Source organism: Taudactylus pleione, unplaced genomic scaffold, assembly GCF_031769625.1.
Source record: "Taudactylus pleione unplaced genomic scaffold, aTauple2 ptg000637l, whole genome shotgun sequence".
In the NCBI taxonomy this organism is placed as follows: Eukaryota; Metazoa; Chordata; class Amphibia; order Anura; family Myobatrachidae; genus Taudactylus; species Taudactylus pleione.
In genome coordinates, this window is record NW_028285039.1 from 6,008,475 (window position 1) to 6,152,653 (window position 144,179).

At 42.2% G+C, this 144,179-nt stretch overlaps 1 protein-coding gene across 2 annotated transcripts; it reads left to right on the forward strand.

Moving 5' to 3' along the window:
• The first annotated feature begins 1,403 nt into the window (after positions 1-1,403).
• On the forward strand, positions 1,404-102,311 carry RARS1 (arginyl-tRNA synthetase 1). Of its 2 annotated transcripts, XM_088454939.1 has the most exons (15): positions 1,406-1,518; positions 10,004-10,138; positions 13,700-13,888; positions 18,457-18,565; positions 33,413-33,513; positions 40,867-40,988; positions 47,104-47,224; positions 55,923-56,052; positions 58,839-58,943; positions 62,320-62,498; positions 76,437-76,546; positions 77,005-77,110; positions 89,299-89,471; positions 90,037-90,284; positions 102,100-102,311. In XM_088454939.1, the coding sequence occupies exons 1-15, from the start codon at positions 1,474-1,476 to the stop codon at positions 102,207-102,209; spliced, it is 1,983 nt and encodes a 660-aa protein (XP_088311065.1). In that variant the 5' UTR covers positions 1,406-1,473; the 3' UTR covers positions 102,210-102,311. The 2 variants fall into 2 exon arrangements, with proteins under 2 accessions (XP_088311066.1, XP_088311065.1); XM_088454940.1 differs by lacking the exon at positions 58,839-58,943 and having other exon boundaries at positions 1,404-1,518.
• Positions 102,312-144,179: the final 41,868 nt, after the last annotated feature.

Here is a 144,179-nt window from a genome sequence, read left to right on the forward strand (position 1 = left end):
TTGCCTATTCTCCCGATTTTGCTGGGAGCCTCCCGAAATCGGGTGACGCTCCCGGCCACCCGGAAAAGCAGGCAAGCCTCCTGGTCGGCCTCCGACCAACCCCGCAATTACAACACAAACCCACGCAGAGAGGGGTATGACACGATTTGCGCTGATTCGCGTAATCATGAACCCGCGGCCCCCTGCTTCACAAAACCGGTAATCTCGGCATTGTGTCACGGGGAAGGTGCCAAAATGACACCCCCCCTGCCGCTATACGGACCTGGCTGCTCCCTCCCGGATCCGGTGCCCAACCTCCCGATATGCTGTCCTTCACCACATGGGATTGTCATCCGCATAGCCTGATCATACTGTATGATGAAGTGCTTACACACTGCGCGATATTGCCGATTTGTCGCTCCGATGCATCGGAATCGGCCAAATCATTAGCAATATTGTGTAGTGCACAGGTTCTCAAAGTCTTGACCCCAAACAGATATCCTGAGAATCATAAGTGAAATATTTAGCTCCACCTGTGGATCTTTTCAAATGTGTCAGTAAGTAATAAATACACATGTGCACCTGCTCTTGAACTGTATGGGGTCCTGAGGACCGAGTTTGAGAACCACTGATGTAGTGTGTAGGGGCCTTTAAGGTATGCAGTCGGGATGCAGATATAAATGCCGACCGTCTGCATCCCGAATGTTTAATCCTGGCAAGGGTGTAACGGCAGGCTTCGAAATCCCGTCGCCTGTCATTTTACCTGCGCTGGGAGCCCGACGTCCAGCATTCCGATCGAAGGTAAGTCAGGCGCGGATAGCTGCGGAGGGGGAAGGGGGGTGGTTGAGGTTAGGGGCTCCTGAGGGGGATTTGGGGCAAGCCACTCCCCCCGGAGGATTAGGCACCCCCCAGGAGACTTGGGTTTAGGCTGTGGGGAAGGGGGGGGGGGGCTAGGTTTAGGCACTTAGAGGGGGGGGGGTTAGGCACTTGGGGGAGAGATTAGGGTTAGGGGTTAGTCAATAGGGAAATACCTGTCGGGATTAGAACCGCTGGTCTTCCAGCATTGGCATTACAACCACCGGGCATGCGTCCGGTGGTAAATCAAACCGATCCCCTTTAGTAATGACTACACATGTGCACCAGCTAGGTGGTCTGGAAAACATGATCTGTTAGTGGACCGGGTTGGCTACCCTTGCTGCATGGTGTATACACTGTGCAGTAGATTGTATGGTATAACTATGACGGGCGCTGTATAGTACATACTTTACATTATATTAATTTATATACCTGCTGTCCTGTGTGTACCAGCAGCACAATCACTACTGTGTTATTACCGGCACTCGACTCTGCAGTGCATATGCACATCATCCGCGCATGTACACTGCTCATCTAACGCTACCCTTCCCTACTCCTCCTCCCCACGTTGCGTGTACGTGACGCGACTTCCTGTCTCGGTCTTTCCTCCCTGCCCCGGTGTGAGTGTGTGAGCGGAGGATGGAGGGGTTGCTGGGTCCTTATGAGGAGAGGCTGCGGCAGCAGGTCAGAAAGTGACGGGCATTAGCCGGCTAGGGTTGGAGACATGTTTGTATGCAGGTTGTGTGTCGGTGTTCTCAGTCCGGCATGTGCTGGGGCTGCTGGAGAATAGTATGTATGAGAAGAGTATATGTGTCCTGGTTATTATGTGCACATACTGTACATGTGCTGGGGCTGCTGGAGAATAGTATGTATGAGAAGAGTATATGTGTCCTGGTCATTATGTGCACATACTGTACATGTGCTGTGGCTGCTGGAGAATAGTATGTACGAGAAGAGTATATGTGTCATGGTCATTATGTGCACATACTGTACATGTGCTGGGGCTGCTGGAGAATAGTATGTATGAGAAGAGTATATGTGTCCTGGTCATTATGTGCACATACTGTACATGTGCTGGGGCTGCTGGAGAATAGTATGTATAAGAAGAGTATATGTGTCCTGGTTATTATGTGCACATACTGTACATGTGCTGGGGCTGCTGGAGAATAGTATGTATGAGAAGAGTATATGTGTCCTGGTTATTATGTGCACATACTGTACATGTGCTGGGGCTGCTGGAGAATAGTATGTATGAGAAGAGTATATGTGTCCTGGTCATTATGTGCACATACTGTACATGTGCTGTGGCTGCTGGAGAATAGTATGTACGAGAAGAGTATATGTGTCATGGTCATTATGTGCACATACTGTACATGTGCTGGGGCTGCTGGAGAATAGTATGTATGAGAAGAGTATATGTGTCCTGGTCATTATGTGCACATACTGTACATGTGCTGGGGCTGCTGGAGAATAGTATGTATGAGAAGAGTATATGTGTCCTGGTCATTATGTGCACATACTGTACATGTGCTGGGGCTGCTGGAGAATAGTATGTATGAGAAGAGTATATGTGTCATGGTCATTATGTGCACATACTGTACATGTGCTGTGGCTGCTGGAGAACATGTTGCACTGAACTTGCAACAAGAATAGTATGTACAGTATGAGAAGAGTATATGTGTCCTGGTCATTATGTGCACATACTGTACATGTGCTGGGGCTGCTGGAGAATAGTATGTATGAGAAGAGTATATGTGTCCTGGTCATTATGTGCACATACTGTACATGTGCTGGGGCTGCTGGAGAATAGTATGTATGAGAAGAGTATATGTGTCCTGGTTATTATGTGCACATACTGTACATGTGCTGTGGCTGCTGGAGAATAGTATGTATGAGAAGAGTATATGTGTCCTGGTCATTATGTGCACATACTGTACATGTGCTGGGGCTGCTGGAGAATAGTATGTATGAGAAGAGTATATGTGTCCTGGTCATTATGTGTACATGTGCTGGGGCTGCTGGAGAATAGTATGTATGAGAAGAGTATATGTGTCCTGGTCATTATGTGCACATACTGTACATGTGCTGGGGCTGCTGGAGAATAGTATGTATGAGAAGAGTATATGTGTCCTGGTCATTATGTGCACATACTGTACATGTGCTGGGGCTGCTGGAGAATAGTATGTATGAGAAGAGTATATGTGTCCTGGTTATTATGTGCACATACTGTACATGTGCTGGGGCTGCTGGAGAATAGTATGTATGAGAAGAGTATGTGTGTCCTGGTCATTATGTGCACATACTGTACATGTGCTGTGGCTGCTGGAGAATAGTATGTACGAGAAGAGTATATGTGTCATGGTCATTATGTGCACATACTGTACATGTGCTGGGGCTGCTGGAGAATAGTATGTATGAGAAGAGTATATGTGTCCTGGTCATTATGTGCACATACTGTACATGTGCTGGGGCTGCTGGAGAATAGTATGTATGAGAAGAGTATATGTGTCCTGGTCATTATGTGCACATACTGTACATGTGCTGGGGCTGCTGGAGAATAGTATGTATGAGAAGAGTATATGTGTCATGGTCATTATGTGCACATACTGTACATGTGCTGTGGCTGCTGGAGAACATGTTGCACTGAACTTGCAACAAGAATAGTATGTACAGTATGAGAAGAGTATATGTGTCCTGGTCATTATGTGCACATACTGTACATGTGCTGGGGCTGCTGGAGAATAGTATGTATGAGAAGAGTATATGTGTCCTGGTCATTATGTGCACATACTGTACATGTGCTGGGGCTGCTGGAGAATAGTATGTATGAGAAGAGTATATGTGTCCTGGTTATTATGTGCACATACTGTACATGTGCTGTGGCTGCTGGAGAATAGTATGTATGAGAAGAGTATATGTGTCCTGGTCATTATGTGCACATACTGTACATGTGCTGTGGCTGCTGGAGAATAGTATGTATGAGAAGAGTATATGTGTCCTGGTCATTATGTGTACATGTGCTGGGGCTGCTGGAGAATAGTATGTATGAGAAGAGTATATGTGTCCTGGTCATTATGTGCACATACTGTACATGTGCTGGGGCTGCTGGAGAATAGTATGTATGAGAAGAGTATATGTGTCCTGGTCATTATGTGCACATACTGTACATGTGCTGGGGCTGCTGGAGAATAGTATGTATGAGAAGAGTATATGTGTCCTGGTCATTATGTGCACATACTGTACATGTGCTGGGGCTGCTGGAGAATAGTATGTATGAGAAGAGTATATGTGTCCTGGTTATTATGTGCACATACTGTACATGTGCTGTGGCTGCTGGAGAATAGTATGTATGAGAAGAGTATATGTGTCCTGGTCATTATGTGCACATACTGTACATGTGCTGTGGCTGCTGGAGAATAGTATGTATGAGAAGAGTATATGTGTCCTGGTCATTATGTGTACATGTGCTGGGGCTGCTGGAGAATAGTATGTATGAGAAGAGTATATGTGTCCTGGTCATTATGTGCACATACTGTACATGTGCTGGGGCTGCTGGAGAATAGTATGTATGAGAAGAGTATATGTGTCCTGGTCATTATGTGCACATACTGTACATGTGCTGGGGCTGCTGGAGAATAGTATGTATGAGAAGAGTATATGTGTCCTGGTTATTATGTGCACATACTGTACATGTGCTGGGGCTGCCGGAGAATAGTATGTATGAGAAGAGTATATGTGTCCTGGTTATTATGTGCACATACACGCTGTGGCTGCTGGGGGAACGTGTTACGCTGTGGCTGCTGGGGGAACGTGTTACGCTGTGGCTGCTGGGGGAACGTGTTACGCTGTGGCTATGCTTCCGTGCTTGCAGCAAGACAGTATCCGATGTATGGGCAGCACCTCTTGGGCCAGATATGTAACTTTACTGCATTGAGTTTTACATCTGACCACTAGCATACACGGTATACATACTATTAAGAAGAAATACAACTAAATTAAAGCTAGAGTACAAGTTGGAAAAAGCAATTTACACATCTAGTGCTTCATAATTTATAATTGTGCTATAATGTGAATTGATTTTATATATTAGATGTTTTTGTATCCAGAAGCAATACTGCAAAAAAATTATATTTACAACACCTTCTGTGTGTCATGTGAAATTAAATATGCTTTGTTTTTACTAGCAGTTTTATAGTTAATACCTTGTATTTTTACCTCTAAAATAAAGAGATACAAATTGTCATACATAGTACCAGATCTGCTTTGAAAGTTTTCCTTTAGTTCAGGGATGGGGAACCTCAGGGGGCCGTATAAAGCCTGTGGAATCATTTGGTCTGGCCCTCTAAACTTTTTTCCTCAGCGTGATGAAGACATGGGCACAGAGCCGGCCCTTGCCAAATTAGTGCCCTAGGCAAGATTTTTGCTGGTGTACCCCCCCCCACATGTGGGATCCTGGATAGGGATGTAACCTCATGGAAGGAGATGTGGTCTTGCTGTGCTCCCCTTTCTCACCAGCATTTTCTCCCTGCGTCACTTCAGTTCAACCCCCTGCATTACTCCAGGTCACCCCATGGTGTGTCCAGCTCATGGCTCCTTTGCCTGTTGAGCACCAGACAATTTTAGCCCGTGAATCACCCTCCACCTCTAGGTATATTTATTGAATTATTGCCCCCAATGTATGTATATTTATTATTTAATTGTTTATTGCCACTGTCACTGCCCTCCTGACCACCCACCAAACTCCACCATTATATTTTTTACTTACTTATGTTACACAGTGGTGGTCAGTGTAAGAATCGTCTGCTCCATTAGTGTCCAGTCGGGGAGGTTCCTCTGAGCGGGAATGAAACAGCTGAGCCGCGAGGGGAGGCACCATCCATGTCACCTATTGGGCAGAGCTCTGTGACTCCTCTGACAGGAGTCAATTGATTGGTAGCCAGCGGGGACAGGGCACTTTAACCCCTGGGTCTCAGTCTCAGAGAGCAGAAGCCTGTGTGAGAGGAGGGGCGTATAGGACTCAGAGAGGCGAGGTGCCTCCTTCTCCTCCAGCCGGACTACCTCCATGCTCCATCCTCTCTGGCTCCATTCATTGCAGAATGCGGCTGGCCATGGCATACTAATAATGAGTCAATCTGACTCATCATTAGTACTGCTCTAATAATGCCACCGGCAGCTGACCCCTTCATTGCGACGTGCCCCGGTGCAATACACCCTGGGCACCACACTGCCTCATCCCTGCTTCTGGTTGAATGCTGAGCTGCCCTGTCCGACCGCGGTTGCCAGAGGCAGAGCAGCCATCCACCCATCCAGCCTCCTCCACGCTCCCGGCTGCATGCTGCGCTGCCTGGTCTGACCACGATAGCCAGAGGCAGAGCAGCCATCTGCCAATCCAGCCTCATCCCTGCTCCTGGCTGCTGTCCGCTCATCCAGCCTCCTCCACGCTTCCGGCTGTATGCTTGCTGAGCTGCCAGGTTGCGGTAGACAGAGCAGCCGTCCGCCCATTCAGGTGCCCCAAACATCTGCCGGCCCTAGGCTTTGAATGCCCCTAGGCATTTGCCTAGGTTGCCTATGCCTAGGGCCGGCTCTGCATGGGCGTGACTAGCGGTCACACCCCAAAATGGCATACAAGGTGGTGAACGTAAGTGCTGCAACAGGTGTTACTGTCACCACACCCAATAATGTCACAAATCCTTGGTCATGCTACGAGGTGCCTAATGATGACAAGCGGTGTCTGTCAGCTCTGTCTTCCCTCTGTCTCTTCCAGAGGGGACAGATCAAATGTATGCAAACATGACTAACTTTTTAAACTGTTTTGGGGTGCTCATATTAATCAGTGGAAACATGAATATTAGGGGTGTTTGAGCACCTATATTTGTAGTAATAATTGTGTTTCATAACACAACAAAGGGAGAGAGAAAGAGAGAGAGGAAAAAAAAAAAAATATATATATATATAAAATCTGTTAATATATAGAACAAAGGGGGCGCTCCATAGTGCATAAAAGTTTTAATCATAAAAACATAGACAGACAATCCTGTCTGCAGACATGTAACATTCGTACCGTGTATCACACTGAGTGAGCTGTGTACCACTTGGTTTAATGTAAGTATACCCGGCAAACACCGTCAGACGCTCCTCATCCTCCGGGGATAAGCCACGTACCGCTCGCTCGGAAGCTGCAGCCATATATATACACACACTCACACACAAAATCACATTTAGTTAGCACACATACACAGTCACACCTAGTCAGTACATACACACAGTCACACTTAGCACACACACACATACACCAAGTCACACTTAGTCAGCACACACACACATACACACAGTCACACTTAGTCAGCACACACACACAGTCACAGTCAGAACACACACACATACACTTAGTCAGCACACACACACATACACACAGTCACACTTAGTCAGCACACACACACAGTCACACTTAGTCAGCACACACACACACATACACCCAGTCACACTTAGTCAGCACACACACACACAGTCACACCTAGTCAGCACACACACACATACACACAGTCACACTTAGTCAGCACACATACACAGTCACACCTAGTCAGCACACACACACATACACACAGTCACACTTAGTCAGCACACACATATTTTAAATAACAAAATGTTTATATCACTGTGACACTACATTTATATGCCCCACTCCACCCTCCACTTACGTGGTATGCATGTAGAAGACATGAAGCAGGCACTCCTCATCTCTGCCCTCTCTCCTCTATGGGTATGATAAAAAATGTATTTTATCATTCAGCTCCTCTTCGGTTCTTCCCACTCCCCCGATAGGCCACGCCCCTTTCTCATCCTCCACCCACTTGGAATTGTGGGTAGGGAAACCTGGCTCCCCATTGGTCGACAGCGGCCATCTTTTTGTAGCCTGATATGGGGGCAGCCATTTTAGTTTAGTCTCTGTTACCTGAATCGGATCTCTCTCGGGGCAGCAACACGGGAGCCAGAGCATCGCATCCTGCGCTGTCTGCCAGTGCCATGCCGGCCCTGAAATACTAGAATTGTGCCGGCCCGGGGGGGCACGCCACCGAGCCCAGGGCAAATTTGAAAATGGAGCCCCCAACCCCCCGCCCTATGTGCAGGTGCGCGCAGTGAAAAATGGGCGTGGCCACTGAAAAATGGGGTGTGTCAACATGACACACACCCCTTTCTTGTCACTGGGAGCATTTCTTTCCATTTGCACCTTAATGCAGTGCCCCTTATACAGTCCCCCCCTATGCACCTATGCAGTGCCCCTAGTAGTGGTCCCCATTATGCAGGCCCCAATTAGTTCCCCTTATACAGGCCCCCAGTAGTGGTCCCCCATATGCAGTGCCCCTTACACAGTGCCCCCAGTAGTGGTCCCCCATATGCAGTGCCCCTTACACAGTGCCCCCTGTAGTGGTCCCCCTTATGCAGTGCCCCCAGTAGTGATCCCCCATATACAGTGCTCCTTATATAGTGCCCCCAGTAGTTGTCCCCCTTATGCAGTGCCTCCTGTAGTGGTTCTCCCTTTTCAGTGCCCCCTGTAGTGGACCCCCCTATGCAGTGCCCCCAGTAGTGAGCCCCTTAAATAGTGCCCCCAGTAGTAGTTCCTCCTATACAGTGCCCTTTATATAGTTACCACAGTAGGAGACACCCTTGATGCAGTGCCCCCTGTAGTAGTCCCTAGTAGTGGTCCCCCACAATGCAGTGCTCACAGTAGTATCCCCCCCCCCAGTGATAGTCCCCAGTAGTGGTTCCCCATGATGCAGTGCCCACAGTAGTATCCCCCCCCCCAGTGGTAGTCCCCAGTAGTGGTTCCCCACGATGCAGTTCCCACAGTAGTATCCCCCCAGTAGTGGTCCCCCTTGAAGCAGTGCCCCCAGTAGTATCCCCCCAGTAGTGGTCCCCTCCCCCCGAGGCAGTGCCCCAGTAGTATCTCCCCCCCAGTAGCTGTCCCCAGTAGTAGTCCCCCCCCCCCGAAGCAGTGCCCCCAGTAGTATCCCCCACCCAGTAGTAGTCCCCAGTACTGGTCCCCCCCCACGTGAAGCAGTGCCCACAGTAGTATCCCCCCCAGTAGTGCCCCCAGTAGTAGTCCCCTTCTTTGTAACAGAGCCTGCCCCCCCCCCCCCCCGAAATACACACTAAAATTAAACAAAAGAAAACTACTTACCTGTATCCACGCTCCTGCTCCCGCCGCCGTCCGCACGTCCATCCTCCCGGGCCGGGCTGCTCTGCATTATAGGAGAGACGTCATGACGTTTCTCCCATTACCACTGCAGGAGCCGGATGGAAGCCCGTTACACTGGCTAACTAGGTCGGACTACGGGCCGGTACCGTGGCCGGCGGCGCCCCACCGGTCCCACGGTGCCCAGGGCGGGCACCCTGCTCACCCTGCCCTAGTTACGTATTAGTGGTGAATTACAACAAATATTTAATCTACAGTGCTACATCTACAGTTATTTTATCGCATGTAATCGAGTAACTGTCTGAGCCTTTCACACTTGAACACTTGTATTAGAAAAAGACACATTATCAATGATACACACTAGTTATAATGTGCAAATACCTGTATTTTAAGTAATTCACAGCTGACAGTGTAATCATAATGTAATACAATTATGGACACAGATTTTTCAATACACGTCCTTGTAATAGTAGGTCTTTGTCACTTACATATTCAGAATTAAAAAATAAAATGTTTATCACTTTAAATATGTGCATTGATCCATACACACACACTAAACAAACTTAAGGTGCCTACACACTTGGCAATGTGCTCACGATCCGACGATGTGTCCGATTTCCCCTTGGATTCTCCCCGGTAGCTCCGTGGCAGTCGTGGGCACGATTTGGTGTTTAAAAACTGTCCAATGTGACAAACAATCTATCGTGCCTCCTAACTATTCCAGTGCATCGTGACTGATATTGGCAGATCTGCCCTACAGCACGGCAGATCTGAAGATGCGGATGTGCATCCTGCGGGGACGCGCACCGGCATCGTGAGTGGAAACTCGTGATTTGGGCATATTTTACATGATTTGTCACAATTCGTCGGAATCAGGCAAATCGTGTAAAAAATCACCAAGTCTATAGGCACCTTTAGACATTTTTGGTTTGATTTCAGCATATTCTACACATATTTTGTCTCTTCCCTTATTAGGAAACCAAAATCAAGTCCCTGACTGCAGAGATAGAAATCTTGAGAAACTTTCCATTTGTGGGTGACTCGCCCAGCTTAGAGGGACTGAGGGAAGAGAACTACAAGTTGAAGTACCGCCTTAATATTTTGCGTAAGGTATGTGTGGTAAGATTTTCCTTTCTTGGTAGAAGCTTAGGATTTGCTGACCTTGGGGATCGCATTAATGCATGTATAGATATCTACGATGACTTACAAAGCCGTGGCACTTCTCAAAGATCAGTCTCTTGTATCTTTCCATATGTAACACATGGCCCAGGGAAAGGCATTAGCAATCTGCTCAGAATCTTGATGAGCATTTATAGGAGGCTATTGTGAGTATATAGGTAATGCTGGGCATACACTGCCAGATAAAATGCCTGGCAGCCTGACACCCAGAAGATATCTTGGGCATACACTGTGAAATATCTCAGTATATTAGCCCCAATATCTGCGCTCCTCCCCAGGGGAAGAGACCTTTCTCCGTTCCTTCCCTGTGAAGGAATAGGGGAAATGTCTGTCATTCGGCCGCAGCTGGGCATACACTGCCTGATGCAGCTGACTTTCACTTTGAAAATATCGGATCGGACAGGCATCTTAGATGATCTGGCATGCCTGACCAATATTTTGAGGTTGGTCACCCGCATACACTGTGAAATTATCTGTCCGATCCGCTGACATCGAGCGTATTGGCCAGATAATATGTATAGTGTATGCCCAGCATAAGGATTAGGATTGTGATGCATTAGATATTTCAGCATGTACAGATGTGTCCACATACACCTATCCTCGGAGCACCAAATAGCCTCATTTGGCACACCACAGACTTCGCACTTGGCCGCACCATGCGACTTTTTCTTAAAATATGCATCGTAATATGCTATACTAATCCTAAATACTTATCACACTATTAACGATTTAGCACACTATTAGTGAATTAGGATGTAATCTACAGGCTGTGACATTGTAGCACTTCATATACAGATTCAGAGACTCACTTGTACACAGATATACAAGTGTCGCATATCAAATTAATCAGCACAGTCCTCTGGTGTGTCCTAGTTGCATTGCGACTTGGACACGTTTTCGGTAGAAAAGCCGCCCTGCTCTAGCAGAGCCTCACAGGACCTGGCATGCATGCCGAGAGGGGCTTTTTAGTACGACTGCAACAAAGCTGTGTGTGTGTGTCTGTCTATCTATTGAGCTGTATTATGATAATCACAGAAAGAAAAATATCCAGCCTCTGTGGTCCTTCTTTGTGGAATCTGTGTCCAAAATAAATAAAGTCCTTTATTGTGAGACTGTTAATGCAGAAGAAATTCAGTCCAATATTCGTTCAGAATAACTTCCCGCCAGCGTGTCAAATTTCTAATAGAGGAAACTCTTCACAGATGGTCATAAAAAGCCATGTGCTGCAACTAATACAAAGAATATACTCCGAGAAATGCGTAGGTAAATACTACGGACCGCTTCACTGCTGTGGAATGTAGCTAGTGAACACTGAAAGAAGTAACTATAACGCACAGACACAGGTCTTTCTTCACTGTGTCCACTTCTATCTACAGATTAACGGGCATATGTATCAAGCTGATTTTTACATAAAATTATGCAAAAACTGCAGTTTCTGCGTAATTGTATGTATTGATCCTATGTAGTAACAGCACAATGCAGGAAATTTCACAGAAATGTCTTTGGTGTCTCCAGGGGAAGGAGAGAGAGCTTTTGATCTCTCCCCTAGAAGCTGACACTCTGCTCATGCACAGTGTCAGCTTCCCCTTTCTGTGAAAGACTTCTCCTAAATGCTGAGGATATAACTTGCAGGGACAGCGATTACCGGAAACGCTGTCCCTGCGAGTTCCTGGTAGTATATAGCCAGGATATTTGTATTAAAAATGAAAATATCCCCGACGAGTTGGACGAGCAGCAGTAGCATGATTATTAATACATAAATCCCTAAGACTGTTTCCTCCATTATAAGTGTGAAACACTTGACCGTTAAACTGAGTTAGTATTGTTCTAAGAACTGCATGTGTGCTGCAAGGACTAAATATAAACTATTATTTTTAAAGGTTTTACCTTTATCTAATACATCGGTGTATGAACTTACTTATTTGTAGTTGTTTGTGACTTGAGAGAAAGCACAGCTCCTAATCAGAATCTATTGTTTTTTTTTTTCAATAGAGTTTGGCTAAACACAACAGTTATTGTAATCATGGCTTATTATCATTATTGTTATAAATACTACACAAGTGTTGGGTCAGAAGCAGGCTGCAGCTATATGTTATGTGGCATAAAAGTCCTTTTGTGATAAAATTGTAAACTGGCTGTACTGGTTTAAGGAGGGGATGTAGTTATGAGACCGATGGCCGCGATGCTGCCGGTCTCAATACCGACAAGGAAATCCCAACAAGGGACTTAAGATAGGCGTCGAAATACAGACGCCTTCTTAATCTCGATGCTGGAAAGCCGAAGTAACCAGCCCGAACAATGTAAGTCCGGGACACCTTTAGCGTTAGCGGCAGGAGGGTCAGGTTAAGGGAACTTAGTGGGGTTAGGTTTTTTTTTGGGGGGGGGGGGGGGTTACTGTTAGGCACCCCCCTGGGAGGGTTAAGTTTATGGTGCGGTAAGGGAGGGAGGTTAGAGTTAGGCACCCCCGGGGGGAGGTTAGGGTTAGGCAAAGGGGTAGGGATAGGGTACTTTCCTGCCCTGTCGCGATCTTCTCCATTTGACCTCCCGGTGTCGGGATATGAACCAGCGTCTATTCAGCCGCCGAGACTTCATACCCATTCCGGTTTAAGGACTTCAGTGATTGGAAATATGGTTCTACAATACTACAGGCATCTGCTTGTTTATTATGCCTATTGAAACGCTTTTCTAATTAATAATTGTGTACTATTGCATTAAAGAGTGTATTAATAAGAAATTTCTATTTTAAAATGTCTAGAAGTATAACCGTAATAAAACTCAGTCTCTGAAAATGTATATTAAGGAATTAAACTATTGTATAATTATGACAGTATGGTAATAAATCATATGTATTGTTTGTGTTGGTTGTAGCACCTGACTTCTCAGTGAGATATTGGGCGTAGCTTGTTCTGTACAGCAATGGTAAGCTTAACAAGAAAGTTGTATTTGACTTTCTACACAGAAATCCCTTTGAATAGCTTATCACGTGTATACTACCAGATGGTCTGTTATAGAGCACAGCAACAAGTTTACTTACCTGACTTGTAGACGCATACCCTGTGATATATATTGAACGTGTATGTGAACAAGAATCATTTGATTTATATGAAAATACATAACTTAAAAATTCATCATATACATAGAATAAGCAAACTGTTATGGTGCTTAGTTAGCATTCTGTGTAAGGTCTAGTAATAGTGAAGCTGGACAAATATACCAAGAGTTCCTAGTTACAAATCAGAGAGAGATGGGAAAACAGATCTCACTGTAAGACTGTACAGTACTCCATATGCCCTGTCTCATCTATCTAGGAAGAAAGTCTTCATAATGGATTCTATTTTGGTGTCCAGACCCTATGTTGGAGGATATATATGCAGGGTTCCTGTAATGACTGTGACTGGACCACATGATCTCACTACATAACATGTATTTCCCTATTTCACATTATATTTTTGGTCTTCCCTATTTTTAAGTTTTGTTTTTGTTTTCTGACAGAGTCTTCAAGAAGAAAAAAACAAATCAGTGAAAAGTATGCTCAACATCAACGCCCATCTCCAGGAGGTCTTTGGCAAGGCCATCAGAGCTGCATACCCCGAATTAGAAAATGCCCCTTTGGCAGTCACTCCAAGCCAGCAGCTGAAATTTGGTGACTATCAATGCAACAGCGCAATGGCAATGACCCAGGTAAACTTGAAATATGGATATTCATTTTACCATGCCAGTGTATGTTTGACTTTTGCAAGAAATAGATTCAAACACTGGCAAATGTACCTTGAATGCCCAGTAAAATAAATGGCAAAATTCAGCTTGATCTAATAAATTCAAATTTCTATCTTGGTAATAGCTAAATAGTTTAGATTTGTACTTGCTCCATAATGTAAACTGTTATGCCTGTCTTTATTGCAGCCCTCACAAGCCTTTATGGGCTTCCATTTACATATGTAGTTAGCCTATTCCTCAAATTACGATCTTCAGGATCTTGTTATTTATATGAAGTAAATAATCATCTAAAGAAGATAATAGCAAAAATAATATAATAGGCCAATGGCAGTGTATTATGTGGAATTGTAATTGCGTAACTGAAGAACATCACAAGAAGGGAAAGAAAAGAATAGTACTAATAAAATTTAGATTTGAATTAAGTGCATCCCCTGATGAGAATTCTTTTCTCTTCCTTCTTATGATCAATTTCTAATTGTCAGTGATAGCACCCCCTTTTCTGGATATCAAAGACGAATAAACATTCAATCTCTATAATGATGTAATTTCAGGGGTAGAATAACATTACTTATGAATCTTTGCTGCACATCTTCCAATTTCGAAGGGAAGTAGACGTGTCTTTCATCTAATTAACTAAATTTCCTTGGCCGACCACTACGTCTACATGTGTATGTTAACTCTGTCTAAAGGAGGGTCACAGGCAGTCTTAGTGTACACTATGGCAGCACCTTGGTCAGAGTATTGCTGGCCAGGGAATTTCTGCTTGTTCAATGAGAAGGTCTTCCAGTAATTCTCATAGCTCCAGAATAGCCTCGTTGGCATATACCCTGATTTGTTTTGTCTGGCTTTGACAAGTCTTGAAGGCTTGTGTTTTTTTTCAGGTGTGTTATCCAGCACATGGTTCAAGCCTGTAAGTCGGTCACCTCCAGGATTTATCATATCTGGAGGCCCTGTATTTCCAGGTGTGAGCATCAGGGTCTGTTGGCAGCTTTCTTTAGATTACTGCGTTTTTTTCTCTTTTCGCCAGGATAGTCTGACTAAGGACCTTCGCCTATCTTCCCTTAAGGGTCAGGTTTCGGCTCTGTCTGTGCTATTTAAAAAGCCATTTCGGATGTATAGACTTTTCTTTAGGGGGTACTAAGAATTCAGCCTCCCTACATACCACCTAACCCTCAACTTTATCTAAAATTGATGTTAGAGGCTCTTCAGGGGCCTCCATTTGAGCCCCTTGAGACTGTAGAGGGGCAGTATCTTATATGGAAGTTGATTTATCTTCTGGCCATTGCTTCGGCTAGGCATGTCTTAGGGTGCCCACACACATACCGATATACTTACGATCCGACGATGTGTCTGATTTCCCTTGAAATTCTCCCCGGCAGCTCAGCGCACGATATGCTGTCCAATCTTCATCCGACCTCCTGCAGCCAGACTTTTTACAGTGCATTGTTTCCTAGATTGTCAGATCTGCCATACTGCACGACAGATCTGATAATGCGATGTGCGACCTGCGTGGGCGCGCATCGCATCGTGATCGTGAGTGGGGACTCACGATTTGGCCATTTTTTACCCAATCGGGAAAAAAATCGCTATGTGTGTGGGCATCTTTAGAGTTGGTTGCTTTGTCTTGTAGGGCCTCCCCTGGTCAGTTTTCATTCTGGCAGAGTAGTCTTTCGGACTAAGCTTTTTTTTTTTTTCACTGAAGGTGGTTTCAAAGTTCCATTTGAACCAAGATATCGTTGGTTTTGGTGGATGCCCCAAAATAACGGTCGGCTGGCGTTCACCTATTCCATTGCTAGATGGATTACTTTTGCTATCCGCCAGGCTTACCTGTTTTCATATAAGCCTGTCCAGCTTCCATCTAGGCTCATTCTACTCGTGCAGTTGGGGCTTCTTGGGCGGTGCACCACGGAGCCTTGATTGAGCAGTTGTCCAGAGTTTTAGGTGTTTTACGTGCGGCTTTGCCGGACGACGACCTCCCTTTTTAGGCTGCTTGATTAGTGAAGTTCAATAGTCAAGACTACAGTGTAAGAGGAAGTTTGGATTTTTTTATTCATCCTTTTTAGAAAATCCCTTACACCTAATCCATCTAAGGGACACTGCGAACCCTCTGTGATGGTTGTGTTTTTTTTCTATGTTCTAGTAACACAGTTAGGGTTGTTTTTCCTCCACATGGCTTGGTTATGCCGAAACTGAGGTTAGGTGGAGGTAGGAGAGGTTATAGGAGCTGAGGGGGAGGAGCCTAACACTTTACCTTTTTAGTCTCTATACTCCTGTGCTAGCCCACTAAAGGGGCCTATCCATTTAACGACATGAAAGTCTGAATGTCCAGCGTTCAGTCTTTCATGTCGCTGAGGTGCGGGCACCGCACTGAAAGACGTTCACTGAACGTCTTCAGTGCAGAAGCCCAACCTCCCTATCTATTAACATGCCGAACCAGACGACCATCGTCAGGTTGACGGGCATGTTCAATAGATAGTCGGGGTCGGCAAGGACCCAGCGTGCACGCGCATCGCCATAGTCAAGACTACAGTGTCCTCCAGATGGATTACAAAATGCGATTTTACGGTAGCATGAAAATCCAATTTTTGGGTTTTTAAAGTACACAGATATAAATCCTCCTCCTATGATGCCATTGTTAGGACATGTTACCCTATTATCTTCTAGATTTATTTATTACAGAAAAAGATCAACAACAAGATCCTGAACATCCCAATTTGAGAAGCACATGTATCACTAAGCTGCATGCAAAGCAACAGCAAGCAGATAAAAAAGGATATAGTAACTCCCAATGTGTCCTTTTATGGTCTGCACATATGGAGAGGATGATATTGGAACAGCTGGGTGTGGTATGTAAAGTCGACAGATTGTGGACAGTTTCTGAATGTTCAGTCATAATGTTGACATGGACTTGGCAACCAATATTCAACATTCAAAACTGTCAACATGGGTACAAGATCGACACCATAATGTCATAATACAGTACTTTTGCTTATTTTAGCCTAAACAAAGCAAAAAGCTGCATGTTGACATTCTGTTGTCGACGTGTTAAATGTCAACAGTATGAACATGTTGACATTTGAGTGTTGAAATAAAGTCCAGGTCGACATTCTGAACAGACAGCTGTCCCAGACAGATAAGGACTGTAAGTGTGTTAATAAAAAATCAAGCAGCATCTGGAGTATGAGGCTTTAGTAAATAATACTTCCTCCATGTGATGCTTCTCCTTATACTCAGCCAGCATTAGTACCAGAGTGGCAACTGGTGTGCGAGGAAGAGGGACATAAACTTGTGTTGTGTGTGGGTGACTATGGAGACCCTTAGACATTGCAAAATTAGAACATTGAAATCCTTTGTGAGATTAGTCACAGTAGAATGTTGGGGAGGAATCCTGATTGCATGAGTTGAAAATGATGTTGGGAGGCAAAGTGAGATAGGAAAAAGTCACTCAAGTAGTTTTGAGGAGAGAAATAGAATCATTTGTTTAGGTTTGGTGAGAATAGTGCATATAGAAGGATGGTAATGTGCCAGAGAAGAGAGAGAGATTGAAGAGTTGAACTAGAATTTTTATTGTAGTGGGAGAGAGGGAGCAGAGGATTTGAAGAAATAATTTTAAGTGCAGTGACTTCATCTTCCATTATTGGGCAGTGAGGAGGTGGACAGCGTGAGTTATAGGCAGGTAAATAAGGGGCGATGGTGGTTGGATGACTGGGTGAATTTAAAGAAGTAGAGTTTTGCTTTGCAAGTCTTGAACAATGGAAGGATCTGTTATGTAATCTACTGTGTCCGTCTAGTACAGGTGCAGTAGATAGTCACCATCCACTACCTCCTTCCACAGCTCTCACTGGCTGCCTGACTCCCTGGAAAAAGAACCTGCAAAACTGGGCACAATAGCTGGAGTCCCGGGTCATTGGAGACTAATTGGTAGCTGTAGCTGCATTGTCTAGAGGTGAAATCAGTTGTGCTATTGTAGAAGGACACATGCAGGGTAGGAAAGGACAGAATAGTTATATGAAAGTAGTTTTAGTGAATGAGAAGTTGATCAGACAAAGTGTGTTTTAGGTTTTGTTATGTCCATTTGGGTGCAGGAGAAGGAGCATGAAGGTGAGGCTCTAGGAAAATAGGTCTTATACTTAACATAATTTGCAGCAGATAATTTTTTAATCAATAATGTAAACTTTATTCATGTTTCTTCTAACTGATGGACGGAGGCTCAATTGGGATAAATAGTGAAGGAACGTTGTTGGCGTCAGCTGGCTGTTTAAAGATTTCTACAGCGACTAGTTAATGTCTAACATCTTTGCTTTACATTGTCTCATCATTCCAATAGTGATGCCCCACTAGTAGCTGCACATAATGCATCTACCGTACTGCAGACACAATATCAAGCATTCCCTACACTCCTCTTATATTGTAAGCTTATTTGCGCAAGACAACCTTTACCTATGGTTTCATGTCTTGTACGTAACGTTTGTTTTGATCCCCTTTTGTACTGAGTGATAAGAGCTAATAAGAGAATCTTCATTCTATTTCAGATGCTGAAAGCAAGAGATCAAAAAGTGAATCCTCGAGAAATTGCTGAGAAGATTGTTAATAATCTTCCCAATAATGACTTGATTGAGAAAACCGACATTGCTGGACCAGGTACAGTGTGTGAATTGTTGCAAGAAATTTTCAAAAAGGTCCTCATTACCTGGTAAAATAGCACAAAACTAAGTCTGAAGTGTGGATTTAGCTGTGGCTATGTGTAGTGTGGTTGTGATGCACTTAACCTGGAATTTTTACTTGTTTCCAAGCTGCAAGTGGTTGTATCCTAACGTCAATGATCAATAACTGGAGTTCACATTGCCCACCGTAACATCCTTATGCCTAGCGTCCTATGTCCACCACTTAGTATCCTGTGAGCATTTTAGGACTCCTTGCCTACTAAATAAATTACTCTACCCAGAGTAACAGCCTCATATTTATGCCCCTTTAATGGACTCCAGTCTCCTTTTCCCATTTTCTGCATTCCCCCAACCTTCTCTTTCCAAATGGAGTGGCTACTATGCACATTAGCAGTGCTGCACTACAGTAGAATGTAGTGTCTATGGAGAGGGAACACTGATTTGACACATTAAAATTGTAGGGCTTTAATTGATATGTCAAGGTAGTGAATCATGTAGGTTTCATAATGCAACTGTTCAGCTTGTATTTGTAACATCACAAGCTGAGCTTGGTGGGGTTGCTCATCTTCACAATAAGGATGTAAGAGGTGTGTAGTAATGAGCCTTCACACCTGATGTAGGCATATGCTACAGCGCTCTTTTTCTGTATGCATATCATAGACTCCCACCCCCCATGAGGGGCTTGACTACAAGTGGGGTATGTAGTTGACTCAATGTGCTGGCACATGTATCCGTCTCCTGGTTCTGATTTGAATTATGTATCTTGCCTCCCTTCCTTTATCATCCATCTGGGGGATGCCATTACCTCTGGGTTATGTATAGTGAGCTGTGGAGTCGGGCACTAACTAAGACTGGCTCCCACCCCCTATATAACCCCTTCTACTAGAACTTCAGTTTTGTTTTTAGTGCCTTGGATTAAGGCACTAGATAGTTCCTAGCTCCTTTTAGTTAGATTTCATTTCTTTATTTTCCTTTTTTGGTTTGAGTGCTTATACCTGGCAAAAGGCGACAAGCACTAGCACAGTGGGAGTTGGTAGAAATAGAGGTTTTGTGTGAACCCTGTATCCCACTCTAAAGACTGCCTCTGGGAGAATCACCAAAGTCCATACCAGACACACATTTGAGGGGGGCCGCTGACAAAAAGGTAAGCTTGGTACATGTAAAAACCTTGGCCCTGATTCAGAGCCGGACGCTCTGACCAGAGGGCTCGCTCTGAATCAGGGCCCACCTCCATTAATATGGAGCGTCCTCCTGGACGCTCGTATAGCAGTGGGTCACCACCCACAGCATATACGAGCGTGCAGGATGATGGTCACGATGGTCTTGACCATCGAAACTGCGAGCAAAAGCCTGCGGTTGGGTTTTTCAACTGCAAGGCCAGGAGTGATTTTGGCTCTATCAGAGCCAAAATCACTCCCACTGACATCACTAGTGATGTCAGTGGGGCCGGCTTCAGACGGTAGGCGTTCCCTTGGGAACGCCTCCGTCTGGCAGGCACGCCCACCAAAGGGGGCGTGCTGTCAGTCACCATCGACAGCACGCCCCCTTTGATGAGACACTCCGAGCGAAGGAAAGTCCTTCGCCCGTCGGGCCTCGCGCATGCGCACGACGGAGCTCCCTCCGTCGTGCGCATGCGCAGTGGGGACCATCGACCCACTTGCGAGTGGACAGCCGATCGCGAGTGGGTCTGAATGAGGGCCTTTGTTTGCTGTATTACTGCTTCCCGGCACGCCGCTTTAGCAGAGTGGCCGGGCAGGTTACTACTCACTTGGCAGCAGCTGTAGATGTTACAGAGCATGCTGCCGGCTTTTGGGAGAGGTTAGCTCGTTGGCCACGCTCCCATGGCGCAGCGCCGCTGCACCTGCAGGTGTGCCGCCTATGACGTCATTACTAAGAGCGCTGTACATCAGGCAAGCCCTGTTGATCTCTGGAGAAGGAAGCGCTGGCGGCTAGGGAAAGCCTATTATGACATGAGGCATCCGGATTGAAGCAGGATGCCGACGGCGTGTCTGATCACGCCCCCATGCATTTGAGTGACAGCAGACTTACGGGGCTTCATAGGCCACGCCCCAAACACTATTTTGGCAGGTGTTTGAGCACTGCTGAATTCCTTCTTTGCTGAGACTCACTGCAAATTACAGGGGGGTGGCTGTCTCTTATCAGATAAGCAGTTAAATTGGGATTATTACTTTTGATAGTTAACCTGGTGATGTATGGTCTTATAGCAATGTTATGTGTGTGTGTATATATGTAATAAATATATATATATATATGTATATATACAGTCAGGTGCATAAATATTGGGAGATTGACAGAATTTTCATATTTTGCCTCTATTCACCACAATGGCTTTGAAATGAAACAAACAAGATGTGCTCTAACTGCAGACTTTCAGATTTAATTTGAGGGTAATTACATCCAAATCAGGTGAACGGTGTAGGAATTACAACAGTTTCTATATGTGCCTCCCACTTTTTAAGGGGCCAAAAGTAATGGGACAAACTAAACAATCCTAAATCTAACTTTACTAACTAAAATTAACTTTACTGCACTACTTTAGGAATTTAGGCTGTAACATACATGGTTTTGTACTCAAGATTCTTCATTTAACTTTATTTTTTGTGCAAGTGAATGTGGACAGGAGTCCGGTTTTATTTGTTTGCATTTAAACAGGTGATTTTAGAGTCTTATTAATACTTATCACTTTTGCTGTCATTTCAGAAGCAGTGGTGGTTATTCTGGGTAAAAAAAAAAACCTTTGTTTTTTTTTTCTATTCAAACAGTTACACTTTTCCCAGAAGAATTTAAGTAGCTTTCTGTATTGGTTAGAGTTGTCTTTCTCTCTCAGTATGGAGAAGACCGACACGGGTTCCAAAAAACAGGGATCAGACACTTTATATACTTGTACAAAATGTGTTAAAATGTTGTACGGACCCAGGGTCGCTCTGTGCTGTTTGTTCAGAGGGAGATTCATTACGGGGAAGTTCGGCTGAACAGTCGGTGATGCCTGATTGGGCCAGGTCTATGGCTGAGGCCATAGGTGCATTACGTCACTCTCAGGCAAATTATATGTTACCCTGTACTCAAACTCCTAGTTTGTCTGGTCCCTCGGTAGAGCCCAGATAAGCCCAGGATATGGGAGATGTCTCGCTGAGATGGCAGCTTCCCTAAATAAAATGGTAACGTCAGCAGGGGCCACAGCCACTAAGAGACGTTCAGGTCAGTCCTCTGAGGATTTTCCTGGAGATGAGGCTTCAGCCGCCTCTTCCCAGGAAGAAGGGGAATTGGATTATGACTGGGAAGACACCTCAAACTGGGAGGATGACTCCCATTCTTATTCAGGGGTTTCTGTGCTGGCAGATACGGTCCAGGAGACTTTGCATCTACAGGAAACCGTTATACCAGTGACTAGTTCAGTTTCTTTCCTTAAACGGAAGAAGAAAGATGTATCTGTTTTCCCAGAATTTTCACATTTTGGAGAAATATTAAAAGTAGCCTGGTTAAAACCTGATTCCGAAAAAATGTAAGTATCTTTATCCTTTTTTGGAAGAGGATGCCAAGCTTTGGGAAATGCCACCCATGGTGGATGCTCCTATTGCTAGGGTTGGTCAGGAATACTGTTCTCCCCACAACACTTAAAGAGCCTGTGGATAGGAAGAATGAGGCTGTACTTAAGTCTATATTCCCTTTGTCAAGAGTCTCGCTGCGGCCTGTTCTGGCCAGGGCCTGGGTGATAAAGGCTATAACTTCTTTGATGGTCCAGATGATTGCTGGGTTTCAATCAGAGGATTTGTCTGAAGCTAGTTCTTTAGCTGATCAAATTGCAGAGGCTCGGACCTATATAGGTGATGCTTTAATAGACACTATTCACGTAGAGTCTCATATTTCTGCTTTGGCCATTTCTGCCAGACGTTCTCTATGGCTTAAAACAGGGATGGCCTAAAACAGGGATGCCTTATAAGGCCTCCTGCCCGGGGGCCTTATAAGGCCCTCTGTATCATTTGGTCTGGCCCTCTGAGCTTTTTTCTGCTAGCCTCATTTGGCTAGCAGGGTGCCTAGAATGGCACACAGCAGCCAGAATCTATGCAGCAGTGCAACCTGGAGCGTCCTTAGGATGCTTCAGTTGGTCACATTGTTGCCTTTACAGCTCCCCGGAGCATCCTGAGGATGCTCTGGGCATTGCTGTAATCACCGGCGAGTCTGCCCCCACCCCCGTATGACATCTTATGGAGGGGGAGTGGCCTGCACCAGGCCCACATATAATGTTATATATATCAAAATGGCCCTCGTCAGAAAAAAGGTACCCCACCTCTGGCTTAAAACATGGAAGACAGACATAGGCCCGTATTCAATTTGAGGCGAAAAGTCCGGATCCGCTATACTTTTTTGCCAATGATGTCATTTTCGCCTGTTTTACTTTTACCCCGTATTCAATTTGAAAGTCTTTCCGCCTAGGCGGAAAGTCAATGCAATGTACCAGGCAAAAGGTTTCGCCTATGAATAGCAGGCAGAAAAAAGTGCAGAATTGGGCTTTTTGGGTGCAACTTTGCGGTAACCCACCTGCAGCCTTCAGACAGTACAAAGGTAAACATTTTTAAAAAAACACTTAAGGACACCCCAAAAAATGACTTTGAAAAGGGGGCAAAAAAAAATATTGGGGTACAAAGTTAAAAAGTAGCGAACTTGACCCTGGTGGGGTCCCCAAGTATGCCCCAAGTGTTTTTTGATTGCAGGTGCTTGCGGCAGGTGGATTTTTCACAATTTTTTCAACTTCACTTTAGCAACTTTTTAAATATGCTGACCCCCATTTTCAAGTACCCCAAATTTGCAGGGATAAGTTATTTTCTGGGAAAAATACTCCACAATACTATTCTGCACCACGTATAGAAAAACGCTATTTAGCAGCTATTGAGCCTGTTTAAAAACACCAAATACCTTTAGCAAGCCAAATCGGGGGGTACCATAGTGAACCCCCATGTCAGACCATCTTTTGTGGGAGTCAGGCTGATTTCCCCATTTCTGACAGTACTTTTCGCCTGGTTAAGTTTCGCCGGGTCCCGTTTTCGCGTACTTTCAAATTGAATACGGGGATAAGCGGGCACACGCGCAATACTTTTCCGCCTGCAAAACAGGCGAAGTAGGTGAAAAGTCCGGCCACGAAAAAGTATCGCGGCTCGGCTCAAATTTTATACGGTTCATAGAGTCCAAGCATGCTTTAGAGGCACTGCCATTCGAAGGAGATTTTCTGTTTGGTCCAGAATTCATTAAAATTATTTCTCATTTAACTGGAGGTAAAAGTCCTTACCTTCCCGTATCAACACCCGGCACCCGTCGCCGTCCTGCTAAGTTAGCAGATCAATCTACATGACTGTCACGGGACTGGGACCCGACCTCTGGTGGGAGGCCGCTTACTCAGATTCTGGGAAACTTGGATTCAATCCAGCCTGGATGGTTGAATAAGTGGACTGGTAACGAGGGGTTACATGTTAGATCTGGTGGGTCCTGTTCCAGAAAAAAATTTCCACTCCTCTCCCTGTGGATGGTTGCAGAAAGGCTGCTCTCATACAGGCAATTTTTGCACTCTCCGAGCCCGGAGTAATTATTCCGGTACTACAGCAAGGGTTTTACTCCAGTCTTCTCTCAGTAGACAAACAAGACTGGTCGTTTCGTCCCATTCTCAACCTCAAGGGGTTAAAGGTCAGTCATTTGTTCCACGGAGTTAGGGGAATCTCTGGCCTCCATAGATATCAAGGATGCCTACCTCCATATTCCTATATGGAGGGGTCATCAACATCATCTGCAGTATGTAGTGGGGCACCGTCATTTTCAGTTCCAGGCTCTACCATTCGATTTGTCCACAGGGTCAATGTTTTGGCTTATCTGGACAATTTGTAGCTAAGGGCACCTTCAATAGCCCTATTGCAACATCATCTTCAGATTACCATAGGCATGCTCCAGAAATTCGGCTGGATCATCAATTTTCCCAAGTCAAATTTAATTCCATATCAAAGGATGGTATTTTTGGGTCTTCTTTCAAAGCCTTTCCTTTTCGGCCCTGTTGATTGTATTTCAAAGGAAATTGGCCACCATTCCTGAAGTTCAAACCTTCTTGCAGGGGGTTCTTCGCATACAGACTCCTTATGTCCTGCTGGTTCCTCCTTGGGACTTGAATTTTAGTTTTGGAGGCACTTCAAAAGGCACCTTTTTGAGCCATTGGAATCTGTAGAATTGCGATACCCACTTTTGAAGGTTGTTTTTCTTTTGGGCATTGCCGCGGCAAGGAGAATATCTAAGTTAGCGGCTCTTTCTTGTAAATCTCCGCTTATTTTTCATGAGGATAAGGTGGTGTTACGCACTAAACCTTCCCTTCTCCCGAAAGTGGTATCGGTTTTCCACATTAACCAGGATATCGCCCTTCCAGCCTTTCGCAAGGCTTCAGTGACTAGTGGAGCTTCTTTCTTAGCACTGGATGTGGTACGTGCGTTTGAGGAGTACAGATTCTATGTTGGTGTTGATTGATCCTACGCCACCCCCCCCCCCCTTTTAAATTGACTAGTTACCTGTTGGTTTCTGGTTTTCTCAGTTCCTCCGTGGGTCTTTCTCCGGCTTTGTTAAACGTACTGAGGTTCTAGTGGATGGGGTGGGAGCCAGTCTTAGTTAGTGCCCAACTCCTCACTCAGCTCACTATACATAGCCCAGATGAATGGTGAGTAAAAATCGTATTTTTGTCACTTATATCCCCAAACCTTTCTCTCTGTCACGCATGCCCCCCAACTCTCCCCTTATTACATTTGATTCTCTACCTAGATCCCATTGATATTATATTTGAATATGGAAGGGAGAGTGTGGGTAATAATTGACCAAAGAGAATGGTAGGGGAATATGACAAGGGGAGAATGGTGGGTCAACATATGTGACAAGGACAGACTGGTAGAGGAACACGTGTGGCAAGGGTAACACATGTGACAAGGAGAGAATGGTAGAGGAACATATGACAAAAAAAGAATGGTAGGGGAACATGTGGCAAAGGGAGAATGGTAGGGTAACACATGTGACATGTAATTACTTTTGCGGTCTGCGGCTTCTTTGAAGGGCCAAATTTGACGGTGATCTGGCTCACTGTCAGGAATACATACCAAAAAATGACTCTGTCCAGTGAGATTGCAAAGCTGCAAGTAAATAGACCATGCATAATAAAGTACAATTATTGTTAATTTAGGGGCCAATATTATATGTAAATCGCAAGCAAAAAATATGGTAGTTGCTCAATCAGCTTAATATACTACAGGTGCTTGTAAAGGGCGGGGTTTACACTGAACACAGAAAAAAGAAAATTGCCCCCCAGCACACTGCAGATAAATCAAAAATACTTGAATCCTACATGATAATAGAAATTCAGAGGTATTGGTTTACATACATTTGCAAATATATGAATAAGCGCTGGGCCGACGTCAAGGCTCCTCTATACCAGCGTCCATAACATTAAGGGGTTCACGTCCGAGAAGCAAGGCACCCCAAAAAATTCCAGCCAAGGACCATCCCCAGGGCATCACACGAAAAGGGGAAAAAAGGTGATAGTGAAGTGTTACAGGATAGGTGTGTAAAGATAAACCGGCGGCAGCGTGGTATGCCGACGTGCGTTTCGACGATAGCAGCTTTGTCTAGGCAGTCTATATGTAAATCCACTAATGGTCACTATAATATTTTTATGTTAATGGGTACATGTTAATTTATATTGCACACTTGTGGCATTACAAGTGCTGGTATGCACATGCCTCCATTACTTAACATAGCTCAATTAATATAATATAATCCCACATAATTTAAATTACTGATAGTATGACCCCTTATGTAGTAGTAATTGCAATCCTAATACATATGGTTGTGTCTTTTTAGTTCGTTCTGACAGTGCAGTTAGAGCAAACTGCATGCTATTTGAGCTCTTGGCCATTAGAACCTCTTTTTCTGATAATCTGGTAGCGACATGCAAAACTGTATCTTAGTAAATCTGACAATTTTAGTTAGAACATTAAAACACATTTGGGACGTGATTCACAGCACGTTGTGTATGAAAATCTTGATTGTTCCATTAATTTTTGGCAAGTTTGAATTGAATAAATCTGGCTTTTTTAACTTACCTGAAAAATTGCCAAAACTAGGATTTTTGTACTCCGTTAAATCCATATATTTTAAGCCATCTGGGGGGCACTGGAAATAAAGGGGTATAGCGGGTGCGGCTCAAGGAGCAAGCACAAGTGCAAACTTAAACTTGTTTGCGGGCTGCCTCCTCCCCCTCTGCATCCCATAGGTCAAACCACCTCAATTTTTACTTTAATTAGCCCATAGGAGATAAAGATAACACTCGTAATAAGAAAAACACTCGCATAAGAGACTGTAACACCGAAAAGGAGGGAGTGCAGTGACCCCCAGTCAGAGGTTCTCATTACAGTCCACGTTTTAAGGATATCCATGTGATTTAATTAGTACCTCAGTCAATTTGATTTAACCATCTGGACTCAAACATGGATATCCTTTTAAACGTGGACTGTAATGACGGCGTTTGGGAACCTATGCCCCAGATTGATTAACGGTGAGTACCAAAAAATCTTACTTTCTTCTTTGGGTTCCATAGGGTCAGCAGGAATTACCTTAGGGTATGTGATTGGAGTGATCCAGGCACCAAACAGTTACAAGCTTTAGCTCCCAGGATGCACTGGGTCCTCCTCCATATATACCCCGCCCCTGGCTACAGTTTTTTGTTTGGTGCGCAGGATCAGTGCAGCTTGTAGACAGGGGACTGCTTCGGCAGACCCAAGCTTTGTTTTTTTTTTGTTTATTTTATATGAGTAAGCAGCGCTAGGTGTCCGGGTGGACACCTGTGCTGCTGTTCCAGCTACCACCAGAGTAATAAATGCTAGGCCTGGGACTACAGCTGGAGCATGGGGATGCAGGTAAGGTGGTACCCCGCTTCAGTCAGTCCGTACCTCCGGCAGTGGAGACCTACCGGAGGCCGCTGTTGTGGAGAACTAGAGACGACTGCTTCTCCAACTAGACCACTGGGACATACAATTCTGGCATCGGGAACAGTGGCGGCGGCCATGTAAAAAGCCAGTGCGCCTGGTGGGTTGATACAGACTAGGGGAGGTAGGCTCTTCCCTTCAGCCCCTCCTCCAGTCCAGACACTCGGCCAGAGACTAGGTTTCCCGCGTCTGGGTTGCTCCTCCCTTCCTCCCTGTCATGAGATGTCCAGAGACCACTTTGAGTGCTCTACTGTAGCTGCAAATCTCAGGAGGTTTGGTCAGTCTCCCTATATACCTCTCCTTTGGTGGCCAGGTTGTATAGAGCTCAATATCCTACTAAGCTTTCTGTGCTTTTCATATTTGACTAAGAGCCTATTGCATGTATGTCATTGCGTTGTATGTGACTTATGTAAGCCTGCTGTGTGTTATACTGCCTTTGTTTTATCCCTGAATAACTCAGTTATAACTCTAACTGCTATTTTCTCCTCATAACCCTCTGCTACAGGTGTGTGTTGGTTTGGGGGTGAACACTGTCACATTGTATTGTACTGCTTTGCATAACATTGTATTGTATTGTTATGTCTAAATATAAGGAGAAGCAGGAGGCTAAGGCCCCTGTGCTGACTTCATGTATGGCCTGTCAGGCGGGCTTGACCCCTCAGGATATCATACAGGATGGATTGTGTGGTCGCTGTTATAAGGAGCCGCCGCATCATTCCAGCCTACCTGCTCCTGGTCTTCCTTTTTCCAGATTATGGCGCAGGTTGTGAACAGTTGATCTACACCCATGCCGACCCCCACTATGGGGTACCCTCCGCAGCTACAATCTGCTATGTTTATGCTTCCTATGCATCTGTCCTGGATAGATGTTTATGCCCACTCAAGCCAGAATATGGCTCCGTACCCTGCTGCATTTCAGCAAATGTTGCGAGCAGGCAAGGCCGATAGTATCTAAAACCAGAAGGCGGTCGGCTTCTTCCTATCAGTCCTGCCAGCCTATAGATTTTGATGCATCTTCAGATCAATTTGAAGAGGTACAAGGCTCCTCTCAGGAGAGGACGACCATTTTCCAGTAGTGGATGTTCCCTCCTTGATTAGGGCGGTCAAAACAATTTTAAACATCGATAGTGAAGAGCCAGATTGTCATTAGGGCTGAGTTTTCCAAATTTGAGCAAGTCTCTGAACTGGGGGAAGCATGGAGTTCTCCTGATAGACGATTCCATGTTACAAAGAAGGTTACAGCTTTATACTCCCTCCCACCTGGCGAATGTGCTAAATGGGAAGTTCTGCCTACTGTGGATGCGCATGTGGCACATCTAGTTTAGAGCGCCACATTGCCTATACCAGTGATTCCCAACCTCCGTTCTCAAGGCACACTAACAGTCCTGGTTTTAGTGATAGCCTTGCTTGAGCACAGATGCTTAAATCAAAATAACTGAGTTACTAATTTAGATCACGGAGCTGTTACCCGCCTGACCATGGCTTGGGTGTCTAAGGCCATTGAGGAATGGACAGGGGCACTGGAAAATACTCTTCCAGAGGCATCCAGGGAGCAGCTGAGGATAATCGCCTATTTATTTGGGAGAGGCGGCATTAGACGCCGGTATTCTGGCTTCTAAGGTATCAGCTGCCTCAGTTGTTGCTCGCATGCCAGCTATCCAAAAACTGAAGAAGTCTGCCCCCCACCCTGGCATTTCCCTGGGGGAGGCCTGCCTCATGAGGCCGAGGGTTTGTCGTCTGACTTGAAAGCCAAACGTCTGATTAATCGTTCAGAAGTCGTTTTCAAAAATGTCTAAAATCACCAGCGATGCGCGTGCTTGCTGATCGTTTAGACATCTATCATCGTGCAAACATGCTGGTCAACCTGACGATAACGTCAGGTTGAGTATGTTTGCAGATGATTGATGAGCCTGCACTGAACGACTGCTCGTTCAGTGCAGGCTCATCACAGACTAACGACTGCACGATTACAATGTCGTAATCGTGCAGTCGTTTTCATGTCTGCTAGTGGATGGGCACCTTTTAGTCTGGTTGTCTAAACGAGAACTGGTTGTCTAAAGGAAGATTGACCTTTCGCTTTTTCTTGTGGGAGAAATGCTCGAAACGACGACTGTCTAGGTCTAGGGTAGTCGTTGATGGTAGACCAGCCGCTTTAGAAGCTGCCAGAGTAGCCACAATCTTATTCTGTTATCTGTCTAACAGTATGCCTCCCGTAAACGGCAGGGATTCTAGAGCCTTCTTGGAACCTGCACCTGCTTTCCAGGCACTTAACCATATTGTTCAGACAACAGACGTTTGGGTCCGAGAAGTGGTCTCTCGGGGGTACGCCCTTACTTTCTGGAAGAGTCCCCCACAAAGGTTTTTTTTGCACAGCTCCTCCCTTGGAGCCTGTCAAGGCCTTAGATCTCCAACAGGCCATTCGATCTCTGCTGGGTTCAGGGATGATAATCCCAGTTCCGTTGGATCAACAAAGAAAAGGTGGCTATTCCAATCTATTTTTGATCCAGAAACCCAATGGATCCCACCAGAACATTCTGAATCTGAGAGGCTGTTTCAGGTGGGTTCAAACTAAGAGATGGGTGGATTCCCAGAAATTAATGTAGCTGAACCAACTGAATGATTGTTCCAGTCATCAGTCATTCCATGTAGAGCCCTTGTTGGTTTCTTTTTTCCAGTAGTTGTATAAATTCCATGTTGAGATAGGTCAATTTCCTTTACATTCATCCACACTGTAAACATCACTTCCACCAACACCACAGTAGATGACCTTGATCAGGTCTTCGGCCAAGCAGATTGAAATATGGCATCTCGGTGGTGTTCTATGTAGTTCTTGGATACATCCTGTGTGCGGGAAAATAGATAGGATTAGTATCACTTGTGCAATTCCAGTGTCTGCCCAATTCACATGATGCTTCTTGGAAAGTGTACACACAAAGTTCTTGAGTAAGTCATTCATGCATTTTATTAGGCCTGCTGCCTGAGGGTAATAAGACATATTGTATACCCAATACACTCCCTTCTTCTCCTGAGCCAGGCACGAACTTGGCATCCAGTGAAGCGATTACCATCTTCAGATTGTACTTCTTGAGGTACACCATAATATCTTTTGTAGGTCTTCCAACATCTTCAGAGTGGCTTGCTGGTCAACTGGTTGCTCTTCTAGGACCATGACCACTGCTCTCAGCTCTGCAAGTTGGCTGGAACCTTCAATCTGGTAGTTCTACCTCTGTAGTCTGGAAATTCACCAACCCCACAATGTTGATCGCTACTTGTGATGGTTTTTGGCTGCTGATACCACCCAACTCCTGCAGATACAATTTTCATTTCATCAGAGTTGACTTCTAGCCACCATGTTGGCGATGGCTATCCCCTCTTGTCTCAACCAACCAGCCACTGGTAGCTCTATCCTGATGGTTACTGGCTGACCCTTGGTTGTAGTCTCCACATGCTGCAAGGCAGTATTAGCCGCTAACAGTCTTCTCCAAAGACATGTATCTGCATTGTACAGTGGCATATTGTTTAGCCCAGAACTCTATTGGAATTTTCTTCTCCCCACTGTTCACTCTCTTCTGCCATAGACCCAAAGACATTCCATGAGTTGTCACAGTTACATCCAGATAAAATGCCTGATCTGTCTTCTTGTTCAGTGGTGCGTACAAACTGACTTCTTTCTGGTTACACTGTAGATTGGTCGAGAATGAGTCTCTGATGTGGCAGAAAAGATCCCCAATATCCCAGTGTCCCCAGCACTTATAGAGCTTCTTTCATTGTGGTGGGAGTCTTTAGTTGAGCAATAGCATCCAATACAGGCTCTGGAATCTTCCTCTGTGGACCAGTCCACATCAAGCCTAGAAACTTTACAGTTTGGGCAGTACCTTGTACTTTGTTCTGTTTAATTGCCCACCCTCGATCTTCCATGTAGGTGGTCAATTTGTGTAGATCTTCAGTTACCTCCTCTACGGTTGCCCCGGACAGCATGGTGTCATCAATATAGTGGTATATCTCACACTTCAGCTGTCCGATCAGTCTCTCCAGGTCCCTGGACACAAGACTGTGGCATATGGATAGACTGTTTTTCCACCCTTGAGGCAACAATGTAGGAGCATACTGTCTCCCCTCCCAGGAAAAGACAAACTGATCTTGACTGCGTGGATCAATAGCCATAGAAAAGAATGCATTAGCCAGATCAATTACTGTATGCCGTTAAGAAGAAGTATCTTGAATCCTCTGTACAATTGAGACCATATCAGGAACTGCTGCAGTTAAAGGCTGTGTGACTTCATTTAAAGCCTGATAATCCACAGTCATTCTCCATGATCCATCAGGTTTCTTCACTGGGAACACAGGGGCATTAAATGGGCTGATGGCCAGTCTGAATATTCCTTCCTCCACATAGGCCGCCAATGTCTCTGTAATTTCTTTGTGGCCACCTGGTATGCAGTATTGCTTCATGTGCACAGGGGTGGTCTGATGTTTCCATATGAAACGTCAGTGCAGTGTGAATTTCGGATGTGTTGCTTTGTGGGGCTTCAGGAAATTTGCTGAATGGAATACTCGAGACCTAAAGCGTGGGGAGAACACTGGATTGAGGACCAGGTGGCCAACTTGCATAACTGGAAAGAGAGAGGTACACGTGCGCTCCTTGGTGTGTGTAAATTGGATGGTGTAGTTGGGGTGGTGGTGGGGAAGCATAACTGATCCACAGAGGTACCGTGATGCACCACCCAAGAGGCACTCACCGATTTGAGACTGGGGACCGTTTTGAAACCTACGCGTGTGGGATGGTTGCTGTGATACATCTGGCCACCAATTGCTTAGTCGCTGGCCAACCTCTTTTGTGCACACTGATATGCTTTGCCAGAGTTTCCCAAACTTTGCCATTACAGTCCAGGTTTTAAGGATATCCATGGTTGAGTCCAGATGGTTAAATCAAATTGACTGAGCTACTAATTAAGTCACCTGTGCTCAAGCATGGATATCCTTAAAATGTGGACTGTAATGGCGTCGTTTGGGAGCCTCTGCCCTATGGGGTGTAGAGGCAGCCCGCATTGAAGTTTGTTTGCACTTGTGCCTGCTCCTTGAACAGCGCCCTCTATACCCCATGGCTTCAATGTCCCCCAAATCGGATGTTTGAGAAAAGCAATTTGAACAATGCATGATAAATTCCACTTCTAGTCCTTACATTATTTTACTAGCCACCGCCAACACCACATTACAATAATATCCTCTGCATTTTTAATAAATACAGACCACATTTTCAATTAAAGCTCCAACCAGCCACTACATTTCTTATATTACATGAAATCCCCCAACAGTACATTAATGACCCCCAATACTTTAGGTTAATAATATCCCTGTATTACATTAATAGACTCACTCCAAATTACATATTTATTTCACCACCATATAGCGGAGTTGGGTATTTTCTCCAGAGTCACTGTTGGACAGCCTTGTGGTTGGGGAGGTAGCGGATGCCACTGGCTGTGGGAGATGGGAGGCTGTGGTGTCTGGGGAGGGGGTGGGGGCCCCCTTCAACTCCCTACTGCACAGCTGTTAGACACATGCTTGATAGCTTTGTATAATAGATCAATTCCAACATATACGAAAAGATCTAACATCAGTGAATGACAGCAGTGGTCACATTGTCCTTGCTCACCATGTGTTATGTGCTATATAAGCTAACATAAATCTATTGTTCATACTCCAGATATTGATTTTTGTTGATGGTAGTATTTATCAATTATCTAGTTACATTGCTTTAAACTGTCATGCTTTATAATGTTCTAAACCATCTGATTAAACAGGCTTTATTAATGTACACTTACGAAAAGATTTCATATCGAAACAACTGTCCAAGTTGCTGGTGAATGGAGTTCAGCCACCTGTAATTGGAGAAAGGAAAAAGGTAATTTCCCAAAATGTAGAAATCTATTGGCCATAAATGTAATTATGTATAGGTTTTTACACCACGGGACGACTTTTGTAGTTTTCACAACTGTAAATAAATGTCTGTAAGGCCGGGTACATACTACAACGAGGAGAAATCTGGATGATGGTCAGGATGAATTATTTTCATCCCGGACCTCCGATGATTACACACTGCAATTTAATGAACGGTGGAACGATATCTTGTTCCGTCCTTCATTAAAGTGCACCACCTCATACACGATATCTTCTGCTTGCCCGTGCAGCATGGCCGACCAAAAGATATTGTGAACGACCCATGGGACGACAAATCGTGCAGATATCGTTGTAGTGTAAGAGTAAATAGGCCTGTACCACATGATGCTCAATGAATTTTACAACATTTGCTCAGTATTCTTTTAAAAAAAAAAGTCTTTAATGAGACTATGGCTAGATTCAATTAGTCACGAGCAGACACTGGCACTGCTTTCTGCGGCTTTATGGAATGCTATCCTTCTGCTGATTTCTGTTTAGTGTATTTGTAAGAAACTGTCTGCAGTCAGAATCCCATACAGCAGTGATTCCCAAACAGTCCAGGTTTTAAAGATACCCATGCTTTAGCACAATTGACTTAATTTGTACCTCTGTCAGTTTGATCATTTATTTTTTTATTACCAGTTATTTATACAGCACACACATATTCCGCAGTGCTTTACAGAGAATATTTGGCTATTCACATCAGTCCCTGCACAGTTAGAGCCGTGGTGGGAATCGAGCCCATGACATCAGTGCTGTGAGGCAGTAATGCTAATCATTACACCATCTGTGCTGCCCGATCATGCCATATGTGCATCAGTATATCTGAATTGCTTAGGGATAATTTCTACATCATGGTCCATAGGGTATCCACAGGATACCTTGGGATATAGGTGATGACGTCAGGCATCGGGCACCATAGAGTTAAGTTTTCAGCCTCCCAGGATGCATCAGAGTCCCCTCCTATATCCCGCCCCTGAGCCAAGGCATCTCAGTTTCGTTGGTGCCCGGCTCGGAGTCGGAGCACGTGTCTAGAGGAGGGCTTAAAGCCCCTGAAGTTTTCTTCAAAATTCGGCAGCTGCGGCTGCACATCTGGGAGTACAGCATGGACAGTCAGTACTGACGTCCATGCTGTCTCCCCTTCACCCCGTCGGTACCAGAATGCCGGTACTGATCCGGGGATGCTGGTAAGTATCTGGGGTTACGGCTAGCGGTGACCCCAGATTCTTCGGACCGTGGCCGGATCCAAGGGGGACAGGTAAGCAGCGGGGTCCCGCGGTGGGTCCCCGCTGAGTACACGGTCCAGAAGTCCCCAAGCAGGGGGCCCCCTGGGGACTGGCTGCACGTGGAGCCAGGCAAACAGCCTGCGCTTCCACTATACCCCAGGAACAGCGGGCCGCGGCTGAGCGGCAAGCGCTACGGCGTCCCGGGGGTTAATTGCATGCCAGGGGAGCGCCTTCCCTGTTAACAGCCGGCGTCTCCCCTGCTGCACACGGTCCTCTCTGCACAGCTGCCGATTGGTTTTGTGGCAGCGCTCCTCCCCCAGGCCGGCCCTCTCTGTGCTCCTCGGTGGCCATCTTTGTAGGGTGGTGAACGCTGCTGGAAGCTGAGTGCGGCATCATGGTCTGGGTCCCCCCTGCATACCTCTTTTCCGATTACAGGTCAGTGTTTGCAGCGCTGTGTCCTACCAGACTCTGTGTAGTTGAAATCAGCGCTGATAGTGCAGGGAATTGATTTTCTGCGTTGTATGTGACTAATGCTAGCGCTGGTGCCTGTACTTTCATTTTCTACTGTCAGCCTTTTTTCTGTCCCTGCTCTTACTCTGCTAAAGCCCTTGCGGTGCGGTGATTGCAGGGTGTTTCTCCCACTATACTAATAAGTATCAGTGAGAGGGGTCACATACTTTCCATCATGTCTGAGAGTGATTTTCCCCTCCAGCTTATGTGTACTAAGTGCAATGTACCTATAGCGGAGGGGGAGGGTAACGCGGAGGGGCTATGTCGGCTTCTTTGGATTCCGACTGTTCGGCTGAACAGGCCGAGTTGGTAGGCAATCTCCGGGATTCCGCAACTTACATCAATGAAGCGGCCTTGGATATCAGTATCCTCACATCTCGGATTTCTTCGGCAGCTGTAGCTGCGCGTGACACCTTATGGTTGCGATCTTGGAAGGCGGACGCTGATTCCAAAAAGGGCTTAGAAGCTTTGCCTTTTAATGGAGAAGTCCTATTTGGTCCGGATCTAGACAAAATTGTAGCCACGCTGGCGGCAGCCAAATCTGCCTGTCTCCCGTCTGCTGCAGTTCCTTCCAGTTCAGGTACGTCCTTTCGGCCTTATAGGGCCCAGGGTAGGCCTAAAGCACAGTCTTTACCCCGACAGGCTGGCCCCAAAAAATCGGCGAAGCCCCGGAAACAGGCCTGGAGTACCAGACGTCCGGCCCCTAAGTCAGATGACAAGCCTGCGGCCTGAGGGTCCGGGCTTCCCTTTGGGGGACCCCAGAGTGGGAGGCCGCCTACTGCAGTTCGCCCAGTGTTGGTCGGTAACCACGACAGACAATTGGGTTCACAAGGTGGTTTCTCACGGGTATGCCCTCTCCTTTCGGCACAGGCCCCCATCCCGATTCTTCACCACGGAACTGCGGAAGGTTTTGCACACTATGCTCCAGGCTGGAGTTATAGTGCCTGTTCCATTCTCCCAGAGGGGCCAGGGTTTCAATTCCAATCTGTTTTTGGTGCAGAAACCCAATGGGTCGTACCGTCCGATCCTCAACATCAAAGCACTCAACAAGTCCTTGCGGGTGCCCAGGTTTCGGATGGAGACCCTACGGTCCATCATTCTGGCGCTGGAACCTGGGGATTACATGGTGTCGTTGGACATATAGGACTCTTACCTGCATGTCCCTATTCTTTTACGCCATCAACAGTTCCTCAGGTTTGCAATCCGCAACTATCACTACCAGTTCTGGGCGGTACCTTTTGGCCTTGCGACAGCACCACGTGTGTTCACCAAGGTTATGGCGGTCATGGCGGCTTCCCTGCGGCTGCAGGGAGTCCGCATGTTGCCGTACCTAGACGACCTTCTGTTGGTAGCAGGATCTCCAGAGCTCCTTCTACGCCACTTGGACCTGACGATTGCGGTACTGCAACGGCACGGCTGGTTAATAAACTGGCAGAAGTCCACCCTGATCCCGTCTCAGAGGATTTTACACCTCGGAGCCTTATTGGACTCCAGACAGCAAAGGATCTTTGTCACGGGGGAAAAGATCTCTGACTTACAGTTGAGGGTGCGCAGTTGTCTGCAGAGTCGCCGTGTGTCTCTGCACTCGGCGATGAGGTTACTGGGCTCCATGGTGTCAGTATTCGACAAAGTGGAATATGCCCAGTTTCACTCCAGACCTCTGCAGCAATTGATCCTGTCCAAATGGAATGGACTGCCTCAGAGTCTGAAGTCCCAGACGATGGTGCTCACTCCGGAGGTTCGCCTGTCCCTAGCCTGGTGGTTGCAGACGACCCATCTCAACAAGGGCCGTCCATTCTGGGTGGCGAATTGGGTCCTGTTGACAACGGATGCCAGCCTTCGGGGCTGGGGAGCAGTCACGGGTCCACACTTGTTCCAGGGCAGATGGACTCAGGCGGAAACAGAGCTTCCAATAAACATCTTGGAGCTCCGCGCGGTTTTCAATGCTCTCCAGCAGGCACATTGGGTTCTCCAGGGTCACCCCATACAGGTCCAGTCGGACAACGCCACCACTGTGGCCTACATAAATCGGCAAGGAGGAACCCGAAGTCGGGCGGCACTCGTAGAGGTGTCCCGAATCCTGGTTTGGGCGGAGTGCAATCTCCCGGCCATATCAGCAGTATTCATCCCGGGAGTCCTAAACTGGGAGGCGGACTTTCTCAGTCACCAGGACGTTCATCCGGGGGAATGATCTCTGCACCAGGACGTCTTTCAACTTCTGGTGGACAGGTGGGGTCTTCCAGAGATCGACCTCATGGCGTCCCGGCACAACAACTAGTTGCCGGTGTACGGATCTCGCACAAGAGACGAAAAGGCGTCTCTGGTGGATGCTCTGTCCGTCCAGTGGACGTTCCGGTTTGCTTATCTATTTCCTCCGTTTTCCCTTCTTCCACGGGTAATCCGGAAATTCAAACAGGAAGGAGGGACGCTCCTGTTGATAGCTCCCGCGTGGCCCAGGCGGCACTGGTTCTCAGACCTCCAGGGGCTGTCCGTGGACATTCCTCTGCGGTTGCCGTTACGACCGGACCTACTGTCACAGGGTCCTTGTCTTCACCCGGACCTGACTCGGCTGTCTTTGACCATGTTAAGGTCCAGGGGGTTTTCCAGCTCTGTAGTGCAAACTATGCTAAGGGCTCGGAAACCGTCTTCTGCAAGGATATACCATCGTGTGTGGCATACGTTCTTCCAGTGGTGTCGACCGAGAGGTTATGCCCCTCGGGAGTTCTGTCTGTCTAGAGTGTTAGCTTTCCTACAGGCGGGACTGGACCATGGGCTTCGCCTTGCGTCTCTGAAGGTGCAGGTGTCTGCCCTGTCAGTCTGGTTCCATCGTAGGATTGCTGCAATCCCTGATGTGCGCACCTTTATGCAGGGTGTTCTTCGAATTCAGCCACCTTTTGTTCCACCAGTGGCGCCTTGGGATTTAGCTGTGGTCCTGAGGGTTCTCCAGGGACCGCCGTTTGAACCACTGGGCTCAGTGGACCTTAAATGGCTGACGGCTAAAACTATTTTCCTTCTTGCCATTGCTTCGACCAGACGTGTTTCTGACTTAGGGGCTCTCTCCTTTATACCCCCTTTTCTGATTTTTCATAGGAACAGGGCGAGGCCACTTTGGACGTTGTGCGGGCCTTAAGGATTTATGTTGACCGCACTTCTTCGTTTAGGAAGTCGGGCGCCTTGTTTGTCCTTTTATGGCTTGGCCTGCTTCAAAGCAGACTTTGGCAGGTTGGATTCGTATGGCAATTTCTGAAGTTTATCTTCATGAAGGCCTTCCGGTTCCATCCTCTGTGAGGGCTCATTCCACTAAGTCTGTGGGTCCTTCGTGGGCAGCTCGACGTGGTGCCTCTGCTGTCCAGATCTGCAAGGCTGCCACGTTGTCCTCGGTCCATACCTTTGTGAGGTATTACGCGTTTGACACCTTTGCCTCTCAGGATGCTTTCTTTGGACGGTGGATTCTCCTTTCAGCACAGGAGTGTCCCCACCCTTAAAGGATACTGCTTTGGGACATCCCCAAGGTATCCTGTGGATACCCTATGGACCCTGATGTAGAAAATGAGATATGGTAAGACCTTACCTTTGTTATCTCTATTTCTACGAAGTCCATAGGGTTCCACAGGACTCCCGCCCTGTCGCACCTGTGCTGCAGATGGGCTTTACTCTGGTCACCGGTTTTTCCGTCTCCCTCTGGTGAGAATGTGATTCTTGTGTGTGTCCAGATCTTCTCTCTTCCTTCTCCTCCTCCGGCCTATGGCTTGGTACGTAACTGAGATGCCTTGGCTCGGGGGCGGGGTATAGGAGGGGACCCTGATGCATCCTGGGAGGCTGAAAACTTAACTCTATGGTGCCCGATGCCTGACGTCATCACCTATACCCCAAGGTATCCTGTGGAACCCTGTGGACTTCGTAGAAATAGAGATAACAATGGTAAGTTCTTACCATATCTCATATTATTCAGCTAACATGTCCTGTGTTTTAATTAGAATAAACATTTTCAATATAATACATAATGTCACGTGAATGGATATGAAGTCCCGGCAGTCCGAAGGGAGATGATCCCGACAGGGCAGGTAAGTACGTTATCCCTAACCCTCCCTTAGTGGTGCCTAACCTCCCCCCTGGAGATACCCAAGTCTCCCGGGGTGGGTGTGCCTAACCTTAACCTCCCCCCGTGGGTGTCTAGAATGGGATTGAAGTACCGGCGACAGCGGATGCTCGACAAGAGGAGATCCCGACTGGGGCAGGTAAGTACCCTAAACCTCTTCTGCCCCCCCCCCCCCCCAACCCTCCCTTAGTGGTGCGTAACCTTCCCCCGGTGGTGCCTAACCCTGTAACCCCCTCTTTCCGCACCCTAAACCTCCTGGGGGGGTGACTAACCCTAATCTCTCCCTGGGGGTTGTCTAACCCTCCCCCCTAGGGCTGCCTAACCCTAATCTCCCCCCAAAAAACCTAAACCCGCCAGACTCCCAAATCCTAACCCTCCCCCCTGCGGGCAACGCTAAGGGCGCCCCGTACCTACCTTCGGGCTGGCGTTCCAGCGTGGGGATTAAAATAGGCGTTGGTGTATATAGACGCCTATGTTACATCCCTTGCCCGGGATTCTGCTGTCGGGATTGAGACATGCAGCCGCTGATCTCATAACTATATCCCGGGGTGCCTAACCCTCCCCCCTAGCGGAGCCTAACCCTAAACCCCCACTGCCTCCGCGCGGCTAACGCTAAGGGCGCCCAGGACTTACCTTCGTTAGGGCTCCAGACCTTCGGCGTTCCAGCATTGGGATTAAGATTGGCGTTGACGCCCATTTTAAGTCCCTTGTCAGCATCGCGGCCACCGGTCTCATAACTACATCCCCTATCACGGTCTGATAATTGTGTTTGGGATTCCGACTGCAGTGCTGGAATAACAAATCATTTGTTGTACTTTTCTGTTGTTGGCTGCTGTGTCTCAGCAGTCAGAACCATACATAATTGTTTCAGTAAAATAGTAAACTTGTTATATATTTTTTTTTTTTTACTTTTATGCATACCACTGCTTTGGGTGATTCTTTGTTTCCAGCCATTGTGGTGCAAGCAGAAATCAGCCTAACGTAACAGTTCTGATCATCGCGGTTTGATGTCAGCAGCAACTTGTGGCTAAACCAAAGTACACACTGAGAGATGTGTACCGGTACGATATGTAGGCCCGACGGGCCAATATACCGTACCTTTGGTACACATTAGAACGAGGTAATGAATGACTGAATGATGCCTCGTTCCGTCCTTCATTACTTGCAACGGGGCCGCATGCGATATCGTCCTGTTGGGTGACCGGATGACACCGCATGTGACCGACATCGTCTGTGTGTACCCACACAGACCTTACATGTTCAGGATCTTATATTTTTTTTAAATTGTAGTGTTCCCTCAGTAGTTCAAATCAAACAATTCAACAAATATAATTAACAATTTTCAGCTGCTTTTTGATGAAGGTTTTTATTAAATTCTGTCCTTTATTTTATATCTAATGATAGCTATTTTCACCTATTATGACATGCCTGTACATGCTACTTAATACTGCACACAATTACTTATATACAACTTGTGTTTCAGGTTGTGGTTGATTTTTCTTCTCCGAACATTGCGAAAGAAATGCATGTGGGTCATCTGCGCTCCACCATAATAGGGGACAGCATATGCCGATTATTTGAGTTCCTCGGCCACAAAGTACTTAGGTAAGTTGTATATAAAATGATTCTAAGTCTAACACCAACAAGCCACAAACCATTATCTGTATATTAAAAATGCCAAACTCTCTTTTCATATGTGTATCTATCCAGGACAAAGCTCTCTTCTTGTTGCATAGCGAATGACTTTAATAAACCACTAATCCTAAAATACGAGAGAACATTCATCGCCGGGGAGGAGATGTACTAAGCTCTGGAAAGTGGTACATTGAAGAGTGATAAACTACCAACCAATCAGCTCCCTGTCACAGCATGTAACATGACAGGAGCTGATTGGTTGGTAGTTTATCACTCTCCAATTTATCACTTCCAGAGCTTAGAACATCTGCCCCTGGATAAACAATAGGAATATATGGATCTGCGCTTCACGGTAGGCAGCTACTGATGGCAAAAGGTAATCCCTAAAATTACCCCAAAAAAGATATATAAAACACAATATAGTCACCAGAGCGCACAAGATACAAGGACATAGAGTCAGAATAGTAGATGCTACCACTGTATGCTCGTTTACAACGTGACAAAAACTTCAATAAGAGTATGTGGTAAGAGTCTCTGGGCTATCTCCGTGGTCACAATAGGAGGGTTGCTTTGTTATGTTCAAGATGCTTTTTTCATGAAGGTCTCCTTATTCCCATGTCACTCACGTGCACATAAAAGAAAGGAAAAGAAAGGGACCTTCCTAGTGTATTACCATTCATTAAAGTGAGACATGTAAATACAAGACATAAAAAATATCCACCATATTATGATAAGAATCAAGGCGTACCGGAAAGTGGGGGTGTAGACAAAGTACACCAAAAGCGCTATAGGAGTCCTTCCTGAGAGACAGGAACAAGGGGTCCCAAAATTACCTGCAGTGTCTTTGAAACACCTTGAAAAAGACTAAAATTATAGTTGAAACGCGTTGGTGTTACAGTTCAAGGTCTGATCCAGGAAGTGAAGCTCTTTTCAAAGACACTGCAGGTCGTTTTGGGACCCCTTGTTCCTGTCTCTCAAGAAGGACTCCTATAGCGCTTTTGGTGTACTTTGTCTACACCCCCACTTTCCGGTACGCCTTGATTCTTATCATAATAAAGTGGCTTGGAGACAAGAAAATTATGCACATATGATTTTTTCATAGTAACCACTGAGACCCTAATTTCTTCATTGATTTTTCTTAGCTGAGTAAACTCTCTTCTGATTTTATATGTGTTGAATTTTGTACTAAGGGTTATATATAACATTTTTATACAACAGTATAGTTCTAGAAGTGACTGTTTGGACTGCTTCCCCTTTAACACAACCTCCTTCCTCTCCTCTTATAGCAAATATAAGTCTTTATTTTGCTGAGAAACAGAACATGCTGCGGTTTTCATTGCTCGGGGACTCTGTCTGTGCAGTTATCTTCTATAGATATCTACTGAAGATGATCAGACAGATTGTAATACTTGTGTTTGCAGCTAAGTGACTGTTTTGTATTTATAGTGTGCGAGCTCATGAACAAAAAATTTAAATATTTTTATATATTTGTGAGATACCATTGTGCTTATCAGAGCTTAAAATCCATATCAGGCAGTGATCGCAAAATGCACGCTATAGCGCGTTTTTACACGATCCGGGAGGTGAGGGACTCAGTTTTTAAAAAGGTCTAAGTCCCATAGGACACGCTGTGTGTGCGCCGCAGAGCAGCCAATCACGGCTGGTGGTGCTTGGTTGGAGAGAGAAGAGATGCTGCCGGCGGTGACTGGTTGCTGTGGAGCATTCACAGCGGCCGCAGCAGGAAATCACCGCTGGGGGCATTCATCCAATCACCGCAGACAGCATCTCACCTACCAATCACCGCCAGCGGCATCACATGCAATCACTGCCGGCTACCTTCTAGTCCAATCACCGCAGGCAGCAGCTCACCTACCAATCACTGCCAGCCCCATCACATTCAAATGCTGCTGCTGTGCGTTCCACTACAACCGTTCCCCCTGATTTCCCCTGCTTTCTTCTAACTTCTCCCAGGTCTCCCTTACCCAGGGAAATAATAATTATTATAGCACATTAGGAGCAGAATCTGGTGTCCTAATGTTATTGTGTTCTACAAGGGAGCATTCTCTAATGCCTTGTTATAAAACAGCTGCAGCACCCACTAGTATGATTACATGGGGAGACTGACTTGAGTCCTGTTACACTAATAGTGGAGCAAGCTCTTGTACATGTGGGGCAGGCTCTAGGCTCCTGTTATTATAATATAAGGAAGCAGACCCTAGTATTCTTTAGCTAATACCGAGGGGGCAGGCTGTGGTGTGTTGTTGTTGTTGTTACACAGCTACTGTAACACATGTTTTATATCAGGGGTTCCCAACCACGTTCCTCAAGGCACAATTACAGTCCAGGTTTTAGGGATAGCCATACTTGAGCACAAGTGACTTAATTAGTACCTCAGTTATTTTGATTTGACTATCTGTGCACAACCATGGATATCACTAAAACCAGGACTGTTAGTGGACCGAGGTTGGGAATCACTGTTTTATATTATAACAACTACTGTAAAAAATATATTAAATACTGTATATTGTACGGTCGTGACTTGTACTACATTCCCCTCTCCCTATGTCTGTGCCCCTTCTGCTCTCCTGTGTACTCTCCCCTGTGTCTATACCCCTTCTACCTCTCCTGTGTGTTCTCCCCTCCCACTCCTGTGCCCTCTGTTCCTTTCTCCACATCTCATTCTCTTTGCAAAATATATCCTATAGCGCATATTTATGTGCTACAGGCAGTGAGGCATGAATTGTGATGGGACCCAGAAACTGTGGAGTAGGACCCCAAATTATTTAAAGTGAGTGGTCCCTGGGACCCACATTTTTTTTCACTCAGCGAGATCACTGATCAGGCACATTGAGGTCAATTCAATTAGGAGCGCGTTTGCAAAAGTTCGTTTGTATAATGTAACTTGCATACATCGCTTGAAGACGCGCGAGATCCGTTTCGAAATGCTAATTCGTGGTACTCGCTGCGAGGGAGCATGACTTTTCCACAAATAGCTATCTGGGAGAAGTGCATAAAAAAGCGGGGAAACTATCCTGGACCACAAAAAATTGTAACTAAGATAACAGGACCACATATAGAAAAGGCTGTTCATGGCCATAAGGAAAGTACTGGAGGTTCTTGAAAGGTGCAAATGGCTAATTTTTCACTTTTCTTGGTTGAAAGATGATAGCTATCATGTGTTTTTCAGCAAATTAAAGTTTCCAGCATTTTGAGTAATGTTTCAGTGTTTTTACACAAGTTTGTAAAAAGTTGGAATAAACATTTTTACTTATCTCCCTCTCTCATCTATAGAACTCCTCCACATACTCTACCTGTCCCACATTTAACCCATTGAGCTTTTCATACAAATTCATCCGAAAACTGACATTTCTTTATGCTATTTACATCACTCCCAAGTGCATGATTATTCATTGGTTGTACCAGAGGTTCTGCACTATGTCCAGACACTCACTTTAAAATAAAGATTTTACCTACCTTTTCCATCTGCTCAGGGGCTACACCCAAAAAAAAAAAGAATTTCCACCGAAAAATCAAGGCGAATTTGAATTGCAAATATAATTTGGTGTGCGAGTTTGCCATGAAAACAGCTTGCAGGACTCAACTGTCACCAAATTGTATCAACACCATTGAGTGTGTTTAAATGGTATTGTACAATATGTGGGAGGATAATAAGTGTTAACACTGCGACCCTGGACCTACAGATCATAATCGCCAACTCAGTACATGGCATCTAAATCCTAATCTGCTATGTAAGTGACTTTGGATTTTTTTTTTCAACTACATAAATTGTTTTAATATCATCAACTCTCATTCATGATTCAACTGGATTTATTCACCTGCCACCATGTGCCACGGAGTTACACCCTTGCTGGGTTCAGTAGTGCACCAATCATATGAACTGAAACTGCAGTGACCAGTGAACTTTCTTTCCTTAATGGGAATGTCTTTTGCACAAACTTTTTCACTGTTTGTTTTTATTTTATATGCTTATTCTATATATTATATTGCTTGCTTAGTCAGAAATGAATCTCTGCATTCAACGCAGTCAGACATATGCACCCATGTCGTGCAATTTACAGTTAAAGATACCCACTATGTCTGATGCAGCTTTTTATTATATGATGAGCTTCAGATTTTTTAGTATTGCAGACTACATTATCATTATGTTCTTGCTTTCTATGGGAGCACAGGTCTGTCTGTTATTACATTCTAGTCGAGCAGGGCAGAGACCAGAGGAGCAAGTATGAAAGTACTCGGCTGTACCACAGTTCATAGTATAGTTGGAAGTAGGGTAAAGTAGTGGACTTTCAGAGTGCATTTAATGATTTGCTGGCTGCAGTAGTCTGATCAGGTGTACTAGGGTATTCCTTGGGCAGGTAATGACACTCCTATGTACACTAGAATGTTATCATTTGCTTGAAATATAATAAATTGTCATTTTTTTTCTACTATCTGATCGCTAGTCTTTAGTGTGTGTAAGGACTAGCGATCAGATAGAAAAAAATTACAATTTATTATATTTCAAGCAAATAATAACATTGTAAACCATTGTAAGCGTTCCCTTTGAGCTTCCACTACAATGAGCCAGGAAGTTCCCAACAGGTACCCTACGAATGCGCTCGCACAATTAAAAACAAAAAAAACCCCTATTTTTTAACCCTTTATTACACCTATAGCACAGAGGCACTGCATAGATCACACTGATCTGTGCAGTGCTTGTGCTGAACATGCTGCTGATGAGGTGGTGATATCTTCCCAGCTGGACCTCGATGACCAGGCCGTGAGTATCTGTCCACGTACCCTTACCCCAATACTCTAACACTAATACCCAAACCTCATCAACCCCCAACCATAAGACACCGCTAATCCTAATACCCTAACTCCCTAACACAAACCCTTAACCGTAATACCCTAACACTAATAACCAAACAACCCTATCCCCCTAACATACCTTAACCCCTGACACAAACCTAACCCTAATAAGCTAACCCTAAATGTGCAGCCTAGATGGGCCAAATGGTTCTTATCTGCTGTCAAATTCTATGTAGCAATTGCCCACCTGACTTTACACATTGGACTTGAATATATTGCATACAATATTTTATTGCATTTATTTTAAATACTTAGATTGATTTACAATGTTATCATTTGTTTGAAACTCAATAAATTCCCATTTTTTATAGTATCTGAACCCTAGTCCTTCCACATATATTACATTATATATATAATATATATATATATATATATATATATTATGTGTGTGTGTGCCAGGAATTCTATATTATTGCCCAACTGGATACAAAGCAAAAAGGGGCCTTGTTCATAAAACCATCCCAAAGGCAGCATTTATTCAACATAAACAGAAAAAAAAGGGAGCTGCGCAGATAATGTGTATATTGTTCTACAGGTGCCCATACACGGGGCGATTTGTATAAGATCCGATGGCACATATGATTTTCCTTGAAAATTCTACCCTTGACATTCTGTACGATTTGTGTTTAGAAAAGATACGATTGTACAAATGACCATGCGACCAGATGTGTCGTATAGCGATTGCAAATCGTTTAAGACATATCGTATGCAGCAAATACACACGATGCATCTGATTCTCCAACGTCGTCTGTCACAAAATGAAGGAGGGGAGTGTCCAGGGACATCGTACATCGCATCGTACTTCAGCAAAAGTGCGTACTGTGTGTGTCACATCATACACGATCGGTCGAAATCTTTCTGTAAAAGCATTTGATCTACGATGCCGATACACGACGAAGGGGTTGCGTAATCGTGTATGAAAACGCCACTTTTTACATTATTGGTCCTTACGATCTGTAGAATACGGGAATATCGTGTAAAAAATCGCCCAGTGTATAGGCACCTTAACTCACTCACTTTACAAGCAATTTTTTATTATATTTTGATTGTTGTAAAAGTTTAAAGTACTTTTGCCAGTGATGATATATGACATAGGCATGATGAAAAAGTATAGTGCTGTGTTTGAACAGGTAACAATTTATGTGCAAAATGAATATAGTGTTACATATTTTCACTTATCTCTTGGTTTTTGTTTTCTTTCTTTCATGTACAGGCTAAATCACTTAGGGGATTGGGGTACTCAGTTTGGAATGCTGATTGCTCACCTTCAAGATAAGTTCCCTAATTATCTATCTGTCTCACCACCAATTGGTGACCTCCAGTCATTTTACAAGGTTAGATATATAAGTATATGTATTCACTGGCTGTTCAGTATCTGGCGCATTACCCTGCAGTGTGTTCCCCAAAAGCTAAACTTAGCATAAGCACTTTAAAAAAATAAATAAATGTGATTAAAATAGATGTTTTATGAACTCTCCAGCATTTATGTTTGATGCCAGAGCTAAAGTAGCATTTGGCAGTGATGTTTTGAACATTATTTTGACAAGCTCTTAACTGTATTGTGTTTTATACTGTAAACTTTTCTGTCCTCTGTGTCTCTAAACACACCACCTAAAGTAAGGGGGCATAAAACAGTGATGATGCTTCGCTGTGGAATACCCCTCAGTTTCTTCCCTTTCACCAATGCTGCTGCTTATACACAACCACGCCCCCTGGTGAGTCGTATACGCAGGGTGATTTCCTCTTGGATGGTACCATATGAATTGACGATACGATGTAGAGTACTCAGATCAGAGAGTTCTGTTAAGCAGCTAGATGGTTTCCATTTGGAGCCCATATTACTTCCTGTGAATGAAAACTTACCGATGTTTTTTTAGACTGTGTATAAGGTTTATTGTGTTGGGGGTACAACAGCAGCATGCTATGATTTGAAAAAAATCAACATATTCTTTGCTAGTTCATAACATTGTTACAAGTCAATACTCATCAGTGGGCATTATATTATTCAGAGGAAACCCTGTCTGCATGTGGACAGTTTCTAATGTTGAGTACACACTGGCCAACATATTGGACATTCAATTGAAAAGCCAATATATCGTATGCTTGTCAGCCAGTGTGTACAGACGATATGTCTGTGAACTACGTCATTCACAGACATCTCTTCTGCAGTGCAGCACAGCCGATGGCAGATATATCTGCTCATAGTGCTGTGTGTATGGGCAGGCAGCTGACCACGTGTACACTTGCAGCAGAGGCAGCCACGGATTGGGGCAAGCCGCGACCTCTGACCACCGGGACCGCAGTTGATGGTTGTACAGTGTGTATGAACAACAATCTACAGATATAATGATCTGCAGATATATCTGTCAGGTGTACCCAACTTAAGGTTGCCAGAGTGCTTTTACAAGTATACTCTGCTTAGGCGCTTATCATTGCATGACAATCACCCATCAGCCTATAACATTAAAATCACTGACAGGTGAAGTGAATAACATTGATTATCTTGTTACAATGGCACCTGTAAAGAAGTGAAATATATTATGCAGCAAGTGAACAGTTCTTGAAGTTGTGTCGGGAGCAGGAAAAATGGGAAATGTAAGTATCTAAGCGACTTTGACAAGGACCAGATTGTGATGGCTAGATGACTGGGACAGAGCATTTCCAAAATGGCAGGTCTTGTGGGGTGTTCCCAGTATGTGGGTAGTACCTACCAAATGTGGTCCAAGAAAGGACAACTGGTGTACTGGGGAAAGGGTCATGGGTTCCCAGGGCTCATTGATGTGCGTGGGGAGTGAAGGCTAGCCCAGCTGGTCCTATCCTACAGAAAAGCTACTGTAGCACAAATTGTTGAAAAAGTTAAAGTTGGCTATGATAGAAAGGTTTCAGAAAACACTGTATCACAGCTTACTGCTATTGGGGCTGCGTAGACACAGACCGGTCAAAGTGCCCATGCTAACATCTGTCACCTGCCAAAAGTGCCTACATGGGCATGAGAGCGTCAGAACTGGACACCATAAAGCAATGGAAGAAGGTGGCAAAAGTGTTGACTTTTACTGTGATACAGCACTAAGCCTTTGAATGTATTATTCATACTATGGACTGATACACGATTGTATATAAGGAGGATACTAAAGTCTTATATATACAATTTCTAGAACATTGGTTAAATCATGTTTGCATAATTAACTTTCTATTACATTATAATTTATTAAAATCATCCAAACTATTTATTGCACATCATTTTTGTAGATTTTAAAGAGATACACCCGTAGTGCCACTTCTAATAGAAGAAGGTGGCCTGGTCTGATGAATCACATTTTCTTTTACATCATGTGGACAGCCAGGTGCGTGTGCATAATTTACCTGGAGAAGAGATGGCACCAGGATGCACTATGGCAGTGGTTCCCAAACTTTTTTGAATCACGGCACCCTAGAGTATCAGCATTGTTTCCACGGCACCCCTAAGCCAAAAATTTGTTATTGAGAAATTCAGAAAAATTTTGTAAATTAGTAAAGTGAAGTAAATTGTCCTTACCTGTCATCCTTAGGCTCAGTTATGTGGTGGAGGACAGGTTTGCACGTCTGTTTGTCCATATATTTACATTACTTTGACCATAAATAATTTGATTTGGTGCTGGACCACCATCCTGAGGCACCCCTGCAAGTGTCTCAAGGCACCACAGGGTGCCACGGCGCACAGTTTGGGAACCACTGCACTATGGGAAGAAGACAAACCAGTGGGGGCAGTGTGAGGCTTTGGGCAATGTTCTGCTGGGAAACCTTGGGTCCTCGCATGTGGATGTTATTTTGAAATGTACCACCTACCTAAACATTGTTGCAGACCAAGTACACCAATTCATGGCAACAGTATTCCCTTATAGCAGTGGCCTCTTTCATCAGTATAATACGCCCTGCTCACTGCAAAAATTGTTCAGGAATGGTTTGAGGAATATGACAGAGAGTTCAAGGTGTTGACTTGGCCCCCAAATTGCCTAAATCTCAGACGAGCATCTGTCTGATGTGCTGGAAGAACTAGTAGGAGCCATGGAGGCAACTTACAGGACTTAAAGGATCTGCTGCTAATTTCTTGGTGCCAGATACCACAGGACACCTTTAAAGGGGTACCTACAAAATATTGGGCAGGTAGTTTTAATGTTAAGTATGTTGGGTGTATTTCAGCCAATCAAAAGAGCCTTAGTCTTATGTCACAGTATGCAGGGAGATAAGGATATCCAGGTGTATGCACTACATACATTTATATCTGTCTACAGGCTTTTTCTTTTGATTAACTTTTTTGTTTGTTTAACCTGTTTAAGTGTAAATACCTTTTTAGCAAGTAACATGTTCACCATGTTTAATAAAGCATTTGTTATTTGTATTGCCTTACAATACAGTATTCACAGTTTGTGAATTTGGATTCTGACCATTAACCAGTTTGTGGACATTCCAACAAATTATTTTTATCCCCTTTTATTTTTATCCCCTTTGTTTTAATGGCACACATATAGAGCAACACTTCCAGGAATGGTGTGGCCCTCTGAAACATATTGGGTGCTTTCATGTCAAATTGCTCCACTGATCACACTTGTATGGCTTTTAAGTATATCAGGACATGAGTCAAAGGTGGACGGAGGTGCAGTAGCAGCTGTGGTAGCAAATCTCTATGCAATTCCAATATGTGTCCCCAGCGATAACCGTTGGGACGCATGCGCAGATTTATTTAGCATAATTGTTCTCTTCCTGCTGTTGAATAAATTCCTGCATGCCTAATAAGTGGTTTGCTCAGATAATAAAGATATGCAAGTCTGTGCTGTAATGTAGTGATACCTGATGTCCTATGGTTAGCATTTCCAAGTTGTCCACGAACTTACAGGTTCTCCGGGACTTTTATGATTTAAGCTGTGGTTTCTTCCTGTAATCCAATATTATTATTTCCTAGTATACAGTAAAATGCCAATTATCCGGACCTGATCTACAGTATGGGAACCAAAAATATTTAATAATATTTAATGCTCTATTAGCCTATAAATACTAATTGGCATTGTAAAATTACTTAGACGTATCCTCATACATCTATCCTCCATGAGCTACAAGTCGCGTTACACATAGCACGTGAGCGATGTGCAACTTAGTAGCGTCGTGCATCTTTTCGTACAACTTTTTACCTTCAAATGCGTCTGTGTGTCCTATTCACATTGCTGTTCTATGTTTAACGCGACTTATAGCGCAAGGCGGAAAGATGTATGTGAACACATATGTACACCCAGGATGGTTTTTATAGGTAAACAAATCATAATATAATCATAAGGTCAAGCACAAGGTCTGCGGAACTGCTAGAATTGGTCATTTTAATACAAGCACTAGCAGTGGACTCCATACTACATCCATTCATTAAACTATGTCCAGTATGCATGTTTTATTACAGATGTGTCCACATACAGTACTGTGCAGAAGTTTTAGGCAGGTGTGGAAAAAATGCTGCAAAGAAAGAATGCTTTCAAAAATAGAAGTGTTAATAGTTTATTGTTTATCCATTAACAAAATGCAAAGTGAATGAAACGGAAGAGAAATCTAAATCAAATCATGTGACCACCCTTTGCCTTCAAAACTGCATCAATTCTTCTAGGTACACTTGCACACAGTTTTTGAAGTAACTTGGCTGGGAGGTTGTTCCAAACATCTTGGAGAGTTAGAGGTAGGCACTGTTTAAAGCATAAAATGTTGGGGGGGGTTGTTCTGCTGCAGAATAAATTTAGAGCCAGTCAGACGCCTCCCTGATGGTATTGCATGATGGATAAATACCTGCATTTCTCAGCATTGAGGACACCATTAATCCTAACCAAATCCCCAACTCCATTTGCTGAAACTGTTCCCTGCAGACACATTTATTGTACCACTCTCCAGCCCTTCGGCAAACAAACTGACTTTTGTTACATCCAAGTATTTCATAGTTGACTCCAGAGCACCATCTGCCATTTTTCTGCACATAAGTTCCGATGTTTTCATGCATAGTTGAGTCGATTGGTCTTGTTTCCACGTTGGCCACCTTTTGGCCGCAATACGTCGATGAAGACCACTTCTGGTCAGACTTCTCCGAACAGTAGATGGGTGTACCTGGGTTCCACTGGTTTCTGTGCTGATGGCACTGCTGGACATCATCTGATTTCGAAGGGAAGTAAGCATGATATGTGTGTTTCATCTGATGCATAACGTTTCCTTGGCCGACCAATGTGTCTACGGTCCTCAATGCTGCCTGTTTCTTTGTGCTTCTTCAAAAGAGCTTGAACAGCACATCTTGAAACCCCAGTCTGCTTTGAAATCTTTGCCTGGGAGAGACCATGCTTATGCAGTATAACTACTTTGTGTCTTGTTGCTGTGCTCAGTCTTGCCAAGGTGTGTGACTTGTGACCTGAAACTGTATTCCACAACCTCAACTTTGTAGCAGAGTTTGGATGTTCCTCACCCAGTTTTAACTAAGCCTCCTACACAGCTACTTCTGTTTCAGTTAATAACTCTTTCAACCTACATATGAAAATGATGATCATTAATACCTGTTTGGTATGATTGGTTAATCATACACCTGACTATAATCCTACAACATCCCTGAATTTGTGCAAGTGTACCTAGAATTGATGCTGTTTTGAAGGCAAAGGGTTGTCACACGAAATATTGATTTTGAATTTAGATTGCTCTTCTGTTCATTCACTTTGCATTTTGTTAATTGATAAACAATAAACTATGAACACTTCTATCCTATTTTTTAAAGCATTCTTACTTTGCATAATTTTTTCCACACCTACCTAAAACTTTTGCACAGTACTGTGCATCTAGTCTCCTTGCGCGCTAAACAACCTCTATAGTGGTGCCATGCCCTTCTAGTTGCGCCATGCCGACACTTCTAGTTGCACTATTGGTAGCGCCTAGCATCTTTTCATGCAATTTTTTTCCTTAAAATGTATTTTATTCGCAAAGTGGGAATCGGTATGAAATACCGACAGAGAGGATCCAGGCAGTCAGAATTCCGACGCCTGGATCCTAACAGGGTTAACATACCGACACTTGGTGGTTGGTATGCTAACCCTCTCCCTACCCTAACACTCCCTCCCTGGTGCCTGAACCTAACCTTCCCCCGCCGTAGTGCCTAATCCTAACCTCCCCATACCCCATACCCTAAACCTAACCTTCCCCCTAGTGCCTAACCCCTAAACCTAACCCCCCCCCCACTACTTACCTTTGGCATCTTGACAGTCAGGATGCTGGTGCTGGTATTCTGATGCCGGTATTGTAAGCATCGGCATCCCCTCCGCCGGGATGCCGAACGCATAACGCAAAGTGATGTGCCAGTTCAAATTGTGTGCACCATGCCTATATTCTATGTGCAAATGTGGATGTATCTGCATGCAAAATGCTACGTTACATTACAAGCAGCTGTGTAACATAAGATGTATCAGTGAAGAGGAATACTGGAATCTTCCATACAGACAGTGATTGATTGATTGATTGATTGTTTTTATGGTCCTACATGTATTATTGCAACTAAGCAAGGACAAAGTTTTCACCCAGCTGGAGTATTAACCACCTATAAATCTGTAGTACATTGTAACAGGTAGTTTTCACACTATGCAGCACAGTCCCACGGGGGAAAATTCTAAGTGGCTTTAGTTTTTACCCAGCTGGGTTGATTTAGAAGTACAGGTTGAGTCTCCCATATCCAAAATGCTTGGGATCAGGGGTATTTTGGATTTTGGGAGACTCAACCTGTATTAAACAAATTTTAATGGGCAGCAAATTAATGTTCTTTTGTCAATAAAGCAAGTTTATTATATACAGTATACAGTCAGGTGCATAAATATTGGGACATTGACAGAATTTTCATATTTTGGCCTCTATTCACCACCACAATGGCTTTGAAATTAAACAAACAAGATGTGCTTTAACTGCAGACTTTCAGATTTTATTTGAACGGTGTAAGAATTACAATGGTTTCTATATGTGCCTCACAAATTTTAAGGGGACAAAAGTAATGGGACAAACTAAACAATCCTAAATCTAACTTTCACTTTTTAATACTTTGTTGCAAATCCTTTGTAGGCAATTACAGCCTGAAGTCTGGAATGCATAGACATCACCAGAAGCTGGGTTCCATCCCTGGTGATGCTCTGCCAAGCCTCTACTGTAAATGTCTTCAGTTCCTGCTTGTTCTTGGGGTATTTTCCCTTCAGTTTTGTCTTCATCAAGTGAAATGCATGCTCAATCAGATTCAGGTCAGGAATTGACTTGGCCATTGCATATCATTCCACTTTTTAGCCTTAAAAAACTCTTTGGTTGCTTTTGCAGTATGCTTCGGGTCATTGTCCATCTGCACTGTGAAGCGCCGTCCAATGAGTTCTGAAGCATTTGACTGAATATGAGCATATAATATTGCCCGAAACACTTCAGAATTCATTCTGCTGCTTTTGTCAGCAGTCACATCATCAATAAATACAAGGGAACCAGTTCCATTGGCAGCCATACATGCCCACGCCATGACACTACCACCACCATGCTTCACTGATGAGGTGGTATGTTTTGGATCATGAGCAGTTCCTTTCCTTCTCCATACTCTTCTCTTTCCATCACTCTGGTACAAGTTGATCTTTGTCTCATCTGTCCATAGGATGTTGTTCCAGAACTGTAATGGCTTTTTTAGATGTTGTTTGGCAAACTCTAATCTGGTCTTCCTGTTTTTGTGGCTCACCAATGGTTTACATCTTGTGGTGAACCCTCTATTTCACTCTTGTGAAGTCTTCTCTTGATTGTTGACTTTGACACATATACACCTACCTCCTGGAGAGTGTTCTTGATTTGTCCAACTGTTGTGTCATCCACCACAGTTGTTTTCTGTGGTCTTCCGTGTCTTTTGGTGTTGCTGAGCTCTCCGGTGCGTTCTTTCTATTTAAGAATGTTCCAAACAGTTGATTTGGCCACACCTAATGTTTTTGCTATCTCTTTGATGGGTTTGTTTTGATTTTTCAGCCTAATGATCGCTTGCTTCACTGATAGTGACTGCTCTTTGGATCTCATATTGAGAGTCGACAGCAACTGATTCCAAATGCAAATGTCACACCTAGAATCAACTCCAGATCTTTTACCTGCTTAATTGATAATGAAATAACGAGGGAATAGCCCACACCTGTCCATGAAATAGCTTTTGAGTTGATAGTCCCATTTCTTTTGGCCCCTTAAAAAGTGGGAGGCACATATAGAAACCGTTGTAATTCCTACACCGTTCACCTGATTTGGATGTAATTACCCTCAAATTAAATCTGAAAGTCTGCAGTTAAAGTACATCTTGTTTGTTTCATTTCAAAGCCATTGTGGTGGTGAATAGAGGGCAAAATATGAAAATTCTGTCAATGTCCCAATATTTATGCACCTAACTGTATCTCAATAAATGTTAATATTTCATATCCTCAGAACACTAAACCATGGTTGTACAAAATTATTATTACCAGTTATTTATATAGCTCATACATATATTGCAGTGATTTATAGAGAATATTTGGCCGTTCATATCAGTTCCTGCCCCAGTGGAGCTTACAGTTTATATTGCCTATCACAAGTACACACACTAGGGTTAACTTTTATCAGGAGCCAATTAACATACCAGTAAATTTTTGGCGTATGGGAGGAAGCCGGAGTACCCGGAGGGAACCCATGCAAGCACGTGGAGAATATACAAACTTCACACAAGTAGGGCCATGCTGGGAATCGAACCCAAGACCTCAGTGCTGTGAGGTATTAATGCTAGCCGTCACACCAACCATCCTGCCCAAAATTCCTCAGTGCCCCATCCACATACTTGAGGTACCCCCACATTTTGTATTGTTTAATAAATGTCCAATTATGCACACTACAGTCTGTCCCAAATAATTTGCTACTGTACTCTACTGTAGTTGCTTTTAGGTATTTGAATGTATGCAACATTTGTGTTCATATGTTGCAAAGGATATACCTCTCACAAAGATTTGTTTGTCATATTTATGCTGCTAGGAGTCAAAAAAGAGATTTGATGAAGATGAGGAATTTAAAAAAAGGGCGTATCAGTGTGTGGTACAACTGCAAAGCAAAAGGCCGGATATCATCAAAGCATGGAACCTGATCTGCGATGTATCTCGCAATGGTAACCTTACACAGTGTGCCTGTTGATGCTTTCTGTGTACTGTACTAGCATACAACATGCAAGATATCAGTGATGTGCTTGCTGCAAATTAGACAGTAAACATGATTTTAGATGTAAAACATAATGCACACAATTAAGATCTTTGTAATTGCATCAATGTTAAGGCCGCACCTATATTTTTAATAGCATTTATTTGTATGGCACTAGCATACTCATTTGCAAACACAAATATACCAAAAATGGGTAAAGTTAGTGTTTTCCCACCCATTGTGTGTGTGTGTGTGTGTGGGGAGATCATGATGAAATTGCATCTTGTCAAGGCAGGAGCAACCTGATAAGTAGCCCACATCAGGTTGTGCCATAACACAGCTAAAACTTACTGGCATAAAGACATTTTGCAGTCTCAATGCTGTATTGGCACCGAGACTTTCATATGTAATTTTCTGTTGTAGTGGCATAATGACGGGGGGGAATTAGCGTATTAAGGAGAGTAAGCAAATTTCTGCTGTTTTGGGGAAATGGGCTTTAAGCAGGAAGTTGTCCATGAAGAAATAAAGGAGGGTGGATATAATAAAGGATATATAGATCAGTGCTGGAACTTTTAGGAAGGAGATATATATTAAGCACCAGTGAGGTTTTCATGGAATAGTAGGAAATAAAAATGTAAATCGGGTTAAAAATGTATTTCAAAGGGGTACTTCATCTGCAATGAAAATGCTAACATGCTGTCTTCGGGATGTAGTTATATTGCCGGTGGACAGGATGCCAGGCGCCGGTATATCGGCAAAATACCGACGCCGCAAACCCCTTAAGGATCAGGATACCGGCGTCGGAATCCCAACAGCCGGCATCACGATTGTAAGACAGCAGAGCCCAGTAAGTCTTAGCCACAGGGTGGGGGTTTAGGCAGACCTCCCCGTCCCCTCCCTGGAGGTTTAGAGTGCGGGAAGGGGGGGGGAGGGGGTTTAAGGTTAGGTACCACTAAGGGAGGGTTAGGTGGGGGAGAGGGGTAGGCATAGAATACTTACAGCCGCGGGCGGGATTATGACTGTTTGGGTTGCCACTTCCGGGATTTCAACAGGCGGTTACTGAGCCGCCTGTATTTCATACCCATCCTGTTGTCTTCCTTAAATATGCCTTGGATAATATAGCCAAAACCATGTTGCAGTTTGTCAGTAAATTTTAACCTTTCACATTATCTTATTTTAATTTACATTATTATAAACTTTCTCTATCATAAAATTGGGGGCACACTGGATGCCTTAGGATGTACAGGCTCAGTAGGAGGTTTTTTTTTTTTTTCTTAACCATTAATTGACGCAGCTATTCTGTGATTATGTTCTTCAATGGGATTCCTAATGGTGGGTAAGAGGGTTATCAAAGTAGCTTCAGTTGCCATATCCCCCACACGCACTGGTTTCTTTAAGGCATGAACTCCAGGGGGCAGTCACTAGCACTGCTGGTAGATATCAGGTTGCCCAGTCTACTAAACCACCTGCTGCAGTATGAAATGCACATATTGCGTGACCTAAGGTAAGTGAGGGGATCGAAACATACTATACAAGTATGCACCTTTGCTTTATATGAACACTATGAACTCGTTTTGTTCATGCTGTTTATAACAGACCTCAAATAATCCATCTTGAACCTTCATATTGGGGCAAAAAGATCCATTTGACTTTACTGAACCAAGAAGAGAGAGGAGTAAAAACACATTCTACTTCTCCATGATTGGAATGTCTTTCCACTTTTTATTGCTCTTATCTTCTGTTTTGTGAGGTTTGGTCAGTTAAAAAAAAAAACCCAGACTTCCTGCAGCATAAGGGGCAGGAGTTTGAGATATAATATAGAATTTTACACTTCTCTCACTCCTGAGGAGCCTCTATACGGTGAAGCAGGGTACACACTAAATGACTGTGTACCCAGCAATGCGACCCACGACCCCAGCACTGACTGGCTGACATCGGTTTGCAGAATATCCCAATCACCTCACATGTACCATAAGTATAAAATAAAGTTTTAGAATGCACTATTTACTTAAGTGTGGAAATAATTCAGTATTCAGTATTTTATTCATAGTTCCACTATATTCACAGAATAGATTACAAAAATGTTCACACAAAATTACATGTCATTCACATAGATGCAATTCCATAAACTGGATATTGGTTTGGTTACATACACAGATGATTGCAGGTCCTGATTATTACACATCTTGCATATTCATGTACAGATGTGTCCATATACATCTAGCCTCCTTGTGCATTAAACAGCACTTCAGGTCACGCTATGCATCTGCACATGAAATGTTACAATGTCACAGCTGGTAACACTGTAACGTAGCATTTTGCATGCAGATACAGCTGCAGTCGCATGCAGAATATCGGCAGGCTGCATATTATTTGAATCAGCATAAGCTGCTTGTGCATCCTGTTCACGTCGCTTTGCGAATAAGATGCAATATAAGGGAAAAGACGCTTGGCACTACCAAGACGCTCGTGCGTTGTGTAATGCGACTTCTAGGGCACAGAGAATAGATGTATGTGAACACAATTTGCATGCGATAACTTATCCTAAGCAAAAAAAGAAAGCCAGGGTACACTATGAAATAAGAGGTTTTTGTTTTTTTTCCAGTGAAATGTAGTCTGAACTGTTAGGCAAGATGTACTATGGTCAAAGGATCAAACCACTTTATTTTGTTTGTAAAAATTTGAAAAAAATATCCCTTAGTTAATTAAAAGATTTGTCAGCTAATTTTCTGTTTTTTTTTATTTTTACACATTAAGAGTTTCAGAAAATTTATGACTGTCTTGATATCCGCATCATCGACAGAGGAGAGTCCTACTACCAGGACCTAATGATCCAGGTCGTGAAGGAGTTTGAAGAGAGAGGTCTTTATTTTGTATTGTAAAGCATGCTGTATATTTTTACCATGGGATACCCAGACTGGTATCATCCATCATTAGCTCATTTGCCATAAATATAGAAGAAAGTACCCTGCATTTCATACAGACAGAAAAGCCTGGGGATACTGGTAGTTTGTAGTAACAGTGACATCTGCAGGCTATGACATGACATTGTTCAGCATATGGAGAGGGCAAGGCATCATAACAAAGCAATAAGGTAACATTCTGATTAATTCTAATTGATTTCTCCTTCAGCAGTAATGGAATGTAGACAATGGGATATGTTTTACCATTATGTGGCAGGACCAATTTAAACAATTTTGACTCCTTGTATCACCTATAACTCTCCTGCTCCATGCTTCCCCCCCAGTGCCTTGCTTCGGGCCTGAGTTTTATTTTCTTTTAAATGTACATATAGGGCCTGATTCAGGGATGGACCCTAATGCAGTTGTCATGCAGATCGAGTGATTTTTGCCATTGCGTATGCATCCTAGTGCACGGAGGCAGCTCTGCGATCGCACTACGAACATGCAGATCACAGAGACCCATCGCAGTGTGACAGAATGTGAGCATTTGAGGGTGTTGACGGGGGTGGTCGACGAAACGCAGACGTGCCTATCCGTTTGAATGCCGTTACATTGGTGTGCATAAATTAGCCACTGCTATTGCATACGCAGCTCTTGTGTGTCAGAAGAGCATCTAAGTCTGTGGCAGGTCAGACCTGCCACAAGGGTCAGATGGCCGCCGATGTGTGTTACCGATATTTTATGCAGGTATGCATCGTCGCACGCAGGTAAAAAGGCAGCAGTGGGCATCTTTTAGCTTGGGTCATCTTTGCTAAAAGCATATTTTCGCAGCTGCATTCCGTACGAAATCGCCGCTGCGATCGCATTAGTGTCCATCTCTTAATCAGGCCCATAGTACCTAATAGCAACTGTACTGAGCGACAGACTCTGCTGCTCCCTGTAATGCTGTACTGGAACCACCTTGGATGGATAATTCCAGCTGCCCCCTTTTAATACTTTACTTGCGCCACATGGTGCCATTTACCTCCAACCCAACAGTAAGTTGGAAAATATTTTAAAATTAAATTCCCTTGGAGCAATGTTTCTCACATGCCCTATCCAATATGTTATCCAAAGGCATCTGCATTGAGGAAGGAGTATTTCACTAAGCGCACCTGGAGACTCTGGCCTAGAAAATTAAGAACCAATTGGACCCAGCATGTGTCCTGAGCTATTAATTTAGCAACAGGGATCCACAGAAGGTCCCTCGTTATTCCTGCACAAGCAGTGTATCATTGCAGATAGAGTACTTAGCAGCAGAGCAGTCCACAGAGTGTGGCACAGATTACATACTTTCTTGAGCGGTGCAACCTGCTCAAAGGATATAGAGTCTCATTCAGACCCGGTCGCAAGCACCGCTGTGCTCGCAACCGGGTCGATGGGTGGCCTTGCGTACGCGCAGCAGCCACACTGCGTGTGCGCACGCCCTGGAGCGCGAGAGAAACTCTCGCGCTCCGGAGCTCGCTACAAAAGGGGCGGCTGTCGATGTTGATCGACTGCTCGCCCCGTTTTGTAAGTGGGTCGGGGGGATGGTTTCCAAAACGGAGGCGTTCCTTAAGGTACGCCTACCGTTTTAGAGGCGGCCGCACTGACATCATCAGTGATGTCAGTCCGGAGCTTCCTGCTCGATCAGAGTAGAATTCTCCCTGGGTCTTGCGGTTGCCGAGACCCAACCTTAGGGTCTCGACGCAAGCCCCGATGGTCGCGATGGTCAAGACCATCACGACCATCACCCTGGTCGGTCGCTAAGCTGTGGGTGGTAACCCACAGCTTAACTAACGACCAGGAGGCCGCACTTCAAAAATGAAGCGGCCGCCCTCATTCAGAGAGAGAGAGATCGCTTCTTGCGACCGCCTCTGAATGAGGGCCATAGTCCTCGCTAGCTCTTGCTCCTTCCAGACCAACAGCATCATTACAATAAACCACTTTCCTGAAATGATTGTGCTCTGCTAGACCTATTCTGAGCCCTTTTCTGATAGCTTGAGGGCTGGTTTCAGTTCTTTTTTTTAGTTTAGTAGATTATCACTGTATAGCAAGCAGCAGAATACTGTTAAGATCCCATTACTTTGTTCAGGATACCTAAACTGAGGGAAGCAAAGCTTGTCACCTTAGTGACAAATTAACCTGTGGGTTAACATGGAGCTCACTTTTCCACCAAATTACACTATGGTCTCAGGTCTTTTGTTGGCTCTTAATATTTTTCTTGCGCCAAGTCCATGAATTCAATCTGTTTTCATCTATGTAGGAAGGTTAAGGACCTTCCCAAAGTATAGGTAACCTCCTAACCTGCTTGTGCATTTGGTCAACATACTAGACTATGCAGCAATAAACACTTTTTTGGACAGGGAAGATGTTAAATCCATAGACAAAGATGCTGCCCATAAGAATTTATGCACCCTTTTCAGAATCAACTGCTGACATTTATGTGGCCAATTCTATTCATTACCTTATGTAGGCAGTACTTTTGCCCTGAAAAATTGAGGACTGTAAAAACTAGGGGCAATCTTTGCACTTTGGTCATGTTTGGTTACCCTTTCATTCTGAAGTTTTTCATGGAGACTTCAACATTGTTCTGAAAGCTCTACAGGGTACTCCATGTGATCTCTATAGTTATGTTCCCCCTGTGCTATCTCACTTGCAACATAATCTTTCTTCTGACGCTCATCTTTGCTATGTTTATCTCAAAGCTAGCAGCTATTCTCTGGATGTGGTGCACTACCTATAGATTTCCTTTTCCAGAATAATGGTTTAATTGATTGCATGCTCTGTTTGTTCTTACTGGTGGGCCTAATAAGGATGGCTCGGTCATTCTCACACTGGATTAGGACAGCTATTCAGCAGGTCTATGCTGCAATGGGGTAATGGTTTCCTCTACATTTGACCAGGTTGGCCCCTCCTGGGAGTTGCATTGCTAGGCCATCTGCAGGCCAGGTTTTTTAAGTTCTACAAGGTAGACATAGCCACCTCTGCAGATGGACTGCCTTTAGTTCTTTCTTAGGCGTTTCCCAATTCCTTTCAGGCTGCTTTGGGAAAATCCCTTTTTTGCTGAAGGAGAAGGGAGGAATTTCCACCCCCTCTTTTAAATCCTTTTCTCTGAAGCTATGTTGGGGCAGTGGGAGGGGGGGCTGCACCAAAAAATATAAAATATATATTTTATGGAACATACTCCGCATTTTCAGTTTGCTGTGTGCAGACAATGAAGACCATGTAAAGTGGTGGATGGACTCTATATTCATACAAGTTTATTGTTAATTCCATTCAATACTTTTTTGTGCAATTTATTTAATTTTTTTTAGGTCTTGTTCAGGTTGATGAAGGACGAAAAGTTGTGTTCCCTCCTGGAGGCACCATACCTTTAACAATTGAGAAGTCTGATGGCGGTTTCACCTATGATACGTCAGATCTGGCAGCCATAAGGCAGAGGCTAAAGGACGAGAAAGGCGATATTCTTATTTATGTTGTCGACAGTGGACAGGTGAGATATATAAATATACCTCTAAATCTCAAGTAATTGTAATAAGAGAACAAGTAACATGAAAAGATCATTGGTATATTCTAAATTAATTTCAAAATATTTTATATTTTGGGGACTATTTGCAAGTAAATCTAATGTACTATACAGTGCATCCGGAAAGAATTCACAGCGCTTCACTTTTTCCACATTTTGTTATGTTACAGCCTTATTCCAAAATGGAATAAATTCATTTTTGGCCTCAAAATTCTACAAACAATACCTCATAATGACAACGTGTAAAACATTTTTTTTAGATTTTTTGCAAATTTAATAAAAAAAATAAAATAAAATAAAATCACATGTACATAAGTATTCACAGCCTTTGCCACGAAGCACAAAATTGAGCTCAGGTGCATCCTGTTTCCACTGATCATCCTTGAGATGTTCCTACAGCTTAATTGGAGTCTACCTGTGGTAAATTCAGTTGATTGGACATGATTTTGAAAGGCATACACCTGTCTATATAAGGTCCCACCCTTGACAGTGCAAGTCAGAGCACAAACCAAGCATGAAGTCCAAGGAATTGTCTGTAGACCTCCGAGACAAGATTGTTTTGAGGCACAAATCTGGGGAAGGGTACAGAAAAATATCTGCTGCTTTGAAGGTCCCAATGAGCACAGTGGCCTCCATCATCCGTAAATGGAAGAAGTTCGGAACCATCAGGACTCTTCCTAGAGTTGGCCAGTCGTCTAAACTGAGCGATCGGGGGGGAAGGGCCCTAGTCAGGGAGGTGACCAAGAACCCGATGGTCACTCTGTCAGAGCTACAGCATTCCTCTGTGGAGAGAGGAGAACCTTCCAGAAGGACAACCATCTCTGCAGCAATCCACTAATCAGGCCTGTATGGTAGAGTGGCCAGACGGAAGCCACTCCTTAGTAAAAAGTGAAAAATAGGTGTCTGCGCAGGTGTCAATACACAATAAAAAACTGTATGATAATTGTACATATAAATTTATTAAACATAAAAATGAACTGCAGTCCAATAAAAACATATATAATCATAACATATAAATAATCTCTAGGACATAATCGTTACCAAAAAAGCAACTTTTAGATAGACTTGTATATCCTAGTGCATATATGTAAGAGATACTCCTAAATCCCGCTATAGGATGTGAGGGTATATAGCAAGGGTAAATGAAACGTGTATAGTCACAAATGACGGCCAACAGCAAACAAAATGTTGATATCCCCGATAGCCAGGCAAATGGTGTGTGAGGCACTGATTAAGATGGAAAATGTGCCAAATAGGTTCTCCTGGTGATATCCACAATCTCCCGTCTCCCTTCTATCAGTGGGATCCTTAATAATGAGTACCTTACTTAAACACCGCGCCGGCGGCTCCTCACTGGCAGAAAGAGAGTGTTTGTGAATCGTAGATCCCAGTCTATAGCTGCTCCAGCGGCTACCCCTTGTACGGAGGGGGGAAATAGTTATCCAGCAAAGAGGAATGAGCGAAACTGTCCAAAGTGTGCCAAGCTTGTGGCATCATATTCAATTGCTGCCAAAGGTGCATCAACAAAGTATTCAGCAAAGGCTGTGAATACTTATGTACATGTGATTTATTAGTTTTTTTTTTAGTTTTTATTTGCAAAATTCCCCCAAAAAACTTTTTACACGTTGTCATTATGGAATAAGGCTGTAACATAACAATGTGGAAAAAGTGAAGCGCTGTGAACACTTTCCAGATGCACTGTATATAGAAGGATTTAAATCTCACCATTTGACTTTTTGTGCACAAAATAAATGCAGGCCACCCCTCTCTATTTCTATGGTCCAGCTCTTTAATTCCAGTACCCCTACTTTCAGTCTGGCTTTTGAAGTTTGGGTGGTAATTAAACATAGGGGGGTATGTATTAGGAGTACCACAGCAAATATCTGGCTTCAATCGCAAGGACAACACAGATGGCATAGTGGTTGCCATTAATGCCTCACAGCACTGAGGTCATGACTTAAATTCCCGGTCAAGGCCCATCTTTGTGGAGATTGCAGTGTTCTCACCGTGTTTGTGTGGGTTTCCTTCAGGTGCTCCAGTTTCCTCTCACACTCCAAAAACATGCTAATAGGTTAATTGGCTTTTGACCTGAGTGTTGGTGTCTACATGTGAAATAGAATATAGATTGTGTAAGCTCCAATGGGACAGGGTGTGATGTGAGTGACTAAAATATTTCCTAAAGCACTGTGGAATATATGTGCACTATATACATGGGAAGGGTACGGGATGCCGGTGTTGGGATTCTGACCGCCGGCATCCTTCCCATTTATGTAGTTTAGGTTACAATCCCGACGCCTCCAGGTATGTAAGCCTAACCTAATCCTACTTACCCGCAGCCTAAACCTAACCCTCCTTATGTGCCTAACCTTAACCACAGTATTTCCCTTCGGGATTCCGGCAGCAGGATTCCGGATTATGATCGCATTCCTCTTAAATAAATGTTAATAAATAAGTGCAGTCTCCATAGATTTCTATACGGACTGCAAAAATACTGAAAGTATAGATGTGTCTACATCTATCCTCCGCCCGCTACAAGTCGCGTTACACTGCGCATCAGTGGTGTGCGACTCTGTAAGCGCTGGGCGTCTTTTCGTGCAGCTTTTTCCCTTAAAATGCGATGGGAATAGGATGCACAAGCAGGTTCTGCTAATTAAAGTAAGCGGAATTCCTATATTCTGTGTGCGCCTGCGGTTATATCCGCATGGTGCATACACACGGTGAGATATGTCAGATGAACGATTTGCAAATGATTGAACGATTTTTGACTGTATTAAAATGAATGGAAATTGTCCAAAACTGACTGCAAACACATCAGATGTCAGATATCGTTATCTGACAAACGGGAACGTGCATCGTTCATCGTTGCACACATGTCAGATTTTCCTTCAGATATGAGCGATTTTTAAAATCGTTATCGTTCAGATCTGAATAATAATGTGACGTGTGTATGCACCATTAGTGTCAGCAGCTGTAACACTGTAACGTAGCATTTCGCATGCATATACAGCCGCAGTTGAACACAGAATATAGGCATGCTGCATATTATTATTTTTTTTTTTAAATGTGTTTTATTGAATCACAAGCAATTTGAACAAGTGATCAAAGCAAAGTTATATAGTTGAAGTAATAGATACAAGTAAAAGCACGAGTTTATTTTACAGATATATATCATGGTCAGTAAGTGACGAGGCAAAAAATTTAATTTGCCAAACACCTGTCTAATCCAAAAAATGAAATAAGCATCAAAAAATAAAGACAGTAAAAAACATAAATTGAGCATAATAACTGTGCTACACAGACTAGGAAACCCCAATACTGATATAGGAGGTTCTTTATCTACTAGGCTTAATGAGTACCATGAGGTCGGTGAAAAACATTGGATGAGCAGCCATTGAATTTGCAACAGGAGTATATATATAACTCTCCCAGATGTTAAAATATTTTGAAACTCTAGATTTTATAGCCAAAGAAGCCTCCAGCCAATCCTTTATAAACAAATTAAATAATTTTTCTCTAAACAAAGAGAAAGGAGGCATTCCTGGCTGAATCCATACCTGTAGTATTGTCTTTCTAGTGACCGTATTCCGAGCAAGCAGGTATTTCCAACTCCCAGACAACACCCGCAGGCCTTGAGGAAGGATCCCCTGTATAGCGCATTAAGGAGTAAAGGGAACAAAATTGACTGACTAAATGCTCGAAAGCAAACCTGCAAATCCGAAGTCAAAAGGCTCTAACTACAGAGCAAGATCAGAGACCAGCTATGGGAATGGGAAGAACCCATTAAAAAAGCCTAATGCGGGTTAATATATGTCCTGTGAAAGATTTTTAAAAATAGCTCCCTATAATAGCTCATTGGATTGGGACAACAGGAGTCAGCAAGGGCTTTGAGCAATTGGTCAATTGTTAAGTTTGGGAAACTGTGCAGGCATGCCTGACAGAAATTTGGTATAATCTACAGTAGATTATCTTGTAAGAAAGTATAATGAAGTGAGATAGCTTTATATCTAGGTATAGGACAGAAGAAACCAGTGTCTATGGAATTTTCCCAATCCAACATGACTACCGCAATAATGAACTTGAAAATATGCAAAGGAGTAGGGAGCTAAGAACTCATACTTGTCCACCGCCTGATGGAAGGTGAGTGGTCGTTTATTGGGTTTACCAGACAAACATCCAATAGAGGTAATACCCTTAACCAACCTCATAAGGAAGGGGTTAGAGGCTAAGCCCCGCTGGAAGTCTGGATTGCGTAAGAGGGAGAGCGTATTATAAGCATTCAACCCAAATTTATTCACAATATGTGCCACACTGAGCGTATAACAGAGGAGCGGATTCTCTTTTAACTACAAGGGGATTTCTGCAACATGGAGATGGAGAAAAGAACACAAATTCCATTCATCCAAGAAATTGGCTTCCAGTGCCGTTTCAGTGTAAACACTAGAACCCTGCAGTCAATCGTAAAGGTGACACAACAAAGTTGCATAATTATAATGGGTGATATTAGGAAAATTCGGGATGCAGTTTATAGACCTGCGGACTAAATGCCGCCGGTCTATATCCCGACACGAGAAGCTCGACGGATGACTTCAGATAGGCGGCAAAATACAGATGCCTATCTGAATCCCGACACAGAAGAACGACAGCCCGAATGAGATAAGTCTGAGGCGTCCTTTAGCGTTAGCCGCGGGGGGAGGAGGGTTAGGTTTAGGGAGTGTTGTGGGGTTAGGTTTTGGGGGGGATGGTTAGGGTTAGGCACCCCTAGGGGGAGGGTTAGGGTTAAGCACCCTTGGGGAGGATTAGGTTTAGGCACCCCTGGGAGTTTTAGGGTTAAGCACTCCTAAGGGAGGGTTTGTGAACTTACCAGCTAAACAGACGTCTGTATTACATACTGATTTCGGAAAATTCATTCCCCCGTGGGGTTTTGGTTGTTGTAGATGAATAGGACCAATTTTACACCTTTTATTTTTCCAAATTAAATTACTGAAGGTTGTGTTGTTTTTTGTTTTTTTTTGTATCTGCCACATTGAGTAACATAGGGAGAGATTGAAGAATGTACAATTTAGGAAGAGAGACCATTCTAATCAAGCTGGCACTTCGCAAATAGGAGAGCTGAAGACGCCACCCATCAAGATTCTAAATCAAGGACGATAAGGCCTTAGAAGTATTCAAAGAGTATAAAGAGGGGTTTGCACTTCCAAATAAGTAAGACTCCTCCTCCGCCATAGAAAAGGAGTTGTAGCATGCCAAACTAGGGTGAATATAGCCTGATTTCAAATAAAAAGCATCTGATTTTTCTGCTTTGATCCGTAGGCCAGATATCGCTCCAAAATTCTGAAGCAAAGACAGTGTTGCAATGGAGATGGGAAAGATAAAGCAAAATATTGTCTGCATATGCCGTCATTTTAATTTCTACAGCCTATCCAAATACCATGAATTACCTAAGGTTGTTGGATTAAGCGCAGAGGGAGGTCTAACGATAGATTAGTAAAGGTGACAAGGGGCAACCCTGGCAGGTACCTCTGCTCATGGTTATGTCACCTCCCCGCAGTCCAATCAATAAGAGGGAAGCGAGTGGTGAGTTATAAAATTAGCGTATTGACCCAATTAAATCCTAACCAAAAGCACGGCAAGACAGAATTTCATACAAGTGCAACCAAAGAATAGTGTCAAAAGCTTTATGGGAATAGAGACTGAGGAGCATGTTAGAAGAGGAGGAATCCTGACTAAAAACTATAGTAGCAGAAATGGCTGATCAAATGCCTTTAACCGAATGTTAACTCTTGAAAAAACTTAACTGCTGTGGTCCGGGAGAGTGGACTATAATCTGTTGGCCATTATTTTAGCTAAAATTTTGAAGTCCAAATTAAGCAAAGTGATTGGGTGGTAAGAAGTCACCAATTGGGGGGTCTTTATTGGGCTTGGGCAAGAAAATGGTGTGAGCAGTATTAAATGAGGGGTAAAGTGGGAATGCCTGTCGATTTGATCAATAAAGGTCTAATATAATAGGGTGACATATTATGGCATAATAGTTTGTAATATTTGCCAGTGAAGCCACCTGTGGCCTTAAGTCGGTGAAGGCCTGAGATCAGATAATTCTTTCATAGAAATATTCTCATCCAAAATCTCTTTGGGTCTGAGATAATTTTGTGAGACAAGCTTCGCCCAAGAGCCTGCTCTGAAGAACATGATTCACTGATTTGGCTCTATATAACTTCATAATATTGCTATAATTGGGTGGCAATTACCTTTTGATTTAGTTTAATCATACCAGTGATTGGATCCCTGAGAGTATGTATATAGCTCCTTCTCCTCCAACCCCTAGACATGTTGGCCAACGATTTTTCCTGGCTCATTTCCCCAGCGAAAGTAATAAGGTCTAATTTAGATTGGGACAACACAAAAGATTCAAGCAAGCAACCGGCCACCCTATAAGAATAAAAGGATTAGTCGCAAGGTTGAGTAACATAAAAACTAAAGCTGAGGCCATAGCATCACGTATGGACTCATAACGGGCCCTCTCTTCCCTCTGCTTTTTGTAAACGCAGTTAATTGTGTCCTTGCATCACTGCCTTGGACGTCTCCCAAAAAAGGACAGGGTCATCCCAGTGTTGTATATTATCATCCAAGAATGTTTCATTAATAGTACTAGGTAGTACGTCTATCTTGCGTGTTCCAGCACGATTTTTATTCAGTTCCTTAAATGATGTGTACAGTGCATCCGGAAAGTATTCACAGCGCTTTACTTTTTCCACATTTTGTTATGTTGCAGCGTTATTTCAAAATGGAATAAATTCATTTTTGTCCTCAAAATTATGCACACAATACCCCATAATGACAATGTGTAAAAAATTTTTTGGAGATTTTTGCAAATTTAATAAAAAAAAAAAAAACAACTAAGAAAACACATGTACATAAGCATTCACGGCCTTTGCTCAATAATTTGTTGATGCACCTTTGGCAGCAATTACAGCCTCCAAGTATTTTTGAATATGATATGCCACAAGCTTGGCACACTTATCTTTGGGCTGTTTTGCCCATTCCTCTTTGCAATACCTCTCAAGCTCCATCAGGTTGGATGGGAAGCGTCGGAGCACAGCCATTTTCAGATCTCTTCAGAGATGTTCAATCGGATTCAAGTCTTGGCTAGAATTTTGAGGACAAAAATCAATTTATTAAATTTTGGAATAAGGCTTTAACATAACAAAATGTGGAAAAAGCGAAGCGCTGTGAATACTTTCCGGATGCACTGTATATACAGGAGCTGTATATACATCACTGGCTGCAGGAAGAGATGCTGTAAGATCAGACATGAACACGTTTAGGGTACATCTCTGAATACATAAAACTAAATTTCTATTACAAAGCTGTGGTTACATCGTAGGGAGTACATTATACTCTAACAAGGACTTCTCACCAGGTTTTATTGTCTGCATGCAACATCACGTCACACATCACAGAAAAGAGGGATATTGAAGGAACTGAATAAAAATCATGCTGGAACACACAAGATAGACGTTCTACCTAGTATTATAACAGGAGTGCTTTCAAGAAAGATTATTAGAAGAATACGGATCAAGTAACATTACTGAACTCATCCTTTTCTTATTTTTCTCTCCCTTTTAATTTTCACTTTCATTTTTTTGAGCATCTATATGAATGACACCTGCTTTGTTTTAAACTGTATTTGATTGAGAGTTATTGGTGACAAATCCAGAGTGGAATTAGGCCCTGATTCAGAGCCGGACGCTGATTCAGAGCCGGTGATCACCCACAGCTATAGCGAGCGGCCATGACGAGACCCTTGTGGTAGGGTCTCGTTGCCGCAAGCCCCAGAGAGATTTTGTCTCTAACAGAGCCGGAATCTCTCCACTGACATTACTTGTGATGTCAGTGGGGCCGGCCCCAAATGGTAGGCGTTCTCATGGGAACGCCTCCGTTTGGGCAGCCACCCCCCCAGCCCGCCCACCAAAGCGGGCGTGCTGTCACTCAACATCGACAGCACGCTCCCTTTGGTGCGAGACTCGGAGCGACGGAATGGACCTTTGCTATCCGGGTCTCGCGCATGTGCGCGACGGAGCCGGCTCCGTCGTGCGCATGCACTCTGGGCCACCATCGTATTGGACTTTATTCATTTTTTGTTCACACACCTGTAACAAGCTCTGAAAAGTGCATTTTCCCAAAAGAGAGACAGACATATTTTGGTGGCTTTAGCCATTGGAGCTTATAGTTGCATTACTATATGTGAGATATCCGAATGACAACTTGCGCATGCGTGGTCCGATGACCACATGTGCATTAGCTTTGTGGGGTGTGAAGCCAGAAGTAAAGTGACTGAATTAATAATATTTTTTTCTCTAAGCAGACATGGGCTCTTATTAGACCCCTGTCTCTGCAGGGGATGTTTGATGCATACCCCGAAAAAATATTTATTTTTGCCGAGTTATGCTTTGCAGGAGTAAAATGTAGGCAGTAATACATCTGCCCCTGAGTCACTTGGGACCTATTTGCACTACCAGCCTTTCTCTGTAAAGTTGTAGGGCTGAATGGGTCTTCAATAGGACCAGACAACCTTTTTCTTTCTCTCCCTTACCTGTAGAGTTGGTCCCCATGCTTGCTCCAATTCTTGCTATCTTTCCTCCGTGTTCACTCCAAACCTTAATGGGGTAAAGAAGACCGCTTTCAGACTTGTGGCTCACCTAATCATCTAAGCATAAATCTCCTGCTTCTCTTTGGATAGTGGACTCAAATTTACCGTTTGGTAGTCCTTATTTTGAGATTGGGACATGGTTAGTTCTGTCTGCACCAACGTTACCATTCTTTTCTAGGAGTTTTCCAATGGCTTGGTTAGGATTGTTCTGTCCACATTAGACACTCAGTATCCACTACCTTCCTATTCTCACAAAATTTGCTATATCCTTCAAAATTCATTGAGAAATTGTTCACATTTATAAACTGGAGGACAGTAATATGGAGAGTGATGATGGCTGTTACGGTACACAGGGGCTCTCCCTCAGGCTGTAGAGACTCAAGATAATGTCACCAGGCTTTTCCCTTGCATTCAGAAGACTGCATGCAGCACACAATACTGCTTTTTATTGGAATGCTAGGTGTGCTGATTCCAGGGGTGCTTTGTTTTGACTCTAGGGGGTATATTTACTAAAGCAAGAGTTTTTAAAAATGGAGATTTTGCCCATAGCAACCAATCCTATTCGACTTAACATTTAACTAGCCCCTTCTAGAAGGTAATAGTTAGAATCTGGTTGCTATGGGCAACATCTCCACTTTTAAAAACTCTCACTTTAGTAAACATACCCCTAGACTATTGAGGGAGTAGTGCAAAATAATATAATATCCAAACTACATTGTGTTGCACCAAATCTAAGCACAGCAGAACTTGACTCCTATGTTACATCCTAGGAACCAGCTTAAGTTTACCACCAAATAACCTTTTGATGACTGACTCCCATCCACCTTTACTTTGTACTGGTATGTACTCTGACTGCCGGATCCTCCCCAGCCTCTATCAAATGAATCAACTATATTTTGAACCCAAGCACCAGTTAGAAAGCAAACTGACATCCACATGTCAGGCGGAAAGATTACTAGTTCTGTACCCCTGTATGTCCTACTACATGCACCTGCCTAATAGCAAATGTAGCATATTTATTGTGGTGTGTTAGTTCAGGACCATCTTCTTCCAGCTACATAAAAAGAGCACAAGTACAGGGAGATGCCCAAGGGCGGACACAATCAATCAGCCAATAAGAATGTGAAACATTCTCATTGGCTGATTTACTTGTGGCCGCTCATGCTGCTTGTAACACTTGGTTGTTGCTCTGCCTACACCATATACCGTGTGAGTAAATGTTCTTACTACCTCACTTGCTGCCTCGCCTTCAAGTTGATGTCGTTACTAACTTAGAGAGAGGTCCATGTTCATTAAGACAAAACGTGTCTATATTGACCACACATACAGCTATGTCCTCATATATCTAGCCTCCTTACACATTAAACAGCCCTTCCAGTCGCGCCATACCGTGGCATGACTAGGTAGCGCAGAGTGTCTTTTTGTGCAACTCTTTACCTTCAATTGCATCTTATTCACACAGCAATATGAATAGGTAGCACAAGCAGGTTCTGCTGATGAAAATGATATGCAGCATGCCTGTATTCTGTGAGAGACTGTGGGTGTACAGTATCTGTATGCGAAATGCTACGTTAGTGTCAGCTGCTGTAACACTGTAAGGTAGCGTTTCGCATGAAGATACACCTTTCAGTCGCATACAGAATATAGGCATGCTGTATATAATTTTTTTCAACAGAAGCTGCTTGTGCGTCCTATTCACATCGATGTGCGAATAATATGCATTTGAAGTGAAAAAGTTGCACGAGAGGACGCTCTGCGCTACCGAGTCACACTGAGCTCCCGCGTTGTGTAGCTCGACTTGTAGCGCACGGAGGATAGATGTATGTACTAATTTACATAACCCTCCATCACTGAGAAACAAATGCTCAGCATTAAGTGCCAACGTATTACTCAGCTCTGTACGAAGAGCTGACCAGTCCCTGCACCAGTGGGGCTTATAGTCTATTCATAATTTTCATGTCTAAGCAGCCTTAATGGGACATGTGACACGTAAGGTTTTTTGTCTATGGAATTTCATAGCTTTTTTTAAAATTTATTAACTATCAGGGTTTGGATGAGCAAACCGGGCCACCTGCAGGGGAGAAGGGCAACAAAATGGTACACTAGCGCAGGTGGAAAAGGGGACAGCACACAGGAGGTTGGTTTGGGAGGTGCAGATTGCGAGACGGCTGTAGGCGTGTAGGGTAGCGGCAGCAGCCGTGGTGCAGTGCAAAGGGGGCATCAGTGGGTGACAGAGGGCTCACTGGTAGTGCGTATGCACCTAGTCACAGATGTACGAATGCAGCAGTGAGATCCATCTGCGCATCTGTTAAAAATTGTGTAAAAAAAAAAGTGTAGCCCCGCCCCCTAGAAGACAACCAGCACCGGGCTTTGGAGCCCCAGTGCTATATACACGGGACAAATGACATAGGGGTCCCCCGTATGAAGCACAACCAGCACCAGGCTTTTGAGAACCAGTCCTGGTTGCCAAAATACAGGGACAAATGACGTAGGGTTCCCTCGTATTTAGCACAACCAGCACTAGTTGGTCCTGGTTCTGGAAATACAGGGGGAAAAAAATGCATAGGGCCCCCCTGTATTTCCCAGAACCACCAGCAGACCATTTCTAGCATGGGGGTGATGCCACAGCCAGGGGAGCCCTTTCACCGGGCCCCCCAGCTGAAGCATCACCCCTGACTGCTAGTCAGCCCAGGCCGGGGATCCCAGGGGAGTTGGGGCATCCCAGGCCCAGGCTGATAGCCCGGGGCTATGCCCAGCACTCCTGGACAGTGGGCGCTGGGTTGATTTGTGTTGTGTATGGATATATAAATATTGTCTTTTGCAGTAGTACTGCAGGTCCCAGCAGGCATCCCCCGCATACTGGCACTTGGAGAACCACAAGTACCAGCAGGCGGGGCACTAAAGGCCTGCTAGTAACTATAGTACCCCTGCAAAAGAAATATTAAAATAAAACAGACAGACAACGTTTTTATTTATATTTTATTTAGCGTGACCTTCACCTAGGGGGCGGCAGCCTTAAGCTCTTTTACATGGCTGCCGCTCGCCCAGGACTTCTATGGCATCTTCACCTGGAAGGCGACGGCCTTTAAGCTCTTTTTTTCCTGGCAGTCGCCCATCCAGGGCTTCCGCGGCGTCTTCTGTCTTCGGCCGCTCTTCTCTGCAGGTTGCCCGCCTCCGACTGAGTGCACAGCAACTCGCACTGGCAGTATTTAAGCCAGCCGAGGAGGCGGGGCGATGACGTCGCGAGCCGTGATTGGCTAGCAGCGGCCATCTTTGAATTTCAAAAATGGCGCTAACGTGCCAGTTTTTAAAAGGGTACGCTCGGTTCTCACCATTAAAGTCAATGGTGAGAACAGCTCATTGGCTGAGAGACGGAAGGCTCGCCTCTCTCAGCCAATGAGCGCTCCGCACCGGGATTTCTGTACTGAAATCCCGGGCGGAGCTGTCATTCGGGTAGTAGTGTTCTTAGAGAACACTACTAATGTGCGAGGGTCCAGGTATCTCGTTTTTTTTTTTCTGCCAAGACCCTGGATTGTGTGAAGAGGACCTGATCCACGCATAGGAGGAGGTGAGTATGGAATTTTTATTACAGGTACTCCCCATTGGATTATTTACTGGAGAAGAGGATAGAATGGCTTCAGGGATACTAGGTGAGTATGTGAGATAGTGTGTGCATGTGTGAGTACATGTGTGTGTGCATATCTGTTTTAATAAAATTGTACTTTTCTACGGTGTGTGTTTTTTTAATATTGCTTTTGCTGTGGAACTAAAAGTACCAGCAAGCCCGTATTGCCCCGCATGCTGATACTTGTGGTTCTCCAAGTACCAGCATGCGGGGGAGGCTTGCTGGGAACTGTAGTTCCACAGCAAAAGCCACTATTTATATTTTCATATGCACCACACTTTAAATAATCAACCCGGCACCCACCGTCCAGGGGATAGCCCCGGACTTTCAGCCTGGGCCTGGGTTGTCCTGAGGAGGGGGACCCCCTTTTTGGGGGGGTCCCCAGGGATCCCCGGCCTGGGCTGACTAGCAGTCAGGGGTGATGCTGGGGGTCCCGGTGAAAGGGCTCTTCTGGCTGTGGCATCACCCCCCCTGCTAGAAGGAGTCCGGTGCTGGTTCTGGTAAATACAGGGGGATCCTACGCATTTTTTCCCCCTGTATTTCCAGAAACAGGACCGGCTCTGAGCCCTGTGCTGGTTGTGTTAAATACGGGGGACCTCTAAGTCATTTGTCCCCCGTATTCTGGCAACCAGGACAGGTTCTCAAAAGCCTGATGCTGGTTGTACTTAATAAGGGGGACCCCCACATCGTTTGTCCCCTGTATTTAGCATAACCAGTACTGGGGCTCCAAAGCCCGGTGCTGGTTGTTTTCTGGGGGGCGGGGCCACCCCATTTTTTTTAAATTAAACACTGAAGCAGGTATCATGGATCTACCAGATCCGAGCCTGCATTCTGTGTGCTGCTACCTCCCCCGGGTCCTAGTGCCCACCCCACCGCCGTCTGCACTGCTGCCCGCACCGCGCCTTTCTGCTGGCTCCCGCTGCAGCTAAAGCCAGCTTCTTTCCCCGGAGCCCAGCACCACTAAAGCCCGCAAACGACGGCCATCTTTGTGCACCCAAGTGAAGCCACAGTTGTTACACCTGCTGGAGGCTCGTACTGTGGCTGTGCAACAAGTTGAAAAGTCCTATCTCTATAATGGTGCATTCTTGAGGTAAAAGTTTCGAAACTGAAACTTTCTAATTTACCTGAACCTAAAAAGCACGTACCCTGGCACAATAGCTACCTAATAAAACAAACCCGAAGTCTAAATTCCACCCCTACTCTGAGTTTTGCCTTCCTAAAACCCCCCGTAGACTACAGCAGAAAAGTAGTCCTAATTGGGAATGTCAGAAAAAAGTGACAGTTGGAGTTTTCGATTACTCCCAAATCCTAATTTGTTTTATGTTTTGCCATGAAATTTGGCATGCAGCACCCAGTGACAATTCTACCCGGCCATGCCAAATTTCAGATCCGTACCTCTAATAGCTTTTGAGGTGTAGCCCCTTGAACACCCTGCCCCCCCCCTCCAGAATTCTCTATGGATGCAGCCTTAATATAGGGACACGACTGTACCCTTATAATTCCCTACCACACACACATCCACTTGTGTCTGCAGCCAGGTATTCTTACAAGTATGCTTTTTGGAGTAAGCTGGAGGACCCCAAAGAAACCCATGTAATAAGATTGTTGTTTGACATTATCTATTATTTTACAGGGCATACATTTGCAGAATGTGTTTTCCGCTGGTCGGATGATTGGTTGGTATGATCCAAATGTGACCAGAGTGGAACATGCTGGATTTGGTGTTGTCCTAGGGGAAGACAAGTAAGCAATGAAACGGACTACATATAACAGTGTAACATTTGCTATTACTTAGAATAAAAACTGTTACTGAAGAGCTACATAAATTATTTTATTTATTTTGAAAGTAATATTTGTATGTTAGTATATTGGGCAATGGTGTAAACTGTTTATAAGGAATGTCACTTGATAGTCACACTATTGCACACGATGCTTTTACCTTTTAATCAGCCAATGGACACAGCACACTTACACGTTATGTATAATACAAACTGTATAGACATTCTGAACCTACAAGTTGCCAGTGTGTTTTATGCACAGAATGAAGTTTTCATTAGTGCATTTGTTTTTAGTAACTGTCACATATAGGACGTAGCTCTGCCTTACATATTATCCTGACTTTTCAGTTATCAACAACCCAGTTATGCTCTTTTATTATATCTCATTAATATGAGCTATTTCTTACCTATTCTGTATTACAGAAAAAAATTTAAGACCAGGTCAGGTGACACAGTGAGATTAATTGACTTGCTGGAAGAAGGGCTCAAACGCTCGATGGACAAATTAAAGGATAAGGAGAGGGATAAGGTAAACTACTTCATGGGCATAAAATAATGAAGAGTTTTGTCATATCTGTGGCTTGTTCGGTGCAGTTACTACTATTCCCCTGCAGCTAGTGCACATATTCCTTTACCTATCGTGCTGTAGTATCTTTTTTGCTGTAATTTTATTTTAAACAGCAGATGGCCGTTGATGGCTTCTAATTTTACCTAAATCCGCCCTTGAAAATATATTTCCCCTCAGAAATTTGTATCACTTATTCTTTATTTCAGAGGTTCTCAACTCTAGTCTTCAAGTGCCCCCAACAAGTCATGTTTTATGGAATTTTTTGATACTACACAGGTGAGGTATTCTATTTGTCTGGCTCAGTAAGTATCCCACCTGCTTCCACAGACAGAAATCCTCAAAACATGACCTTTTAGGAAAACTTGAGGGTTGAGATTGAGAACCACTGTGTAACCTTCATTACTATTGCGTATGGAGATGGGAAAAATGTAGCGTTGAAGGGAGAGTAGCATATGTGTATAATATAAATGTACTTTGTTATTTCAATGTGTGTATATTGTAGAGGTGCGGTTCTCACATATAGTATGATATTATGTGGGACAGATATGCAATGCTTCCTTGGTAACTAGAAATGTACTGAACTACAGTGGCACAAGCCCAGAAGGTTCTGGCTGCCTAAAACTGGTTAGGGAGAGTCCTGCAGACTGTGTACACCAACACTGAAGATAAAGTTACCGTTGGAGAGACGGGTCAGTTAGAGCTGGGTTGGCCGTGAGGTAACAGCTGCGAGAGGAGGCATTGAGTCAGGGACAAGTACCAGAGACGAAGCCTGTGCTCTCTAGTGTGAGGAGTCTGGTGACAGACCGCAGATTTGTTTCATGGACGGCAGCCAGATTGGATGAAGAGGAGTGATAAGTTGTTGCAGTTGAGTGGGGGAGCGAAGCAGAGTCCTACTCCCTTGAAGCGGAGGTAGAAACAGAGGCTTAATAGAGGAGTGGGGAGCTGAGAGTGCTGCACAAGGCATCGGAGTGGCGCTGAGGAGGAGGAGGAGCAGACAGCGCTGTTAGTGGGCTCTCTCTGGGGACAGAGCTATAGGGTTTTCTTTACATATACTACTAGCTATTTTAAACTTCTGCTGACAGACATACAGTACCATGGCCAGAATAGTAATGACATAAATACATCTGCAGCCCTCCTTACAAAGTATAGTATACAGGGCCACTCGCAATGAGTGATAAAACTTGTTCCATATGATAATGGTGCTCCAGCCAATTAGCTCCCAAATGTTTGAAAAATGACAGTTGGGAGCTGATTGGTTGGAGCACCATTTATCATACGCAACGAGTTTTATCACTCGTTGTGAGTGATAAAACTTATTGATAAATCAGGCCCACAGACTGCAGTATAAGTGCATGGCTAAACGTAGGCTGCCTGTTGCATTCAAGTAGGACACTGTAACCGGAAACAGCTAAAATGTATTGTGCAGGTAGTGCTTTATCCACATAAGGAGTCAGGTCATTTTAGAAGAATACAGGTACCTCATAGAGGCAGGGAAATACTGCAAAGGCGCTATAACCATGTGAGCATGGTATCAGACCAAACAATTAAAATTTTAAACAATATTTATTAAACATGTAATAATGAATAACTCCCGGGAGTACATAGATAATCTCACATATAAATCATAAAAGCCTAATGATAATGAAAGGTTAATAAAAATGAATCTAATGCACATAAAACACAAAATTGACTGATCTGTATAACTGATGGATAGATATCAATCACAATTTAGAAGTGAGAGTTCCAGTAGTTATTAGGAGCATAGTAGAAATTCTTAAATAATATGTAAGTCCCGCAATGCCGACATAGGCTGTAATCCTTTTAGTAAGGGAAATGTATATTTATAGAGGGGAGATTTTGTGAGCAAGAGACTCTTGATACTCACTCCGTTAATGTCCTCTGTCAGACTCCAGTCTGAAAATAAAGACCGTAGAAACTGTGGGATAGTTCCCTGTGACAGACTCCAGTCTGAGGGTATGAGCCGCCGAGCCTGTGGCACTGTGTGTGTCTGCAGCAGTCTGGCTCAAAGCGGGTAACCCAGGGAGGCAGCTCCAGGTAGTCTTACTCGTCTGGCTGCTGATGACATGCCGCATCTAAATCTCCAAAAGCAGAGTCTCTGCCTGAATAAAAGCTCTTATTCCAGCAAGCTTGCCAAGGATAAACCGGGTATGCTGCAATTGGTGGGTGAACTACTAATGGAAAGGCACCTTTTGCTCCGACGCGTTTCCCCGTGCTGCACGGCTTTATCAAGAAGCAGGACCGCTGTGGTATATATACAGTGTGTATATATTAGGGATGTGCAGGCTCGGTTCCATTCGGTTTTTTTTACCGAATCTTATTGGCTATCCAAAACTCGTGACAGCTGATACCCAATAAGATTCGGTAAAAAAAAACGAACGGAACCGAGTAGAACCGAGCCTGCACATCCCTAGTATATATATATTTATATATATATATATATATATATATATATTGTGACACAGTCAGATTAGGGGTTACCTCTCCTGGGTAGAAGGACTCCTTTCTTACACACACCCACAGCAGCAGGGAAGCAGCACACCAGTCTGGATGCAAGTACAAGCTGGTCGGCGCCAGTCTTTATTGTACAATGTCAGAAATAACATAAAGAAAACATAAATCCTAGCCCTGTCGGGGCACTAACTTCACAGGTAGTTCCCTCACTACCAGAACCTGGCAGGGCCTAATGCCCTCACCAGCAACAAAAGCACAGCACAACACTTACAGTTAAGCTGGCCACACATCTAAAGATTATCTGTCCAACCAGCCAACTAGTAGATTGGTTACAATGAAAATCTGGTAAGGAATACAATTAGCAATTTGCTCCCAAACGCTGGAAAATGGACCAAAACTGTTGTTTGAACAAATTGTTTAGATCAAACATTTAACAAACTTGTCTGACGCCATTTTCATCTGTTTTCTGGCATTTAGAAGCAAATTGCTGATCATCAGTTACTCCCATACGCTACCAGATTTTCATTCCAACCAATCAACAAGTTGGCTGGTTGGATGTAAGTTGTTCTAGTGTGTGGCCAGCTTTAGGGTTTTCCAGTGTCTCTGAGCAAACTCCCTGTCTGCTCTCCCAGGTGAGCCAATCAGCCCTCAACACACTAGGCTTATATTGGCCACTCTCAGGTGGAAACCCTAACAAACCTGTTACCAGGCTGCGAGAACCAAAACCTGGAGTGGCCGTGGGTGGAGCCCTCCCTCTCCTCTCACCCACAACCCCCAGGTCCCAAACCGGCTTTTCAAAAAGCCGAAACTCAAGCCTGCTACACTGCAGACTTTCTCCTGGGGATTTAAAACACATAAGACAGGAATCTGGGATAAATGTCCCTGTCACAGACCACTTTACCAGTGATCCTATCACAATATATATATATATATATATATATACTGTATACATATATATGTATAATATACGATATACACCTCTGCGTTCCATACTCTGCAATTATGATGCTAAACAACTACTTCGATGGGTGGAACGTTCAAACTGACTTTTAAGGAGGTCACTTAGAGAGAAAGTGGACGGAGCTAAAGTACCAACCAATCTGCTTCTAATTGTCATTTTTCAAACACAGCCTGTGACATGACAGGAGCTGAACGGTTGGTACTTTAACTTCGTCCACATTATCTCTCTCCAAGGCTTAGTAAATCGACCTCTGTGGGGGGTATCCAATTAGCCACGATAACCCATATTCTACAAAAGGTTTTCACCAGCCGCGGTATTGGCACATGCGAAAAGTGGTATAGGAATTATCGTAAATTTCTTTTCACCACTCACCTCTGAGCAGGTGATAAGTTTTGGCTAAAAATGTCGGGACTTGGGGCCTGATTCAGACTTGGGAATAGAGAGAGAGATCTCTCTCAACTGTGAACCTGAACAAACCATATTGCAATGCAAGCGGTGTAAATACATACATTTGTTTACATGTGGGGTAAATACTGGCTGCTTTTGCATGTAGCCCAGAAATACTGCACAGCTTTATTATTACTCTACAATTTAGATGTTAGTTTGGACACACTCCTCCCAAATCTAAATCTCCCTGCACATGTTAAATCTGCCCCACCTGCAGTGCAGCATGGTTTCACCAAGATGATCAGTTGAGAGAGATATCTCTCTCTATTGCCAAGTCTGAAACAGGCCCTTCTTGCAGAATCACTGGGACACCCTCCTTAATTTTTTTTTTGTTGCCTAATTAGTCATTAATTAGCTTAATTTGGGCAATAATAACATGTCATTTTTGGGGTGAAAAAGTAAAGTGTGTTGGAAAATGGGTTTAATGTAGTGGGGCAGGTATATGGGGGTGCTGTATTGATGGGACATGTGTTTTAAACATTACAGGTGCAAGTGACAGGTGTGTTTTAAAGAAAAAATTAAAAATTAAATGTCTTATGACGACAAAGATGTACCCCTAATTTAACTACTGCATTTATTTTGGCCAAAAAATATTGCTTTCTATCATTTTTTCACTGTTAGAGAAAAATGCACATAACAACAGCCATTGGACACAATTTAATAACCCCAAACCCTTGGATTATGGCCACTAACACACTCCTATGCCATTAACCTACCTTAGTTTAGCTTTTTTGGGGGTTCAGGAATGATTTCCCCATTTTCACCTGTGCTTGTCGCCTATCATCCATGCAAGAATTATCGCGCAAATTGGTTATCTCCGGTTTTACAATAGGATAGCACGATAAATGCTAAGTGATAAGTGCATACATGCGATAAGCGGCAAATTCGGGCGATAGGTGCAAAGTTTTCTCTGTAGAAAAACTTATCGTTAGCGTGGCTAATTGGATACTCCCCTTAGTCCTTATTGTGGTGGCTTGCAAAACTTAAGGTTTCATATAACAGCTGCCATACAGTATATTACCTAATTTCTGTCATCTGTCAAGATAGACCTTGGTAAAAATAAAGTCCTCCAAATAGTACAGGTCCACACAATGTGACAGAGCAGGTATATCTGGATTGCCCTATGCAGTTTGTGGTCTGTGATCCCCACGGGGATCACAAGTGGGGCAGGCAAGTGATCACCACTGGGAGGACCCGGTGCGATCAGTGCTTTGATACCGCACCAGCCGCTGTAAACAGTGAGGATTTATACTCAAGTTACCTGGTTTCATATTTTACATTGTTTTATACGAGGACCGATTTAAGTCCAAGGGACACTATTTTATATATGTATGTTTTATTATGTGGTAGATTTGTTATATCTCATATGTGTCTCATTGTACTGTCGCATCCAGCAGGCACCCAGTGGTCGGCCGCTTCATGACTATACCACATTTTCATCTTCGGGGTCCATAGGGATCCACAGGGATACCATGGCATATTATGGTTGGAGACCAGGCACCAAACAGTTAAAGCTTCAGCTCCCAGTATGCCCCGGTTCCTCCTCCATATATACCCCGCCTCTAGCCATAGGACTTCAGTTGTTCGTTTGGTGCGGCAGGATCAAGAAGCACCTTTGTAACGGGACTGCTCTGGTAGTCCTATGCTTTTATTTTATGTTTTATTTTGTTTGAGTCCAGAGTACTCACCGTCTGTATTAAGACGTAGATAATGCAGCTCCATCTACCTCCGCCGGGCCGCAACATCAGTAACTGTGCTGCTGATTTCCTTGTGTCACGGCTGAGCTTGCTAGCAGCAATGCTGTGGCCCGGACTGCAAACGGACGCACGTAGCTGTCAGGTAAGACGACTCCTCACTTACGGGGAATTGGTCGCGGCAGTCCTTGCTTCTGGTGTTAGAGACGCACCAGAAGCCGCTGCTGTCAGGGCCTGGGATTGTCCGCATCCTCACTACACCACTGGGGCCTTATCGTCTGACGACTGGGATCGGCAGCAGGCGCTTCTGCTGCCACGAGGCCAGCGTACCCGGATGGTTAACGAAGCTTAGGGGAGGTAGACACGCCCCCAGCACCTCCGACCCAGACGCATTGTTCAGTAAGGTTTTGTGCGTCTGGGTTCTCCGCCTATATGAGACGCTCATGGTCCACGCTCAGTGCGCCCTGTAGCTGTTGGTCTCAGGAGGGTTTGGCTCAGTCTCCCTATATACCTCTCCCTTGGTTAAGGTATATAGTGCTCTATATCCTACCATTCCTTTGTGCTTGTGTAGTTGATTTAGAGTCTATTGTAATTATAATACATATGCATTGTATTTGACTGTTTGCTAGCTGCTGTATTGACACTGTCTTTTATTTCTGAAAATCAATTATAACTATCACTGTTTTTTCACTCCATCCTTTTTGGGTGGAGGTTTCTTCTGAGTACTTTATTAATTTTAAGATTTTGTGAAGGCTGTCACATAGCATTGCAATTATTGCCTTTATTGACCATGTCAAAAGATAAAGGGAAACAGGAGGGGGAGCCACCTGTGTTGGTTTCATGTAAATCATGTATGGCCTATGTATCCACTCAGGACGTAAGGGATGGTTTGTGTGTTGTCTGTTATAAAGAGCCACCTCACCAGTCCACTTTACCTGACTCTGGATAAGAGCAATCTTGGGTTTCCTCTTTGTCTCAGGTAATGAAGCAGGCGGTGGATCGTATGACTGCTCCCACATTGCCTCCTTTGATGCGGTGTCCACAGTATGCTATGTTTGCACCTTCTATGCATCCTTCTTGGATGTTTATGGCCATTCTAGTCAGAGTATGGCAACATCTAATGTTGATAGAAGACCGGTAGTTACTAAGGCACATAAGTGCAAGTTAATTTTTTGTGAGTCTGCTCAACAGATGGATTCAGACGCATCATCAGAGGATTCAGATGATGCGCAATGTTCCTCTACAGAGTCTAGCTCGGGGGAGGAGGACCAGCTGTCCACAGTGGATGTTTCTTCTTTGGTAAAAGAGGTTAAATCAATCTTAGATATTCAGGATGATGAACCAGCTCATAGTAAGAAGGCTCCAGTGTTTAAGCACCACCGGAAGGTGGTGAAAACGGAGTTCCCTGAATCTGAACAGCTTACTGAGCTTATGGATGAGGCATGGGGAAACCCTGACAGACCCTTGTGTCCGCCTTCTGTATGTACTAAGCGGGAGGTACCTCCTACTGTGGATGCTCATGTGACACATGTAATCAGAAATGCTACATTGCCTATTCCGTTGGCATCGTCCCCGAAGGATTCCACGGATAAAAGGATTGAAGTGTGTCTTAAAACGATTTTTTCATCATATGGAGCTGTTACTCGTCCAGGTATGGCTGGAGCCTGGGTAGCCAAAGCGGTTGAAGACTGGATAGGAGCATTGAAAAATTCTTTACCAAATGCTACCAGAGAACAGATAATGCATATCTCCCATATACGGGAAAGCGGCTTCCTATCTGGGAGGAGCTGCTGTAGATGCTGATATGTTAGCTTCTAGACCATCAGAAGCTTCAATAGTGGCACGCAGGGCCCTTAGGTTAATATCCTGGAAAGCTGATACAGGATCAAAGAAGGCATTGGAAGTTTTACCTTTCTATGGAAAAGTACTTTTTGGAGCAGTGCTGGATAAAATAATAGCTACTCTGGCGGCTTCAAAATCAGCAGGTCTGCCATCTATGGTGACTATAAAGTCTAGGCTGGTTTCTTTTAGGTCCTTCGGTTCTCGGACGAGCAAGGGAACAGTCTTCCTCTAAGATGTCTAGTTTTCGCAAAATATTAAGGCGACAAACTAAGAGGTCTGGCCCGGCAAGACGTCCAGCTTCTAAGCTAGACAACAAACCTTCTGCCTGATGGGGGGGAGCCTCCTCCTGTGGGATACCAGGGTGGGAGGTCGACTTCAGTTTGCGAATTGTTAGCGTCAAACAACAACAGATGCCTGGGTCTGAGAAGTGGTCTCTCCAGGAGCATGTCCTCCCTTTCAGAAGGCATCCTCCCCAGAAGTTTTTTTTGCACAGATCCCCCCCCCCCATCAGATGTGGTCAGGGCCTCAGCTTCCATTCACTCTCTGCTGCAGGCAATGGTAATAGTCCCGGTTCCTGTGTTGCAACAGGGAAGGGGTTATTCTTCCATTCTATTTCTGGTTCAGAAACCGAATGGGGTTTATCGCCCTATACTAAATCTAAAAACCCTCAACAGGTTTATCCATGTACCCAAGTTTTGTTTGGAAACTCTCCAGTCAATTATTTTGGCAATGGAGCCGCGGGATTACATGGTTTCCCTGGACATTCAGGATGCATATATGCATGTTCCTATTATACCATCCCACCAGCAATTTTTACGGTTTGCTGTCCTTCAGCAACATTAACAATTTCAGGCTCTACCCTATGGCCTATCTACAGCTCCCCATGTATTTGCCAATATAATGACAGTCATGGTGGCCTATCTCAGGCGTCAGGGGTCAGAATTTTGCCATATCTGGATGACCTTCTGATAATGGCACAGACTCCGGTTGTTTTTACAAAACCATCTTCAACTGACCATAGCATGCTTACAAAAGCACGGCTGGATCATCACTTTCTCCAACACAGCAGATGGTACATCTGGGAGCTCTTCTGGATTCTCAGGCACAGATGGTGTTTCTGCCAGAGAGCACGATTGTAGCACTATTACTGCGAATACGCAAGCTGCTTCAAAGTGATCAATGGTATCCACATTCAACATGGTGGGGTATGCTCAGTTCCATTCCAGGCCTCTGCAAAGATTGATCCTCTCCAAGTGTAACGGGCAGTATCATTGAGTAAAGTCCCAGAGGATCCTTCTTGCTCCAGAAGTTTGTCACTCCCTCCTGTGGTGGCTGAGAAAGGATCATCTGAACAAAGGGCGCCCATCCTGGTTTCCAAATTGGGTGCTGCTCACCACAGATGCCAGTCTTCGCAATTGGGGGGCAGTGACAGGTCATCACACCTTTCAGGTAAGATGGACAGATCAAGAAAGTCACCTGCCAATAAACATTCTGGAACTGCGAGCAGTATACAAAGCACTTGTCATGGCACAAGACCTGCTCCAGGGCTAGCCAGTCCAGATCCAGTGCGACAACAGTGGCCTACCTCAATCATCAGGGAGGCACAAGAAGTTACCCAGCCATGAAAGAAGTGATAAAGGTTTTGATTTGGGCAGAACGTCATCTTCCAGCCATCTCGGCAATATTCATAGCGGGAGTACTCAATTGGAAGCGGACTTCCCAAGTCGCCAGGACATACATGCCAGAGAGTGGTCTCTCCATCTGGGAGTGTTTCAACTCCTGGTAGACAAATTGGGTCTACCAGAGAGATATCTCATGGCGTCACGTCACTACCACAAAGTCCCCAGATACGGGTCCAGAGACCCGTCAGCAACCTTCGTGGACGCACTGACAGTAAGATGGGACTTGAAGCTGGTGTATAGATTTCATCTGATCTCCCTCCTTCCGAGAGTTCTCAGGAAATTCAAGCAGGAAGGCAGAACAATAATACTGGTGGCTCCGGCTTGGCCTAGACGTCATTGGTTCACAGACATACAGAATCTGTCAATTAACAGTCCGTATCCTCTAACTCTATGGCAGGATCTGCTAACGCAAGGCCCCTGACTGCATTCGGATTTACTTTGATGGCGTGGCTCTTGAATCTTCCATCCTAAAAGCATAAGGTTTTTCCAATTCTGTAATTCAGACAATGCTGTGGGCACGGAAGCCTGCCTCTGTCCGCATCTATTACAGAGTTTGGCATTCTTTTGGCCAATGTTGTTCCCACAGAAAGTATAATCCTAAGGTATTTGGGATTTCAAGGGTACTGGCTTTTCTCCAGGTGGGTTTAGACTATGGTATCCGCCTGGCTACTTTGAGAGTGCACTGACAGTCTGGTTTCAGAGGAAGATTGCCTCATTACCAGATGTTAGAATTTTTGCCAAGGAGTTCTGCGAGTTCAGCCTCCTTTTGTTCCACCGGTAGCACCGTGGGATTTGTCTTTGGTTCTTAAGGGGCTACAAGCTTACCCAGTTGAACCTCTAGACTCTGTAGATTTGAAGTGGTTGACAGCAAATGCACTTTTTCTTCTTGCTATCTCTTCTGCTCGTAGAGTCTCTGATTTGGCAGTGCTTTCTTGTCGCTCTCCATTTTTGATTTTTCACCAGGATAAAGCTGTTTTCCTACAAAGGAGGGTTACCTTACTAAGGTAGTGTCCAGTTTTCATGTAAATTAAGATTTGCAGTTCCAGCTTTTCAGGTTCTTGTTCTTTCTGTAGGTGAAGCCTCCCTGGATGTAGTTCGTGCTCTCCGTATCTATGTGGAGCGCACAAACTCAGTTAGTAAAATCAGATGCTCTTTTTGTATTATATGGTTTTCACAAACAATGGGCAGCTAACAAGCAGACTCTGGCGCGATTGCTATGGATTGCTCTCTCAGGTATACCCACAGACTGATCTCCCTGTCCCAAGCACGGTGACAGCACATTCTACTCAGTCTGTAGGGCCATCGTGGGTATTTCATTGCGTTGCCTCTGCTGAACAATTGTGCAAGGCAGCCACGTGGTCTTCTTTCCACACTTCTCTTAGGTTCTATACCTTTTGCCTCTCAGGTTGCTACCTTTTGGGCGAGGAGTTCTCCTTTCTGCTCAGGAGCCTCCCTCACCCTAGGGGTACTGCTTTAGGACATCCCCATGGTATCCCTATGGTCCCCGAAGAAGAAATTTAGAGTTACGGTAGACTTGCCTAGATAACTTCTTTTCTTTGAGGTCCATAGGGTCCACAGATCACCCACCCTGACACAACTGGCTGCATGGGTAAGTTTTTTCTTTCTGGCACAGATTCCCTCATTTTATGTAAGAGTGTTTCTGATGTACGATTGCTCTTCCTTTTCCTCTTTATTTCTCATACCTTGAGGCTTGTTAACTAAACTGAAGTCCTATGGCTAGGGGTGGGGTATATATGGAGGAGGACCCAGGGCATCCTGGGAGCTCAAGCTTTAACTGTTTCGTGCCTGTTCTCAAACCATAAATATCCCTATGGACCTTGAAGAAAATGAGTTATCTAGGGAAGTCTACTATAACTATTGCTGGAGGATTAATGCTCAGAGAGAGATTGTAGTAACACTTTTAAAAGGAATACATTTTCCAATTAACCACTTAACTGACTCATTTTATTTTTTTTTGTCAAAACCGCAAAGAAATTGTCGTCTTTTTTATTTTTATTTTTTTAAATTAAGTTTAAATAGTATTTTTAAAGTTATATTTTTAAATATTTTATTTAAAAAAAAATAAATAAAAAAATATATATATATTTATTACACACTCCTAGTGGTACATTATGCACCCCCCCCCTCAACCCCTCTGTCCATAGGCCTCCACTGAAATTACATTTCCCACCTCTCATCAAAAATAGCCCCCACAGTGTAAAAAAATCCCCAGCAATATTAACACCCACCCTCCTAGTTGTAAAATGTCCCTGTGGGAGAACCCAGACAAAAAAAAATATTTTAATGTTCATCATGTCCCCCCCTCCCCCCAAGTGCCAGTAGATGTCCCCACCCCCTCACTTCTTTGTTGCAGAGCGTGGTGCAGGGGAAACTGATAGTCAGTCCCCCCTGTTGCAGCTGATCTCTGCACATGCAGACCCCATTGGACATGGACCTAATGTAGAATCCATGAACGGAAACTGAGCAGCATTGTATGGCATGTGTACATAAACCTCCACTGGAGCTGTCGCCAGCAAACAAATACATGGATAAGTGAGTCGCAGATTTGTACCTAACAAACCACTTGGCAGCATTGGTAGAGCTGGAAGTATGGCTCTCCTCTTTAAATATACATATAACCTTAACAACACTAAATAAAATAAGACTTTTAGGCCAAACAGTTCAGAAGAAGATCATGAAAAGTAAAAATAGAGATTTTTTTTATTCAAACACATTTTAAATAGCTGTAGCTTATTTTTGTCTACTCAAAACCTCGTGCTGATAGAGTAGACAGATTGGGAACTGTTCGCTTTTGAAGTTGGTTTAATTTTTGAAATCAGTGTCTGAAAAGAATCAATATCTGATGTGGTGTGTAGCTAGTCTCACTGTGCACCAGATGCTAATATCAGGAGATGTGAGACATACAGGTTGTAGTATAGTATCCTCGTGTGTACCCCAGCTCTGATTGTAACTAAAGGAGCTTATCCTGACAGATTACTGCTATATATCTGTTACATGTTTCCTGTTTTTTTGTTTCCCTACCTACTCAAGGTCCTGACTCCCGAGGAGTTGGTAGCTGCCCAGAGAGCTGTTGCTTTTGGATGTATTAAATATGCAGACTTGTCCCACAACAGGATGAATGACTATATCTTCTCATTTGACAAAATGTTGGATGATCGGGGAAACACAGCAGCTTATCTTCTGTATGCCTTTACCAGAATAAGGTACCTGATGCATGAGGCAAATGATGAAATACAGTACTGCCTTTCATATCTGTGAAACTTATACCCAACATATTTACATAGATGGTGCAGATATAATTTACACTGTGTTCTATTTCATTCAGAGCTTAAAGTTGGCTACAGATGTGTCCTCATGCATCTAGCCTGAATACACCACGCAGCACGACTTGCCTGGCGTGAGTTAGCCGCCAGGTCCCGTGCTACTCTTTTTTGCCAATAATGTGTCTAAGATGCGATGTGAATAAGACGTACCAACAGACTGTGCTAAAAGATCCCCGGCGCTAGCAGAATCTCACTGGATCTGGCGCGCCGAAAGGGGCTTTCTAGCGCGACTGCAACAAAGATGTATAAGGACACATCTGTAGTGCACATATAGATTAAGAATCTTACTATGAGATATATACTGCAGTGCAACAGGACAGTCCTCAGCCGGAGGACCTCCTCGCTCTGCGCCAGGAAGGTTAAGTATATTGGGGGGGGGTCTTACTAGACTGTATGTAGTAAGACATATTCGATTCAGTTAATATGCAACATTATTTTTTGCTAGGTCTATAGCAAGGCTGGCAAACATCAGCGAAGAGGTTCTGCAAAAGGCTGCTCAGGAAACAGAGATCACTTTGCAGCACGAGAAGGAGTGGAAACTGGGCAAATGCATCCTGAGATTCCCTGAGATTCTGTTGAAGATCCTAGATGACCTCCTGCTACACACATTATGTGATTACCTCTATGAACTATCTACCACCTTCACAGAGTTTTATGATAACTGCTACTGCGTTGAGAAGGACAGACAGACTGGTTAGTACATGATTGGAATCTATTATAAAATTATAGAAAATATTCCAGAGTCTACCTGTACCATATTAACTTGAAACACATTTAAACTAGACAAAGTTTTCTTCCCAAATTGCCCAGTATGGACCCATTGTGGGAAAAACATAGAATCATTTCTTTATAATTGTGAAAACAATATTAGTGTACTTGTCTAATTAAAAGTGTAGTGAAGCTTTAAAGAGTATCGAACACATTTGACTCCATATACAACTCACACTACGTGACTGTATGAGATGGAAACAGGAGCATACAGTTCTCTATCTGATTACCAAAGTACTATATGCAGTGATTAGTTAAGGCATTTCAAAGCCAAGTATTGATAATACTTTATTTCAGAATAAATAAATATTACAAATCTCACTAGAAAGCGCACAAGGGTCATTCCATGGTAACTCACATTACAAAGTGACATATCAACACTTAGCATTTCATGTATACAGTTTTTTAAAGCATGACCAGTCTTATTATTTTCTCAAAATAACAATATTTCTGTGTAATCTAGACCATGCAGCCTTTGAGGGAAAAGAAGACTCTCCACAAATCCTCTAAATATCGATATACTCAAAATAAATGTATCCCTCAAATTGGCGCAAGGTAGGTAGACAATAAGGTCCTTACATCAAAGGAATTTCCTTTTAAGATTTCTTATGTGTTTCCCTTCTCCAGCGTTAAGATGAGTATTTTTCAGCCAATAGGAGTTCAGATTTCCTCCTCCCAAATGTGTACCTCAATCATTCAGACAGAGAACAGAGAAACAATATTGCCAGAAAAAGGACAACATTTATTAACACATTGCACTCACATAAAAATAAAGATAAAAAGCATATCACCACAAAGGGTAAATACAGGGGCCTTGGGTTGCTCCTCCGTCAGATGGATTTCCCAAATCGATTAGAGGCTGGAGGTTTGCAGATGTTTCCAGCCTCTAATCGATTTGGGAAATCCATCTGACGGAGGAGCAACCCAAGGCCCCTGTATTTACCCTTTGTGGTGATATGCTTTTTATCTTTATTTCTATGTGAGTGCAATGTGTTAATAAATGTTGTCCTTTTTCTGGCAATATTGCACTATGTTTCTCTGTTCTCTGTCTGAATGATTGAGGTACACATTTGGGAGGAGGAAATCTGAACTCCTATTGGCTGAAAAATCCTCATCTTAACGCTGGAGAAGGGAAACACATAAGAAATCTTAAACGGAAATTCCTTTGTTTGATGTAAGGACCTTATTGTATACCTACCTTGTGCCAATTTGAGGGATATACTTATTATTTTCTCAGTAAATAAAATTAATTTCACATAAATTCCTTTTACTGCATGCATATACGGTACCTGCTATGTCACTTTGCAATGTGAGTTACCATAGAAAGACCCATTTAATGAAATAACCTAGAAAAGTCCAGATTTAGTAGCAATATATAGAAAAGAGGCTATATGATTGGTGTTCAAAACCTGCAGCCCCTTGTATGGCACAAAATATAGAGTCTCCCTAAACTCTTAATATTCAACACAACACAAATTATTGTGCCTCAAGGTGGCGCTGGAAATACATAGACAGTATTTAAATCAACGTATTAAGGCAAAAAAAGGGGTACTTAGTCCTTTGTATAGAAGCAAATTCTGACCATCACCCCTTTTCAGAGTTTCAACAATTCCTGACGATCGCCATGTGATACATACAAGAAAAATATATAACACAGAAAGGATTCCTTAATAATACTATAAACAATATTTGATAACAGTCCTATGGTAAAACGATGATAAGATGTTCTTGCAAGTTTGACGTATACAATGAAGCCATACCCGAACTCACATGCTATTGTGTGAGATTATTCTTATCTAGGTATCTTTATATTTCCACCCTTTAGGTTCCCACTTAACCCTGTATTCACTTAGTGAATACAGGGTTATAAAAGAGAGTGAATACACTTAGTGAATACAGGGTTATAAAAGAGAGTGAATACACTTAGTGAATACAGGGTTATAAAAGAGTGAATACACTTAGTGAATACAGGGTTATAAAAGAGAGTGAATACACTTAGTGAATACAGGGTTATAAAAGAGTGAATACACTTAGTGAATACAGGGTTATAAAAGAGAGTGAATACACTTAGTGAATACAGGGTTATAAAAGAGAGTGAATACACTTAGTGAATACAGGGTTATAAAAGAGTGAATACACTTAGTGAATACAGGGTTATAAAAGAGAGTGAATACACTTAGTGAATACAGGGTTATAAAAGAGAGTGTATACACTTAGTGAATACAGGGTTATAAAAGAGAGTGTATACACTTAGTGAATACAGGGTTATAAAAGAGTGAATACACTTAGTGAATACAGGGTTATAAAAGAGAGTGAATACACTTAGTGAATACACTTAGTGAATACAGGGTTATAAAAGAGAGTGAATACACTTAGTGAATACAGGGTTATAAAAGAGAGTGAATACACTTAGTGAATACAGGGTTATAAAAGAGAGTGAATACACTTAGTGAATACAGGGTTATAAAAGAGAGTGAATACACTTAGTGAATACAGGGTTATAAAAGAGAGTGAATACACTTAGTGAATACAGGGTTATAAAAGAGTGAATACACTTAGTGAATACAGGGTTATAAAAGAGAGTGAATACACTTAGTGAATACAGGGTTATAAAAGAGTGAATACACTTAGTGAATACAGGGTTATAAAAGAGAGTGAAATATTGCGTACCCAACTCACATTTGGTGTACGCTGTAGCTGCTCATAAAGGTTTCTTTATGTGTCTCAGTGTTCTTTTAGGTTATCACCATGCATGATTCATCCTCATACAAAAGGAGTAGAATGTATGACTGATGATAATTTTTAATGAACAAATATAAAACAAACTGCAGCACATAAAGGATTTTCCAGGTAGTAGTAATAAAGAGGGTGATAACCTGATGTAGAAGAATCAGTGGAGCCCGGAATCCACTGCCTCATGCAGGAAATATACCTGTCAATACTGTCCAAAAGCAAAGGTTCCCTGTGACCAACGCGTTTCGATCTCCTTCTGCAGATCTTTTTCAAGGTATAGGGAACAACACACATTTTGGCACTTTAAATACCCTGTGTCATTAATTAAGATATTAACCTAATTGACAAACCTGTCCAATGTATACAAATATACAGTATCATATGTAAATGGAATAAAGTTCTTATAATCCACATTCCGGGGTGAGATCTTGTGAGCTGATTTCCTGTTTCCTGTAGCCACTCCCGGCACTAACTCCTCCGGGAATAGCATTTTCCGGTTCTACACGTGAATTCTTCCCCGCTGTGTCCCACATGGGCGCTCGCCGCAGCACACTCTTGGAACCTCCGTGCCGCGACCACGCGACCTCTGGTAATCACCAAGGCGGGCACAGCGCGGGCCTTCCGTGTAATTAGATCTAATAACAGTACGGCAACTATCGCCAGGAAGGAACTGATAATCATATGTAAATATAAAACTGGCGGTCTGAACCAAGATTTTGAAGTAAAATGGTTCTTATAATATAATGTATATCCAGCGCCACCTTGAGGCACAATAATTTGTGTTGTGCAGAATCAGTAGCAGCTCAGCCCTCTCAATTCTGCACTAGTCACAGATGACATGAATATAAAAATAATAATAGAGAGGGCTCATGGGGCAGTATGTCATCAAATACAATAGCACTTTGGATTAAAAAGCCAAATTCAGTTTATCTACATTAAGGGCCATATTCAATTTGAAGCGAAAAGTCCGTTGCCAGACTTTTCGGCGTCATCGGAGGTTTTCAGGTCGAAAACTTATCACGCTCGTTCCCGCGTATCCCCGTATTCAATTCCAAATCGGCGAAAACGGGACCCGACGAAATCGAAATAAGCGAAAAGTGCTGTCATTTTTGGTGAAATCAGCCTGACACCTCCCAAAAGATGCTCTGACATGGGGGTTCACTATGGGTACCCCCGAATAGCCCTGCTGAAGGTATTTGGGGGCTTTAAAAGGTCTCAATAGCTGGTTTTTAGGGTCTTTGAGAAAGTGGTGAAGTATAGCATTTACCACTGTTTTTTTTGAAAAATAAGTAGTTCCATCAAATTTAGGGTACATGAAAATGAGTCGAAGCATATTTAAAAATCGCTAAAGTCAAGCATTAAAACACGCACCTTCAGCATTCACCTTACATCAAAAAAACACCTCCCCCATACTTGCAGACCCCCCCAAAGGCTATTTCGCTAGTTTTTGAATTTGTACCCCCACTTTGAACTTTTTCGGGGGTGTACAAAGGGTGCAGAGTGGTTTCTGCACCCCAAAACCGCTATTCTGCACTTTTTTCCGCCGGGTAATCATAGGCAAAACTTTTTCACCTATTACATTGCATTGCATTTTCAAACCAGCGAAAATACGCTACAATTGAATATGGGGATAAGTGAGAAAATGCGAAAATGACGTCATCGGCGAAAAAGTTTTTTATTCAATTTAGGCTTTTCCCAGCCTAATTGAATATGGCCCTAAGCTGGGCATACAATGGAGAGATGTCAGACCGATTTGCCGTAACGAAAAAACGCCTACATCGCTTAATGTGTACAGACGATTGCAATCTCCCCTGATCGCTAGCGACGGTTGCTAGGTTTGATATGCTGCACATCAAACCTAGTGATTACGCTGTAGTAAGGACGGAACAGTGATAGTTCCATCGTTCATTAACTTATTCTAGTGTGTACAGGCAATCTCCGTTCAAGAGCGTTCGTTCCGATGTCGGAACGAATACCCGTTGATCAAGCGTGTACCCAGCTTTAGTCACATCAAACCATGAAAACCGATTCTTTAAAACTACAAGCTGTATTATCAAATGGTCAACCATCTGCAAACTGAATGCCAGGGACCCACTCTGGGTATTTCCATAAAACATGGATCAAAGTTTGCATTGTGTGAATCTTCAGTGATTTTTTTTTTTGGACGAGTCATTGGGGTAATGTATATTTACTAAGAAGCGAGTTGTCAAAACCACCAATCATTGTCTGCTTTGGCTGATCGCTTTAAAATGGCAATATAATTAAATGCTAAACCGGTTTGGTTTAGCATTTATTTCTATTGCCTTTTTAAAACAGCTTGCCCACCTGGTTCTTAATTTTTGCCATATATAAAAGCCTCATTATTTATTTGGGACAAATTAACTGCTCGGATACCTGATCTTTCACTCCCGTCCCCGGTATTTTCTATCAAAGCAATAGCAAAATGTATTCCTAATCTTACTGTTTCGGTTTGGTTAAATTGAGAGATCTTGTGGAGGGTAGTTTATTCCTTTCGTTGTCCCATCTGCAATCCTGTTTTCCTTGCCTGCGACAGAGTTATTCCTCTATATGCAGATCCGCCATTGGTACCAGAAAATGTCTGGTTCGGGTGGCTCGATTCGCGCTCCTCCCCAAAACGCTTTTTTCTCAATTGCATAGGGGCAGGTCTAGAGGTGGAGTTTCATTTTGGTATAAATTTCTTATTGGGCTGTGCCCTTCTGATAAATCCGCAGCACAGTTATGATGGGAGACAGATTTAGCCCACCCCATTTCTCTTTCTCAATGGGAATTTATCTATTCTACTACTTTCCGAATGTCCCGGTGCTTGAACCATACTGAAATGCAAGTCAAGTTTTTAAATAGACTTTATTTAACACCAGATAAACTGCATTGTTGTTGGTGCTCATCTTCGAAATTCTGTTGGCGTAATTGTGGTGAAGTGGGCCATAGTTATCATGTATTTTGGACTTGTCCTCTCCTACACGTACTTATTGGCTAGATGTATTTTCTTTAATTTAGAAGGTTCTAGGGTTATCTCCATCTCCCTCCCCGACCTTGGCTCTATTACTTATATACTCTGCCTCCATTCCATCGCACAAACTATATATACTTGGGCATATTTGTATTGCAGCTGCCCTGCGCTTGACCAATGCTGGAAACAGCCTCTTCCTCCTCCAATTTTAAGGTGCTCTATAAGGTCCATTTAAATTTTTTGATGGAAACGGAATCCATGCCATACTCTACTTCTGCTTCCTCTCTGATAATGAAGTGCATGGCTCTGCATGAATGCGTAACTGATGGAGAGGCTGCTGTTTTTCTGTCCAAACAGTCTTTGTCGGACTCTTTACAATTTCTGAGTGAACCTTCCATTTCTAGTTAGTTTGGTTTTGGATGTTATGTCAATCTGTTATATGTATTTATTTTTATTTTTCTTCATCAAGGCTGGGGGACACTGGACTATGGGGTTGTAGATGGGACTGCAAGGAGCTGGCACTTAACAAAACTCAGCAAAGGTATAGAACTAACAAGTGGTTCTGACACAGGCGCTGCTAAGGGCAGTGATTCTGAAGCAGCTGAAGTGGTTGAGGCTAGTCAGACCTCACATTACATATATGAAAATAAAAATAAAATTGAACAGCACTTTAGATGTTAAGAATGTAATGGATCAAGTGCAAATACACATTTATTATAAATATAACAAATAATATAAATTAGGAACATGTAAATACATAAAAGCCTCTCTATATTTGGCAAATTGCAGATTAGTGGCACATGGATTGTACAGGTGATAGTCAACTGTACAATCCATGTGGCACTAGTCTGCAATTTGCCAAATATAGAGAGGCTGTTATAGGAAAGGTGTTTTCTTTATTATTAATATAAACCCCAGATGCTGACGGATTTATCATTTCTATTATGAAACTGTTACTAATACTCATGTTGATATAGAAAGAGACTTAAAATTTCATAAAATCATTCCTCAGTGGGAGCCTAAAGTATCTCTCTATATCAGCATGAGTATTAGTAACAGTTTCATAATAGAAATGATAAATCCGTCAGCATCTGGGGATTATATTAAAGAAAACACCTTTTCCTATAACAGCCTCTCTATATTTGGCAAATTGCAGACTAGTGCCACATGGATTGTACAGTTGACTATCACCTGTACAATCCATGTGCCACTAATCTGCAATTTGCCAAATATAGAGAGGCTTTTATGTATTTACATGTTCCTAATTTATATTATTTGTTATATTTATAATAAATGTGTATTTGCACTTAATCCATTCCATTTTTAGCATCTATAGTGCTGTTCAATTTTATTTTTATTTTCACTTAACAATAATAACTTTTAATCAAAACTCCTCCCCTCTGCAACCCCATGACTGCAGTGTAGTTTAAGTGCCTGAGGAGTAAGGCACGTTTTTAGGAGGGCTGCTGAGCAGCCCTTTTCTAGCATAAGGCTTATTTTATTTTATTTGTAATTTTGAAAAAAAATGTACTTGGGTACTGTGCGCTGTTTAAAGCAGCGCACAGTTAAAGTACAGCGGCTGCGGGAGCCGCATCTTGCGCGGCGCCGCAGCAGAGTAGGGGGTGCGCTAACCAGCGGCATCCCCCATAGCACTCCGGTCTCATCAGAGACTGCCTGGGCCCAGGGACAATGCTCACAAGCCACAAGCTCCTCTCCTCTTCTGGATTTAGCCCCCAAGGAAGTATTTATTGTTCTTGCCTGTCTGGGAATTTGACAGTGCATTTTTTTTTTTTGTTGGACTACCTACGTCCACAGGTTAGCGCAACTGCGTGGCAGATATGACTGACAAATCGAAGCCTGCCAAGGTCCAAACCTCTACTATGGTGATAATTTTACGTGTTCCCAATGTCATGTAGAATTTCCATGTGGACAGTTGGACTCCGGGACGCTGTGAGTGAACTATCAGGCGGGGCCTAGTTGTGCGCAGGCGTCAGGTGGTGCCGCATTAGCCTCGGATGAACTGGCGTGGACTCAGACTATAGGTCTGTCGCTCTCCGACTTGGTGAAACTCAGGGTTCGTCAGAGGGAATAACAGGCTCAGGTGGCTGCTGCGCCTGTCCCTTTCATGCATTCGCCACCCGCAGCCGGGGTGGTCACCCACCTGGTGCCCGATCTACCTTGACTTCGTACCATGGAGCACTCAGCAGCGGGATTCAAGAAGTTTTATATGGAATGGTTCTTTGAGGATACTAAGCTCCGCACTGATCATAAGCGTCTTCCTTCATCCAGGGGACCATTTAGACATTCTGGATTTTGAGGAGGAGTAGGGAGAACTTCCAGAGGAGGAGGTTCTTCCTGAACAGGAGGGTACAGAGCCCCCTTTGGGCCAAGGTGTGGAGGACCTCATTACTGCGGTGAGACAGTCCTGGTTCCGCATGGAATCTCTCCGTTCAGTGATCCAGGGAATGTCGGGCAACACATTTTGGCTGCACTCGACGTCAGAGATGCGTACCTCCACAATCCTATTTGGCCAGGGCACCACTCTCACACAGTTGGACAGGCACACTGCTAGTTCCAGGCCCTGCTATTTGGCTTGGCAACAGCCCCACGTGTCTTCACGAAGATCATGGCGACTGGCCAGCCTGCTGCACGCTGAGGGATAACGGTCATTCCCTATTTGGATGATCTGCTAGTGAAAGCAGATTCGGCGTCCCAGTTGCAGGTCCATCTGGACCGCACGGTGCAGGTGCTTCTGGATCACGGTCGAATCCTGAGCCTTGCCAGTGCCTGTTGTTTCAGGGTGTGATCTTCGATATGTCTCTCCAAAGAGTCTTCCTGCTTTAGCCCAGGCCCTCCAGGATTTGGTCACGAAGGTACTGTCGGTGCCTCGCCTCATCTGGCTGTGCATGAAGCTGCTGGGTACGATGGTCTCTACCTTCGAGACCATCCAGCACGCCCGCTTCCATTCGCGAAACTTCCAGTGGGAGATTAGCCGGAATTGTTTGGGTCGCACGGGGAACCTCTCCTCTCAGCTTCTGGTTCTGTGGTACAACACTCTACCATCTCTACGATTGTGGCTGATGTCCGATCACCTGCTCCAAGGTCACTCCTTGGTCACTCCAAGCTGGAGTCTCCAAGCTACAGACCCAAGTCTCAGCGGTTGGGGAGCAGTGATGTCGAATCTTTGTCTTCAGGGTCTTTGGTTGTCATCGGAGATTGTTCTACCGATAAATGTGCTGGAGCTTTGGGCCATCTATCTAGCTCTGTTGGGAGCCCAGTCCATCCTGACTGGCCGCCCAGTGAGGATTCAGTCTGACAATGCCACGCTTGTGGCGTATGTGAACCATCAGAGCGGCACCAGGAGTGTGGTTGTCATGGCAGAGGCAAGGTGTATATTCCGGGCGTGGGAAATTGGGAAGTGGGCTTCCTCAGCAGGACCATTTTCCTTCCAGGGGAGTGGTCTCTCCATCCAGAGGTCTTCCAGCAGTTGGTATGGAAGTGGGGCCTTCTGGAGGTGGACCCGATGGCGTCTCTGCACAACTCCAAGGTCCCCTGATTTTGTGCGAGATCCCAGGATCCAATCGCCTTCGCAGTGGATGCCATGACCGTTCCCTGGAACTTCCATCTGGCATATATTTTTCCTCCGATTCCCATGTTGCCTCGGGTACTCCGGCGGGTCAGGGAGCAACAGGTTCCGGTGATCCTCGTGGCTCTAAACTGGCTGCGCAGGTTGTGGTTTTTTGCGGTCCTCAAGCTGGCCATAGGTCACGGTTTGCGCCTCCTGCAGCGACCAGATCTGCTCCTGCAGGGTCTGTTTCAGCACGAGGACCTTCCTCGAATTTGTCTTTAACGGCCTGGTTGTTGAAACCAATCTCTTAACAGCTAAGGGGTTTTCCCCTTCTGTTGTCCGTACTATGTTGTGGGCTTGGAAACCGGTTTCGTCTCGCAACTATCATAGGGTCTGAAAGACCTACATCTTGTGGCGTGAATGGCGCGATGTTCATACATCCCAGTTTCGCCTTTCGAGGCTATTCGCTTTCCTTCAGGGAGGTCTGGAAGCCAGCTTGCGGCTTCGTTCATTGAAAGTACAGATTTCTGCTCTGTCGATTTTTATTTTCAGGCGTGTGTGGCCCTCCTGCCAGAGGTTTGGACTTTTTTGCAGGGAGTGTTGCAGGTTCAACCTCCGTTTCAGCTGCCAGTGGCTCTGTGGGATCTGACCCTGGTCCTCTCTGCTCTCAAGCAGTCTCCCTTTCAGCCTTTGGATTCTGTGGACCTTAGATTTGTCACGTGGAAATTTTGGTTTTCCTTATGGCCATTGCCTCTGCTCGGCGGGTCTTTGAGTTGGGGGCCTTGTCTTGCAAATTACCGTTCCTCATTTTCCATGACGATCGGGCTGTTCTCTGAACAGTTCCTTCGTTCCAACTGAAGGTTGTTTCGGCTTTCCACTTAAGCCAGGAAATTGTCTTTACTCTGTTTTCCCCATTGGAGACTTACCCCCGGACAGGGACAATCTGACACTGTTGGACTTTGTCCGGGCCCTGCCGATCTACTTAGACAGAACTTCTGCCGTACGTCATACGGACTCCCTACTGGTTCTCTAAGATGCTCAGAAACGGGGCTGGCCAGCCACGAAGCAGACCATTGCAAGATGGATCCGCTCTGTCATCCACTCTCTCCACTCTGGCTTATTCTGATGCAGGGCGACCGGCATCAAGTGTCGACTCATGCTACTCGGGCGGCGACTACCTCCGGCGCAGCGTGCCATGCGGCCTCTGCTGAACAGGTCTATCGTACAGCTACCTGGTCCTCTGTCCGCACATTTGCGCACTTTTACAGGTTTCATGTTCCACTTTGGGCGTATAGTTCTCAGGTCAGGCAACCTGAGGTTTCCCGCCCCTTGGGGCGGCTTTTGAATGTCCCATGGTCCAGTATCCCCCAGCCTTGAAGATCGAGAAAAGGGGATTTTTGGTTACTTACCATTGAATCCTTTTCTCTGAATCAGGCTGGGGGACACTGCATTCCCTCCCTCACGCTCAGTTGTGTTGCGTGGTATTTTTGACAAAGTTAGTCCCTGCGGTGCCAATAATTTTGGTTATTGTTATAACAGTTTCATGGAGTTACTGCTTCTCCTTACCAGGCACTTTTGAAGTTTGTACTGCAGTCATGGGGTTGCAGAGGGGAGGGGCTTGGGTTAAAAGTTAGAGTTTTGTTAAGTGCCAGCTCCTTGTAGTCCCATCTACAACCCCATGGTCAAGTGTCCCCCAGCCTGATTCAGAAAAAAGGATGCAACGGTTAGTAACCAAAAATCCCCTTATTGATTAGTCTGGATCAGTATATTGTTTGTTCGATTTTTATTATGTACATTGTTTTTGTTGTGTTTTGTACCTTTCCCCAATTTGCCCTCCCCTTCATTTTTTTATTTCTGTACCCTCACTAAAAGAGAAAAAGTTTTTTTCAATAAAATATTATTGATGTGAAAAAAAATAAAAAATAAATTATGGCAGCTTTTACAAACCTGCTGGTGATTTGGATTGTAGAGTACAGTTATCTGATCGGTAAAACCTTTTTCTGGATCATAATTGCAGATAAGCTTTTTACTGCTTTTTATTTGTGATTGCACTTGAATTAAATATTATCTAAATGAATCCATGTTTTATGGTAATACACCAAAGCGGTTTTCTTCTTAAATCTCTAGTGAAAATGGGTTGTGTCAGCATTTTTTCTTCTAGCTATGTATTATTAGGTGTCTTCTCTACACACTTCAGGTTTCATGTTTTGTTAAATGGTCCTCATTTAATAACACACACTATTGGAGATTAATGGCACGTATGTACTACAACTCTTATGGATGGAACTTAGCCATGCTCTTCTTTCTCCTGACAGCAATTTTTTCCCACAGAATGATGTTAAGGTTCCAATATACAATTAATGGTATTTACAATTACACTGAAAAGCAGTTCATGGATATTAGGCTGACTCTCCTTATATTCATTGTTCTTGTTCTAGACTGTAAGGTGTGTGTTTTGTGTTGTGCAGGTCAGATTGTCAAGGTGAACATGGCCAGGATGTTGCTGTGTGACGCTACAGCTGCTGTGATGGCCAAGGGCTTCGATATTCTGGGTCTAAAACCTGTACAGAGGATGTAAATAGCATCTGCACCAGCTGATCCTTTTGATTTCTTCCAATACTTGCGGAAATGGGGCTTTTCTTAATCAAAAGAAACTGGAGAATAAACATTTGCTTTATTACATTTGTTGTTTGTATTTTTTTATTTTATTTTAAATACACAGGCAGTAAGGGGGGAAGTTTTCAGCATCAAACAAGACATGTATTAAACTGGGAGGTGGTAACACTTTCTACTGGACGAACTGCTGTTGCTCCTCCCCAGTCATCGTTTCCTGCAAGTGATATACATTTTTCGATATTTCACAGATGTGAAGCCCAAAAAATTACATTTACTAGGGAATTAATGTAGCAAGGAAGATGGAAGTAGACTTAACGCCACATTTTTTTTTCTTAATAGAAAGTAGCACTTTGGCAGGATAGTTGGCTTAGTGGTTAGCATTACTGACTCACAGCAGAAGTCATGAGTTCTATTCCTGGTCAAGGATGATTGTTGTTGAGTTTGTATGTACTCATTGAGTGGGTTTACTCCAAGTGCTCCGGGTTTCTTCCCCACACCAAAAACGTACTGGTAGGTTAATTGACTGCTGACAAATAAATTAACCCTAGTGTGTGTCAATGTGATGTGGAAAATGACAGTTATGGTGGACTTACCTTGATCACTCCGTTTCTTCGAGGTCTACAGGGATACCATGGGTAAAATGTGGTTTGAGAGATCCAGGCACCAAACAGTTAAAGCTTTCAGCTCCCAGGATGCCTTGGCTCCTCCTCCATATACACCCTAGCCACAGGCCTTCAGTTTTGTTAACAGTTTTGTTTATAGGAGAAGACATAATGGGAGTGACAAAATGATGTCATAATGGGAGTACTAAAGTGGTTTACTAATGAGAATGACATTGTGATGTCATTATGGGAATAGCGATATGATGTAAAAATGGGAGTTACAGTGTGATGTCATCATGGGAGTGACAAAATGATGTCATAATGGGAGTACTGAAGTGGTTTAATAAGAATGACATTGTGATGTCATAATGGGAGTGTGGATGTGATGTAAAATTGGGAGTGACAGTGTGACTTCATAATGGGAGTGATAATGTGATGCCATACTGGGAGTACTAAAGTGGTTTAATAATGAGAATGACATTGTGATGTCATAATGGGAGTGACAATAAAATATAGAAATGTGAGTGACAGTGTGACATAATAGGAGTACTAAAGTGGTTTAATAATGATAGTAACATTGTGATGTCATAATGGGAGTGTCAATGTGATGTAAAAATGGAAGTGATTGTGTGACGTCATAATGGGAGAGACAAAATAATGTCATAATGGGAGTACTGAAGTGGTTTACTAATGAAAAAGACATTATGATGTCACAATGGGAGTGTCGATGTGATGTAAAAATCGGCAGTAGTGTGATGTCATAATGGGAGTTACAAAATTATGTCACAATGGGAGTACTAAAGTGGTTTAATAATGAGTGACATTGTGATGTCATAATGGGAGTGGTGATGTGGCTTAAAAATGGGCAGGGCAGTGACATCATAATGGGAGTGACAATGTGATGCCATAATGGGATTACTAAAGTGGTTTAATAATGAGAATGACATTGTGATATCATAATGGGAGTGACAATAAGATGTAAAATTGGGAGTGACAGTGTGACATAGGAGTGACAAAACTGTCATAACAGGAGTACTAAAAAGGGTTAATAATGAGAGTGACATAGTCATGTCATGGGAGTGTCAATGTGAGTTAAAACGGAGTGAAACTTTGATGCCATAATGGGAGTACTAATGTTTATTAATGATAGTGGCATTGTGATGTCATAATGGGAGTGGCAATGTGATGTAAAAATGGGAGTGACTGACATAATGGGTGTGACAATGTGATGTCATAATGGGAGTGTTGATGTGATGTAAAAATGGAAGTGATTATGTGACGTCATAATGGGAGTGACAAAATTATGTCATAATGGGAGTATTAAAATACAAAATGATGTCACAATGGGAGTACTAAAGTGGTTTAATAATGAGTGACATTGTGATGTCATAATGGGAGCGGTGATGTGGCTTAGAAATGGGCCGACAGTGACATCATAATGGGAGTGACAATGTGATGCCATAATGGGAGTACTAAAGTGGTTTAATAATGAGAATTACATTGTGATGTCATAATGGGAGTGTCAATGTGGCTTAAAAATGGGAGAGACAGTGTGACATCATAATGGGAATGGCAATGTGATATCATAATGTGTCAGGAATGCGACTATTTCAGTACACAAAGATAAACTTGCCAAAGTTCCATTGTGGCTGCTGGAGGAGCTATCCTGCTTGCTGGCATGCTTCTCATTCAGGGGATAGAGTGTTAAAGTGATCATCTGTTTCCCAGGTGTCGTCAGGTTGTGGGATTCCTACATTGCTCCTTATTTCAAACCTGATTCTATTTGGATCACATGTTCTGAAACTTCCTATTGATCACAGACCTCTAGTATAAAGCCTGTTACTAACTATGGGCCTGATTCAGAGCCGTTCGCTATTTGCGTTCGTTCGTTCAAAAACAAGGGGTGGCTATTCAAATGATCCGTTCGCACATTGCAGTCTGTTCACACCTCTAAGTCTGAACGAGCGAGCAAAACATACGCTCTTTTATTTCTTAAAAAACGTCCCCTGGCCGCTCGCACCATACGTCATGTCCGCTATTTATTAGATTAATCGAGTACATCGAACAGGATATGAACTGCTCGCTATTCTTGTGGTTGTTTTTTTCAACCGCTATTTTGCGAGCAGTTCTGAGTTAAAAAAAAACAAATGACGTGGTCATTGACGCTTCTATATTAATTATGCACACCCATAAAACGCCCGTTTTGACCTTTAAGCACGCCTGCGTTCGGATCTCCACTCCCCGTTTTCAAGCACCTTCCCCTGTTACCACCCACATACGCCTCATTCTGTCACTCAAAATAGCAGGCACTCGCTATATTGCGTACAAACGATTTTCGGCCGCACTGACTGGTACGCGCATGCGTACTAAAAACCGTACGCATGCGCAGATGTGCGAACATCGCTCGGAACGAGCGTACTGCCGCTAGCGAGTGGCTCTGAATGAGGGCCCATGTCTCAGTGTCTGTGCAACGTTGCTTTCAGGTCTTTTCTTGGACTCCTGCCAGATCCCCGCTGTGCATGTGGATTACTGTGAACTTTGTTATATTCCAGATGAACTTCTGATGCCAGTTATCCACTGCACTACAGAGCCCAGCATTCCTATTGTCTAAGTATTGTTTTTTACTCTATCACTGTGCTTTCATAATTTTGCTGCACTTTACCTGATGTCTTTTCGTTCCTGTGGATATTGAACTCATCCTTGTTACAGTTGTCAACTGCACCGTTGTTTCTACTTTTAAAAGGATATTTGTTGAACCTGAAAGATCAGTGGCTGCTTCTGTGGACATTTTACGAGTAAAGCAGGGAGCAACTCCAGTTGGTCAGTATGTGGTTCGTTTTCAAACTATAGCCGCAGAACTTAAGTGGAACAATGAGGCATTAAGAGCAGCATATTGGAATGGTCTCTCTGAGAGACTTAAAGATGATATGGTGACTCGGGATCTTCCTGAGAGTTTGGATGAGTTAATTTCATTGACCTATTAAAATTGCTCTGCGTATGCGAGAACGAGGGGTTCAGAGGAATCGCACTGAGTGTTTTAAAAATTCTCTTCCCAAGTCTCGCTCTGTTCATGGTACATCTGATGAACCTATGCAAATTAATAAAGCCAAATTGTCTGAAGTGGAGAAGCAATGTAGAAGGCGTTCTAATCTGTGCTTGTATTGTGCATCCTCAGAACATTTTTTTGCTAAATGTCCAATAAGGCCGGGAAACTGTCGTCCCTAGTTGATGGAGGGGAAGTCAAACTAGGGGTACTCTCTAAAGTTTCCCCCAAAAAGATTGTTTAATTTCTGTGAGCATTCCTGACTCTGGTTCTTCATGTCGAGAGTTTTCTGCATTGCTAGATTCTAGAGCAGCTGGCAATTTTATTTCATTGTCTTTGGTTCAAAAGTTGAAAATTCCTGTTGTCAAATTAACCCGTTCTTTTTCCCTTTCTGCAGTAAATGGGACTAGAATTTCTAATGGATATGTTACACATCAAACAAAGGGGGTCATTCAGACCCGCTCGCGAGCAAAGGACGCTCACAAGCGGGTCGATGTTGCCCCATTGCGCATGCGCACGACGGAGGGAGCTCCGTCATGCGCGTGACCCGGATAGCGATGGGCTCTCCGTCGCTCCGGGTCTCGCACCAAAGGGGGCGTGCTGTCGATGTTGATTGACAACACGCCCCCTTTGGTGGGCGTGCCAGGGGCGTGGCTGCCAGACGGAGACGTTCCCATTGGAACGCCTACCGTCTGAAGCCGGCCCCACTGACATCAGTAATGATGTCAGTGGGAGTGATTTTGGCTCTGATAGAGCCACATTCACTCCTGGGCTTGCGGCAGCGAGACCCTACCGCAGGGTCTCGTCGCAAGCCCGATGGTCGCGATGGTCAAAGACCATCGCGCCCATCTTTTTGGCCGCTCGCATATGCTATGGGTGGTCACCCACAGCTATGCGAGCGGCCAGGAGGCCGCTCCATTTTCAGGTAGGAGGGCACTGATTCAGAGCGAGTGCTCTGGTCAGAGCGTTCAGCTCTGAATCAGGCCCAAAGTCTGAAGTTGAGGGTAGGAGCTTTGCATGAAGAAAGTTTATAGAGTTTTGGTATTACCTATTTCTATGTATGATATAGTTCTTGGTTTACTCTTCATAACCCTGATATTGATTGAACTTGTTCTAAAATTCTTTCTTGGAGTCCCAAATGCAAATTAAATTGTTTGATTCCTGTGGTACGATTGGCTGAAGTGAAAGTAGATGTTCCACCTTCTCTCCCACAGCCTTATCATGAATTTGCTGATGTCTTTATTGAGCAGGCGACAGACGAACTTCCACCGCATCGTCCCTGGGATTGTTCTATTGAACTTATCCCTGGTAAAATGCCACCTAAAGGTCGAGTATACCCTCTCTCTGTTCCTGAGACTCAAGTCATGTCAGAGTATGTGCGAGATAACCTACGAAAGGGGTTTATCAGGCCTTCTTCATCTCCCGCTGGAGCGGGCTTCTTTTTTGTAAAGAAAAAAGAAGGCGGTCTACAGACATCTAAATGAGATTACCGTAAAAAATAAATATCCTTTACCTCTCATTACGGAACTGTTTGATAGAGTTATGGGTTCTCAACTATTTACTAAACTTGATCTAAAAGGAGCTTATAACTTGATCAGAGTTAAAGAGGCTGATGAGTGGAAAACCGCGTTTAATATGCAAGATGGCCATTATGAGTACCTCGTCATGCCTTTTGGTTTATGTAATGCTCCTGTGGTGTTCCAGGAGTTTGTGAATTAAATTTTCCAAGATATACTTTACCAGTTTGTTATTGTTTATCTTGATGATGATTTGATTTTTCCAGGAATCTTTCTGATCATCGTACCCATGTTAAAGAGGTATTAAGTCGTCTTCGAGCTAATAAGCTTTATGGTAAGATCTCCAAGTGTGTTTTTAAAGTTCCAGTTATACCCTTTTTGGGGTATATCATCTCCGGTTCTGAGCTTCAGATGGACCCTGAGAAGTTATTAAACTAAGGGTAGGGGGCTGGAGAAACACCTCTGCACTAGGTTTAGGTTAAGAGAAATGTATATACTTACATAGTAACCCCAATTAGACAATTTGTAGTACATATGAAATCATTCTGTCGGGGTGCTGCCAAGGACAACATATAATAGTTTACAAGAAGAGAAAAGAGAAGAGTATTGTCTCTTTGTTGGCGCACATAGATTATAATTTTATATAAAATATAACATTTATTAGATAAATTATTAAAAAGAATTTGTCGCCTTATTAGTGAAATATTCCAACAAAAAATATAATAAAAACATTGAAACAAACGTGTCATCAATTATTATTAAATTATTAATAATTAATTTGTCTGTGTCCCTTTAAGTTGTGTTTCTGAGTGAGAATTCTATTAAATGTTGTTGTCTCCAGTGTCATTAATCATAATATGTGAATTACCGTATATAAATTCATATACTTAATGATACTGGAGTTCAATTAACCCTGCATCTGCTGCCTGTAGTTGTAATAAAATGTGCTATATTGAAGCTAAACCAAGATATAAATTCCATTAATGATGTTATGCTGCCATCTATTGATTATGGTATGCCATTACACCACATTAATTGTTAAATATAAAAAAGCAGGTTGATCCAATATATGCTATAATTTGCACAACATTCTCTATAGTAGCCATATATTTGTATTCATGGAATATTGTCACATGGGAACATGTTTCCAGTTCCTGATACTAATCTTAGTGCCCCCTATTGGGTTGAGACACAAACAATCAGCTGCAGCAACCAGATAAATTAGTAGGTTTGATAGTCTCTAAGAAGTATTACGTTGAGAGGTGTTAGTAACACATCACTCAAAAAATATATTAACACTTGGGCTAAATGGTGTGCACTGCATATTAAACTTCAATTTATATGGTAAGTATGTTATAGCTCCATTGTGGTGTCTCCCATAAGGGTTATAAAGGTGCTATTTATATTGTATTAACTCCTCTTATGGGGCTGCAGAATACCTTCATGAGTTATAATGCTTTATCACCCAATATATAGACCATCAGTATTTGAAAGGAAGCTATAATATCTGGTATATTGCACAGTTAGCTTAACTAATAAGGATTGTAGCTTGCAGCTCCCCCTATTGGGTTCTATTAAATAGCATCACACATGGTTAGTAGAAATTACTTATAGCTCCCCCTATTGGATTACATCGCACTTTGCTGATAGAATTTATTTATTATAGCTCCCCCTATTGGATTGCATCATAATTTACTAATAGACATTTGGTGATGTCTAAACTGATTAGTATGCAGACATCTTAGTGCCCAAATTGATATTAAAGATTACTTAACCCAAATATAAGGGTTCCCCCTGTATGACTGCAGGGTTGGTTCATGCAGTATGAAGTTGTATTTGGTTTTTGCTCAGAGTGTAGCACCCCCTGTTGGTTTTAATTATACTTAATACAATACAGTGCCATTGTTGTAGCTCCCTATATGGGGCTGCAAAATAGGTTAATAAACTATTACTCAGACCAACATTACTGAGTGTATGATTTAGATTCCTCATGCAGGGCTGCAAGGTTTAATCACAAGTAGTGGTATTAACGTAAATTATATACATTCCCACTGTTCACTCAGAGTAACACTGTAACATAGTATAAATGCTAGATAAGCATGGTAATGTATGCCATTTTCTTCACTGTGTTAATCCCATTCTCTTATACACACAGTGGAGGCAATGCTTTCAAGTGCCGACATTTCACACAAAGTTATGTTTTTTCAATGTTGTATGATTTATACCAACTTAAACAGACTCATTAAACAAAGCAAAACATGGTGGAATAGAACAACATTTAATAACTATGTCAAGAACGACATTACACCAAGAGGGTTTAGACACAACATTTTCCCCACTTTTGAGCTGGCTAATGAAGATCTTAGAAAAGAATGGGAGAGAACATTGACACAATGTTCCAAAGATCTAATTAAAATACTAATTAAACACGAGATTCTACTAAATCAATATGCCAATGATATTTCCACTTTGAGTGAAAAATTAAAGAAGTATGAGTCTTTAGATAAATTTCAAATTTTATATAATAAATACAAGAAAGAGAGAGATGACTTTGAGCAGGGTATTATTGACAGGAAATGTCGTAAATTCCATAGAGAAAAGCAAGACTTTGCAGAAGATAAGGTATACAGATGGAGGAATAACGTACAACGTCAAAAGAAACCCAAACCAACCCATTACACAACCTCTGAAGCAGAATCTTCAGATGGAGAAGGATCCTCTAATCTATTTGGGAGAGACTGGAATAAGCAACGTTTTTTAGATGGCAGTCTGAAATACATCAGAACAGGTTTAGGGATGGAAAACCAAAGTTCAGAAGGCAAGGGGAGGAGGAGTACGAAGAAAGAGAGAGACACGTGGATGGAGGGAAGATCCGAGAGAATTTAACAAAACAGGAAATAAACAACGACCAACTTAAAATTATCAATCTTACCAATAAAATCCTCACCAAAGACCAAATCACCCTATTGAGCAAGGGATTATCCTTTTCTCCCACACAAAAACCAAATAGGTTTGAGTGTCAAAAAGATCTTCATCTCTTCACGAAAAAGATTCTTCTAAAAAATGTCTTTATGTAACAAAATAATATCTTCCAAACTCTAAATTATACACCTAACCCTATTTTATCAGTGGAGGATTATCAAATCCTACAAATATTGGAAGATTTGGTAATGGAGAGTGAAGACATTGACCGACAAAAGCTTTATACCATTTGATGCTTGCAAAATTAAACCTAAATCATCTTTCTTCCCGGACTACAAAATATGTCCCCCAGTAAAGGTCTTTCAGGACTTAGTGTCCAGAGACTTAGATACTCTATTTTCAAAACCATCCAAACCTCAAGGAGATAATCTGACAACGAAAGATTTGCTTTACAACAAATATCACAGTGGAAAGACACAATTATTAAGCCCTCTGATAAAGGGAGCAATATTGTTCTTTGGCCCCGTACAATGTATCTTGAAGAATTACATAAACAACTCGGAGACCGACAGTGCTATAAAATATTGACATTCAATCCCACTGGAATTTCAAGTAATGTATACCAACTTGATTACTAAAGCACACACAGATGGTGTGATCAATAAAAAAGATCTGGATTTTCTTAGAACAGATAATCCCAAAGTTCCCACATTATATTTGCTTCCTAAAGTTCATAAAAATGACACTACCCAACCAGGAAGACCTATAGTCTCCGGTGTGGGCAGCCTAACAGAAAAGGCAAGTATATATGTGGATCAATTTTTACGTCACTTTGTACTTACATTACCTTCATACGTAAGGGATACAATGGATGTCCTCAACAAATTACAAGATCTAGTAGTTAATCCCAGGACTCTATTGGCAACATACGATGTAGAGAGTCTGTATACCAGCATCAATCACATCAGAGGAATCCAGGCAGTCAAATATTTCCTGGACATGGGTAGATACTACGAAACAAACTCCTTCCTGCTCTCACTATTAGAATTTATATTAACCAAAAACTATTTTACATGTGATGAGACATTCTACCTCCAGGTTAGAGGGACGGCAATGGGGACAGCGTGTGCCCCCACTTATGCCAACCTCTACCTGGGGTGGTGGGAGAAAGAACATGTTTTTAAAGAGGAATATGAAAAATACACTGCATCCTTCTGTACCTAAGGTATATAGATGACATACTAATACTTTGGGAGGGTACCAAGGATCTCCTTGAAGAGTTTATAATGATTCTGAACAATAACAATTTTAATCTAAAACTTTCAGAAGATATTAGCCCAGAAACTGTGAATTTCCTGGACTTAAAGATCAAGATAGAAGTGAATGGTCGGATTTCTATGGACAATTTTCGTAAAAAAACGGCCACCAATAGTATCTTACATTCCAACAGTGCACACCTACCATCCACTATTAAAGCAATCCCCAAAGGAGAATTATTGCGTACAAAACGTAATTGTTCAGATAATGTGACTTATCAGGAAAGAGAACAGCAATTGTGTACAAGACTCAGAGGGGATATAGTAACAGGATCATTAAGAATGCCTAACACAATGTCAAAAAATACAGAGATTCTTTATTAATTCCAAAACATTTAAGGAAGAACCAGTAAGATTTATTGGGACTTTTAATAATGAATGGAGGGAGATCAATGCCATTTTACAAAAGCAATGGTCAGTCTTACAGACGGACCATGATCTGAGGAGTATGCTTCCCACAAGTGTACAAACAAGTTGGAACGCTCGCCAAATGTGAAAGATAGCTTGGTAAAAAGCCATCTATCCGCTATGAAAAAATCATGTTACCCTGTAAAGGGCTCCTACAGCTGTAAGCAATGTAAAGCTTGCCAATGTATGATCTCCAGAAAACATTTTGAAGATCATTAGAACAAAAAAAGGACTATTGACCGTTACATTAACTGTAATACAGCTGGTGTGGTCTACCAATTAGAGTGCCCATGCGGGCTACATTATATTGGTAAAACCAAGAGACCATTAAAAGTGAGATTGCTAGAACATATAGGCAACATAAGAAATGCTAAACGAGATAAGGCCAGATTCAAACCATTAACATCAGTAGCAAATCACTTTTTACAATGTCATGATTGTAATCCCAAAGATCTAAAAGCATTTGGTATGAAACAAATACAATTAAATATCAGAGGTGGAGATATTGACATGGAATTACTCCAATTTGAAACAAGAATGATCTTGATGAACAGTCTGCATCGTTTTGGATTAAATTAGAGTATCCGTTACTCTCCATTTTTATAAATTAAGCCTTTTTTGAACGCATCTGATATATCTTTAGATTTTTTACTGTGTCCTCAGAAGGATCACGCTCTATGATCATTTTAAATTATATTTATTGTTATTAATATATACACATATTTTGATGTCAAAATATGGAATTTTGTTAACAATTTATTATAAATGTAATGATACCACGAGTGCACTCAATAGAGCTGCATTTTCATCACTTATGACTGATTAATAATTAGGATCGATTTTTTTAAATCTATATACCACTTATTTTTGTAGTAGTATTGATAATGAGAACTATCATTAGGATCATTTAACGATAATTTGTTCTTTAGTCACGATTTATTTTATCACTTTATTGCACACCCTTATATTTATATAATTGTTCATCACATTTTTTATTCACCACACACGCATATAATTTCATAACATGATCCATTCGTATTCACTATGACCACACTTATCACCAAGGTGTGAACTTATTTAATTCTTGTCTCATCACCAACACACGTAAATATTATAATTATTTTTAATAAGGTGTTTTATCACTAATATATATATAAATTTCATAATTATTCCTTTTATACACACAGAGCATTTTTTTCACGGTTTTAATCATTCATTTTCACTTTACATTCATCAATTAATATTTTGAATAGACAATAACAATTTAGTAATGTATAAAAAAATTGTGACACTTTTTAATATGGATAATAGATACATAGATTGATATATATCTGTTAATGGATATGACACTGATTATGACTTGCAAGGGCATAAAAATATCCTGCAATTTATAGCCTGTATATTGCAATCTAGTTGCTAGGTAATATTGCTTTGGATATTAATAATCTGTATAACCTATACACTTACCTGATCTAAATTTCCTATTGATTTTAATCTTTCTAATAATGAACTTTGTGATGTGGCTGAAAAGCTTATTTATAATAGAGATCGTGGAGTTGTTTACAATTGATGGGTGTGTTGTGGATCCTTGTCCAGGATTGGTCAGTCCTGTTAATAATGGAAAAGATGAAATAAAAATCTACACTGCCCTAATATAAAAGTGACCTCCTGATTGGCTCAGCAGCCCACATGTTGAGACTAATACTAAGCTGGCTGCTGATTGGTCCAGCAGACCATGTGACCTTAATACTGCATTCCGATTGGCTCCCGACCGGAATAAAGCTTCACTGGATGAGGCGATCAGGTTGCCTTGAAAAAACATAACTTTGTGTGAAACGTACGACGGCGCTTGCGGCTCCTGCCGCTGATCTTGTCCTATGTTGTGTCAGCACTTGAAAGCATTGCCTCCACTGTGTGTATAAGAGAATGGGATTAACACAGTGAAGAAAATGGCATACATTACCATGCTTATCTAGCATTTATACTATGTTACAGTGTTACTCTGAGTGAACAGTGGGAGTGTATATAATTTACTTTAATACCACTACTTGTGATTAAACCTTGCAGCCCTGCATGAGGAATCTAAATCATACACTCAGTAATGTTAGTCTGAGTGAGTAATAGTTTATTAACCTATTTTGCAGCCCCATATAGGGAGCTACAACAATGGCACTGTATTGTATTAGGTATAATTAAAACCAACAGGGGGTGATACACTCTGAGCAAAAACCAAATACAACTTCATACTGCATGAACCAACCCTGCAGTCATACAGGGGGAACCCTTATATTTGGGTTAAGTAATCATTAATATCAATTTGGGCACTAAGATGTCTGCATACTAAGCAGTTTAAACATCACCAAATGTCTATTAGTAAATTATGATGCATCAGCAAAGTGCGAAGTAATCCAATAGGGGAGCTATAATAACTAATTTCAACTAACCAAGTGTGATGCTATTTAATAGAAACCAATAGGGGAAGCTGTAAGATACAATCCTTATTAGTTAAGCTAACTGTGCAATATACCAGTTTTTATAGCTTCCTTTCAATTACTGATGGTCTATATATTGGGTGATAAAGCATTATAACTCATGGAGGTATTCTGCAGCCCCATAAGAGGAGTTACTACAATATAAATAGCACCTTTATAACCCTTATGGGAGACACCACAATGGAGCTATAACATACTTACCATATAAATTGAAGTTTAATATGCAGTGCACACCATTTAGCCCAAGTGTTAATATATTTTCTGAGTGATGTGTTACTAACACCTCTCAACGTAATACTTCTTAGAGACTATGAAACCTACTAATTTATCTGGTTGCTGCAGCTGATTGTGTCTCAACCCAATAGGGGGCACTAAGATTTGTATCAGGAACTGGATACATGTTCCCATGTGACAATATTCCATGAATACAAATATATGGCTACTATAGAGAATGTTGTGCAAATTATAGCATATATTGGATCAACCTGCTTTTCTATATTTAACAATTAATGTGGTGTAATGGCATACCATAATCAATAGATGGCAGCATAAAATCATTAATGGAATTTATATCTTGGTTTAGCTTCAATATAGCACATTTTATTACAACTACAGGCAGCAGATGCAGGGTTAATTGAACTCCAGTATCATTAAGTATATGAATTTATATAATTCACATTTTATGATTAATGACACTGGAGACAACAACATTTAATAGAATTCTCACTCAGAAACACAACTTAAAAAGACACAGATACAAATGAATTATTAATAATTTAATAATAATTGATGACACACATTTGTTTCAATGTTTTTATTATATTTTTTGTTGGAATATTTCACTAATAAGGTGACAAATTCTTTTTAATTATCTAATAAAAGTTATATTTTATATAAAATTATCCTCTATGTGCGCCAACAAAGAGACAATACTGTTAAAGGCTATTCAAGATTGGGTTTTGCCCACTTCATTAAAGTCTAATCAGAGATTTTAGGCTTTGCCAATTATTACAGAAAGTTTATCAAAGCGTTTTCAACGATTGTAGCCCCAATTACTGCTATGACAAAAAAAGGGGCTAATCCCAAAGTATGGTCCCCAGAGGCATTGAATGCCTTTCAGACTCTTAAAGATGCATTTTCTGCGGCCCTCATTCTAGTTCAACCTGACATTGAGAAACCATTTATGCTAGAAGTGGATGTTTCCACTTATGGAGTTGGGGCTATTTTGTCTCAAGTGGCTGCGGATGGGAGAACAGTGTCTTGGGGATTTTTTTCACTAACGTTTTCTAGTGCTGAGAGTAATTACTCCATCGGGCACCAAGAATTGTTAGCTATTAAGTTAGCTTTGGAGGAGTGGAGATATTTATTAGAACGCAGAAAACATCCTGTTACAACAAATTTTTATGGTCTGTAAAAATAGTATTTGAAGACAGCCCATTGTCTGAACCCACGACAAGCTCGTTGGGCACTCTTTTCTCGTTTTGATTTTGTCTTCCGGTATCGTCCAGGTTCTTTGAATAAAAAGGCAGATGCTCTCTCACGCTCAATGTTGGAAGAGAACAAAATGAGGATCAAAGGTACCCTATATTAAACCCTCTGGCCTTTTCTTCAATTTCCATCTCTCCCGATCCTCCTCCTGGGAAGATATTTGTGGCACCTGAGTTACGAGATGAACTTCTTTCCTGGGCTCATAATTCTCATTTCTCTGGACATCGAGGGGTTCATAAAATGTGCTCTTTTTTGCAACGTTCCTATTGGTTGTCTTCCATGAAAAAAGGTCCAAGAGTTTATACGTTCTTGTTCTAAGTGTGTACAACATAAGTCCTCCCGGCAGTCTCCAGTTGGTCCTCTCCATCCACTACCCATTCCCACCCAGCCATGGACCCATCTTTCCAGGGATTTTATTACAGATCTTCCTGAGTGTGTAGTTATTTGGGTAATGTTGGATCGTTTTACCAAGATGGCTCATTTTTGTCATTTGGCTCGAATTCCATCAGCCCCCAAATTAGCACAAATATTTATCAAGGAGATATTTTGTCTTCATGGACTTCCTTCTAAGATAGTGTCTGATCGGGGTGTCCAGTTTGTTGCTCGGTTTTGGAGGGCTTTATGTTCATCATTGCAAATGAAATGACAGTTTTCTTCTGCATATCATCCTCAGTCAAATGGACAAACTGAAAGAGTGAACCAGGAGTTGGAGACCTTCTTAAGAATGTACATTTCTTCCTCCCAAGATGATTGGATGGATTTTTTGCCTTGGGCTGAGTCTGCTCATAACTTTCATTATTCGTCTGCTACAGGTGTAAGTCCTTTTTTTGCCAATACTGGTCGACATCCTGAGTTCCTGAGCTTCAGTCAATTCCTACTGTGGACGTTCCAGCAGCTAAAACTACCCTCCAATATTTTTCTGGAATTTGGAGACAGGTACATAAGTGTCTTAGGAAAGCCTCTGATTATTATAAAACCTTTGCTGATAGAAAACGTTCGACTGTTCCTAAATATTCTGTTGTGGATTGTGTCTGGTTGTCTACTAGAAATCTGCGACTTAAGGTACCTACCATGAAGTTTGCTCCCCGGTATATTGGTCCTTTTTGTATTATAAAAATTATCAACCCAGTGGCATGTAAGTTCCAGTTACCTCCAACCATGTGTGTACCTAACTCCTTTCATGTCTCTTTGCTTAGACCATTTATTCTTAATTGATTTCATGACAGCTTGCCTAAGGTACCTCCCATAACAACTGCTCGAGGTCTGGAGTTTGAGATTGATAAGATTCTGGATTCACGTAAGCATCAAAATCAATTGCAATATCTTGTAGACTGGAAGGGTTATGGCCCAGAAGAGAGATCTTGGATTAAAGATTCTGATGTCCATCCTCCTAAGCTGATACGTAATTTTCATGCTACATTCCCTTTAAAACCTGGTGGGTGTTTGGCGACCACCCAAAAAGGAGGCGGTGGGGGGTTACTGTCAGGACTGTGACTATTTCAGTACACAAAGATAGACTACTTTTGCCAAAGTTCCATTGTGGTCGCTGGAGGAGCTATCCTGCTTGCTGGCATGCTCTCATTCACGGGATAGAGTGTTAAAGTGATCTGTTTCCCAGGTGTCATCAGGTTGTGGGATTCCTAGATTGCTCATTATTTCAAACTTGATTCTGATTCTGGATCACATGTTCTGAAACTTCCTATGGATCACAGACCTCTAGTATACTGTAAAGCCTGTTACTAACTGTGGCTCAGTGTCTGTGCAAGGTTGCTTTCAGGTCTTTTCTTGGACTCCTGCCAGATCCCCGCTGTGCCTGTGAATTGCTGTGGACTTTGGCATCAGAAGTTCATCTGGAATATAGCAGTTATCCGCTGCACTACAGAGCCCAGCATTCCTATTGTCTAAGTATTGCTTTTTGCTTCATCATTGTGCTCTCATCATTTTGCTGCACTTTACCTGTTGTCTTTTTGTTCCTGTGGATATTGAACTCATCCTTGTTACAGTTGTCAACTGCACCGTTACAGTGTCATCTCCGCATCACGGGGCTCAACCTCGCTCCGTACTCTAGCCACACCACAGGGCTCAACCCTGCTACAATCTTCTCCGCATCACGGGTCTCAACCCCGCTCCGAACCCTAGCCACACCACAGGGCTCAACCCCGCTACAATCTTCTCCGCATCATGGGACTCAACCCCGCTACAATCTTCTCTGCATTCCGGGGCTCAACCCCGCTACAATCTTCTCCGCGTCACGGGGCTCAACCCCACTACAATCTTCTCCGCATCATGGGGCTCAACACCGCTACAATCCTCTCAGCATCACGGGGCTCAACCCTGCTCCAAACTCTAGCCACACCGCAGGGCTCAACCCTGTTCTGGAATCTCATCGTCTTACAGGGCTTAATCATACTCCGACTTCACTACTCCACAAGGCTCAAGTTTGCTTCATCTCTCACTGCACCGCAGGGCACGGCCCTGTCCCGGAACTATACTATTCTGCAGGGTCCGCTCTGCTCCGGATTTCCATTACTACAGGGTTCTATCCTGGCAAAGGTCCTTAATGTCATCCTGAGGTGTTAGCCTCATTCTTGACTCGGGGTTCCCTACCACGTTAGGTCTTATATAAAGACTGCTTATATATATTTGGGGATTCTCTCCTATACATATTATTGCATATGTGAACCTCTGTGCTGTTTGAGACTTTATTTTGAGACCTTGCTGTTTATAATGCTTATGTGAATAAATTCTATTTTACTTTTATCCTGTGCTACTGAGTTTCATGGAGAGGTCATTCCTAAGACCGTCCCAGTTTATTGTGCCTAGCAGGCCTGCCTCCCTCAAGGAGTTTCAAGTGTCGGCAGATGTGACATAATGGGAGTGGCTAAAGTGGTTTATTAATGAGTGACATTGTGATGTCATAATAGGAGTTGCGATGTGGCTTAAAAATGGGTGGGACAGTGTGATGTCATAATGGGAGTGGCTGAAGTAGTTTATTAATGAAAGTAACATTGTGATGTCATAATGGGAGTGGCAATGTGATGTCATAATGGGAGTGACTAAAGTGGTTTATTAATGAGATTGACATTGTGATGTCATAATGGGAGTGACAGTGATAATAATGAGATTGGCTTTGTGATGTCATAATGGGAGTGGCTACGTGATGTTAAAATGGGAGAGACAGTGTGACGTCATAATGGGAATGACAATTGGATGTCATAATGGGAGTGGCTGAAGACATTTATTAATGAAGTGACACTGATGTCATAATGGGAGTGGCTAAAGTGGTCTATTAATGAGATTGGCATTGTGATGTCATAATAGGAGTGGCTAAAGTGGTTTATTAATGAGATTGGCAATGTGATATAAATGGATTGGCTTGGTGATGTTGAAATGGGAGAGATAGTGTGACATCATATTGGAATTGGCAATGGGATGTCATAATGGGAGTGGCTAAAGTGGTTTATTAATGCCATTGGCATTGTGATGTCTTAATGGGAGTGGCAAAGTGATTTTTAAATGGAAGTGATAGTGTGATGTCATAATGGGAATGACAATGTGATGTCATAATGGGAGTACTAAATTGTTAAATGAGAATGACATTGTGATGTCATAATTGGAGCAGCTAAGTGATGTTAAAATGGGAGTGAAAGTGTGATGTCGTAATGGCAATGACATTGTGATGTCATCATGGGAGTGGCCTCAGAGGTTTATTAATGACATTGGCATTGTGATGTCATAATTGGAGTGGTAATGTGATGTTAAATGTGAATGACAATGTGATGTCATAAAGGGAGTGCCTAAAGTGGGTTATTAATAAAAGTGACTTTGTATTGTCAGAATGGGAGTGGCTAAAGTGGTTTATTAATGAGATTGGCATGGTGATGTCATAACGGGAGAGGCAATGTGATGATAAATGGGAGTGACAGTGTGATGTCATAACGGGAACAACAATGGGATGTCATAATGGGAGTACTAAATTGTTAAATAATGAGAATGACATTATGATGTCATAATGGGAGTGGCTCAAGTGGTTTATTAATGACATTGGCATTGTGTTGTCATAATGGGAATGGCTAGAGTGGTTTATTAATGAAATTGGCTTTGTGATGTCATAATGTGAGTAGCTAAAATGCTTTATAAATGATAGTGGCATTGTGATTTCATAATTTCAGTGGCTAAGTGATGTTAAAATGGGAGAGAGTGCAACATCATTATGGGTCTGAAAATGTGATGTCATAATTGGAGTGGTAATGTGATGTTAAATAGGAATGACAGTGTGATGTCAAACTGTGAATGACAATGTGATGTCATAAAGGGAGTGCCTAAAGTGGGTTATTAATAAAAGTGACTTTGTAATGTCAGAATGGGAGTGGCTAAAGTGGTTTATTAATGAGATTGGCATTGTGATGTCTTAATGGGAATGGCAAAGTGATGTTAAATGGGAGTGACAGTGTGAGATCATAATGGGAATGACAATGTGATGTCAGAATGAGAGTGTCTAAAGTGGTTTATTAATGAAACTGACATTTTTATGTCATTGAAGTGGCTAAGTGATGTTAAATTGGGAGAGACAGTGTGACATCATATTGGGATTGGCAATGTGATGTCATCATGGGAGTAGCTAAAGTGGTTTATTTATGACATTGGCATTGTGATGTCATAAATGGAGAGGCTAAAGTGGTTTATTAATGAGATTGGCATTGTGATGTTATAGTGGGAGTGGCAAAGTGGTGTTATATAGGAATGACGGTGTGATGTCATCATGTGAATAACAATGTGATGTCATAATGGGAGTGCCTAAATTGGTTTATTAACAAAAGTGACTTTGTGATGTCATAATTTGAGTGGCTAAGTGATGTTAAAATGAGAGAGAAAGTGTGACGTTATAATTGGAATGACAATGGGATGTCATAATGGGAGAGGCTAAAGTGGTTTATTAATGAAAATGACATTGTGATGTCATAATGGGAGTGGCTAAAGTAGTTTATTAATGAGTTTGGCATTGTGATGTCATAATTGGAGTGGCTATGTGATGCTAAAGTGGGAGAGACAGTGTGACATAATAATGGGAATGACAATGTGATGTTATAATGGGAGTGCCTAAAGTGGTTTATTAATAAAAGTGACTTTGTGATGTCACAATGGGAGTGGATAAAGTGGTTTATTAATGAAAGTGATATTGTGATGTCATAATTGGAGTGGCTAAAGTGGTTTAATGAGTTTGGCATTGTGATGTCATAATGGGAGTGGCAAAATGATGTTAAATAGGAATGACAGTGTGATGTCATAATGGGAGTGACAATGTGATGTCATAATAGGAGTGCCTAAAGTGCTGTATTAATATAAGTGACCTTGTGATATCATAATGGGAGTGGCTAAGTGATGTTAAAATGGGAAAGACAATTTGACATCATAATGGTATTGACAATGTGATGTCATAATGGGAGGCCTAAAGTGGTTTATTAATAGAAGTGACATTGAGAAGTCATAATCGGAGTGGCTAAAAAGGTTTATTAATGAAATTGACATTGTGATTTCATAATGGGAGTGGCTAAAGTGGTTTATTAATGAGATTGGAATTGTGATGTCATAATTGGAGTGGCTAAGTAATGTTAAAATGGAAGTAACTGTGACATTATAATGGGAATGACAATGTGATGTCATTTTTGGAGTGCCTAAAGTGGTTTATTAATAAAAGTGACTTTGTGATGTCAGAATGGGAGTGGCTAAAGTGGTTAATTAATGAGACTGGCATTGTGATGTCATAATTGGAGATGCTAAGTGATGTTAAAATGGTAGAGAAATTGTGATGTCATAACGGGAACGACAATGGGATGTCATAATAGGAAAGGCTAAAGTGGTTTAGTAATGATAGTGATATTGTGATGTCATAATTGGAGTGTCTAAAGTGGTTTATTAATAAAAGTGAATAGAATGGGAGTTGCTAAAGTGGTTTATTAATGACATTGGAATTGTGATGTCATAACGGGAGTGGCTTAAGTGGTTTATTAATGAGATTAGCATTATGATGTCATAATGGTATTGGCAAAGTGATGTTAAATAGGAATGACAGTGTGGTTTCATAATGGGATTGACAATGTGAGGTTATAATGGGAGTGCCTAAAATGGTTTATTAGTAAAAGTGACATTGAGAAGTCATAATCGGAGTGGCTAAAAAGGTTTATTAATGAAATTGACATTGTGATTTCATAATGGGAGTGGCTAAAGTGGTTTATTAATGAGATTGGAATTGTGATGTCATAATTGGAGTGGCTAAGTAATGTTAAAATGGAAGTAACTGTGACATTATAATGGGAATGACAATGTGATGTCATTTTTGGAGTGCCTAAAGTGGTTTATTAATAAAAGTGACTTTGTGATGTCAGAATGGGAGTGGCTAAAGTGGTTTATTAATGAGACTGGCATTGTGATGTCATAATTGGAGATGCTAAGTGATGTTAAAATGGTAGAGAAATTGTGATGTCATAACGGGAACGACAATGGGATGTCATAATAGGAAAGGCTAAAGTGGTTTAGTAATGATAGTGATATTGTGATGTCATAATTGGAGTGTCTAAAGTGGTTTATTAATAAAAGTGAATAGAATGGGAGTTGCTAAAGTGGTTTATTAATGACATTGGAATTGTGATGTCATAACGGGAGTGGCTTAAGTGGTTTATTAATGAGATTAGCATTATGATGTCATAATGGTATTGGCAAAGTGATGTTAAATAGGAATGACAGTGTGGTTTCATAATGGGATTGACAATGTGAGGTTATAATGGGAGTGCCTAAAATGGTTTATTAGTAAAAGTGACATTGTGATGTCATAATGGGAGTGGCTAAAGTGGTTTATTATTGAAATTGGCATTGTGATGTCATAATGGGAGTGGCTAAAGTGATTTATTAATGATAGTGGTATTGTGATGTCATAATTGGAGTGGCTAAGTGATGTTAAGATGGTAGTGACAGTGTGACATCATAATGGGAATGACAATGTGATGTCACAAAGGGAGTGCCTAAAGTAGTTTATTAATAAAAGTGACAGTGATGTCAGAATGGGATTAGCTAAAGTGGTTTATTATTGAGATTGGAATTGTGATGTCATAATAGGAGTGGCTAAGTGATGATAATTGGGAGAGAAAGTGTGTTGTCATAAAATGAAAGACAATGGGATGTCATAATGGGAGTGGCTATAGTGGTTTATTAATGACAATGACATTGTGATGTCATAATGGGAGTGGCTAAAGTGGTTTATTAATGAGATTGGCATTGTGATGTCATTATGGGAGAGGCAAAGTAAAGTTAAATAGGAATGACAGTGATGTCATAATGGGAGTGACAATGTGATGTCATAATAGGAGTGCCTAAAGCGGTTTATTATTATAAGTGACTTTGTGATGTCATAATGGGAGTGGCTAAATTAGTTTATTAATGATATTGGCATTGTGATGTCATAATGGGAGTGGCTAAGTAATGTTAAAATAATAAAGTGTGATGTCATAATGGGAATGACAATCCAATGTCATAATGGGATTGCCTAAAGTGGTTTATTAATGACTGGCACTGTGATGTCATAATGGGAGTGGCTAAAATGGTTTATTAAAAAGTGACATTGTGATGTCATAATGGGAGTGGCTAAAGTGATTTATTAATAAAATTGACTGTGATGTCATAATGGGAGTGGCTAAAGTGGTTTATTATTATTGAAAATTATATTGTGATGTCATAGTGGGAGTTGCTAAAGTGGTTTAATAATGAGATTGGCTTTGTGATGTGATAATGGGAGTGGCAAAGTGATGTTAAATAGGAATGACAGTGTGACACCATAATGGGAGTGACAATGTGATGTCATAATGGGAGTGCCTAAAGTGGTTTATTAATGAAAGTGACATAGTTATGTCATAATTGGAGTGGCAAAGTAATGTTAAAATGATAGTGTGATGTGATAACGGGAACGACAATGTGATTTCATAATAGTAGTGGCTTAAGTAGTTTTTTAATGAAAGTGACAGTGATGTCATAATGGGAGTGGCTAAAGTGGTTTATTAATGGTAGTGGTATTGTGATGTCATAATGGGAGTGACTGATGCTAAAATGGGAGAGACAGTGTGAAATCATAATGGGAATGGCAATGTGATTTCATAATAGGAGTGGCTACAGTAGTTTATTAATGAAAGTGACATTGTGGTGTCATAATGGGAGTGGCTAAAGTGGTTTATTAATAAAAGTGACATTGTGGTGTCATAATGGGAGTGGCTAAAGTGGTTTATTATTGAAATTGGCATTGTGATGTCATAATTGGAGTGGCTAAGTAATGATAAATGGGAGAGAAAGTGTGACGTTATATTGGGAATGACAATGGGATGTCATAATGGGAGTGGCTAAAGTGGTTTATTAATAAAAATTACATTGTGATGTCATAATGGGAGTGGCTAAGTGGTTTATAAATGGGATTGGCATTGTGATGTCATAATGGGAGTGGCAAAATGATGTTAAATAGGAATGACAATGTGATGTCATAATAGGAGTGCCTAAAGTGGTTTATTAATATAAGTAACTTTGTGATCAGGGGTGTATCTAGGGGTCTGAGCACCCCTGGCAAAGTGATGGACTGGCGCCCCCCTCCCTTAGTATTTTCTGAATACTTACATTTTGTCTCCATAGCCATCCCCCTGAGGGACAAGAGAGAGATAGACTAAGGGACAGGAGATTAAGCCACTGAGGGGCAGGAGAGAAAGGGACTGAGGGGCAGGAGAGAAAGGGACTGAGGGGCAGGAGAGAAAGGGACTGAGGGGCAGGAGAGTAAGACGCTGAGGAGCAGGAGAGTAAGACGCTGAGGGGCAGGAGAGTAAGACGCTGAGGGGCAGGAGAGTAAGACGCTGAGGGGCAGGAGAGTAAGACGCTGAGGGGCAGGAGAGTAAGACGCTGAGGGGCAGGAGAGTAAGACGTTCAGGGGCAGGAGAGTAAGACGCTCAGGGGCAGGAGAGTAAGACGCTCAGGGGCAGGAGAGTAAGACGCTCAGGGGCAGGAGAGTAAGACGTTCAGGGGCAGGAGAGTAAGACGTTCAGGGGCAGGAGAGTAAGACGTTCAGGGGCAGGAGAGTAAGACGTTCAGGGGCAGGAGAGTAAGACGTTCAGGGGCAGGAGAGTAAGACGTTCAGGGGCAGGAGAGAAACACTGAAGGGCAGGAGAGAGAGAATGAAGGGCAGGAGAGAGAGACTGAGGGGCAGGAGAGAGACTTAGGGGCAGGAGAGTAACACTGAAGGGCAGGAGAGAGACTGAGGGGACAGACACAGGAAAACAAAGGATAGACAGTAGGAAACAACATCCATTCAATGCCAGTCATAAATATTATAAACAAGCCTTCAATATTCTGAAAGTACTTGATGTGTGTCCCCACCGGGAAAAGTTCTGCATCAGCTGAGCCCCACCCACTGGAAGAGGTTCTGCAGCAGCTGAGAGTCTTCCCCCCCCCCCGGGTTATACCTTTCAGCCATGCGAGGTCAATTGCTCAGCGCCGACGATGGATGCAGGGTCCCGGGGAAGCTCCTGGCGAGTCGAGCTGTGCAGCAGCCGGGCCACCATGCTGCAGGTGTGTGGCGTGATGAGGAGCCCTATGGAGATCTCAGCCTGCCATGCAGCCGGGGTGCCATACTGTGGGCGTGCGGCGTGGTGTGGAGCCCGCGGAGATCGCAGCCTGCCGTGCAGCAGCCGGGGTGCAATACTGCGGGCGTGTGGCGTGATGTGGAGCCCGCGGAAATCGCAGCCTGCCGTGCAGCAGCCGGGGTGCCATACTGTGGGCGTGCGGCGGGATGTGGAGCCCGCGGAGGTTGCAGCGTGTCACCTGCAGGAGGGCGTAACCATGGAGACCAGCAGTATTAATGAGATTTGCATTGTGATGTCATAATAGGAGTGGCAAATTGATGTTAAAATGGGAGAGACAGTGTGAAATCATAATGGGAATGGCAATGTAATGTCATAATAGGAGTGGCTAAAGTAGTTTATTAATGAAAGTGACATTGTGATATCATAATTGTAGTGGCAAAGTGATGATAAATAGGAATGACAGTGTGATGTCATTATGTGAATGACAATGTGATGTCATAATGGGAGTGCCTAAAGTGGTTTATTAATAAAAGTAATATTGTGATGTCATAATGGGAGTGGCTAAACTGGTTTATTATTGAAATTGGCATTGTGATGTCATAATTGGAGTGGCTAAGTAATGACAAATGGGAGAGAAAGTGTGACGGTATATTGGGAATGACAATGGGATGTCATAATGGGAGTGGCTAAAGTGGTTTATTAATGAGATTGGCATTGTGATGTCCTAATGGGAGTGGCAAAATGAAGTTAAATAGGAGTGACAGTGTGACGTGATAATGCGTATGACATTGTGAGGTCATAATAGTGGCTAAAGTGGTTTATTAATGAAAGTGACATTGCGATGTCATAATGGTAGTGGCTAAAATGGTTTATTAATGACAATGGCATTGTGATGTCATAATAGGAGTGGGAAAGTGATGATAAATGGGAGTGACAGTGTGACGTCATAATGGGTATGACAATGTGATGTCGCAATAGGAGTGGCTAAAGTGGTTTATTAATGAAAGTGACATTGTGATGTCATAATGGGAGTGGCTAAAGTCATTTATTACTGAGATTGACATTGTGATGTCATAATGGGAGTGGCAAAGTGATGTTAAAATGGGAGAGACAGTGTGAAATCATAATGGGAATGGCAATGTGATATCATAATAGGAGTGGCTAAAGTAGTTTATTAATGAAAGTGACATTGTGATATCATTGTAGTGGCAAAGTGATGATAAATAGGAATGACAGTGTGATGTCATTATGTGAATGACAATGTGATGTCATAATGGGAGTGCCTAAAGTGGTTTATTCATAAAAGTGACTTTGTGATATCATAATGGGAGTGGCTAAGTGATAAAATGGCAAAGACAATTTGACATTATAATGGGAATGACAATGTGATGTCATTTTTGGAGTGCCTAAAGTGGTTTATTAATAAAAGTGACTTTGTGATATCATAATGGGAGTGACTAAAGTGGTTTATTATTGAAATTGGCATTGTGATATAATTGGAGTGGCTAAGTGATGTTAAGATGGTAGTGACAGTGCGACATCATAATGGGAATGACAATGTGATGTCACAAAGGGAGTGCCTAAAGTAGTTTATTAATAAAAGGGATGTCCGAATGGGAGTGGTTGAAGTGGTTTATTAATGAGATTGGAATTGTGATGTCATAATAGGAGTGGCTAAGTGATGATGAATGGGAGAGAAAGTGTGTCATAATGGGAGTGGCTAAAGTGGTTTATTAATGACAATGACATTGTGATGTCATAATGGGAGTGGCAAAGTAAAGTTAAATAGGAATGACAGTGATGTCATAATGGGAGTGACAATGTGATGTCATAATAGGAGTGCCTAAAGTGGTTTATTAATATAAGTGACTTTTGTGAAGTCATAATGGGAATGGCTAAAGTGGTTTATTAATGATATTGGCATTGTGATGTCATAATGGGAGTGTCTAATGTTAAAATAATAAAGTGTGATGTCATAAAGGGAACGACAATGGGATGTCATAATGGGAGAGGCTAAAGTGGTTTATTAATGAGACTGGCATTGTGATGTCATAATTGGAGTATGTTAAAATGGGAGAGAAAGTGTGATGTAATGGGAATGAAATTGTGATGTCATCATGGGAGTGGCCTCAGTGGTTTATTAATGTGATCTCATAATTGGAGTGGCTATGTGATGTTAAAATGGGAATGACAATGTGATGTCATAATGGGAGTGGCTAAAGTGGTTTATTAATAAATCGACTGTAATGTCATAATGGGAGTGGCTAAAGTGGTTTATTAATGACTGACATTGTGATGTCATAATGGGAGTGGCTAAACTGGTTTATTAATAAGATACACATTATGACGTCACACTGTCACTCCTATTTAACTTCATTTTACAACTCCCATTATGACATCACAATGCCAATCTCATTAATAAACCACTTTAGCCACTCCCATTCCATCACAGTCACTTTTATTAATAAACTACTTTAGGCACTCCCTTTGTGACATCACATTATCATTCCCATTATGATGTCATATTGTCACTACCATCTTAACATCACTTAGCAACTCCAATTATGACATCACAATACCACTATGATTAATAAAGCACTATAGCCACTCCCATTATGACATCACAATGCCAATTTAATTAATAAACCATTTTAGCCACTCCCATTATGACATCACAATGCCAATTTCATTAATAAACCATTTTATCCACTCCCATTATGACATCACAATGTCACTTTTATTAATAAACCACTTTAGGTACTCCCATTATGACATCACATTGTCACTCCCATTATGACATCACTTTCATTCCTATTTATCATCACTTTGCCACTCTCATTATGACATCTCATAATGGTGATGTCATAATAGTGACTAAAGTGGTTTATTAATGAAAGTGACATTGCAATGTCATAATGGTAGTGGCTAAAATGGTTTATTAATGACATTGGCATTGTGATATCATAATGGGAGTGGCTAAAGTGGTTTATTAATGAGACTGGCATTGTGATGTCATCATGGGAGTGGCAAAATGATGTTAAAATGGGAGAGACAGTGTGAAATCATAATGGGAATGGCAATGTGATGTCATAATAGGAGTGGCTAAAGTATATTAATGAAAGTGACTTTGTGATATCATAATGGGAGTGGCTAAGTGATGTTAAAATGGTAAAGACAATTTGACATTATGGGAATGGCAATGTGATATCGTAATGGGAGTGTGTAAAGTGGTTTATTAATAAAAGTGACATTGTGATGTCATAATGGGAGTGGATAAAATGGTTTATTAATGAAATTGGCATTGTGATGTCATAATGGGAGTGGCTGAAATGGTTTATTAATTAAATTGGCATTGTGATGTCATAATGGGAGTGGCTATAGTGCTTTATTAATCATAGTGGTATTGTGATGTCATAATTGGAGTTGCTAAGTGATGTTAAGATGGTAGTGACAATATGACATCATAATGGGAATGATAATGTGATGTCACAAAGGGAGTGCCTAAAGTAGTTTATTAATAAAAGTGACTGTGATGGAATGGGAGTGGCTAAAGTGGTTTATTAATGAGATTGGAATTGTGATGTCATAATTGGAGTGGCTAAGTGATGAAAATGGGAGAGAAAGTGTGTCTTCATAATGGGAAAGACAATGGGATGTCATAATTGGAGTGGCTAAAGTGGTTTACTAATTAAAATGAAATTGTGATGTCATAATGGGAGTGGCTAAAGTGAAGTTAAATAGTAATGACAGTGTGATGTCATAATGGGAGTGACAATGTGATGTTATAATAGGAATGCCTAAAGTGGTTTTTTAATATAAGTGACTTTGTGATGTCATAATGGGAGTGGCTAAAGTGGTTTATAAATATGTTACTTTGTGATGTCATAATGGGAGTGGCTAAAGTGGTTTATAAATATGTGACTTTGTGATGTCATTATGGGAGTGGCTAAATTAGTTTATTAATGATATTGGCATTGTGATGTCATAATGGGAGTGGCTAAGTGATAAAATTATAAAGTGTGATGTGATAACGGGAAAGACAATGGGATGTCATAATAGGAGTGCCTAAAGTGCTTTATTAATATAAGTGGCTTTGTGATGTCATAAAGGGAGAGGCTAAATTAGTTTATTAATGAGATTGGCATTGTGATGTCATAATAGGAGTGGCAAAGTGATGATAAATGGGAGTCACAGTGTGACATCATAATGTTTATGACATTGTGATGTCATAATAGGAGTGGCTAATGTGGTTTATTAATGAGATTACCATTTTGATATCATAATGGGATTGGCAAAGTGATGTTAAATAGGAATGACAGTGTGATGTCATAATGGGAGTGGCTAAAGTGGTTTATTATTGAAATTGGCATTGTGATGTCATAATTGGAGTGGCTAAGTAATGATAAATGGGAGAGAAAGTGTGACGTTATATTGGGAATGACAATGGGATGTCATAATGGGAGTGGCTAAAGTGGTTTATTAATAAAAATTACATTGTGATGTCATAATGGGAGTGGCAAAATGATGTTAAATAGAAATGACAATGTGATGTCATAATAGGAGTGCCTAAAGTGGTTTATTAATATAAGTAACTTTGTGATCAGGGGTGTATCTAGGGGTCTGAGCACCCCTGGCAAAGTGATGGACTGGCGCCCCCCTCCCTTAGTATTTTCTGAATACTTACATTTTGTCTCCATAGCCATCCCCCTGAGGGACAAGAGAGAGATAGACTAAGGGACAGGAGATTAAGACGCTCAGGGGCAGGAGAGTAAGACGCTCAGGGGCAGGAGAGTAAGACGCTGAGGGGCAGGAGAGTAAGACGCTCAGGGGCAGGAGAGTAAGACGCTCAGGGGCAGGAGAGTAAGACGTTCAGGGGCAGGAGAGTAAGACGTTCAGGGGCAGGAGAGTAAGACGTTCAGGGGCAGGAGAGTAAGACGTTCAGGGGCAGGAGAGTAAGACGTTCAGGGGCAGGAGAGTAAGACGTTCAGGGGCAGGAGAGTAAGACGTTCAGGGGCAGGAGAGTAAGACGTTCAGGGGCAGGAGAGTAAGACACTGAGGGGCAGGAGAGAGAGACTGAAGGGCAGGAGAGAGAGACTGAAGGGCAGGAGAGAGACTGAGGGGACAGACACAGGAAAACAAAGGATAGACAGTAGGAAACAACATCCATTCAATGCCAGTCATAAATATTATAAACAAGCCTTCAATATTCTGAAAGTACTTGATGTGTCTCCCCACCGGGAAAAGTTTCTGCATCAGCTGAGCCCCACCCACTGGAAGAGGTTCTGCAGCAGCTGAGTGTCTTTCCCCCCCCCGGGTTATACCTTTCAGCCATGCGAGTTCAATTGCTCAGCGCCGACGATGGATGCAGGGTCCCGGGGAAGCTCCTGGCGAGTCGAGCTGTGCAGCAGCCGGGCCACCATGCTGCAGGTGTGTGGCGTGATGAGGAGCCCTATGGAGATCTCAGCCTGCCATGCAGCCGGGGTGCCATACTGTGGGCGTGCGGCGTGGTGTGGAGCCCGCGGAGATCGCAGCCTGCCGTGAAGCAGCCGGGGTGCCATACTGCGGGCGTGTGGCGTGATGTGGAGCCCGCGGAAATCGCAGCCTGCCGTGCAGCAGCCGGGGTGCCATACTTTGGGCGTGCGGCGGGATGTGGAGCCCGCGGAGGTTGCAGCGTGTCACCTGCAGGAGGGCGTAACCATGGAGACCAGCAGTAGCAAATGGCCCAGCCAATACCACCGCATCTGCATGATCCCCACCCACCAGGTAGCAGTCAATGGCAGCATGGCACAGAGGGGGGGAGGAGACAACACCAATGAAGGCAGGTCAGGCCAGGTCACCAGACCTAACCTATCCCTTGGCCATGTGTGGCACTGCCGGATAGTGCCCCCCCTTGGCCGGCGCCCCTGGCAAGTGCCATCCTGAGCAATGGGTAGATACTCCCCTGTTTGTGATGTCATAATGGGAGTGGCTAAAGAGGTTTATTAATGACATTGGCATTGTTATGTCATAATGGGAGTGGCTAAAGTGGTTTATTAATGAGATTGGCATTGTGTAGTCATAATGGGAGTGGGAAAGTGATGATAAATGGGAGTGACAGTGTGACGTCATAATGGGTATGACAATGTGATGTCGTAATAGGAGTGGCTAAAGTGGTTTATTAATGAGATTTGCATTGTGATGTCATAATAGGAGTGGCAAAGTGATGTTAAAATGGGAGAGACAGTGTGAAATCATAATGGGAATGGCAATGTAATGTCATAATAGGAGTGGCTAAAGTAGTTTATTAATGAAAGTGACATTGTGATATCATAATTGTAGTGGCAAAGTGATGATAAATAGGAATGACAGTGTGATGTCATTATGTGAATGACAATGTGATGTCATAATGGGAGTGCCTAAAGTGGTTTATTAATAAAAGTGATATTGTGATGTCATAATGGGAGTGGCTAAAGTGGTTTATTATTGAAATTGGCATTGTGATGTCATAATTGGAGTGGCTAAGTAACGACAAATGGGAGAGAAAGTGTGACGGTATATTGGGAATGACAATGGGATGTCATAATGGCAGTGGCTAAAGTGGTTTATTAATGAGATTGGCATTGTGATGTCCTAATGGGAGTGGCAAAATGAAGTTAAATAGGAGTGACAGTGTGACGTCATAATGCGTATGACATTGTGAGGTCATAATAGTGGCTAAAGTGGTTTATTAATGAAAGTGACAATGTGATGTCATAATGGGAGTGGCTAAAGTCATTTATTACTGAGATTGACATTGTGATGTCATAATGGGAGTGGCAAAGTGATGTTAAAATGGGAGAGACAGTGTGAAATCATAATGGCAATGTGATGTCATAATAGGAGTGGCTAAGTGATGAATGGGAGAGAAAGTGTGTCGTCATAATGGGAGTGGCTAAAGTGGTTTATTAATGACAATGACATTGTGATGTCATAATGGGAGTGGCAAAGTAAAGTTAAATAGGAATGACAGTGATGTCATAATGGGAGTGACAATGTGATGTCATAATAGGAGTGCCTAAAGTGGTTTATTAATATAAGTGACTTTGTGAAGTCATAATGGGAATGGCTAAAGTGGTTTATTAATGATATTGGCATTGTGATGTCATAATGGGAGTGGCTAATGTTAAAATAATAAAGTGTGATGTCATAAAGGGAACGACAATGGGATGTCATAATGGGAGAGGCTAAAGTGGTTTATTAATGAGACTGGCATTGTGATGTCATAATGGGAGTATGTTAAAATGGGAGAGAAAGTGTGATGTAATGGGAATGAAATTGTGATGTCATCATGGGAGTGGCCTCAGTGGTTTATTAATGTGATCTCATAATTGGAGTGGCTATGTGATGTTAAAATGGGAATGACAATGTGATGTCATAATGGGATTGCCTAAAGTGGTTTATTAATGACAATGGCACTGTTATGTCATAATGGGAGTGGCTAAAGTAGTTTATTAATAAATCGACTGTAATGTCATAATGGGAGTGGCTAAAGTGGTTTATTAATGACTGACATTGTGATGTCATAATGGGAGTGGCTAAACTGGTTTATTAATAAGATTGGTATTGTGATGTCATAATGAGAGTGGCAAAGTGATGATAAATAGGAATGAAAGTGATGTCATAATGGGAGTGACAATGTGATGTCATAATGGGAGTACCTAAAGTGGTTTATTAATAAAAGTGACATTGTGATGTCATAATGGGAGTGGCTAAAGTGGTTTATTATTGAAATTGGCATTGTGATGTCATAATGGGAGTGGCTAAGTTTATTAATGAGATTGGCATTGTGATGTCATAATGGGAGTTGTAAAATGAAGTTAAATAGGAGTGACAGTGTGACGTCATAATGCGTATGACATTGTGATGTCATAATAGTGACTAAAGTGGTTTATTAATGAAAGTGACATTGCAATGTCATAATGGTAGTGGCTAAAATGGTTTATTAATGACATTGGCATTGTGATGTCATAATGGGAGTGGCTAAAGTGGTTTATTAATGAGACTGGCATGGTGATGTCATCATGGGAGTGGCAAAATGATGTTAAAATGGGAAAGACAGTGTGAAATCATAATGGGAATGGCAATGTGATGTCATAATAGGAGTGGCTAAAGTATATTAATGAAAGTGACTTTGTGATATCATAATGGGAGTGGCTAAGTGATGTTAAAATGTTAAAGACAATTTGACATTATGGGAATGGCAATGTGATATCGTAATGGGAGTGTGTAAAGTGGTTTATTAATAAAAGTGACTTTGTGATGTCATAATGGGAGTGGATAAAATGGTTTATCAATGAAATTGGCATTGTGATGTCATAATGGGAGTGGCTAAAATGGTTTATTAATTGAATTGGCATTGTGATGTCATAATGGGAGTGGCTATAGTGCTTTATTAATCATAGTGGTATTGTGATGTCATAATTGGAGTTGCTAAGTGATGTTAAGATGGTAGTGACAATATGACATCATAATGGGAATGATAATGTGATGTCACAAAGGGAGTGCCTAAAGTAGTTTATTAATAAAAGTGACTGTGATGGAATGGGAGTGGCTAAAGTGGTTTATAAATGAGATTGGAATTGTGATGTCATAATTGGAGTGGCTAAGTGATGAAAATGGGAGAGAAAGTGTGTCTTCATAATGGGAAAGAGAATGGGATGTCATAATTGGAGTGGCTAAAGTGGTTTATTAATTAAAATGAAATTGTGAGGTCATAATGGGAGTGGCTAAAGTGAAGTTAAATAGTAATGACAGTGTGATGTCATAATGGGAGTGACAATGTGATGTTATAATAGGAATGCCTAAAGTGGTTTATTAATATAAGTGACTTTGTGATGTCATAATGGGAGTGGCGAAAGTGGTTTATAAATATGTGACTTTGTGATTACATAATGGGAGTGGCTAAAGTGGTTTATAAATATGTGACTTTGTGATGTCATTATGGGAGTGGCTAAATTAGTTTATTAATGATATTGGCATTGTGATGTCATAATGGGAGTGGCTAAGTGATGTTAAAATTATAAAGTGTGATGTGATAACGGGAAAGACAATGGGATGTCATAATAGGAGTGCCTAAAGTGCTTTATTAATATAAGTGGCTTTGTGATGTCATAAAGGGAGAGGCTAAATTAGTTTATTAATGAGATTGGCATTGTGATGTCATAATAGGAGTGGCAAAGTGATGATAAATGGGAGTCACAGTGTGACATCATAATGTTTATGACATTGTGATGTCATAATAGGAGTGGCTAATGTGGTTTATTAATGAGATTACCATTTTGATATCATAATGGGATTGGCAAAGTGATGTTAAATAGGAATGACAGTGATGTCATAATGGCATTGACAATGTGAGGTTATAATGGGAGTGCCTAAAGTGGTTTATTAATAAGTGACTTTGTGAAATAATGGGAGTGGCCTCAGTGGTTTATTAAAGAGATTGGCATTGTGATGTCATCATGGGAGTGGCCTCAGTGGTTTATTAAAGAGATTGGCATTGTGATGTCATAATTGGAGTGGCTATGTGATGTTAAAATGGGAGAGACAGTGTGACATCATAATGGGAATGACAATGTGATGTCATAATGGGATTGCCTAAAGTGGTTTATTAATGACATTGGCACTGTGATGTCATAATGGGAGTGGCTAAAGTGGTTTATTAATAAAAGTGACTTTGTGATGTCAGAATTGGGAGTGGCTAAAGTGGTTCATTAATGAGACTGGCATTGTGATGTCATAATTGGAGCTAAGTGATGTTAAATTAGGAGAGAAAGTGTATCGTCATAATGGGAATGACAATGGGATGTCATAATGGGAGTGGCTAAAGTGGTCTATTAATGAAAATTACATTGTGATGTCATAATGGGAGTGGCAAAGTGATGTTAAATTGGAATGAAAGTGTGATGTCATAATGGGAGTGACAATGTGATGTCATAATAGGAGTGGCTAAAGTGGTTTATTAATTAAACTGACTGTTATAATGGGAGTGGCTAAAGTGGTTTATTAATGACACTGACATTGTGATGTCATAATGGGAGTGGCAAAGTAAAGTTGAATAGGAATGACAGTGATGTCATAATGGGAGTGACAATGTGATGTCATAATAGGAGTGCCTAAAGTGGTTTATTAATATAAGGGACTTTGTGATGTCATAATTGGAGTGGCTAAAGTGGTTTATTAATAAGTGACTTTGTGATGTCATAATGGGAGTGGCTAAATTAGTTTATTAATGATATTGGCATTGTGATGTCATAATGGGAGTGGCTAAGTAATGTTAAAATAATAAAGTGTGATGTCATAAAGGGAACAACAATGGGATGTCATAATGGGAGAGGCTAAAATGGTTTATTAATGAGACTGGCATTGTGATGTCATAATGGGAGTATGTTAAAATGGGAGAGAAAGTGTAATGTAATGGGAATGAAATTGTGATGTCATCATGGGAGTGGCCTCAGTGGTTTATTAATGTGATCTCATAATTGGAGTGGCTATGTGATGTTAAAACGAGAAAGACAGTGTGATACCATAATGGGAATGACAATGTGATGTCATAATGGGATTGCCTAAAGTGGTTTACTAATGACATTGGCACTGTTATGTCATAATGGGAGTGGCTAAAGTGGTTTATTAATAAATCGACTGTGATGTCATAATGGGAGTGGCTAAAGTGGTTTATTAATGACAATGACATTGTAATGTCATAATGGGAGTGGCTAAAGTGGTTTATTATTGAAATTGGCATTGTGATGTCATAATTGGAGTGGCTAAGTAATGATAAATGGGAGAGAAAGTGTGACGGTATATTGGGAATGACAATGGGATGTCATAATGGAAGTGGCTAAAGTGGTTTATTAATAAAAATTACATTGTGATGTCATAATGGGAGTGGCTAAGTTTATTAATGAGATTGGCATTGTGATGTCATAATGGGAGTTGTAAAATGAAGTTAAATAGGAGTGACAGTGTGACGTCATAATGCGTATGACATTGTGATGTCATAATAGTGACTAAAGTGATTTATTAATGAAAGTGACATTGCGATGTCATAATGGTAGTGGCATAAATGGTTTATTAATGAGACTGGCATTATGATGTCATCATGGGAGTGGGAAAATGATGTTAAAATGGGAGTGACAGTGTGAAATCATAATGGGAATGGCAATGTGATGTCATAATAGGAGTGGCTAAAGTATATTAATGAAAGTGACTTTGCGATATCATAATGGGAGTGGCTAAGTGATGTTAAAATGGTAAAGACAATTTGACATTATGGGAATGGCAATGTGATATCGTAATGGGAGTGTGTAAAGTGGTTTATTAATAAAAGTGACATTGTGATGTCATAATGGGAGTGGCTAAAATGGTTTATTAATGAAATTGGCTTTGTGATGTCATAATGGGAGTGGCTATAGTGCTTTATTAATCATAGTGGTATTGTGATGTCATAATTGGAGTTGCTAAGTGGTGTTAAAATGGTAGTGACAGTGTGACATCATAATGGGAATGACAATGTGATGTCACAAAGGGAGTGCCTAAAGTAGTTTATTAATAAAACAGATGTCAGAATGGGAGTGGCTAAAGTGGTTTATTAATGAGATTGGAATTGTGATGTCATAATTGGAGTGGCTAAGTAATGTTAAAATGGAAGTAACTGTGTGACATTATAATGGGAATGGCAATGTGATGTCATTTTTGGAGTGCCTAAAGTGGTTTATTAATGATAATGGCATTCTGATGTCATAATTGGAGTGGCAAAGTTATGTTAAATAGGAATGACAGTGTGATGTCATAATGTGAATGACAATGTGATGTCATACTGGGAGTGGCTAAAGTGGTTTATTATTGAAATTGGCATTGTGATGTCATAATGGGAGTGGCTAAGTGATGTTAAAATGGGAGAGAAAGTGTGACATCATAATGGGAATGACAATGTGATGTCATAATGGGAGTGCCTAAAGTAGTTTATTAATGACATTGGCACTGTGACGTCAAAATGAGAGTGGCCTTAGTGGTTTATTAATAAAAGTGACTGTGATGTCAGGATGGGAGTGGCTAAAGTGATTTATTAATGATCGTGGTATTGTGATGTTATAATTGGAGTGGGTAAGTGATGTTAAGATGGTAGTGACAATATGACATCATAATGGGAATGACAATGTGATGTCACAAAGGGAGTTCCTAAAGTAGTTTATTAATAAAAGTGACTGTGATGGAATGGGAGTGGCTAAAGAGGTTTATTAATGAGATTGGAATTGTGATGTCATATTTGGAGTGGCTAAGTGATGAAAATGGGAGAGAAAGTGTGTCTTCATAATGGGAAAGACAATGGGATGTCATAATTGGAGTGGCTAAAGTTGTTTATTAATTAAAATGAAATTGTGATGTCATAATGGGAGTGGCTAAAGTGAAGTTAAATAGTAATGACAGTGTGATGTCATAATGGGAGTGACAATGTGATGTTATAATAGGAGTGCCTAAAGTGGTTTATTAAATATAAGTGACTTTGTGATGTCATAATGGGAGTGGCTGAAGTGGTTTATAAATATGTGACTTTGTGATGTCATAATGGGAGTGGCTAAAGTGGTTTATAAATATGTGACTTTGTGATGTCATAACGGGAGTGGCTAAATTAGTTTATTAATGATATTGGCATTGTGATGTCATAATGGGAGTGGCTAAGTGATGTTAAAATGATAAAGTGTGATGTGATAACGGGAAAGACAATGGGATGTCATAATGGGAGAGGCTAAAGTGGTTTATTAATGACAATGACATTGTGATGTCATAATGGGAGAGGCTAAAGTGGTTTATTAATGACAATGACATTGTGATGTCATAAAGGTAGAGGCTGAAGTGGTTTACTAATAATATTGGCATTGTGATGTCATAATTTGAGTGGCAAAGTGATGATAAATAGGAATGATAGTGTGACATCATAATGGGAGTGACAATGTGATGTCATAATAGGAGTGCCTAAAGTGCTTTATTAATATAAGTGACTTTGTGATGTCATAAAGGGAGAGGCTAAATTAGTTTATTAATGAGATTGGCATTGTGATGTCATAATAGGAGTGGCAAAGTGATGATAAATGGGAGTGACAGTGTGACATCATAATGTTTATGACATTGTGATGTCATAATAGGAGTGGCTAAAGTGGTTTATTAATGAGATTACCATTTTGATGATATAATGGGATTGGCAAAGTGATGTTAAATAGGAATGACAGTGTGATGTCATAATGGCATTGACAATGTGAGGTTATAATGGGAGTGCCTAAAGTGGTTTATTAATAAGTGACTTTGTGATATAATGGGAGTGGCCTCAGTGGTTTATTAAAGAGATTGGCATTGTGATGTCATCTTGGGAGTGGCCTCAGTGGTTTATTAAAGAGATTGGCATTGTGATGTCATAATTGGAGTGGCTAAAGTGGTTTATTAATGACATTGGCACTGTGATGTCATAATGGGAGTGGCTAAAGTGGTTAATTAATGAGACTGGCATTGTTATGTCATAATTGGAAAAGCTAAGTGATGTTAAATTAGGAGAGAAAGTGTATCGTCATAATGGGAATGACAATGGGATGTCATAATGGGAGTGGCTACAGTGGTCTATTAATGAAAATGACATTGTGATGTCATAATGGGAGTGGCAAAGTGATGTTAAATTGGAATGAAAGTGTGATGTCATAATGGGAGTGACAATGTGATGTCATAATAGGAGTGGCTAAAGTGGTTTATTAATTAAATTGACTATGTTATAAAGGGAGTGGCTAAAGTGTTTTATTAATGAGATTGGCATTGAGATGTGATAATGGGCGTGGCAAAGTGATGTTAAATAGGAATTACAGTGTGACATCATAATGGGAGTGACAATGTGATGTCATAATGGGACTGCTTAAACTGCTTTATTATAAATGATTTTGTGATGTCATAATGGGAGTGGCTAAAGTGGTTTATTAATGAGATTTGCATTGTGATGTCATAATGGGAGTGGGAAAGTGATGATAAATAGGAGTGACAGTGTGACGTCATAATGGATATGACAATTTGATCTCGTAATAGGTGTGGCTAAAGTGGTTTATTAATGAGATAGCCACTGCCATTAAGACATCATAATGCCTATCTCATTAATAAACCACTTTAGCCAAGTGAAGTCATAATGGTAGTTGCTACAGTGGTTTATTATTGAAACTGGCATTGTGATTTCATAGTGGGAGTGGCTATAGTGCTTTATTAGTGATAGTGGTATTGTGATGTCATAATTGGAGTGGCTAAGTGATGATAAATGGTAGTGAAAGTGTGACGTCATAATGGGAATGACAATGGGATGTCATGATGGGAGTGGCTAAAGTGGTTTATTAATTAAAATGAAATTGTGATGTCATGATGGGAGTGGCTAAAGTGGTTTATTAATGAGATTGTAATGTGATGTCATAATGGAAGTGGCAAAGTGATGTTAAATATGAATGACAGTGTGACGTCATAATGGGAGTGACAATGTGATGTCAAAATAGGAGTGCCTAAAGTGGTTTATTAATATAAGTTACTTTGTGATATCATAATGGGAGTGGCAAAGTGATGATAAATGGGAGTGACAGTGGGACATCATAATGCGTATGACATTGTGATGTCATAATAAGAATGGCTAAAGTGGTTTATTAATGAGATTGTAATGTGATGTCATAATAGGATTGGCAAAGTGATGTTAAATAGGAATGACAATGTGATGTCATAAAGGGATTGACAATGTGATGTCATAATGGGAGTCCCTAGAGTTGTTTATTAATAAAAGTGACATTGTGATGTCATAATGGGAGTGGCTAAGTGTTTTTTTTATAAAAGTAACTTGTGATGTCAGAATGGGAGTGGCTAAATTGGTTTAATAATGAGATTGGCATTGTGATGTCATAATGGGAGGGGCAAAGTGATGATAAATGGGAGTGACAGTGTGACATCATGGGTATGACAATGTGATATCATAATAGTAGTGGCTTAAGTGGTTTATTAATGATACTGGCATTGTGATGTCATAATGGGAGTGGCTATGTGAAGCTAAAATAGGAGAGAAAGTGTGAAATCATAATGGGAACGGCAATGTGATGTCATAATAGGAGTGGCTAAAGTGGTTTTTTAATGAAACTGACTTTGTAATGTCATAAATGTAGTGGCTAAAGTGGTTTATTATTGAGATTGGCATTGTGATGTTATAATGGGAGTGGCTAAAATGTTTTATTAATAACATTGGCACTGTGATGTTATAATGGGAATGGCTAAAGTGGTTTATTAATGAAATTGAAATAGTGATGTCATAATGGGAGTGGCTAAAGTGGTTTATTAATTATTGGCATTGCGATGTTATAATGGGAGTGGCTAAAATGTTTTATTAATAACATTGGCACTGTGATGTTATAATGGGAGTGGCTAAAGTGTTTTTTTAATGAAAGTGAAATAGTGATGTCATAATGGGAGTGGCAAAGTGATGTTAAATAGAACTGACAGTGTGACGTCTTAATCGGTATGACAATGTGATGTCATAATAGGAGTGCCTAAAGTGGTTTATTAATATAATTGTCTTTGTGATGTCATAATGGGAGTGGCTAAAGTGGTTTATTATTGAGATTGGCATTGTCATGTCATAATGGGAGTGGCAAAGTGATGATAAATGGGATTTACAGTGTGACATTATAATAGGTAAGAAAATGTGATGTCATAATAGGAGTGGCTAAAGTAGATTATTAATGTGTGACATTGTGATGTCATAATGGGAGTGGTTAAATCGGTTTATTAAAGAAAAGTGACCTTGTGATGTCATAGTGGGAGTGGCTAAAGTGGTTTATTAATGAGATTGTAATTGTGATTTCATAACGGGAGTGGCAAAGTGATGATAAATAGGAGTGACAGTGTGATGTCATAATGGGAGATGCTAAGTGATGTTAAAATGGGAAAGACAGTGTGACATCATAATGGGAAATGCAATGTAATGGGAGTGGCTAAAGTTTTTTATGAATGAAAATGACATTGTGATGTCATAATGTAAGTGGCTAAAGTGGTTTATTAATGAGATTAGCATTGTGATGTCATAATGGGAGTGGCTAAAGAGGTTTATTATTGAGATTGGCATGGTGATGTGATAATGGCAGTGGCAAAGTGATGATAAATGGAAGTGAAAGTGTGACGTCATAATGGGTATGACAATGTGATGTCGTAATAGGAGTGGCTAAAGTGTTTTATTAATTATAGTGGCATTCTGATGTCATAATGGGAGTGGCAAAGTGATGTTATAATGGGAATGACAGTGTGATGTCATAATGGGAGTGCCTAAAGTGGTTTATTATTGAAATTGCCATTGTCATGTCATAATGGGAGTGGCAAAAGTGCTTTATTAATGACAGTGGTATTGTGATGTCATAATTGGAGTGATGTTAAGATGGTAGTGACAGTGTGACATCATAATGGGTATAACAATGTGATGTCATATATAGGAGTGCCTAAAGTAGTTTATTAATAAAAGTGACAGTGATGTCAGAATGGGAGTGGCTAAAGTGAATTATTAATGAGGTTAGAATTGTGATGTCATAATTGGAATGGCTAAGCAATGATAAATGGGAGAGAAAGTGTGTCGTGATAATGGGAAAGACAATGGGATTTCATAATGGGAGTGGCAAAAGTGGTTTATTAATGACAATTATATTGTGATTTCATAATGTGAGTGGTTAAAGTGGTTTATTAATATAAGTGACTTTGTGATGTCATAATGGGAGTGGCTAAATTGGTTTATTAATGAGATTGGCATTGTGATGTCATAAAGGGAGTGGAATAGTGAAAAGGGAGTGGCAGTGATATGTCATAATGCGTATGACATTGTGATGTCATTATAAGAGTTGATAAAGTGGTTTATTAATGAAAGAGAAATTGTGATGTGATAATGGGAGTGGCTTAAGTAGTTTTTTGATAGTGGAATTGTGATATCATGATTGGAGTGGCTAAGTGATGTTAAAATGGCAGCGAAAGTGTGATGTCATAATGAGAATGGGAAGTCATAATGGGAGTTGCTAAAGTGGTTTATTAATGAAAATTATATTGTGATGTCATAATTGGAGTTGCTAAACTGGTTTATTAATGAGATTGGCATTGTGATGTCATAATGGTAGTGTAAAAGGGATGATAAATGGGAATGTCAGTGTGACATCATAATGGGAATGGCAATGTGATGTCATAATGGGAGTGCCTAAAGTGGTTTATTAATAAAAGTGACTTTGTGATGTCATAACCCACTGGTAGTGGCTAAAGTGGTTTATTAACAAAATTGACATTGTGATGTCATAATAGGAGTGGCTAAAGTGATTTTGAGATTGGCATTGTGATGTCATAACAGGAGTCGCTAAAGTCGTTTTACTAATGAAAGTGACATTGTGATATCATAATGGCAGAGGCTATGTGATGTTAAAATGGGAAAGACAATTTGACATCATAATGGGAAAGACAATGTGATGTCATAATGGGAGTGGGTAAAGTGTTTTTTTTAATAAAAGTGACTTTGTGATGTCAGAATGGGAGTGGCTAAAGTGGTTTATTAATTAGATTGGCATGTTGATGTCATAATGGGAGTGGCAAAGTGATGATAAATGGGAGTGACAGTATGATGTCATGGGTATGACAATGTGATGTCATAATAGTACTGGCTTAAGTGGTTTATTAATGAAAGTGACATAGTGATGTCATAATGGGAGTGGCTAAAGCGGTTTATTAATGATAGTGGCATTATGATGTCATAATGGGAGTGGCTAAGTGATGCTAAAATGGGAGAGACTGTGTGAAATCATAATGGGAATGGCAATGTGATGCCATAGCAGGAGTGGCTAAAGTAGTTTATTAATGAAAGAGACATTGTGATGTCACAATGGGAGTGGCTATGTGATGTTAAAATGGGAAAGACAATTTGACGACATAATGGGAATGGCAACGGGATGTCATAATGGGAGAGGCTAAAGTGGTTTATTAATGAAAATGACATTGTGATGTCATAATGGGATTGGCTAAAGTGGTTTATTAATGACATTCACATTGTGATGTCAAAGTGAGAGGCTAAAGTTGTTTATTAATGATAGTGGCATTGTGATGTCATAATGGGAGTGGCAAAGTTATGTTAAATAGGAGTGACAGTGTGACATCATAAAGGAAATGACAATGTGATGTCATTATAGGAGTGACTAAAGTGGATTATTAATGAAACTGACTTTGTGATATCATAAAGGGAGTGGCTAAAGTGGTTTATTAATGAGATTGGCATTGTGATGTTAAAATGGGAGAGACAGAGTTGACATCATAATGGGAATGACAATATGATGTCATAATAGGAGTGCCTAAAGTGGTTTATTAATAAAAGTGACATAGTGATATCATAATGGGAGTGGCAAAGTGATGTTTAATAGGAATGACAGTGTGATGTCTTTATGTGAATGACAATGTGATGTCATAATGGGAGTGCCTAAAGTGTTTGATTAATGATAATGGTATTG

Excerpts from the sequence above, each read along its gene's own strand:
- RARS1 (XM_088454939.1), top strand. The coding sequence starts at position 1,474 with ATGGAGGGGTTGCTGGGTCCTTATGAGGAGAGGCTGCGGCAGCAG. Across the intron at positions 47,225-55,922 it reads ACCTCCAGTCATTTTACAAG|GAGTCAAAAAAGAGATTTGA; the intron begins GTTAGATATATA and ends TTATGCTGCTAG. Across the intron at positions 62,499-76,436 it reads ATGTTGTCGACAGTGGACAG|GGCATACATTTGCAGAATGT; the intron begins GTGAGATATATA and ends ATTATTTTACAG.